Source organism: Salmo salar, chromosome 12 (assembly GCF_965601325.2).
Source record: "Salmo salar chromosome 12, fSalSal1, whole genome shotgun sequence".
Lineage (NCBI taxonomy): Eukaryota > Metazoa > Chordata > Actinopteri > Salmoniformes > Salmonidae > Salmo > Salmo salar.
In genome coordinates this window covers 63162534-63285783 of record NC_138302.1, presented here as the reverse complement: position 1 = coordinate 63285783, position 123250 = coordinate 63162534, and the positions used below count along the sequence as shown (strand labels likewise).

Here is a 123250-nt window from a genome sequence, read left to right as displayed (position 1 = left end):
ATGCCATACAACTCTCCTTCCGTGGCCTCCAACTGCTTTTAAACGCAAGTAAAACTAAATGCATGCTACTCAATAAGCATCTCTAATCCAAAATTAAATCTAGAATCGGCTTCCTATATCGCAACAAAGCATCCCTCACTCATGCTGCCAAACATACCCTCGTAAAACTGACCATCCTACCGATCCTCGACTTCGGTGATGTCATCTATAAAATAGCCTCCAACACTCTACTCAACAAACTGGATGCAGTCTATCACAGTGCCATCCGTTCTGTCACCAAAGCCCCATATACTACCCACCATTGCGACCTGTATGCTCTCGTTGGTTTGCCCTCGCTTCATACTCGTCGCCAAACCCACTGGCTACAGATTATCTACAAGTCTCTGCTAGGTAAAGACCCGCCTTATCTCAGCTCACTGGTCACCATAGCAGCACCCACTCATAGCACACGCTCCAGCAGGTATATCTCACTGGTCGCCCCCAAAGCCAATTCCTCCTTTGGTCGTCTTTCCTTCCAGTTCTCTGCTGCCAATGACTGGAACGAACTGCAAAAATCTCTGAAGCTGGAGACTCATATCTCCCTCACTAGCTTTAAGCACCAGATCACTGCACCTGTACATAGCCCATCTGTAAACAGCCCATCTATCTTCCTACCTCATCCCCATACTGTATTTATTTATTTATCTTGCTCCTTTGCACCCCAGTATCTCTACTTGCACATTCATCTCCTGCACATCTACCATTACAGTGTTTAATTGCTATATTGTAATTACTTCGCCACCATGGCCTATTTATTGCCTTAACTTACCTAATTTGCACTCACTGTATATAGACTTTTTGTTTTATTTTGTTCTACTGTAATATTGACTGTATGTTTTGTTTATTCCATGTGTAACTGTGTTGTTGTATGTGTCGAATTGCTATGCTTTATCTTGGCCAGGTCACAGTTGCAAATGAGAACTTGTTCTCAACTAGCCTACCTGGTTAAATAAAGGTGAAATAAATAAAAAATAAATATGACAGTTGGGTACTTTTTCCACTTTGTTGCCCACAAGTTTCTGGAGCTCGCTCACCCAGGTTTTGTCTCATACAAAGGTCTCCTATCCAGAATAGAAAATAAAGACGAGATATGGCCAGAAGGAACAGGGAAGATGTTCTGCTAGACTGGTATGAATGTCCTTCTCAAACATCTGTCTCAAACCTCTGCACAGTGGTATAGTGTAAATGCGGGATATATGCAACATTTCTGGCGAAAATTATTAACAGACGCTTAGCATTGTTGGAGAATAACTTCACTACAAATGAGTGTAAAAAGTGAGAGGAAAGGTGAAGAAATGGAGAGATTAACAGGGAAAAGATGGGAGTCATTATGCCGGAAGGAGAAGGGCTGGAGAGGAGGATTGTGAGAGAGAGATAAAGGGGGAGACAGAGCATTTGAAAGGGAGAGGGAGATGTTATCATCAAAGATGTTCATACTGTGCTGGTGATGTCGTAGACCACTATGGCTGCCTGGGCTCCTCTGTAGCACGTAGGTGCTAGGCTGTGGTAGAGCTCCTGACCAGCCGTGTCCCAGATCTCAAACTTCCCCATGGCACTGTCCACACTCACCATCTGAGTCAGAAAGGCAGCTGAGGAAAGAAGAGAAAATTGCAGTTAGCCTAGAAAATAGGAATGAGAGGAGGAGATGACAGGTACATAGATTGAGGGAAAAGAATACCGATTCAAAAGAAGGATAAAGAGGGAAAGTGTGCAAAATGTAAACAAGTCTCTGTGAAAAGGGGAATAATGTGGACAGATAGGAGGAAGTCAGATGACCAGATGTACAGTGCCTAGCAAAAGTGTGTTTTTCCTATCTTGTTCCATTACAACCTGTAATTTAAATGGATTTTTATTTGGATTTAATGTAATGGACATACACAAAATAGTCCAAATTGGTGAAGTGAAAAAGCTAACTTGTTTCAAAAAAAATTTAAAATTAAAAAACGGAAAAGTAGTGTGTGCATACAGTTCAAGTCGGAAGTTTACATACACCTTAGCCAAATACATTTAAACTCAGTTTTTCACAATTCCTGACATTTAATCCTAGCAAACATTCCCTGTCTTAGGTCAGTTAGGATCACCACTTTATTTTAAGAATGTGAAATGTCAGAATAATAGTAGAGAGAATGATTTATTTCAGCTTTTATTTCTTTCATCACATTCCCAGTGGGTCAGAAGTTTACAGACACTCAATTAGTATTTGGTAGCATTGCCTTTAAATTGTTTAACTTGGGTCAAATGTTTCGGGTAGCCTTCCACAAGCTTCCCACAATAAGTTGAGTGAATTTTGTCCCATTCCTCCTGACAGAGCTGGTGTAACTGAGTCAGGTTTGTAGGCCTCCTTGCTCGCACACGCTTTTTCAGTTCTGCCCACAAATGTTCTATAGTATTGAGGTCAGGGCTTTGTGATGGCCACTCCAATACCTTGACTTTGTTGTCCTTAAGTCATTTTGCCACAACTTTGGAAGTATGCTTGGGGTCATTGTCCATTTGGAAGACCCATTTGCGAGCAAGCTTTAACTTCCTGACTGATGTCTTGAGGTGTTGCTTCAATATATCCACATAATTTTCCTTCCTCGTGATGCCATCTATTTTGTGAAGTGCACCAGTCCCTCCTGCAGCAAAGCACCCCCCACAACCTAATCCTGCCACCCCTGTGCTTCACGGTTGGGATTGTGTTCTTTGGCTTGCAAGCCTCCCCCTTTTTCCTCCAATGATAACGATGGTCAGTATGGCCAAACAGTTCTATTTTTGTGTCATCAGACCAGAGGACATTTCTCCATAAAGTACGATCTTTGTCCCCATGTGCAGTTGCAAACCGTAGTTTGGCTTTTTTATGGTGGTTTTGGAGCAGTAGCTCCTTCCTTGCTGAGCGACCATTCAGGTTATGGCGATATAGGACTCGTTTAACTTTTGTACCTGTTTCCTCCAGCATCTTCACAAGGTCCTTTGCTGTTGTTCTGGGATTGATTTGCACTTTTCCCACCAAAGTACATTCATCTCTAGGACACAGAACGCGTCTCCTTCCTGAGCGGTATGACGGCTGCGTGGTCCTGTGGTGTTTATACTTGCGTACTATTGTTTGTACAGATGAACGTGGTACCTTCAGGGATTTGGAAATTACTCCCAAGGATGAACCAGACTTGTGGAGTTCTACAATTTTTTTTCTGAGGTCTTGGCTGATTGCTTTTGACTTTCCCATGATGTCAAGCAAAGAGGCACTGAGTTTGAAGGTAAGCCTTGAAATACATCCACAGGTACACCTCCAGTTGACAGGTACACCTCCAGAGCTTCTAAAGCCATGGCGTAATTTTCTGGAATTTTCCAAGCTGTTTAAAGGCACAGTCAACTTAGTGTATGTAAACTTCTTACCCACTGGAATTGTGATACAGTGAATTATAAGTGAAATAATCTGTCTGTAAACAATTGTTGGATAAATAACTTTTGTCATGCACAAAGTAGACGTCCTAACCGACTTGCCAAAACTATAGTTTGTTAACAAGAAATTTGTGGAGTGGTTGAAAAATGAGTTTTAATGACTCCAGCCTAAGTGTATGTAAACTTCTGACTTCAACTGCATGTATTCACCCCCTTTGCTATGAAGCCCCTAAATAAGATCTGGTGCAACCAATTACCTTCAGATCTCACATAATTTGTCCACCTGTGTGCAATCGAAGTGTCACATGATCTGTCACATGATCTCAGTATATATACACCTGTTCTGAAAGGCCCCAGAGTCTGCAACACCACTAAGCAAGGGGCACCACCAAGCAAGCGGCACTATGAAGACCAAGGAGATCTCCAAACAGTTCAGGGACAAAGTTGTGGAGAATTACAGATCAGGGTTGGGTTATAAAAAAATATTTCAAACTTTGAACATCCCACAGAGCACCATTAAATCCATTATTCAAAAATTGAAAGAATATGGCACCACAACAAACCTGCCAAGAGAGGGCCGCCCACCAAAACTCACGGACCAAAGAGACCAAAGATAACCTTGAAGAAGCTGCAAAGCTCCACAGCGGAGATTGGAGTATCTGTGCTAAGGTCCAGTTTAAGCCGTACACTCCACAGAGCTGGGCTTTACGGAAGAGTGGCCAGAAAAAATAAGCAAACATCTTTGGTGTTCGCCAAAAGGCATGTGGGAGACTCCCCAAACATATGGAATAAGGTACTCTGGTAAGATGAGAGTAAAATTGCGCTTTTTAGCCATCAAGGAAAACGCTATGTCTGGCAAAAAACCCCAACAACTCTCATCACCCCGAGAACAACATCCCCACAGTGAAGCATGGTGGTGGCAGCATCATGCTGTGGGGATGTTGTTTATCGTCAGGGACTGGGAAACTGGTCAGAATTGAAGGAATGATGGATGGTGATAAATACAGGGAAATTCTTGAGGGAAACCTGTTTCAGTCTTCCAGAGATTTGAGACTGAGACGGAGGTTCACCTTCCAGCAAGACAATGACTCTAAGCATATTGCTAAAGCAACTCTCGAGTGGTTTAAGGGGAAACATTTAAATGTCTTGGAATGGCAAAGCCCAGACCTCAATCCAATTGAGAGTCTGTGGTATGACTTAACTTCTCTAGGGCCAGTGGGACGATTTCGTCCCACCTACGTAACAGCCAGTGGAATCCTGTGGCGCGTTATTCAAATACCTTAGAAATGCTATTACTTCAATTTCTCAAACATATGACTATTTTACACCATTTTAAAGACAAGACTCTCGTTAATCTAACCACACTGTCCGATTTCAAAAAGGCTTTACAACGAAAGCAAAACATTCGATTATGTCGGCAGGGGTCCCCGGCCAGAAATAATCAGAACCCCATTTTTCAAGCTAGCATATAATGTCACATAAACCCAAATCACAGCTAAATGCAGCACTAACCTTTGATGATCTTCATCAGATGACAATCTTAGGACATTATGTTATACAATACATGCATGTTTTGTTCAATCAAGTTCATATTTATATCAAAAACCAGCATTTACATTAGCATGTGACGTTCAGAACTAGCATACCCCCCGCAAACTTCCGGTGAATTTACTAAATTACTCACGATAAACGTTCACAAAAAACATAACAATTATTTTAAGAATTATAGATACAGAACTCCTCTATGCACTCGCTATGTCCGATTTTAAAATAGCTTTTCGGTGAAAGCACATTTTGCAATATTCTAAGTAGATAGCCCGACATCACAGGGCTAGCTATTTAGACACCCAACAAGTTTAGCCCTGACCAAAGTCAGATTTACTATAAGAAAAATGTTATTACCTTTGCTGTTCTTCGTCAGAATGCACTCCCAGGACTTCTACTTCAATAACAAATGTTGGTTTGGTTCAAAATAATCCATAGTTATATCCAAATAGCGGCGTTTTGTTCGTGCGTTCAAGACACTATCCGAAAGGGTAAAGAAGGGTGACGCGCACGACGCGTTTCGTGACAAAAAAATTCTAAATATTCCATTACCGTACTTCGAAGCATGTCAACCGCTGTTTAAAATCAATTTTTATGCAATTTTTCTCGTAAAAAAGCGATAATATTCCGACCGGGAAAGCTTGTTTACGTTCAAAGAGAGAGAAAATAAAAACATGGGATCCCCTCGTGCACGAGCCTCAGTCTGATGGTCCTCTGATCGGCCACTTACCAAAGGCGCTAATGTGTTTCAGCCAGCGGCTGGAATTACATCATTCAGCTTTTTCCCGGGTTCTGAGAGCCTACGGGAGCCGTAGGAAGTGTCACGTTACAGCAAAGATCCTACATTTTCAATAAACAGAGCCAAGAAGCCCAAGGAATGGTCAGAGAGGGTACTTCCTGTACAGAATCTTCTCAGGTTTTTGCCTGCCATATGAGTTCTGTTATACTCACAGACACCATTCAAACAATTTTAGAAACGTTAGGGTGTTTTCTATCCAAAGCCAATAATTATATGCATATTCTAGTTTCTGGGCAGTAGTAATAACCAGATTAAATCGGGTACGTTTTTTATCCGGCCGTGTAAATACTGCCCCCTAGCCTTAAAGATTGCTGTACACCAGCGGAACCCATCCAACTTGAAGGAGCTGGAGCAGTTTTGCCTTGAAGAAAGGACAAAATCCCAGTGGCTAGATGTGCCAAGCTTATAGAGACAACTCTGAAGGGACTTGCAGTTGTAATTGCTACAAAAAGTGTCTCTACAAAGTATAGTTATGCACTCTCAAGTTTTCCGTTTTTTTTTTATCTTGTTGTTTCACAAGAAAAAATATTTAGCATCTTCAAGGTTGTAGGCATGTTATGTAAATCAAATGACACAAACCCCCCAAAAAATCCATTAATTCCAGGTTGTAAAGCAACAAAATAGGAAAAATGTCAAGGGAGGTGAATGCTTTCGCAAGCCACTGTAAAAGTCTGAGAAAATAACCTGAAGAAGAAGTCCTAACGGCCTACAGAGGAGAGTATTGTAATGTGTGGTTGGTACACTATCCCCAATGGTGCTCTCCCTGAAGTCCTGGTACCGGCCTTTGACAAACTGTAGCAGCAGGCTGGACTTCCCCACTGATGTCTCCCCCAGGAAAACCTATTTAAACTGGCTCACCTTACTGGACTGGGGCTGCCCGCTGGGTCTTGTTCTATGCCCTGCCATTGGGGCTGTGTGTTCGTGAGGGGGTTTGGAGGTTATTGGGGACATTGAGGGTGGGGGGACAGGGGAAAAGGGGGTTCAAGTGACAGCTGGGGAGAGGAGGATGGGGGAGAGAGAGGTACCCCTCTCAAGGACAATAGGACCCGTCTGTCAGATGAAAAATGGAAATCTACAAGACAAAAAAATACAGAAAACAACAGATGTAGGCCTATGCCAGAATCTAGACTTTTATCATAATGGCAACCTGTCACACAATCACCCGTGAAATCAATGTGAATCAAAATATATCTCCACGTTTGCATGCTGCTGTGTACAATACATTTTAATCTACATCCAAAGCGAATAGCCACTAGTTAGAAAGCATAGCCTGGGCTGCTTACTTAAACCTGATTTATATAAACATCTCTTATTTGTTAACCTACAACAAATAAGAGAGGAACAACTGAACAATGAGAGAAAATAAAAATAATCAATAACATCAATAATTATGTGGCAAATGTAGAAGACAATAACTTTCAAAACAGGCTTTCGTTTTCTGATCCTTCTCTGCAACACTGAGTTTATCACTTAGGCCTTGGCTACCCCAGCCTGGCCTCAAAGACTAATTTACGTTTACTATATATGGGTTGGTTGTTTAGCAACAAAAATGACACGTTTTGGCAAAACAAAACGTGGTTGGCATCAGTGGCGGTTCTAGACCATTTCAACTGGGGGGGCCAAGCTGGGGCCAGTTGTACTGTTAGAGGGGCCAGTTACATTAGAAGTTATTCTTGTCATATCGTTTTCTTCACTGCATTGCAGGCATTAGCAGGCAAAAGATCATGTTCATAATCATCATCGTTGCCACTGTCTAATAACGGATGTAAAAAAAAGAACGATAGCAAAAATGTGTTATGTAATTTTTTTTTCATACTCCACATTTAGGGGGGGCACAAGGGGGTCCAAAATTGTTGTCACAGGGACACTGTGGTGCTGCAGCATCACCTGAAATATCTTAAAATATTTATACATTATTTTAGGAAACAAATGTTTTTTCACAAAAGTAGTGCACTAGGCCTTTATTAGTATTAGCAGACCGATATAGACATCTGTAGGGCAGGCAAAAACGTTTGTTCGGTATCTCTACTTTGGCAAAAAAGGTATTTGTATAATTAACAACAGTATCTTGCAGGATTCAATAGTTGGAATTGTAAGAGTTGTTGCCCTGTCCCTTTCGGTGTGATTGTCATTCTAATGGAATCCTGAAAGAACAAAACCCTGTCCTCAAACATTTACATCAAATGGTGCAAAGTTATGGACAAAGACACAAAACATCCTCATCAAATTAAATATTTTTCTTGATCAAATTGCATGGAAAACAACCACTTTTTGTGAATTATTAATTTACCATACTTATAAAACACTTAAAGTAAATGTATATTACTGTATTGTACATTGGCTGGTCATCTAGGTTTGTACCTATACACTTTCCATCACCATGAAGAAAAACAATGGACAATACAGTAATTGAGTACATTGAGACATCAAGTGGTTTGTGATGATGTGATGACATAATGTGACGATGTGGCTTAGTTGGTAGAGCATGGCACTTGCAATGCTAGGATTGTGGGTTCGATTCCTAAGGGGGACCAGTGTGAAAATGTATGCACTAACTGCTGTAAGTACAGGAATGAATAGACCATTTCAGTGTTCACATAGAAATGTTGCATTTGCAAAGTATTTCAAGAAACTGGGAAACATACACTACCGTTAAAAAGTTTGGGGTCACTTAGAAATGTTTTTTGAAAGAAAAGCACATTTTTTTGTCCCTCAAAATAAGATAAAATTGATCAGAAATACAGTGTGTTAATGTTGTAAATGACTATTGTAACTGAAAACGGCAGATTTTTTATGGAATATCTACATAGGGGTACAGAGGCCCATTATCAGCAACCATCACTCCTGTGTTCCAATGGCACGTTGTGTTAGCTAATCCAAGATTATCATTTTAAAAGGCTAATTGATCATTAGAAAACCCTTTTGCAATTATGTTTTAACAGCTGAAAACTGTTGTTCTGATTAAAGAAGCAATAAAACTGGCCTTCTTTAGACTAGTTGAGTATCTGAAGCATCAGCATTTGTGGGTTCGATTACAGGCTCAAAATGGCCAGAAACAAATAACTTTCTTCTGAAACTCGTCAGTCTATTCTTGTTCTGAGAAATGAAGGCTATTCCATGCGAACAATTGCCAAGAAACTGAAGATCTCATACAGCGCTGTGTACTACTCCCTTCACAGAACAGAGCAAACTGGCTCTAACCAGAATAGAAAGAGGAGTTGGAGGCCCCAGTGCACAACTGAGCAAAAGGAAAAGTACATTAGAGTGTCTAGTTTGATAAACAGACACCTCACAAGTCCTCAACTGGCAGCTTCATTAAATAGTACCTGCAAAACACCAGTCTCAACGTCAACAGTGAAGAGGTCGACTCCGGGATGCTGGCCTTCATGTCAGAGTTCATCTGTCCAGTGTCTGTGTTCTTTTGCCCATCTTAATCTTTTATTTTTATTGGCCAGTCTGAGATAGGGCATTTTCTTTGCAACTCTGCGAAGAAGGCCAGCATCAATTTTATGTTATTTTAATGGACAAAAAAATGTGCTTTTCTTTCAAAAACAAGGACATTTCTAAGTGACCCCAAACTTTTGAACGGTAGTGTATATCAATCAAGCAAGTATTTTTATATTCCACAAGCATTATCAGATTAACTGTTTTGTACAGAAAATAATCAGACTCACATGCTGGTAAACACTCAAATACATTTAGTATTTTCACAAAAGTACTGCACTGGGCCTTTACCAGTCCTGTTGTAGCTGACCGGACATAGACGTCTTCAGCGCAGGCTGCTAATAATAATAAAAACGCATTGCTATTGATACACTTGGCTACTCATTCATTGCAGCGCCAGGGGCAGTATGGAGAAGCACATTTTATGTTTTCTAATAGTGTTGAGTAAAACAGTTTTAACTGTGCTGAATAAAAACATAGACATGAACTCACTCATAAAACATCAGCTCTTTGCTGTATTTCGTTCACAGTCTCTCTCTCTGGTCAAGGTTTTAGAAGTTATGAATCTCACATATGCTAGTATTAAACTTTGCTGTGGAGGGGGTTGTGGAAACTGTAGGCAGGGTGATTTGAGCTATCCGATTGGCCAGCACAGTAGGCGCACTGGATTTAGCCACAGATCTCCCCCCAGTCCACTGGGGAGGCGGAGTTTGTCCTTTCAGACAAATTAAATTGTTCAAAATTGGAACATTTTGTATACCCGGCGAGCAGGGCTTCTGAATCAAGTGCACTTACCGCCAACAGCACAAGCCTATAGCGTTGGCTTTTCTACAGAAAGATTTGGTGATCGACTAGGAATGCCTAGACCGGTGACCACTGACAAAATGCCTATATACTATAAATATTTAAAACTGCCGGATGTGATACAGCCTGGAATTGAACCAGGGTCTGTAGTGACTTAGACTACTTTGCCCCTGTGGAGCCCCTATCTGAGTAGAATAGAATAGCTATCAACTCTTACTTGTATTATAAACATTTGTCCTAAAATGCCAACACTTAACATGTAACTAAATTGTTAGAATAGAATATGCCTATATCTGTGCAGAATAGAATAGAATAGAAGAGCTAAGCAGAATAGAACTGAGCTGAGCAGAGAATATAATAGAAAAGGCTAGATCTGAGCAGAATAGAATAGAATATCGTTCCTTTTTTATTTTTTACATCAGTTGAAGCGATGGGGTTAGAGAAGTCAATGAGAGAAGAGAAAAGTATTCCTTAGTTGTTCATTTTCTCAAACTCTAAAGGCACGACCTACATTCTAGCCAATGTCTTAAGTAGTTGAAAATCTTATTACTCCAACCTCCTAAAAGTGACTAACTGACACATTTTCATTTATCAAAAACAACTTTATATCTAAGGAAAGCCTTTGATTTGACATCCTGCATTCAATCAATCTGACATAATTTACACAATGCAAAAATCAAATGATGTATTATTGAAATATTGAAATAAAAAGAAACATGACGTTCTGGGCTGCTCACAGGCAGCTACACAAAAACAAGATCCCACAATCACAGGTGGGAAAAGGCTGCCTAAGTATGATACCCAATCAGAGACAACGATAGACAGCTGCCTCTGATTAGGAACCATCCTCTGCCAAAAACAAAGAAACAGACAACATGGAATGCCCACCCCACATCACACCCTGACCTAACCAAATAGAGAAATAAAACGGCTCTCTAAGGTCAGGACGTGACAGGGGTCTTACTGGATCAATTTCACATGACCATACCTGAATGAAATATAATTGTAGTATGCCAAATAATATATTCAAAGTGATGTAGCATACATTGCCAAATGAGCCAGGTGTGTCAGATATATAAAGATGTTACATTATTCTCAGAATTGTAGTAAGAATGTGCCCAAAAAGCTGTCAGAATCGCAGATTTCTGAAAATGCAACCAGGCATGTCAAATAAGAACAAATTATTATTTACAATTACGGCCAAGCAAGAAGCAAAAGGCCTCCTGTGGGGACGGGGAATGGGACAAAAAAAATATTAGGACAAAAATGCACATCATGACAAAAAAGACCACCACAACACTACATAAAGATAAATCTAAGACAACAACACAACATGGAAGCAACACAACATGACAACAACCCAACATGGTAGCAACACAGCATGACAACAACACAACATGGTAGCAGCACAACATGGCAGCAGGACAACATGATAGCAGCACAAACATGGCACAAACAATGTTAAGCACAGACAACAACTGCACGAAGGACAAAATGGTAGAGACAAAAACATATCACGCTAAGAAGAAACAAGTGTAAGAGTAAGAGTGTCCATGTCTCTGAATGTAGAGATAAAACTGTCCAGTTTGAGTGTTTTTTGTAGCTCGTTCCAGTCATTAGCTGCAGCGAACTGAAAAGAGGAGCGACCCAGGTATGTGTATGTTTGGGGACCTTTAACAGAATTTGACTGGCAGAAGGGGTGCTGTATATGGAGGATGAGGGTTGCAGTAGGTATCTCAGATAGGTTGGAGTGAGGCCTAAGACGGTTTTATAAATAAGCATCAACCAGTGGGTCTTGCACCATGTGTAATGAGATGGCCAGTTTACAGAGGAGTACAGAGTGCAGTGATGTGTCCTATAAGGAACAAATCTGATGGTGAAATGGTAACGAACATCTTGCCGTCCGAGAGCACCCTTAACTGCTGATCAATAAATTATGTCTCCGTAATCTAGCATGGGTAGGATGATCTGAATCAGGGTTAGTTTGTCAGCTGGGGTGAGAGAGGAACGATTACGATAGAGGAAAACAAGTCTAGATTTAACCTTTGCATGCACCTTGGATATGTGCTGAGAGGACAGCGTACTGTCTTGCCATACTACTAGTCATAACTTGTATGAGGTGACTACCTCAAGCTCTAAACCCTCAGAGGAATTAATCACATTGGGCGGGGCGGGGTGGTCAGAACAAAGTTAAGGGCAGAGAAAGCTTGCTGAACACTAAGAAAGTTTTGTTGTAGGGCGTTCAACACAAAATCTGAGGAGGGGCCAGCTGAGTATAAGACTGTATCATCTGTATATAAGTGGATGAGAGAGCTTCCTACTGCCTGAGCAGTTGATGAAGACGTTTCAAGATGTTTCAAGCCTTAATTGCAATATTTAATATGCAAACATTTAAAATGTATTTATACATGTAAATATTCATGGATGTGGGCTGATTAAAAGTATATACAATGTTATGAACTGTTTTCATTATGAGGACTATAAACCTACCCGTACATTACATTACAATGTAGTAAAATCCCATGTTGGGCCTGTTGAGGCCAATTATATTACTTGATGCTTTTAGTATTCTAGTAACAGACCAATCTGCTATGGCCCCATAGTAATAATACATCTTAAATTAGACTAACTATGTGTAATGGTTTGTTGCTCTCATCATCAAGATAATAGGTTTAAACATATTGCAATTCCTATGCAATTTTACACGTTTCTAGTCCTCTGTTTTCTGGAAACAGTTAACAGAATGACATTGTATATCATTTTAATCAGATCACATCCATGACTTTTCACTTTGAAGATGAAATATCTTCAGAAAGCATATTCAATGCTGTGAATAATTGAACATCTTTCCAATCTGGCACACCTGGCTCATTTGGTTGTGTATTCTACATCACTATGAATGTTTTAAGATATTATTGGGCATACAACAATATATTTCATACAGGTATGGTCATGCGAAATGTATCCAAAAAGACCCCATTAAGTTGTTTGGCGGCCATATTGGAAAAAGGCTTTTTAATGCATGAATCCTGTGATTACCCTGTATATACAAATATTTTTAAAACCCTGTTCTAGCTGTGTGTGTGCAATTTCATGGTTCTGTTACAATCCAAAAACATAGCTGCCCCACTACATGGAATTATATGGCTAAGCTTACAACATTCTAATGACAATGGGAAAATATGGGCTAATTTTAACAATAGTTGTAAATGGTGCTTTCAAAGTTGGTTATGCTACAGTATATATAATTTGAAAGTTAATCTCATGACCTTTCAGAACCACTTGTCAAACAAAGTTTAAAATGTATCAGGGTTTCCTTTTTAAACTCATTTATACAGGTAGTTCTGATATGTACCCTATAGGTCAAAGGTCAAAGTTCTATTGACCTGAACATTCCCGGAAAATGTGTCTGATGGATAGCTGGGAATCTAAACTTTCCAATGATATATGATTAAAGGGTATCCGTGTGCAATAACTTGTTGTATACTGACATTGTTAGTCATAGGGTATAATCCCTATAGGAAAAACATATGGGTTGGAGGGATGAAAGAAACCATGATAACACAGAAAGCTGCCATTTCTGGACTGTTATCACACATTTTCCAACTCTAGTGACATAGACCTTCAAGAAAATCACTATGAGACATTGTCACCCAAGTGAACCCGACAGCGAAAATGTGGGGGTCTGGCCCATGGACTATATCTAACTTCAGATGCCCACCTTGCATATTTTTAAACATATACAATGATGTCAGGACAGTGGAATGCAGTGTAGTAGCACAATACCCTAACTTCCTGAGGTCAGGTATTTTTAGGCCTCAGAGAGGAAGCCAGAATTCCTGTTTACGGAACCATGGGTCTCACAGTGCTGTGTTAGAGAGGAGACATCTGTCCTACTTATGGAAATCACCATTATAAATATCAACCACTACTCACATTGGATACTGTGAGATTGCCAGTCTGTCCATCCCAGCCTTACTGTGATGCAAACCTGGATTCAAATATGATTTGAAATAATTTCAACAACTTTAGCTGTGCTTGATTGATCTTGCCTGTTGCAATGGAACCAATAGAAACGTCTCAAAAGTGCAAACCCTGCTCACCTGGCACTCTAGGCAGGCTAAAGCAAACGCTCAAAGCATTTGAAAGATCTCAAATAGTATTTGAACTGAGGTCTGCTGTGATGTTGGTGTGCCGGAGCCTGTTATTATTTCCCTTTTACGTCACATGAGGGCGCCTTCTTCACAAAAACAGCTTAGGACAGTACCCTTTCAATTGAGGACATAATTGCGTCTATGCTGGACCTGATGTTAACGTTTCTTGTGAAAGATAGAAGAGTATGGGATGTTAAAGTACTTTCTTTGTTTTGGTTCCCTTGAGGTTTATTAGACATGTATGGTGGGTAGTGGTTATTAGCGGTTATGCTGGAGATTATTAAAGGATACAGGATGGGAAGGAGTATATGAGTGTATGGGAAAATGCTATTTCTGACTAGCCATAATAAAAAACCTTATCCCACCTCGTATATCTCCTCCATTTCCACCTCTCTCAAAGAAGTCAAGGGATTTGAGGAGATAGCAAACTCTAGGTCTATGATGTACATGAAATACAATTATGCATCTACATTAGAAGTTCTATACATGCACAGGGTCACCATGCTCAATCTACTCACTTATAGTTGTCAAACGTATATAGAGTTAATGTGTCGGAAAGACGGGAATGGGAAATGACTATGTAAAACACAAAATTACATGTTGGGTAAATTAATCTCGGTTCCACCAGAACTAAAGTCTCTCGCGCGTAATTGGTCAGTTGCTCCATTAACGTTTACATAGATCTGTCCACGAGAGATTATGGGGAAATAAATCACTGCATGGCTGGAACACAGGACTTTCTGAGCATTTACACCCATTGGATATAATCAACAACAGCAAAAAAGTTTTTTTTAATAGTATATTATAGTATACTTTATTATGTTATGGTATTGTAGCCTACCTATAGTAGCTTGTATGCTGTATAGTAGGTTATAGTAGAGTGTATATAGAATAGTAGTCATTAATTTACTATAACAACATAATAGTACCATGGGATGTCTTGTACTTAGTAAAATAATGGAGTAAGATTTGTTTGCGTTCGTTTTCAAAATGAGATGTGAGTACCACACAGACATTGGCTGCCCCAATGAGAGCGGGGAGTCGAGAGCAATTTAAAGCCATGACATCACATTTCATGACGACCGCATCCAAATGCGGAAAGACCTCGGTGCGGCTCTTATTTCAATCTTTCTCTGTTCGGGGAAAATAAGGAATGCAGCTTTTTTTGTTGACAATACGGAGTATCTCGGCTTGATGTGTATTTGTAGACGTGCCTTATTTAACGTTGGTGCTGTATGACTGTCCGTTTATCTCCCAATAAGGCACCATTTTTCTAGACTAGGTAAGTGAATGTTATATTCATCACCGTGTATCGATGTGCCGTTTGAAAAAAATGCTTACGAGTAACGTTAGGGTGGTGGGACAAACCTTAGACTGGGTATTTAATGTGATGAAGAACGTTGCAAACAATGTATGAGGATGCCACAGAGATGTGTTTGTAGTAGCCTACTATTACTCCCATGTAGGCCTACTTGGTGCCTGTGGTACGTAAACAATGAATTATTATGTGACGTTCATGTCGCTGTATTAATTTAAACGTGAACAGGAAACCGGTTACTCGGGGAGCATTTATCGCGCCCAGACGGTCATCACGATAATATACCAAATTAAAGTCTTGCCATGCATTGGACATCACCTAATATGTTTTTGTTCTATAGCAAAATACTAATTAAATACTAGCTGACTAAAAACAACTCTATGGTGAAGGAAGTCTTATTGCCATGTAAGTGCGTGTAAGTGGGAGTTTTAATGGGCTACAACACTGTATCATTAGTAAATAGTAGTTTGCTGTTATTGTCTTATTGTGTCATTATGGAACATGATACAAACTTGATACTTTTCTTAGGCTACAGAACAATGAAGGACAACATGGGTCAACATCTGCTCAAACTATTAGCCTTGATCCTCTGTAGTCCTGTACTCTAAGGCATGTCACATTTGTAAGCCTGCAGTCAGTTTACGCCTTTACTTGCACAGCTATGTCAAGAGAATGAATGCATTGTCATCAGCTTCTCAAGTGAATCCGGCATGCACACATCTTGAAATCGTTTTCCATTATTTTTCAGACTGATTGTTTGGTTTGGAAAGTACAGTAAATCTGGAGTAAATGGCTGCAATATATTCTGGACATTGGCTGCACCTGTTTGCGTATTCAAATATTTACTTGAGCCTATCTTGGTCCAAATGGGCCAGTAATGTGTGCCAGCAGCACTGACTCCAAATGATTCTGACATCACCACTCTCACAGTCGTGTCAGTAGGGCCGGCTCCTTGGTAAATTATTCTAGCCAGCTGTAGGTGCCCAGGGGCCCTGACCTCCAGGGGGCCCCCATTGATTGTGTTAGTCACTCTCACTCATATATCATTAACATGGCATAAATCATGGCAAAATATGTCGAATTGCATGGGCCCTCAAAAGGCCCTGAGAGTCAGTCATCATGATGACTGCTACCTAGGTTGTAAATGTTAAACTAATAGCCAGATATCTTTGGTCAGTGCTAATGTGGTGAGTACATGGCTGTTTCTAACAGTGTCTCAATACATGACAGTGTGATTTGCAAAGTCTGCATCTGATACCTAGATGTATAGCATCAGTAAGCATACTGCGAGCTGCTGCTTTCAAGGAGCGGAACACTAATACAGACGCCTATAAGAAATCCGTCTATGCCCTCAGAGGAACCATCAAACAGGCAAAGCTTCAATACAGGACTAAGATTGAATCCTACTACACCGGCTCTGACGCTTGTCGGATGTGGCAGGGCTTGCAAACTACTACGGACTACAAAGGGAAACCCAGCCGCGAGCTGCCCAGTGATGCAAGCGTACCAGATGAGCTAAATGCCTTTTATGCTCGCTTTGGAACAAGCAACACTGAAGCATGCATGAGAGCACTAGCTGTTCCAGACCACTGTGTGATCATCATCTCCGTAGCTGATGTGAGCAAGACCTTTCAACAGGTCAACATTCACAAAGCCGCAGGGCCAGACAGATTACCAAGACATGTACTCCAAGTATGCGCTGACCAACTGGCAAGTGTCTTCACTAACATTTTCAACCTGTCCCTGACCGAGTCTGTAATACCTACACTACCGTTCAAAGGTTTGGGGACACTTAGAAATGTCCATGTTTTTGAAAGAAAAGCAAATGTTTTTTTGCCAGTATAACATCAAATTGATCAGAAATACATTGTTAATGTTGTAAATGACTATTGTAGCTGGAAACAGCAGATTTTTTTATGGAATATCTACATAGGCGTACAGAGTCCCATTATCAGCAACCATCACTCCTGTGTTCCAATGGCACGTTGTGTTAGCTAATCAAAGTTTTTATCATTTTAAAAGGCTAATTGATCATTAGAAAAACCTTTTGCAATTATCTTAGCACAGCTGAAAACTCTTGTCCTGATTAAAGAAGCAATAAAACTGCCCTTCTTTAGACTAGTTGAGTATCTGGAGCATCAGCATTTGTGGGTTCGATTACAGGCTCAAAATGGCCAGAAACAAATAACTTTCTTCTGAAACTCGTCAGTCTATTGTTGTTCTGAGAAAAGAAGACTATTCCATGCGAGAACTTGCCAAGAAACTGAAGATCTGGTACAACGCTGTGTACTACTCCCTTCACAGAACAGAGCAAACTGGCTCTTACCTGAGTAGAAAGAGGAGTGGGAGGCCCTGGTGCACAACTGAGCAAGAGGACAAGTACATTAGAGTATCTAGTTTGAGAAACAGACGGCTCACAAGTCCTCAACTGGCAGCATCATTAAATAGTACCTGCAAAACACCAGTCTCAACAGTGAAGAGGCGACTCCAGGATGCTGGCCTTCTAGGCAGAGTTGCAAAGAAAAAGCCATATCTCAGACTGGCCAATAAAAATAGAAGAACAGACACTGGACAGAGGAAGATTGCAAAAAAGTGTTATGGACAGACAAATCTAAGTTTGAGGTGTTTGGACCACAAAGAAGAACAAATGAAAAGATGCTGGAGGAGTGCTTGACGCCATCTGTCAAGCATGGTGGAGGCAATGTGATGGTCTGCTTTGGTGGTGGTAAAGTGGGAGATTTGTACAGGGTAAAAGGGATCTTGATGTAGGCTGTGGACGGCACTTAATTGGAGCCAATTTCCTCCTACAACAGGACAATGACCCAAAGCACAGCTTCAAACTATGCAAGAACTACTTAGGGAAGAAGCAGTCTGCTGATCTCAACCCTATTGCGCTGTTGTGGGAGCAGCTTGACCGTACGTAAGAAGTGCCAATCCAACTTGTGGGAGGTGCTTCAGGAAGCATGGGGTGAAATCGCTTCAGATTACCTCCACAAATTGACAACTAGAATGCCAAAGGTCTGCAAGGTTGTAATTGCTGCAAATTGAGGATTCTTTGATAAAGGAAAAGTTTGAAGGACACAATTATTATTTCAATAAAAAATCATTATTTATAACCTTTTCAACGTCTTGACTATATTTCCTATTCATTTTGCAACTAATTTCATGTATGTTTTCATGGAAAACAAGGACATTTCTAAGTGACCCCAAACTTTTGAACGGTTGTGTATATACTAGGTGGTGTCAGAGGAAGGCCCTAAAAATTGTCAGAGACTCCAGTCACCCAAGTCATAGGCTGTTCTCTCTGCTACTGCACGGCAATCGGTACCGGAGTGCCAAGTCTAGGTCCAAAAGACTCCTTAGCAGTTTCTACCCCCAAGCCATAAGACTGCTGAATAATTAATCAAATGGCCACCCAGACAATTTATTGATCCCCCCTTGTTTTTACACTGCTGCTACTCACTGTTTATTATCTATGCATAGTCATTTTACCCTTACATACATGTTCAAATTACCTCGACTAACCTGTACCCCCGCACATTGACTCGGTACCGCTTGTATATAGGCTCGTTATTGTTATTTTATTGTGTTACTATTTTATTTAGTAAATATTTTTCTTAACTCTATTTCATAAACTGCATTGTTGGTTAAGGGCTTGTAAGTAAGCATTTCACAGTAAGGTCTACACCTGTCGTATTGGGCGCATGTGACAAATACAATTTTATTTTATTTTGCCTAGAATTAAAAAGTTGTGATGCTTTAATGCATCCTCAAGATAAGTAAGCAACCTGCAAATTTGAGTAGAAATGCTCTATATGATAGGATATGGCATTCATTTGCGGAGACCAAAACCCTTTAGACATCACCCATCTTCACGTTCAGATCATTGGTCAATAACCATAATTCTATTTGGTTTATTCATCTCTCTATTTGATCAAAAGGGGGGGAATAACTCAATTGGTGATCTTGTGCTTGCATGTTTTGTACCAACACATGATTGATTATACAGTGATCTTTTATAGTAATTGAATTACCAAGTTGTTGACTAGAGCTATAATAATTTCATAAATTGATTTACTTTGATCTCTACTCCTGATATTATTAACGGAGTAAGACTTTGTTCTGAGAGTTGGCGTGCAGGAGAAAGCTCGACCGCACCGCTTCCCCTTCAGGAGGTTGAAGGAGTTAGGCATGGGCTCTCAAATCCTCAAAGTTCTACAGCTGCGACACTGAGAGTATCTTGACTGGCTGCATCACTGCTTGGTATGGCAACAGCACCTCGATCGCATGGTCCTACAGAGGGTTGTGCAGCCAGTCCAGTACATCACTGGGTCTGAGCTCCCTGCCATCCAGGACCTAATATATATATATATATATATATATATATGTATGTCCAGGCTGTAGCGCACAATTGGCCCAGCATTGTCCGTATTTGGCTGGCGTAGGCTGACTTGCATATATATATATATATATATATGCAAGTCAGCCTACGCCAGCCAAATACGGACAATGCTGGGCCAATTGTGCGCTACAGCCTGGATTCAAACCAGGGTGTCTGTAGTGACGCCTCTAGCACTGAACTGCAGTGCCTTAGACCACTGTGCCACTCGGGAGCCCAATCAGGTGGCGTGAAAGGAATGCGCAGAAAATTGGTAAAGACTCCAGCCACCCAAGCCATAGACTGTTCTCTTTGCTTCCGCACGGCAAGCAGTACCGGTGCAACAGTTTCCATCCCCAAGCCATAAGACTGCTAATTAGCTAACAAAATGGCTACACGGACTAGCTGAGTTGACCCTTGTGTTTATACAGTTGAAGTCGGAAGTTTACATACACTTAGGTTGGAGTCATTATAACTTGTTTTTCAACCATTCTTGTTAACAAACTATAGTTTTGGCAAGTCGGTTAGTACATCTACTTTGTGCATGACACAAGTAATTTTTCCAACAATTGTTTACAGACAGATTTTTTCACTTACAATTCACTGTATCACAATTCCAGTGGGTCAGAAGTTTACATACATCAAGTTGACTGTGCCTTTAAACAGCTTGGAAAATTCCAGAAAATTATTTCATGGCTTTAGAAGCTTCTGATAGGCTAATTGACATAATTTCAGTCAATTGGAGGTGTACCTGTGGATGTATTTCAAGGCCTACCTTCAAACTCAGTGCCTCTGCTTGAAATCATGGGAAAATCAAAAGAAATCAGCCAAGACCTCAGAAAGAAAATTGTAGACCTCCACAAGTCTGGTTCATCCTTGGGAGCAATTTCCAAACGCCTGAAGGTACCATGTTCATCTGTACAAACAATAGTACGTAAGTATAAACACCATGGGACCACGCAGCCGTCATACCGCTCAGGAAGGAGACGCGTTTTGTCTCCTAGAGATGAACGTACTTTGGTGCGAAAAGTGCAAATCAATCCAAGAACAACAGCAAAGGACCTTGTGAAGATGCTGGAGGAAACAGGTACAAAAGTATCTATATCCACAGTAAAACGAGTCCTATATCGACATAACCTGAAAGGCCGCTCAGCAAGGAAGTAGCCACTGCTCCAAAACCGCCATAAAAAAAAGCCAGACTATGGTGTGCAACTGCACATGGGGACAAAGATCGTACTTTTTGGAGAAGTTTCTTCTGGTCTGATGAAACAAAAATAGAACTGTTTGGCCATAATGACCATCGTTATGCTTGGAGGAAAAAGGGGGATGCTTGCAAGATGAAGAACACCATCCCAACCGTGAAGCATGCATCATGTTGTGGGGGTGCTTTGCTGCAGGAGGGACTGGTGCACTTCACAAAATAGATGGCATCACGAGGAAGGAAAATTATGTGGATATATTGAAGTAACGTTTCAAGACATCAGTCAAGAAGTTAAAGCTTGCTCGCAAATGGGTCTTCCAAATGGACAATGACCCCAAGCATACTTCCAAAGTTGTGGCAAAATGGCTTAAGGACAACAAAGTCAAGGTATTGGAGTGGCCATCACAAAGCCCTGACCTCAATCCTATAGAACATTTGTGGGCAGAACTGAAAAAGCGTGTGCGAGCAAGGAGGCCTACAAACCTGACTCAGTTACACCAGCTCTGTCAGGAGGAATGGGCCAAATTCACCCAACTTATTGTGGGAAGCTTGTGGAAGGCTACCCGTAACGTTTGATCCAAGTTAAACAATTTAAAGGCAATGCTACCAAACACTAATTGAGTGTCTAAACTTCTGACCCACTGGGAATGCGATGAAATAAATAAAAGCAGAAATAAATCATTCTCTCTACTATTATTCTGACATTTCAAATTCTTAAAATAAAGTGGTGATCCTAACTGACCTAAGACAGGGAATGTTTACTAGGATTAAATGTCAGGAATTGTGAAAGCCAAATACATTTAAACTCAGGTTAAGATGTATGTAAACTTCCGACTTCAACTGTAACTTCTTACTTTCTCGTGTTCTTATTTAAATGTTGTTTGTTTTTGTTGGATTTAGAGCTTGCAAGAAAGGCATTTTACTGTACTTGTGCATGTGACATTTAAAACTGATCTTGATTGAGTCACTCACTGTTGTGCAGTACAAGCCGTGTGATTTAGTTACAGTATGGGATTCACATCTAAATGTTTGCCAGCTAGATATCGTTTAAATATTAAGTTAACTGTCTACAATGTGCTTAATGTTATGCATTTTTGGTTTGCAAATTTAGTAGCTAGTTAGCTAAGTGGTTAGCTTCTTCCACAATCAAGCTTTGCTTGGTAACAGCAGAGAATCCCTACCTGTATCAAGAGCCTGGCTGTTTAGTATTTGTTTTGTGTGTGCAGCAAACTGTGTAGCATTTTTTAATTACTTGTATAACATTATGAGCTGGGATGTCTGTCCTGCAAATACTTTAGGTCAGAGACCGTATAAAAGTTTGTGCGCTCGTTGGCGTTCTCTATGGGATCTTATATGTACTTGTTAGCATTGCTATCCTTCGGATTACAAAGGCTCAGTGGGGTTTGAAAACAGCGGCCCTTCTGTTACCGAATATCCCACTATGGCAAAAGGTCGGTGTGAATGTATTATAATCTGGATACCGCCCAAGCCTGATTTATGTCTTGATTTCATTAGGTCAGCGAGACGGCAGAGAGGAATTACAGAAGCCATCATCTCTAAAGCCATAGGTAAACCTTCTAGTCATGAACATGCAGTATCTCTGACCCTTTTTAAGAGATTCAATCAGGTACTGGTCAAGCCATGGGGAAGTCTGTTGGGCTCAAAACTACCATCTGTGCTGGACGGAGTGAGACATTTCAGATGCATGTAACACGGCTCAACTTTGAAACTAGACCTGCTTCCTCTATTCTGAATATGAGCCCAAGCCAAAAGTAGTGCACTAAATAGGAAATAGGGTTTCTTTTTGGGACACACACCTTGTGTCAAATACTAGTCAACACCATTGTTTTCAGATGGAGTGTCACCAGTAGATCCTCAAACACCATTATACCGCCAATGTGACCTTGTTAGAAAGCAATGCGTTTGATATGTAGGGAAAGTGAGTATCTGATCACAGTCTGTTGAGCAGGCCAATGCTCAGATACACTCCCACGCATCATTAGCCCCCCATTACCCTAACAGACACCTACTCAGGTTTCCCCGTTGCTAAGCATCAACCAATCGCCGGTCCCCTCTTAAACGATAAAGTGAAATGGAGAGGAAACAATTTAATATGAGTTCCTTTTTTATTTTGTTTCACTTTGATGATGTAAGTGTGGTTGTCAGGGCTGGTGCGTGCACTGCTTTAAATGGGGAACATCTGGGTCGAGCCCTTGAGAGTGCCTCCACCCCCCATCATAACCTATTGCTGTGTAAGTTGTCTGTGCAGATCCGAACTAATTGGTTTCATTTTATTTTACAAGCCTATTTTCTCACTGCACTAAAACATCTGAAAGTGCATTAAAAGGGAATACTCATTTACGTTCTGCTAATAGTTTCAGCCCAACCGAATCGCCCCCTCGTCAGGTTTCCTACACTGTTTGGAGATTGTTTTAGTGGTCTTGGGGAGATTTATTTAGGAAGACATCAGATTGTTTGTTTTAGTGTGTGATTTATTTGATGTTGAGGATATTCATCTCTCTGATCTGTACTGTCTCCTGTGATGTAGTCTATCACAGTGTCAGTTTGTGCTGCATCAGTATTTGACTTTGTTTTGGGTCTCTTGGACAAGGCACTCCCACAGGGTGTAGTAGTCCCTTTTTAAATCGACTGCAGAATTTCAGCCAAATTTTGCCTCTCGCCCTCTCTTCCTCCATTCTTCCATTTGCTTCCATTTTTCCACATTGTTTTGTTCTAATGTTTCAGTCCTCCAGAGAATCAAAACATCAAAGCTCGTTGAAGGCCTTAATCTTGTCCTTAGTTTGTCTACGTGTGGAGAGTAAAGAATTCATGTCTTAGTGGAATATACTTTATTTGTTATGTAGTATATTTGACCCCTCATTTTAAAGTGAAAACATCTTACTGATGTTTAGGGACATTTAAACCCTTTAGAAAGTTTTCAATGTGACCTAACCACTGTATATCAAAAGAGATTTTTTGCTGTCCAGTATAGATCAGTGTGCTGTCTGCCCATTGTGGGAAGTGTTATCCCATTATTGAATGCAATGATTGCTCTGATGAACACCAGCATGAATACCCTATCTAGGCCTATACTCTGAACTTTCACATGCCCATCCCAGATGGTGCTCCTCTGGTTTCTTTATTCTCGCCTCCTGTCTGCCCCCCTTTTCTAATCATTCTGAAATCACAAATCCTGCTTAAGGGATCTGCCCCAGCCCTCAACTACAGCAGAAATATTAGCCCTCCCTGCCGCCTGCTCAAAGGCCTGGGTGGGCTGGATGGAGTGAGTGGATTTTCTTGTTCAAGAAGTTTAGTCAAACCAATGGTTGGTTTTCTTCTCCAACTGAAGGCACGCAATCACGTTGACCTGTAGTCTGTGTTTTGAAAGGGCTGTCTTCCAGGGTATGAATATGTTTTCCAGAAATTCAAAACTATTATATCCATGTCTCAAATGGATCCCTGTTCCCTACATAGTGCACTACTTTTGAACAGCCCTGGTCTCATAGTAGTGCACTATGTAGGGAACAGGGTGCCGTTTGGGACGCACGAATACGCTCTCCCTTGAAATAATGAGGTCAGCTGAAATGATCAGAGGTTGTTGAGTGAAATGTTCCTCACAGGCTAGCATCCTATGCATGTTGGATACACTACCGGTTCTGGGGGGGGGGCAGTGCCCCTGTGAAAACAATTCTGGACCCCCTTGTGGCCCCCCTAAATGTGGAGCATGAAATAATTTTTACATAACACATTTTTGCTATCGTTCTTTTTTTACATCCGTTATTAGACAGTGGCAACGATGATGATTATGAACATGGTATTTTGCCTGCTAATGCCTGCAATGCAGTGAAGAAAACGATATGACAAGAATAACATCTAATGTAACTGGCCCCTCTAACAGTACAACTGGCCCCAGCTTGGCCCCCCCAGTTGAAATGGTCTAGAACTGCCACTGGTTGGATAAGAGTTTGTGTTAACCACAGTGGGTGTTATCATTCAAAACAACAGTTGCAGAATTTGTAAGTAAATTTAGTAGTAATACTGAATGACTTTTGTCAAAAGTTCAAGTGCACTGTATGTGGGCAATTCCACGGTGACCAAATTGTGCTGAGACTCAGATTTTTTCACTTAAAATGTATGCCAAACAAAATCCCTTGCTTTCAAAGTTTAACAAACCATACATGTCTATGCACAAGGAGTACTTTAGTATAATTTTTTTTTTTTACAATTTACACAGAATTTTACAAAGACACATTTACTGGAAGAACTGTGCAGATGCAACGTTTGGTAACAGAATTTCAGTCAAATCTCCCTCAGTTTGTTTTTAGTTTTCCAAAAACGAAAAAATATCTGCCCGACTTAAGATTCAACGATGTCTGCAGAAAGAATGGGGAGTCGGCTATGACATCACACATTAACTTAGAAAAAATCTATTTTGGTTATTGAACTACAGTAAGTGAAGTGGATTTACACCCGGTAACGGAATGTACTTCACAGAAATGCATAATTATGTATATGAATGTCATTCTCTTCATTGTGATGTGTCACGCCCTGATCTGTTTCACCTGTCCTTGTGCTTGTCTCAACCCCCCCCCCCCCCCTCCAGGTGTCGCCCATTTTCCCCATTATCCCCTGGGTACTTATACCTGTGTTTGTCTGTTGCCTGTTTGTTTTGTTTGTCAAGCCAACCAGCGTTTTTCTCAGCTCCTGCTTTTCCCCAGTCTCTCTTTTTCTCGCCCTCCTGGTTTTGACCTTTGCCTGTCCGGACTCTGAGCCCGCCTGCCTGACCACTCTGCCTGACCCATTGCCCCTACTCTGGATTTCTGACCTCTGCCTGACCTGAGCCTGCCTGCCGTCCTGTACCTTGGCCCCACCACTCTGGATTATCGACCCCTGCTTGCCTTGACCTGTCGTTTGCCTGCCCCTGTTGCTGTAATAAACATTGTTACTTCAACACAGTCTGCACTTGGGTCTTACCTGAAACGTTATAGATGTATCCTAAATAGTTACACATGTATCAATATGAAATATCCTCCTTTGCATATTTGGGTTTTATTCTACACTATTTTAATGAGCTCTGACCCCAAACAAGACCACATTTAGTTGGACCGGAACAAATCCGAACCAGTCAGATGCCTATGTTTCACAAGTTTGGACATCAAGGTAGAGTATAGTTCAATACATTATAGTGTACTCAACTCTAGTGTGCTCTACTGTGTACTGTACTGAACTCTGCTCTACAGTACAGCACTGTACTCTACTTTTCTTTACTGTACAGAACTATACTTTTCTTTACTGTGCTGTCCAAACTTGTGAACCCAACTGTGCTTTGTGACTGCTATGATTTCCCGTTGAAGCCAATTCAATTACAGAAATGTTGTTAGCGGTTTTGTAAAAAAAAAGTTTGAATCACTTTTTATAATTCATTACTGGGTCTTCCTTTCCTCTGGCGGTCTTCATGAGAGCCAGTTTCATCATAGCGTTTGATTGTTTTTGTGACTGCACTTGAAGAAATGTTCAGAGTTCTTGAAATGTTCCACATTGACTGACCTTCATGTCTTAAAGTAATGATGGACTGTCGTTTCTCTTTGCTTATTTGAGCTGTTCTTGCCATAATATGGACTTGGTATTTTACCAAATAGGACTATCTTCTGTATACCACCCCTACCTTGTCACAACACAACTGATTGGCTCAAACGCATTAGGAAGGAAAGAAATTTAACAAGGCACACCTGTTAATGGAAAATGCATTCCAGGTGACTACCTCAAGAAGCTGGTTGAGAGAATGCCAAGAGTGTGATGTCTTCACTATTATTCTGCTATGTAGAAAATGGTAAAAATAAAGAGAACCCCCAATATATTATTTTGTAAATATATTTTCCACTAACCCTACTACCCCTCCCCTAATTGGAGAACACTAATGAACAACAACACTTAGGCTTCTACTTCCAGCCCTATATATATGACAATCTATTTTACAATAGTTATATTTTGTTTGTTTTTAGTTCTGTCCTTCCTCAATCTCTCCCATCTATTTCTGATGTCCATCCCATTTTATTTCTATGCCATACCTTTTTAACTGTGCTGTTTAACAAAGTTCTGAACCTATATACATTTTACATTAGTTATCTTGTTTATTAGTCCCACCCTTAACCTCCATTCAACTGCTCCCATCTATCTAACACCATCCATATAGGATTTCTATTTGCCATATATTTTTCAATTGTGCTGTGATGTTTCACAAAAGTTCTGAACATTACTATTCTCATAGTTTCTACAGATTGTACATTTGTAAGATTTTTTTGTTGTTAATATAAAATTATTATATTATTGATTGATTTTTGTCAGACTTTTCAAATCACCTAGTAGTGCTACCTGCAGAGTTAGCTTGAGGTAAATGTTGCAATGTATATGCCTTAATTAAAAAAAATATACAGACTCTTAGCTTTCATTTGACACCCAATTTGACATGGTCCTGTGAACTTCACATGTTGGTGCTCATGCGTCCTTTTACCTAGAAATGAACATGTCTGTCAGCCAGGGCACTTTGCACACTGAATCATCTCTCTTGTCAGCATTTGTAGTGAATGTGAGAAGCAATTTTGAATTTGGCTTACAGCAGCTTGGTAATGTAACAGACTACACTTAACTTTATAGGAATGCACTTTGTTTATCCGTGACTCAATAAATCATCCTCACAATCCAGCTGCCAAGTTGGACGAGCCATTTCATGAAACATCAAATGCAACACCACCACATTTGACTGCACATTTTACTGAGAATGTGTTTGAATGATGTGTTCTCAATGACTCTCGCCTGTTTTTGCATAGATACTGACTATGCATAGATAATACACTTTGAGTAGCAGCAGTGTAAAAATATAGGGGGGGAGGGGTGTCAATGTAAATAGGGTAGCCATTTGATGAATTGTTCAGCAGTCTTATGGCTTTGGGGTAGAAGCTGTTAAGGAGCCTTTTGAACCACTCCGGTACCACTTGCCGTGTGGTAGCAGAGAGAACAGTCTATCACTTGGGTGACTGGAGTCCTTGACAATTTTTTTGGGCCTTCCTCTGACACCGCCTAGTATATAGGTCCTGGATGGCAGGAAGCTTGGCCCCAGTGATGTACTTGGCCGTACGCACTACCCTCTGTAGTGCCTTATGTTCGGATGCCGAGCAGTTGCCATACCAGGCGGTGACGCAACCGGTCAGGATGCGCTCGATGGTGCAGCTGTAGAACTTTTTGAGGATCTGGGCACCCATGCCAAATCTTTTCAGTCTTCTGGGGGGGAAAAGGCGTTGTCGTGGTTTGTTTGGACCATGATAGTTTGTTGGTGATATGGACACCAAGGAACTTAACTCTTGACCTGCTCCATTACAGCCCTGTCGACATGAATGGGGGCGTCTTCGGCCCGCCTTTTCCTGTAGGCCACGATCGGCTCTTTTTGTCTTGCTCTGCTCACATTGAGAACAAGGACTATGGTGGTCTGCTTGAAACATGTAGGTAGGACAGACTCAGTCAGGGAGATGTTGAAAATGGCAATGGCCTTGTGCTCTGCTCTGTTCCTGGATAGATGTTTCCTGGCGGGGGGTGGTGTAATGTGAAAGACCAACGCCTCGGGTTACATCACTGGTTGCCTCTCAAATGTTACAGTATTTCCTACATAGGGCTCTATCAGCCCCAGTCAAAAGTAGTGCACTGTCTAGAGAATAGGTTGCTATTTGGGACGGAGTTCAAGTCTCTCTGCCCTGCACCATCACATGCCAGTTTGCACATCATAACTCATGTATATTTCAAAGGCTCTCTGCTCTTCTTTTATTATTAGTGTCTTTCTCACAATGGAGCTGCTGTGCTGTTACGTAAGGCTGTGTGAAACGCAAAGGACCTGAGTTATTTATAGACAGCGTTTGTTGTTGATGTGCGGAAGCTGCAGTGTGTGAGTGTGTGTGAGTGTGTATGTGTGTGTGTTCAGGGCTAATGGATGCAGCCTTTGATATTCATCACCTTTGATATCCATCATCACTAGATGTGCATGAATTGTGGTCTTAAAGAGCCTTTGATCAGTTTTGTTTCTCTATGCGAGTAGATTGGATGTCTTCCAAATGACACCCTATTCTAGTTTAGGTGACACAACATATAGGTCTCTTTGCTTCAGATGGATCGACCTTGAGTGACCTTTTTTAAATAAACCCAGTGGTCAATCTCATTACCCGCGCTGTATTGCTTTAGGATTTGTCATCTCAACATTATATATTCCAAATAGCACCCTATTTCTTATGTAGTGCACCACTTTTGACCAGGGCACATATGGTGCCATTTTGGACAACCTTATATATTCTGCTTGTCCAGAATGGCAGTGTTTTGATTAATCCTTGCAACAGATTGGTGTGCAAAGCAGTTTGTAATGCTGTTCAGAATGCACTGACAATGGCAGACTCTGGAGTATTTTAACTAAGCCATCCTGGCACAAGAGACCAACTGGAGATGTTTTATTCTTTTTCTACATTGGAATACCGGAGTGCCAAGTCTAGGACCAAAAGGCTTCTCAAGAGCTTTTACCCCCAAACCATAAGACTCCTGAACAGGTAATCAAATGGCTACCTGGACTATTTGCATTGTGTGTCTCAACCCCTCTTTACACTGCTGCTACTCTCTGTTTACCATATATGCATAGTCACATTAATTGTACATTCATGTACACACTACCTCAATTAGCCCGACTAACCGGTGCCCCCGCACATTGGCTACCCAGGCTATCTGCATTGTGTCCCACCACCCGCCAACCCCTCTTTTACGCTACTGCTACTCTCTGTTTATCATATATGCATAGTCACTCTAACCATACCTACATGTACATACTACCTCAATCAGCCCGACTAACCGGTGCCTGTATATAGCCTCGCTACTGTTATAGCCTCGCTACTGTTATTACTCACTGTCTTTTTACTGTTGTTTTTTATTTCCTTATCTATTGTTCACCTAATACCTATTTATTTACTTAAAAATTGCACTGTTGGTTAGTAAGCATTTCATTGTAAGGTCTACTACACCTGTTGTATTCGGCGCACGTGACAAGTAAACTTTGATTTGATCTACCAGGTAGACCGTTTGGTTAATTGGTGTTGCTGTAGCGCTCATGTGATTGCAGAGTTTGCTAAACAAATGGCCACTGGATTGTTGCAAATAATCATGATATCATTCTGCCAGGTACTTTTGTGGTAACAATTTTAATTGAGAAGGTTTTTGGGGAAAGCCATTCCATCTCTACCAGGAAAAAAGTTATCGTTAGCGTCATCGCTAATGGCTACACCAAGGGGCAACGCACACAGACAAGGGCATTCCTGTGCCGTTTCAGGAAATACGCATCACTGATGCATTTTGTTCATGTCTTATAATTCACTTGGGCAAATTAATTTATTTACTAAGAAATTCTATAGATTTAGTTGATTTCCTATTAACTTCAATTCATTTGTGAATATGTGACCCCGTCTGCAATGCAGATTTTATAGGGTCCTAAGAATATAACACTGGCAGAAATGGCTCAGATGAATAAAGTTGGGGACAGTATGAAAATCACAGCCTCTTTGTGCCTATGTTGACTAGGTCCTCAGTATATTACAGCCAGGGAAAAAAATAGAAAATTGAGAGGGCCTTATCCGAAATTATGCAAAGCTGTGCCCGGGAGGCTAGGAATTGGCTGAGGAGTCTGGCTGATATTTAAACACGTGTGAAATATATGTGCATAGTAATGGAGCTGTAATGGGGAAGGGGGCGGGAGATATGTACTGATCAGTTTAGTTGGTTTGATGGGTGTCCCACATATACAGTAGAGGACAGCTTCTAGCCACCATCCATACTTTTCACTAAGAGGTAGGGAAGCGGGAGGGGGAGTGTTTGCTACAACCTAACACTCCTGATTTGTTCACCACGGGCAGTATGAAGGCAAGGCAGACAATGTCACAGCGAAATGTTATTTTTGTGCGTTTTAAAGAAGCTGCCACGTGTCGAATTTCACATTCACTTTGACTTTGCTACGGCGGGCTGCAAGGAGGCACATTTAAATATTTAGCTGTTTGGCTCTAAAAAGCCTCATGTTGTTGCCTATGCTAAATATTGAGGGTGCAAGATTACAGCTTTGTTGCCACTGCAGGTCTAGGCTGGAGTATACAGATGTAGGATCTTAATCCACATCGACGGGCCGCAGTGGAGAAGGTCAAGCTTCAAGTTCCTCTGCGTGCACATCGCTGAGGACCTGAAATGGTCCCTCTACACCGACAGCGTCGTGAAGAAAGGCGCAACAGCGCCTCTACAACCTCAGGAGGCTGAAGAAATTTGCTTTGCCCCTAAGACCCTCCACAAACTTCTATAGATGCACCATCGAGAGCATTCTGTCGGGCTGTATCACCCCCTGGTATGGCAACTGCACCGCCTGCAACCACAGAGCTTTTCAGAGGGTGGTGCGGTTAGTCGAACTCATCACCAGGGGCACACACCTGCCCTCCAGGACATCTACAGCACCCGGTGTCACAGGAAGGCCAAGAAGATCATCAAGGACCTCAGCCACCCGAGCCACGGTCTGTTCACCCCGGTACCATCTAGAAGGCTGAGACGGTACAGGGGCATCAAAGCTCGGACAACAGCTTTATCTCCAGGTCATCAGACTGTTAAACAGTCATCACTAGCCAGGCTCCGCCCGGTACCCTGCTCTGAACCTTCAGAACTGTCTCTAGCCGGCTACCACCCGGTACACTACCCTCCACCTTAGACTGCTGCCCTATGAACATAGTCATTAAACACTGGTCACTTTTTAATGTTTGCATACTGTTTTACTCACTTTATATACTGTATTCTAGTCATTGCTCATCCTATATAACTACTACTGTACACACCTTTTATATTAATATACTGTCTATACACATTTACTTATAGCTATATTTATATTCCAGGCTTGTTCTTTTTTTTGTGGGGGGTGGGGATTCTGTGTATTGTATTGCTAGCTATTACTACACTGTTGGAGAAACATAAGCATTTCACTGCACCTGCGATAACATCTGCATATCAATCAAATTTGGTTTTAGAATTTGATCCCCCTGTTGTAGGAAATGTCCTGCACGGCAGGAAAAGCAAACTTGTAGTGTATTCAAGGTTTAAAAAGGCTTCTAAAATGTGTCATTTCCACTTTAAAAATGGCAGACTTGATTTGTCTTAAAACATTTATCAACCCCTACAAAAATGTTAATTATAAATGTATAATACACATTTCCTGTTGTTGCAGGATTATTTCCCTGCTGTGAGAAATGGGTCAGATTAAGATCCTATATCTGTATAAAAGGGATTGTATACCCAAATCTCTACCTTAACTGTCACCATCTTAGTGGATTGATATCGCTAACATGGCTAGATAGCAGTCAACTGGCATCGCTTTTACTTTTCTGTGGGGAATTCAAATGAAATATGAGTTCTCAACCGGTAACTCCTGCAATTGTATAAACAGGGATTTTGTAGGCCCACCGATCAAAGTCCAAAGACAAAAAAAATAGGGGACTCAATTTACTGTTGAGAGTTAGAACAGTACAATCCACAAGGTGCAATTTTGAAATTTGGTTGTGCATCAGCAGTTTCTCTTGTCAGTCACTGCAGCACGCGTCACTCAATTAGCCCATGTCAGCTAAATATTGTTGTTATTGGTAAGTTAGTCTAGCGGTCAGCTATCTAAACTTGTAATCATGGTCGAATTATCGACCGGGGGGGCCCCATTGATTTTGTTAGTCACACTCACTTGGATATCATGTTAACTGCACACATTTCTTTCTGCCCCACGATAAAATTAGTTGAATTTAAGGACATTTACTCAAACTTGCAGGATTGGGGGCGGGTCCATAATAGTAATAATAATAAGCTTAGGCCCCCCAAAAGACTAGGGCCGACTGCGTGTGTTGGTATGAATGTGAGTACGTAGACCAGTGATAAATTCCCACGATAATATATATATATATATTTTTTTTTTTGTGGCACCCACCCCCATCTAAGTTGCCTATCCCTGGTATAGTGACATGGGGATGCTTGAACTGTTGTTTCAGTGTACAGTATGTTTTTTTGTTGTTTTTTTCGTCAGTCCTGGCAGTTGTTTACCTACACTACATGACCAAAATGATGTGGACACCTGCTCGTCGAACATCTCATTCCAAAATCATGGGCATTAATATGGAGTTTGTCCCTCCTTTGCTGCTATAGCAGCCTCCACTCTTCTGGGAGGGCTTTCCACTAGATGTTGGAACATTGCTGCAGGGGCTTGCTTCCATTCAGCCAGGAGCATAAGTGAGGTCAGGCACACTTATGTTGGGCGAATAGGCCTGGCTCGCAGTCGGTGTTCCAATTAATCCCAAAGGTGTTCGATGGGTTTGAGGTCAAGGCTCTGTGCAGGCCAGTCAAGTTCTTCCACACCGATCTCGACAAACCATTTCTGTATGGACCTCGCTTTGTGCACGGGGGCATTGTCATGCTGAAACAGGAAAGGGCCTTCCCCAAACTCTTTCCCCAAAGTTGGAAGCACAGAATAGTCTAGAATGTCATTGTATGCTGTATTGTTAAGATTTCCCTTCACTGGAACGAAGAGAATGTGTTTCCACTGCTCCAGAGTCCAATGGCGCCGAGCTTTTCACCACTCCAGCCGACGCTTGGCATTGCTCATGGGGATCTTAGGCTTGTGTGTGTTGCTTCCAGAGGCAGTTTGTAACTCAGTAGTGAGCGTTGCAACCGAGGACAGACTATATTTAAGCGCTTCAGCACTCGACAGTCCCGTTCTGTGAGCTTGTGTGGCCTACCACTTCGCGGCTGAGGTATTGTTGCTCCTAGACGTTTCCACTTCACAATAACAGCACTTACAGTTGACCAGGGACAGCTCTAGCAGGGCATAAATTTGATGAATTGACTTGTTGGAAAGGTGGCATCCTATGACGGTGCAATGTTGAAAGTCATGGAGCTCTTCACTAAGGCCATTCTACTGACAATGTTTGTCAATGGAGATTGCATGGCTATGTGCTAAATTTTACCAACCTGTCAACAACGAGTGTGGCTGAAATAGCCGACTCCTCTATTTTTTTATTTAATTAACTTTTAACTAATTTGAAGGGGTGTCCACATACTTTGTATGTATAATGTATGTCCTGTGTAAAGATGTCATATGGAATGAGTGGAAACTGCAGGTTGGACACATACACACTGCTAGCCTTAGGCGGTATACCATATATATATATATATATATATATACAGTCAGTCAGTCAAAAGTTTGGACACACCTACTCATACAAAGGTTTTTCTTTATTGTTACTATTTTCTACATTGCAGAATAATAGTGAAGACATCAAAACTATGAAATAACACATATGGAATCATGTAGTAACCAAAAAAGTTTTAAACAACTCAAAATATATTTTAGATTCTTCAAAGTAGTCACCCTTTGCCTTGATGACAGCTTTGCATACACATGGCATTCTCTCAACCAGCTTCATCTGTAATGCTTTCCAACAGTCTTGAAGGAGTTCCCATATGCTGAGCACTTGTTGGCTGCTTTTCCTTCACTCTGCAGTCCAACTTATCCCAAACCATCTCAATTGTGTTGAGGTTGGGAGATTGTGGAGGCCAGGTCATCTGATGCAGCACTCCATCACTCTCCTTCTTGGTCAAATAGCCCTTACACAGCCTGGAGGTGTGTTGGGTCATTGTCCTGTTGAAAAACAAAACAAATGATAGTCCCACTAAGCGCAAACCAGATGGGATCGCTGCAGAATGCCGTGGTAACCGTGCCGGTTAAGTGTGCCTTGAATTCTAAATAAATCACTGACAGTGTCACCAGCAAAGCACCCACACCATCACACCTCCTCCTCCATGCTTCATGGTGGGGACCATACATGCGGAGATCATCCGTTCACCTACTCTGCATCTCACAAAGACTAAAAAATCTCAAATTTGGACTCATCAGACCGAAGGACAGATTTCCACCGGTCTAATGTCCATTGCTGGTGTTTCTTGGCCCAAGCAAGTCTCTTCTTATTATTGGTGTCCTTTTAGTAGTGGTTTCCTTGCAGCAATTTGACCAGGAAGGCCTGATTTCATGCAGTGAACAGTTGATGTTGAGATGTGTCTGTTACTTGAACTCTGTGAAGCATTTATTTGGGCTGCAATTTCTGAGGCTGGTAACTCTAATGAACTTATCCTCTGCAGCAGAGGTAACTCTGGGTCTTCCTTTCCTGTGGCGGTCCTCATGAGAGCCAGTTTCATCATAGCGCTTGATGGTTTTTGCGACTACACTTGAAGAAACTTTCTTGAAATGTTCCTTTTTGAGTGACCTTCATGTCTCTCTGCTTATTTGAGCTGTTCTTGCCATAATATGGACTTGGTCTTTTTTTATTATTTTACCCCTTTTTCTCCCCAATTTCGTGGTATCCAGTTGGTAGTTACAGTCCTTTTCCATTGCTGCAACTCCCGTACGGGCTCGGGAGAGGCGAAGGTCGAGAGCCGTCGTCCTCCGAAACACAACCCAGCCCAGCCAAGCCGCACTGCTTCTTGACACAACGCCCGCTTAACCCAGAAGCCAGCCGCACCAATGTGTCGGAGGAAGCACCGTACACCTGGTGACCGTGTCAGCGAGCATTGCGCCCCTGCCCGCCACAGGAGTCGCTAGTGCGTGATCGGACAGGAACATCCCTGCTGGCCAAACCTTCCCCTAACCCGGACGATGCTGGGCCAATTGTGTGCCGCCCCATGCGTCTCCCGGTTGTGGCTGGCTGCGACAGAGCCTGGACTCGAACCAGGTTCTCTAGTGGCACAAGCGCTACCACTGTGATGCAGTGCCTTAGACTGCTGCGCCACTCGGGAGGCCCGGACTTGGTCTTTTACCAAATAGGGCTGTCTTCTGTATACCAATCCTACCTTGTCACAACACAACTGATTGGCTCAAATGCATTAAGAAGAAAATACATTTCACAAATTAACTTTTAACAAGGCACACCTGTTTAATTAATTTGTGTTCCAGGTGACTACCTTATGAAGCTGATTGAGAGAATGCCAAGAGTGTGCAAAGCTGTCATCAAGGCAAATGGTGGCTATTTACAACTATAAAATATACACTGCTCAAAAAATAAAGGGAACACTTAAACAACACAATGTAACTCCAAGTCAATCACACTTCTGTGAAATCAAACTGTCCACTTAGGAAGCAACACTGATTGACAATAAATTTCACATGCTGTTGTGCAAATGGAATAGACAACAGGTGGAAATTATAGGCAATTAGCAAGACACCCCCAATAAAGGAGTGGTTCTGCAGGTGGTGACCACAGACCACTTCTCAGTTCCTATGCTTCCTGGCTGATGTTTTGGTCACTTTTGAATGCTGGCGGTGCTTTCACTCTGGTGGTAGCATGAGACGGAGTCTACAACCCACACAAGTGGCTCAGGTAGTGCAGCTCATCCAGGATGGCACATCAATGCGAGCTGTGGCAAGAAGGTTTGCTGTGTCTGTCAGCGTAGTGTCCAGAGCATGGAGGCGCTACCAGGAGACAGGCCAGTACATCAGGAGACGTGGAGGAGGCCGTAGGAGGACAACAACCCAGCAGCAGGACCGCTACCTCCGCCTTTGTGCAAGGAGGAGCAGGAGAAGCACTGCCAGAGCCCTGCAAAATGACCTCCAGCAGGCCACAAATGTGCATGTGTCTGCTCAAACGGTCAGAAACAGACTCCATGAGGGTGGTATGAGGGCCCGACGTCCACAGATGGGGGTTGTGTTTACAGCCCAACACCGTGCAGGACGTTCGGCATTTGCCAGAGAACACCAAGTTTGGCAAATTCGCCACTGGCACCCTGTGCTCTTCACAGATGAAAGCAGGTTCACACTGAGCACATGTGACAGACGTGACAGAGTCTGGAGACGCCGTGGAGAACGTTCTGCTGCCTGCAACATCCTCCAGCATGACCGGTTTGGTGGTGGGTCAGTCATGGTGTGGGGTGGCATTTCTTTGGGGGGGGGCGCAGAGCCCTCCATGTGCTCGCCAGAGGTAGCCTGACTGCCATTAGGTACAGAGATGAGATCCTCAGACCCCTTGTGAGACCATATGCTGGTGCGGTTGGCCCTGGGTTCCTCCTAATGCAAGACAATGCTAGACCTCATGTGGCTGGAGTGTGTCAGCAGTTCCTGCAAGAGGAAGGCATTGATGCTATGGACTGGCCCGCCCGTTCCCCAGACCTGAATCCAATTGAGCACATCTGGGACATCATGTCTCGCTCCATCCACCAACGCCACGTTGCACCACAGACTGTCCAGGAGTTGGCGGATGCTTTAGTCCAGGTCTGGGAGGAGATCCCTCAGGAGACCATCCGCCACCTCATCAGGAGCATGCCCAGGCGTTGTAGGGAGGTCATACAGGCACGTGGAGGCCACACACACTACTGAGCCTCATTTTGACTTGTTTTAAGGACATTACATCAAAGTTGAATCAGCCTGTAGTGTGGTTTTCCACTTTCATTTTGAGTGTGACTCCAAATCCAGACCTCCATGGGTTGATAAATTGGATTTCCATTGATTATTTTTGTGTGATTTTGTTGTCAGCACATTCAACTATGTAAAGAAAAAAGTATTTAATAAGATTATTTCATTCATTCAGATCTAGGATGTGTTATTTTAGTGTTCCCTTTATTTTTTTGAGCAGTGTATTTAGATTTGTTTAACACTTTTCTTTTGGTTACTACATGATTGCATATGTGTTATTTCATAGTTTTGATGTCTTCACTATTATTCTAAAATGTAGAAAATAGTAAAAAAATAAAGTGTGTGTGTGTGTGTGTGTGTGTGTGTGTGTGTGTGTGTGTGTGTGTGTGTGTGTGTGTGTGTGTGTGTGTGTGTGTGTGTGTGTGTGTGTGTGTGTGTGTGTGTGTGTGTGTGTGTGTGTGTGTGTGTGTGTGTGTACCGTATTTCGAAATAGCCACGGGATGGTTTTTCAATACCGTTAACCATTTCTTGACATTTTAATATTTGTTGCTACTTTTGACGTAAATACCTGCAGTCAACTTGTACAATATGTTAGAAGATAAAGCAGATTGCTTTCTTTATTTCACTTGTCACATTATTTGACATTATGAAGCTTACCGTAGTTCCCCAGAACGGTTGAGCCAATCACGTGTTTGTTTGTAAATGGCACAACTGGAGAAAGCGGGAGCCAGTGAGTCCAGCTGTGTATTGACAGGGGTCGCATTTTATATTGAAAGTCAAGTGTTTTTTTGTTGTTGCTTCAATGGAGTGATCCGGGACATGCAACTATAGTTTTCCTTCAAAGGAGTTAGCACAACTTCATTTTCATCAGATGACAACCGAAGTGCAATTCTATTTGGCTGGCAGCCACACAAGTAGGCTATAAATGCTTACAATGAAAAAGAAAGGTATTTTTTGCAAAAACTATGGATGACCATAATTCTGTTTATCATAGAAAGAATGTATCCAGCTACATTTCCTAATGTTTTTCTTCAAATGAGAAAAGTAGGCTGGCTACACCGAGAAAAGTAGGTACCAGAGGAGAAAAGTAGCTACACGTCAGTCAGAGCGCTGTCTGCTTATAGAATGCTTGTTCGTCTGATGTCGAGCAGAAATTACAATAAGAAGCATTTTAGATCTGTGTTTACAAAACGAAGCAAGATATTTCTTGTGTTGTATCTTTTTTTTCATGCGTGAAAAACAAAGAATTCTGCGTGAACGTTACCCATAAGTTTAGCTTGCTAGTTAATTAAGTGGCTTAATTATTAAGTTGATGGGGCATTCTATTGTGTTGGCTTTCTGCCTTGTTCGAGGAAGCAAAGCCTGTTTAGGAATGAGTTATCTGTACAGCTGCCACTGCTATCTTTTTGATTTCCTTACGTTTTTTTTTCTCCTCTCAGTTCTTGGCCGGTCTGCTCCTCCCCCGTCTTCTCAGAGCAGGCTGGCCTGTTGCCCTAGCGCAGCCAGACTCCACACAGACACAGCGCATCTGCTGCTCCAGAGCCAGTACTGTTCATTTGAACAATGTCTCTCGTTCACATTCGCTTGTAAATGTCCAAACTCACCAACAAATGTAATTCGGTAGCTCCTACATATGTGTGTGTATATGTATATATGTATGTATATGTTGGGCGTCTACCAGAATGTTAAAGAAATTAGCACAAGTATTAGTACATTTCCATGGAGGATGCTAGCTAAATATGCTAACAAAAAAATAAAACAATTGCAAAGACAGGCAGTCCAGCTTCCACCTGTAGCCTAATGAATCCCTGAGCTGACAAGGTAAAAATCTGTTGTTCTCCCCCTGAACAAGGCAGTTAACCCACTGCTGTGGGGGCCGTCATTTTAAATAAGAATTTGTTCTTAACTGACTTGCCTAGTTAAATAAATGTTAGACACCACACTGATGCCCCCTTAGTACACAAGGGGGCGCCAAAAACAGAAAGAAAGCCCATTGGGCGTCTACCAGAATGTTAAAGAAATTAGCACAAGTAATAGTACATTTCCATGGAGGATGCTAGCTAAATATGCTAACAAAAAATAAAACAATTGCAAAGACATAAAGTTATATATAAAAAACTTTATATATATATATATATATATATATATATATATATATATATATATATATATATATATAACTTTATGAGCTGGACTGCCTGTCTTTGCAATTGTTTTATTTTTTTGTTAGCATATTTAGCTAGCATCCTCCATGGAAATGTACTATTACTTGTGCTAATTTCTTTAACATTCTGGTAGACGCCCAATGGGCTTTCTTTCTGTTTTTGGCGCCCCCTTGTGTACTAAGCCAGTAATGCCGTAAATCACGGGATAAGAGAAGGACAATATGAACATCTTGATACCGCCCAACCCAACACTGCCACCATTTTTTTACCCCACCCCCTGTGCCTCTAGGCTTCCACTGTCTTATCTTTTCTCTTCCTATCTCATTCTCTCTCCTTTCCCATTATCTATGTACGGTTGCCTTGGCTCCTCATCAAAGCAGCAGAGATTTAGTTTGGTAATTTTTTGGGGTGGTTTAGTTTTTTTAGAAACATTTGGTCATTACTACCAAGAGCTGGATATAGATGACTGAAATCACTAGGGGGAGAAATAATACACACACACACACACACACACACACACACACACACACACAGACACACACACACACACACACACACACACACACACACACACACACACACACACACACACACACACACACACACACACACACACACACACACAGAGGAATAAGTTGCCATATCTTCTTGAGATATCTCTACTAATTAATATACAATGCTGATGTCTACACCCTTAAGAAATTAAAGCAGTCTGGCACTTAAAAGTTTTTGACCCATCTTGATTGTGCTCTGCCTTTGTTTTTTCCTGCTCACATTGTGACATTTTCATTGCAACAGTCTTGTAGGTCTTGTCATACTAAGCATTTATTATTTAACCTTTTCACCCTTTTAATTCCAACCAAATGTAAACCCCTGCTGATCTAATCAAAGTGAAACATAAATATTCTTATGCCAGATCCATATCTGCCAAGTCGTAACACACCCTTCAGAAATGTTTCCTTCAATCAGATTTCAATGCTTACAGAAATTCTACGTGTTTCTAAACGAATAAAGGAATAACTGTGACCTCTGGTCAGTGTGATGTATATATGGAATGTTCTGTCTTTTGTCTGCATGTGGCTGAATGAAAAGGGGGTCATCTGAAAGGGCACAGTGGTATGGTAATCAAGGCCAAAGCATTCCCATAAGAAGATTACTAGCCTCTGGTTTCTCCCCCGCCTGCCCCACCGTTAATACCCACGTCTCTCTGCAAAAGGGGGTTACTGTGCTTTTTAAAACAACAGGGCCGCTAATCCAGCCCACAAGCATTCACATACTATAGATTATTACTTGCAGATGTGAGAGGAGAGCACTGTTTCTCCCTCCCTCCTCCCCCTCTCCTGCCTCCTACTCCCTGGTCAACAGTGTACAAGCGAAGGGAATGTTTGTATAGGTGTGTGCCCTGCCCTAAGGGGTGGAGGGACCAGTGGAGTGGGACAGCAGTGCAATACGGGGAGTTATATCGGATAAACACTCCTATCGGGGACAAAATCCCCTCTGATTCTGTATTTGGGGTGACGTACAGACAATGATAAATCAGCGGTAGTCGTAGAAAACCACATTCAGAGCTCTTAGAGGTCACCTCTGATATCACAGTACAAGTCTTCAACTGACAAAATGCAACTTGAGTAAGAAAAAAAGTGAAAAAGCAGGTACAGTAAAAGGAAAATGCCTTGGTTTCTCTATCCATGTCCTGTGAATCTTTAATATTCATAGAAGTATTGAGTGTTGTGCTTTGATTGATACTGGGTTGAGACACAATTGTTATAGAAAGAGATGGTGGGAAATGTAAGCATTTGTTAGTGATCTGAAATATTGCGAATCTAGTTGAATTTTAGGCTATGCGGTTAGGAACATTAGCTGTGTCTGGACGGCAAGCAGTTTTTTGGATGTGTGTCTGACCGTTGAGCCACACAGTATTTTACCCCAGATATGGCTGCTTGCTCAGAAACAACCAATTTGATTAAGTTGACTTGGCGCACGTAATCATTGCCGTCTCCAACATACCTTTGAATGCGAGTTACGGGGTTGTGACTAACCTTCACATGGACACCTTCACATGCTTCAGACTATAAACACTGCAGAAGCCACATGGCTAACTGGATGTGACAGAATGTGTATCAGAAATGGGACAAGGTTGCGAAACCTGTGTGGGTCAGTGTATGTGTTGGTAGGTGCTAGTTCAACCAGATTAAAAGGCACTGAAACACAGTCAATGCCGAGTCGCAAAGACTGCCATGCAGTTGTGCCCAGCTGTCTGTCCTTCCAAGGTACTTCTTCCTCCCTTTCTTGTGCCCGACTCATTCTCTCTTTCACTCTTTCCCCTTTTGGTTTTCACAGATTATCTATTTTCAGAATGCATATGTATGTATATGTTAGGCATGTAATAATGTATTACATGTGGTCATAGGGCCTCTGCATTATGACCATAACTTAATGTGGGTGGCAGTCAAAGGTGCCATATGGCATCTCATATTAGCCTTGGGAGAGTGGCAGAAGCTCTTAAAGTATTGATTAATTAAAATGGCAAAGGGTGGGGATCAGTGACAACTTGACACATGTCTCTGGTGTTGCTGCAGGAATATAGGTCAGAAGCGATGCTTGAGCACTTGATCATGCATTCATTGCCTTCGGGGAAGAGTTGTGTTGGTGGCAGTGGGATGGAGAAGAAGAGAGCGACTCACATTGGTTTACCAGATGGAGAGACTGGTACTTGATAGCGAGACATTTCATGTCGTTTGGTTTTTTACAACCGTAGAGAAGCAGTCAAAACAGTAGTTATTATCATTTTGTTTGACCAGTTACACAATCGAAGGAGCGTTTGAAGTGCCACAACTGGTTTGTACACCCATTTCAGACAGTACATTTCAGACAGAAGATGTGGTAAGTTACTAGGGCTGCGGCGGTCATGACATTTTATCAGCCGGTTATTGTCATGCAAAAGCCTGCCAGTCTCACAGTAATTGACTAACTTAATTAACACACACGTTTAGCATCTCCAGGCCTCCCCGCATGTTCTGAAAGAGCTGCAAAATCTGGATCCCTACAGATCAGCTGGGCTAGACAATCTGGACTCTCTCTTTCTAAAATTATCTGCCGAAATTGTTGCAATCCCTATTACTAGCCTGTTCAATCTCTCGTTCGTATCATCTGAGATCCCCAATGATTGGAAAGCTGCCGCGGTCATCCCCCTCTTCAAAGGGGGAGACCCTCTAGACCCAAACTGTTACAGACCTATATCCATCCTGCCCTGCCTTTCTAAAGTCTTCAAAGTTAACAAACAGATCACCAACCATTTCGAATCCCACCTCAGCCACGCTCAAGGTCCTAAACAATATCATAACCGCCATAGATAAAAGACAGTACTGTGCAGCCGTTTCATCAACCTGGCAAAGGCTTTCTACTCTGTCAATCACCGCATTCTTATCGGCAGACTCAATAGCCTTGGTTTCTCAAATGACTGCCTCGCCTGGTTCACCAACTACTTCTCAGATAGAGTTCAGTGTGTCAAATTGGAGGGCCTGTTGTCCGGTCCTCTGGCAGTCTCTATGGGGGTGCCACAGGGTTCACTTCTCAGGGCTACTCTTTTCTCTGTATATATCTATGATATCACTCTTGCTGCTGGTGATTCTCTGATCCACCTCTACGCAGACGACACCATTCTGTATACATCTGGCCCTTCCTTGGACACTGTGTTAACAAACCTCCAAACGAGCATCAATGCCATACAACTCTCCTTCCGTGACCTCCAACTGCTCTTAAATGCTAGCAAAACTAAAAGCATGCTATTTAACCGATTGCTGTCCGCACCTGCCCGCCTGTCCAGTATCATTACTCTGGACAGTTCTGACTTAGAATATGTGGACAACTACAAATACCTAGGTGTCTGGTAAGACCGTAAACTCTCCTTCCAGACTCACATTAAGCATCTCTAATCCAAAATTAAATCTAGAATCGGCTTCCTATTTTGCAACAAAGCATCCTTCACTCATCCTGCCAAACATATCCTTGTAAAACTGACTATCCTACCGATCCTTGACTTCGGCGATGTCATTTACAAAATAGCCTCCAACACTCTACTCAGCAAATTGGATGCAGTCTATCACAGTGCCATCCGTTTTTGTCACCAAAGCCCCATATACTACCCACCACTGCGACCTGTATGCTCTCGTTGGCTGGCCCTCGCTTCATATTCGTTGCCAAACCCACTGGCTCCAGGTCATCTATGAGTCTTTGCTAGGTAAAGCCCCGCCTTATCTCAGCTCACTGGTCACCATAGCAGCACCCACCCGTAGCACGCGCTCCAGCAGGTATATTTCACTGGTCACCCCCAAAGCCAATTCCTCCTTTGGCCGTCTTTCCTTCCAGTTCTCTGCTGCCAATGACTGGAACGAATTGCAAAAATCACTGAAGCTGGAGACTCATATCTCCCTCACTAACTTTAAGCATCAGCTGTCAGAGCAGCTCACAGATCATTGCACCTGTACATAGTCCATCTGTAAATAGCCCATCCAACTACCTCATCCCCATATGTTATTTTTCTTTTCTCTCCTTTGCACCCCAGTATCTCTACTTGCACATTCATCTTCTGCACATCAATCACTCCAGTGTTTAATTGCTAAATTGTAATTACTTCGCCACTACGGCTTATTTATTGCCTTACCTCCCTTATCTTACCTCATTTGCACACACTGTATATAGATTTTTTTTCCTATTGTGTTATTGACTGTACGTTTGTTTATTCCATGTGTAACTCTGTGTTATTGTTTGTGTCGCTTTGCTTTATCTTGGCCAGGTTGCAGTTGGAAATGAGAACTTGTTCTCAACTGGCCCACCTAGTTAAATAAAGGTGAAATAAAAAAATATTTTTTAAAGTGGATTTAACATGTGACACCAATAAGGGATGATAGCTTTCATCTAGATTCACGTTGCCAGTCTGTCATGTAAAGAGCAGGTGTTCCTAATGTTTGTACACTCAGTGTAAGTCTTTAGGTGGCTTTTGTTTTTCCATGTTTTCTACCCCCTACCCCTTTCAGATATACAAAAAGCTGTTAAAAACAAAAAGGTAAATTAGTGGGATTTTTTTCCAGGATGTTTCTCACAGGAAACGTGTGGAGCAAGGCAAAGCAACATTCAGGAGTTTAATGAAATCTTTAGGCCAAATGTAAAACTAGACGTGGAGGGTATACAGGTTGCTAACTGTGGACCACGTATTTTTTGGGGGGTCTTTTCTTCTCAGGGTTCAGCTGGACACTGGCTTGATGGGTCAGCCAGAAGGCCACATGCCAGCTAGCTCCTTGTGTCTTATAAGTTGGGTTCCTGGTCAAAGGTCTTGACTTGTCATGACCAGGGTGATCCTTTTTAGTTTTTAATTACATGCTTCGGATTGGAGACGGATGGTGGTATCACCTTTTAGTTTATTGACGAGGCAGAAGACTGTTGGGCATTAGTTACTGGTAGAGAGATACATGAGCTTTGTGTTCAAAGGGTACCCATAGGTTGTTGTTGTGGTTTCCTCCCCACAATGGTCTAAATCCAGAAGGCTCACACTCTGTAGACATGTTCAGGCTGAGACAAGGTGTGCTGGTCATGTTTCCCAATTAGCTTACAGATGGTATAGGTTATGTAATGTTTTTGTATTGACTTTACTTAAACAGGAAATGTATAGAAGATATTGATCAGCTGAGCAGTGTGGTGTTAAATTAAATGAGCTGAACGATGCTGCAGGCGATGTCACTTCTTTGCCTAAGAAAGCACAAAGAGGAAATTAAATCTTCAAAGATAAATTGCAAACCACTGTTAAAAGATGGCATTTCCATATCCCTGTGCAATGGTTCCTCGACCTGTCTATCTTGGACGTGATGGAAATGTATCAGCTGTGAAATCATTAGACCCTGAGGGATCAGCAACTTCCGTACCAAGAAGTGATTGTGTCAGCATTGAATATGCTACATTTCTATAAATTCTGATGCCAGCAGGATGCCTACTGCCTCACTTATTGGGGCAAAAATCGGAAATGCGCATTCTTCATGAATTTACCATAGTGACTCATCCATCTCTGTCTTTGTTAACAGGATTCTTACCCTCCATCTTCCCTTATCTCTGGTGATTCAACGTGGTATAATGTGATACAGGAACATCAGTGGTGCCAGTGGGAGAGTGTGATAAAGCATGGGATTGCCCCCAGGAGACAGGAACCACACTCCTATTCTTGAGGTTGAGGTCCCTGGCCCTTGAGGGCCACACGATAGACGGCTAGAAGCTAGCTCTGAGGTGAGTGAACTCACCTATGACTATTAGGTTACAGTTTCTATTAAGTTAGATTTAGTATAGTTGTTGAGGTATGACACTCAAGCCCCTGTTGGTGATTGGCTGCTCATTGGATGGTCAGTATTGGGGACGTACAGGTAACAACCAAACATAGTATTAGAGATTCTCTTGTACTTTTGTATGCTTTTTAGCCAGTAGTTCTGAAAGTAGCACTCTCGAGCCAAAAGTGATCCCCAAAAATTGCATACTACGTCACGTGCAGATTTGTGGACCACGTCATTGCGCTCTCTCCCACTCTGCTGTGTGTGTGCATGATGTGCCTCTTGCTAGCTGTCACTCAACTGGCGAGGGGCAGAAGCTCATTGGTTGAACTCTAATTGCTATGGGGCTGGCCGACGTGAGGGAAAATGTAGGGAAAATGGCGCAGCACAGCTTCCAGAAAACAGTCGTTTTCAAACTAGGGATTTTGTGGCTAATTGAGGCAAAACAGTAGTTCTGCTCATAGATTATGCACAATGTATGAACTACACATTGACACATCCAGCCCAAAGCGGGAGGTTTAAAAAATATTTAGTAGTCGCCAAAGTTCCAGAGCATGTCTTTAATAGGGTGTTGGGCCAGAACAGCTTCAATGCACCTTGGCATACAGTAGCTATATATGGGACATGTAATTTTTACTTCATATGTCATAAAGTGATCTGATCAACTCTTTTGCTATTTGTTGAAATTAGGGTTAAGAAGGATTGCGAGGGGAGCATTTTACAACTAATATTGAGAAGGAACTTCCCCTAGCTAGCTTATGTTGACCATTAAAATTAGCCAGTCTAACGTCTGCACCGTGACCTTGAGTACGTTCAGCTAATGACTTTCCATTGGTGTCGGTTACAACAGTGGGCCATGCCCGAGAATTGAGTGTCACAGTGCTACAGGCTTAGCTGGATTAGACCCCCCCCAAGCTCCTGTTGAGCTTGGAGATTTAGTGGTCCCTGACTGAGCCCCTCCATTGCGTCTCCATTGAGGCTGGCTTGTACAGGAAAGAGTGAATGGAGTCGTCTGTCCACTGTGTCCAGGGTTCCAGGGTCAGTCCCGCCACCATTGCATGGGGGAAGAGTGGGGAAAGCAAGGGGCTTCTCTGGAGTGAACCAAATGCCAAAAGGAGAGCAAGATTAAGTGAGTGATAGAGCTGGGAAGTGAAGAGAGGGAACGAAAGAGGGAGTAATAGAGAGGCCATCTGTTGATTTTTAATTATTTTCAATCTGAGATTCTCCTTGATGAATTATTCAAGTCTTCATCAAAAGGCAGTTTTTTTTGCTCCTTTCTTCCTCTTCGTCTTTATTTTCTCCTTTCTCTTCGTCTTTCTTTAAGGAGTGTATTATTTCTCTGGGCGGTTTACTCTCTCCCATGTAAATTAATGGACGCTATTGATGCCAAACGGCACTTCTGCTGCGGTTGTAATCTGCTGTGAGATTATTTAAATGCATGAGAGGAGGCTGTCTGGTTGTGGAAACTCTGTTTTATCAGTGCGGTGGTCTATTTCTGGCACTGTGGTTAAATTACTTTTGAAAATTTCCCTTTGATTTTGTATACATCGCTGTGCAGGATCCTCATCCACTCGACTGTCCATTTGTCTCAGTAGTTCATGAATATGGTTTCTATCCATTCTCGGAATTCATGTCGAGTTCTTGGTTTTCAGTCAACAGGTTATACTGTATCACCAAATGATTTCAACAATGTTTTTTTTTGTTGCTGTTTTGGAAAAGAGATAAAACTACAGTACAGAGTCCACTACCCGTCTTCCTTACCATAGTGACTGGTATAAAGTGATATTTAGAAAAATGTATCTTGTCTTAGGGACTCATTTTGGGACCAGGTGCACAAACAGCACTGACACTTGCAGCCACACATGCCCGCTAACAACTGCTAGCCTCCCAGGATGGCAAACATTCCAATGGAGAGAGGGAATGGGTGGGGCCATACAGGGGATAATGATGACCAATATCCCTCTTCACAAAAAGATGTAGGCTGGGTGACCTAATGGGCTATGAATTCAAAACTCTTTACTTGACTTCCACACTTTGTCAAGTTGGCTTCTGTGGACATTGGTTAGATATAGTTCAGTCTGTTGGTAGTCTAACTAAACCTAGGCAAAAAAATATTACCACGAAAGACTAAGAAAGGAACAGTCTTGCTTGTTATCAGACCTCCAGGACATTATTACTTTCACAACCAGATCTCATTAGAAGTGTCTACTCTATGTGAAAATGTGCTCTGATTCTCCATAATGGCCGTCCCAGTGGGACACACTGAGAGCCCCTGGAGGGTCCCTGTAGCACATGTGCTACTCTTACTGTGTGGGTGTTCATGAAGATTAACGACCTATGACAACTGATCTCACATTCCTCAAATCTCTGGGGACAAGTGTGTGTAATGTGTATGCATGGGTTTCTCAGTTATGCACTATGAGGGGGGAGTTGAGGTGTGTGTGCCTATATGTATGCATGTTCGATTGTGTGCGAATAAGGGGGGGGGGGGGTGACTAGGTCTGTTGCCATACATGTGAAGTTTTCTTTGGATTAAAGCTGCAAAATGTCACTTTTTGGGTGACCCGATCAAATTCACATAGAAATGTGAGTTATATGTCATTCTCATTGGAAGCAAGTCTAAGATGGCACCGTACTGGATGGCTGTCATTTTGTAAGCTCCGACCCAACTTATTGTTGTTTATTTTAATTTTATTTTCACAATGTATGCTATTATTTCTTACAACCACCAATAACTTTTGAACATCAGATCGGCAGTTACTTACCCCAATTCCGGCTTCTACTTCAACTCATCTGCCCTGGGCTCTCAGTAATTCCGACCCAATTTTTGGGCTACCCAAGAGCAAACGCCGGCGTTACAGAGGCGGGGGCGGGGGGGGGGGTCCTGGTGATATGGAGGCGAAGGGAAAACCGGCCACGTCTTCCCTCATTCTACTAACCAGTCACACGAGAATAAGATGGATGAAATCCGATTGCGGATTTGCTACCAATGGGAGTCTCAACTGCAATATTCTTTGCTTTTCTGAAACATGGCTCTTGGATATGGCTCTTGGACTCTTGGCCATGGCTATGCAACTCAATCGATTTTCCAGTCGGGGAAATCGAGTGGGGAGGGGTTTGCCTCTACATCAACACCAACTGGTGTGTGTCGACCCACTGTTCACCCTACTTGGAATACCTGATGGTCAAATGCCGACCTTAATACCTCCCGAGGGAGTTTTCAGCTGTTATCGTGACTGTTGTATACATTCCACCTCAGTACAATAAAAATAACAAGCTGGAACTTAACGAATTGTACAACGCTATAAACAAGCAAGAAAACCGACATCCAGATGCTGCCTGTCTGGTTGCCCGGAGATTTTAATTCCGCATCACTAAAATGCGTGATGGCCAACTTCCATCAACAACGCCACTGTCGTTCTACCCCCAAGCAAGCATACAAGGCCCTCCCTCATCCGCCATTCTGCAAACCAGATCATGACTCCGTACTCCTGCTTCCTGTTAACAAGCAGAAACCCAAACAGGAAGTACCCGTGACTCACTCTGTTGAGAAATGGTCACCAGAATCTGAGATTATGCTACAGGACTGCTTTGCTAGCCTTGATTAGAATATATTTCGAGACTCCGCCGATAACATTGAGGAGCTATAATCTAAATTTGATCACATTCACATTTTCTCCTGACACACAAATGGACTAATAATACATAACGTTACCAATTAGTTTACCCTGACCAGATGGACAGGGCGCATTGGCTGTATGCAGCTGCTCTTATTAGTAGCCTACAGTTAATAGTATAAAAATAGTCTAGTTTTTATCCCATACAGCATGTCAGATTTCTAATGTTTAGGTGTAGCCTAGGCTGCTACAACATTTATGTCATGAGTTTTTGCTTGTGTCTGTCCGGAGTGATTTATGTATTATCATCTTTGCTAAATAAATCCCCAAGGAAAGTTCAAAGCCTACTTGAGTGCACGCGAAAACATGCGTCAACCTCTCTAATCTAACTTTTAATGGATGATGCGATGGAAGCTATCAAATCATTCAGAATTGTTTTCGACATCCCAGAAAAGATGTTCATCATGTAAAGCATCGTAATGTGCAATTACAGGCAGCTTGATGAAAGGCTCCGTTGTTAACCAGCTATACATTTGATACCAGTTGGTATTGAATGCCCTCACCTTTTCATCCTTATTCATGAAACTGATCTCAGGCAGAGCCTTTACTGAGATATATATATATATATATATATACTGCTCAAAAAAATAAAGGGAACACTTAAACAACACAATGTAACTCCAAGTCAATCACACTTCTGTGAAATCAAACTGTCCACTTAGGAAGCAACACTGATTGACAATAAATTTCACATGCTGTTGTGCAAATGGAATAGACAACAGGTGGAAATTATAGGCAATTAGCAAGACACCCCCAATAAAGGAGTGGTTCTGCAGGTGGTGACCACAGACCACTTCTCAGTTCCTATGCTTCCTGGCTGATGTTTTGGTCACTTTTGAATGCTGGCGGTGCTTTCACTCTGGTGGTAGCATGAGACGGAGTCTACAACCCACACAAGTGGCTCAGGTAGTGCAGCTCATCCAGGATGGCACATCAATGCGAGCTGTGGCAAGAAGGTTTGCTGTGTCTGTCAGCGTAGTGTCCAGAGCATGGAGGCGCTACCAGGAGACAGGCCAGTACATCAGGAGACGTGGAGGAGGCCGTAGGAGGGCAACAACCCAGCAGCAGGACCGCTACCTCCGCCTTTGTGCAAGGAGGAGCAGGAGAAGCACTGCCAGAGCCCTGCAAAATGACCTCCAGCAGGCCACAAATGTGCATGTGTCTGCTCAAACGGTCAGAAACAGACTCCATGAGGGTGGTATGAGGGCCCGACGTCCACAGGTGGGGGTTGTGCTTACAGCCCAACACCGTGCAGGACGTTTGGCATTTGCCAGAGAACACCAAGATTGGCAAATTCGCCACTGGTGCCCTGTGCTCTTCACAGATGAAAGCAGCTTCACACTGAGCACGTGACAGAGTCTGGAGACGCCGTGGAGAACGTTCTGCTGCCTGCAACATCCCCCAGCATGACCGGTTTGGCGGTGGGTCAGTCATGGTGTGGAGTGGCATTTCTTTGGGGGGCCGTACAGCCCTCCACGTACTCGCCAGAGGTAGCCTGACTGCCATTAGGTACCGAGATGAGATCCTCAGACCCCTTGTGAGACCATATGCTGGTGCGGTTGGACCTGGGTTCCCCCTAATGCAAGACAATGCTAGACCTCATGTGACTGGAGTGTGTCAGCAGTTCCTGCAAGAGGAAGGCATTGATGCTATGGACTGGCCCGCCCGTTCCCCAGACCTGAATCCAATTGAGCACATCTGGGACATCATGTCTCGCTCCATCCACCAACGCCACGTTGCACCACAGACTGTCCAGGAGTTGGCGGATGCTTTAGTCCAGGTCTGGGAGGAGATCCCTCAGGAGACCATCCGCCACCTCATCAGGAGCATGCCCAGGCGTTGTAGGGAGGTCCAACACGACCACAAATCTAATGACACATCAACAAATAACCTTCAATTCATTGCATTTTCATCTCTATAAATACATGTAAAAAAAAAAATGTTCTCCAAATTATCATTCTCAAACGTTTGTAATTTCCCGTACAATAATCTGTACTATTATTATTTTTCAATTTTTTTATATTACCCAGCTGCTGTTCCCCTGTGGCCCCGACTTTGAATACCACTGGCTTAAGGTGACAGAGCAGGGTCAGGCATGCTTTCACATTGTCTGCTTGAATTCTGTGTGTGTGTGTGTGTGTGTGTGTGTGTGTGTGTGTGTGTGTGTGTGTGTGTGTGTGTGTGTGTGTGTGTGTGTGTGTGTGTGTGTGTGTGTGTGTGTGTGTGTGTGTGTGTGTGTGTGTGTGTGTGTGTGTGTGTGTGTGTGTGTGTGTGGTGTGTGTGTGTGTGTGTGTGTGTGTCCATTATACTTGAAAACTCCCTGGACACTAGCCCTCTGACATTTACACATTCACACATTGTTCCACTGCTTCCTTACAATAACTCACAAGGACATTTGATTAGATTTCACTTCACACAGATGAGGTAGTCTGTTAACCTAAATCAAGCTCACTGTTGTTGTTCAGATGTGCCATCGTTCACCATCCATCCAATCTCGTTTTGTTCTCACTTTTGCTGATAGGGAGTTAAGTCTCTGTTCTAAGGCACATGGTTGCTATTTCAAATTTCAATATGCTAGCTCTATCTGTATGGGTACTTACTTTCTGTGACCTTTGCGGATGAAGTGGAGAAGAGAAGGTTTAATGTAGAGTAATCCTTTTGCTCTGGTGTCAGACACTCTACCCTCAACATGCAGTAGAGTAAAACTTACCGTATGCTTCACAGTCAACAGTTTGTGAATATATTATGACACATTATATTTGTTTTGGTGTTCAGCAGGATTTCTTTCAGCTTTCGAGCACATTTTTTTTTTCTTGAGGCTTGCCGAAGTTGGTGATTGGTCAACAGTAGGAATTCTTCAATGAAGTGTTTGTCATTCAACGACAGCCGACAAGTTTTCTCATGCACATTTTTTTCACTTGAGAAATACTGCACATTTTAAGTTCCAGCGCTTTACTTGACTTTGCTTCAAAATCCCAAGTGTGTTAGCCGGCTATTGCCATCTTAGTTAGATGTAAAATTGCGTGACTTAAGAACTCTTCTGCAAAAACGTCTCAATTAATTACATATTTTTTTTGTTATCTTAGATTAATAAAGACTATTTTGAAGAAGTGTACTGGCTACGGTGCATCAAGAGGGACAAACGCTAATATTGCAGCTTTTTTCTTGTTTTTCAAGTGATAGTCTTTTAAGGGAGGATGCGAGCACAGACATTCATTTTGCCTAGCCGAGTTCTGCTAGGAGCAAACCGAACCTATGTATGCGGACGCCTTAAGCCCCCTCACCCACACCCTAAACAAATCCCACCTTGGTGTGGTCTCGCTGGTTTGGGTGTCAGGCAGTGTGTGTACAGACACATGCATAGACACATGCATACACACAGTGCGTACAGTGTTCCCCTCCTAGCTTCCGCCTTCCGTTTGATGTGTGCTGTGTGGATGCAGCCCCACTTATTTTTATATATTTATTTATTCTTACCCTCTCCCTAGGCATGGATTTGAGTCCCACTTGGCTTGCCTTCTCTTTCTCCCTCCTCACCTCCCTCTCTTTCTCAAAATAAGCAAACTGTAATCCAACCGACTGAATTGGTCACAATTAAACAGTAGGATTCTGTATCAGCAGGGTGCAGGCTGGTTTGGGGACCTAATTGATACAGATATTACCACAAAAGCAAGAGATTTTTTTATAAAGCACATCTTCATAACAGGCAGCGTGAAGGACACCGAAAATGTCCCTCTCTGGGGGTAGTCTACAAAATGTACAGTAGTGCGTTGTGTGTTCACGAGTGTTTGGCGATCTAAGTTAGAAAAGAAAAAAAATTCTGGATGGTTGGTTCTGGGTAAGAACATCTGCTAAATGAATAAATGTATGATGAATAGGTACACAGCAGACAACGGGGTAGTCCTATATACTTGTCATGACCGAGACACAGGCCTCTGTACCAGATAAACACTCAGAAGAACAGCTGATACTACACATGCTTGTCTTCTCTAACCTTATTACAAGATATGAAAATACATTTGGAAAGCTTATATCTATATACACTACCGGTGAAAAGTTTTAGAACACCTACTCATGCAAAGGTTTTTACTTTTCTTTTTACTATTTTCTACAATGTAGAATAATAGTGAAGACATCGAAACCATGAAATAACAAATATGGAATCATGTAGTAACCAAAAAAAGTGTTAAACAAATCAAAATATATTTTATATTTGAGATTCTTCAAAGTAGCCACCCTTTGCATTGATGACAGCTTTGCACACTCTTGGCATTCTCTCAAGCAGCTCCACCTGGAATGCTTTTCCAACAGTCTTGAAGGAGTTCCCCCATATGCTGAGCACTTGTTGGCTGCTTTTCCTTCACTCTGCGGTCCAACTCATCCAAAACCATCTCAATTGGGTTGAGGTCAGGGGATTGTGGAGGCCAGGTCAGTTCTAAATAAATCAAACAGTGTCACCAGCAAAGCACCCCCACACCATAACACCTCCTTCTCCATGCTTTACAGTGGGAAATACACATGCGGAGATCATCCGTTCACCCACACCGTGTCTCACAAAGGACAAATTTCCATCGGTTTAATGTCCATTGCTCGTGTTTCTTGGCCCAATGTAAGGCCTGTCGTCGCATGAAAACCAAGATGCAGCAGAGGTTGTGGATTCATTATGAATATTTAATCAAATGAACCACTATAAACAAAACATAAAACCGCAACGATAGCAAACAGTCCTGTCTGGTCAAAAACGAACGAGACAGAAAACAATCACCCACAAAACCCAAAGGAAAAATAGGCTACTTATGTGTGACTCCCAATCAGCAACAACGAACTTCAGCTGTGCCTGATTGGGAGCCACACACGGCCCAAAACAAAGAAATACAGAAACATAGAAAAATGAACATAGAACGCCCACCCAATGTAACACCCTGGCCTAACCAAAAATAAAGAACAAAAACCCCTCTCTATGGCCAGGGCGTTACACCCGAGCAAGTCTCTTCTTATTATTGGTGTCCTTTAAGGCCTGATTCACACAGTCTCCTCTGAACGGTTGATGTGTCTATTACTTGAACTCTGTGAAGCATTTACAGAGTCGGAAGTTAAGTCGAAAGTTTACATACACCTCAGCCAAATACATTTAAACTCAGTTTTTCACAATTCCTGACATTTAATCCTAGTAAATATTCCCTGTTTTAGGTCAGTTAGGATCACCACTTTATTTTAAGAATGTGAAATGTCAGAATATTAGTAGAGAGAATGATTTATTTCAGCTTTTATTTCTTTCATCACATTCCCAGTGGGTCAGAAGTTTACATACACTCAATTAGTATTTGGTAGAATTGCCTTTAAATTGTTTAACTTGGGTCAAACGTTTCGGGTAGCCTTTCACAAGCTTCCCACAATAATTTGGGTACATTTTGGCCCATTCCTCCTGACAGAGCTGGTGTAACTGAGTCAGGTTTGTCGGCCTCCTTGCTCGCACACACTTTTTCAGTTCTGCCCACAAATGTTCTACAGGATTGAGGTCAGGGCTTTGTGATGGCCACTCCAATACCTTGACTTTGTTGCCATTTTTCCACAACTTTGGAAGTATGCTTGGGGTCATTGTCCATTTATAAGACCCATTTGCGATCAAGCTTTAACTTCCTGACTGATGTCTTGAGATGTTGCTTCAATATATTTTGTGAAGTGCAACACTCATCCAAAACCATGCAGCAAAGCACCCCCACAACATGATGCTGCTTCACGGTTGGATTGGTGTTCTTCAGCTTGCAAGCCTCCCCTTTTTTCCTCCAAACATAATGATGGTCATTATGGACAAACAGTTCTATTTTTGTTTCATCAGACCAGAGGACATTTCTCCAAAAAGTACGATCTTTGTCCCCATGTGCAGTTGCACACCGTAGTTTGGCTTTTTATGACGGTTTTGGAGCAGTGGCTTTTTCCTTGCTGAGGAGCCTTTCAGGTTATGTCGATACAGGACTCGTTTTACTGTGGATATAGATACTTTTGTACCTGTTTCCTCCGGCGTCTTCACAAGGTCCTTTGCTGTTGTTCTGGGATTGATTTGCACTTTTCGCACCAAAGTACGTTCATCTCTAGGAGACAGAACGCGTCTCCTTCCTGAGCGGTATGACGGCTGCGTGGTGTTTATACTTGCGTATTATTGTTTGTACAGATGAACGTGGTACCTTCAGCCTTTTGGAAATTGCTCCCAAGGATGAACCAGACTTGTGGAGGTCTACAATACATTTTCTGAGGTCTTGGCTGATTTCTTTTGATTTTCCCATGATGTCAAGCAAAGAGGCACTGAGTTTGAAGGTAGGCCTTGAAATACATCAACAGTTACACCTCCAATTGACTCAAATTATGTCAATTAGCCTATCAGAAGCTTCTAAAGCCATGACATAATTTTCTGGAATTTTCCAAGCTGTTTAAAGGCACAGTCAACTTGGTGTATGTACACTTCTGACCCACTGGAATTGAGATACAGTGAATTATAAGTGAAATAATCTGTCTGTAAACAATTGTTGGAAAGATTACTTGTGTCATGCACAAAGTAGATGTCCTAACCGACTTGCCAAAACTATAGTTTGTTAACAAGAGATTTGTGGATTGGTTGAAAAACGAGTTTTAATGACTCCAACCTAACTTCTGACTTCAACTATATTTGGGCTGTAATCTGAGGTACAGTTAACTCTTACTTGTCCTCTGCAGCATAGGTAACTCTGGGTCTTCCTTTCCTGTAGCGGTCCTCATAAGAGCCAGTTTCTTCGTAGCGCTTGATGGTTTTTTCATTATTGACTGACCTTTATGTCTTAAAGTAATGACGGTCTGTCATTTCTCTTTGCTTATTTGAGCTGTTCTTGCCACAATATGGACTTGGTCTTTAACCAAATAGGACTATCTTCTGTATACCACCCCTCCCTTGTCACAACACAACTGATTGGCTCAAATGCATTAAAAAGGAAAGAATTTCCACAAATGTACTTTTAAACAAGGCACACCTCTTAATTGAAAATGGATTCCAGGTGACTACCTCTTGAAGCAGGTTGAGAGAATGCCAAGAGTGTGCAAAGCTGTCATTAAGGCAAAGGGTGGCTACTTTGAAGAATCTCAAATATAAAATATATTTTGATTTGTTTAACACGTTTTTGGTTACTACATGATTCCATATGAGTTTTCATAGTTTTGATGTCTTCCTTATTATTCTACAGAAAATAGTCAAAATAAAGATCAACCCTTGAATGAGTAAGTGTCCAAACTTTTGACTGGTACTGTATATATACGCAACATGTAAAGTGTTGGTCCCATGTTTCATGACATGAAATAAAATATCCAAGAAATGTTCCATACGCTCAAAGTTTTTTTCTCTCAAATTTTATGCACAAATTTGTTTACATCCCTTTTAGTGAGCATTTCTCCTTTGCCAAGATAATCCATCCACCTGACAGGTGTGGCATATCAAGAAGCTGATTAAACAGCATGATCATTACACAGGTGCACCTTGTGCTGTGGACAATAAAAGTCCACTCTCTAAAATATGCAGTTTTGTCACACATCACAATGCCAAAGATGTCTCATGTGTTGAGGGTGTGTGCAATTGGCATGCTGACTGCAGGACTGTCCAGAGCTGTTGCCAGAGAATTGGATGTTAATTTCTCTACCATAAGCCGCCTCCAATGTCGTTTTAGAGAATTTGGCAGTACGTCCAACCAGCCTCACAACCGTAGACCGTGTAACCATGCCAGCCCAGGACCTCCACATCGGGCTTCTTCACCTGCGGTATCATCTGAGAGGGTGCTGAGGAGTCTTTCCGTCAGTAATAAAGCCCTTTTGTGGGAAAAGAATGTCATTGATTTGCTGGGTCTGGCTCCTCAGTGGCTCCCAAGTGAGTGAGCATATGCCTTCCCAAGCCCACCAATGCCTGGGCCTTTTCCCAGTCATGTGAAATCCGTAGATTATGGCCTAATGCATTTATTCATGTCATGTCCTGACCAGTAAAGGGGTCATTTGCGATTGTAGTATGGTCAGGGCGTGGCAGGGGGTGTTTGTTTTGTGTGTTTTTTTTGGGGGGGGGGGATTTTGGTTCTAGTTTTCTATTTCTATGTTTATTTTTCTGTGTGCGGCCAAGTATGGCTTCCAATCAGAGGCAGGTGTCTTTCGTTGTCTCTGATTGGAAGCCATGCTTAGGCAGCCTGTTTTTCCTGTGTTTTTGTGGGTGGTTATTTTCTGTATAGCCTGTGTGCCATATGGAACTGTTTCGTCGTCTGTTTATTTTGTTTTGAGTGTTCTTTCTAATAAAGTAAGAAGATGAGCACTATAACCGCTGTGCCTTGGTCTGTCCCTTACGACGCTTGTGACAATTCAATTGACTGATTTCCTTTAAGAACTGTAACTCAGTAAAACCTTTGAAATTGTTGCATGTTGCGTTTATATTTTTGTTCAGTATATATTTGTAACATCATTTATCCAGGAAGTCCCATGAGGTCAGAAGATTACTTTTACAAGGTGAGACTTGGCCAAGAGGGCAGCTAGAAAAAGTTTTCACATGCAAACTTTATGTGTCCGAACTCAGAATCAAATGTGTTTCCCACGAATAATATGGTTGCTGTGGTGGTTTTATTTTGATTTGGTGATTTTCTGCATGTATCAAAGTCCCAAAAGGTAGTTTGATTTCAGATGTCTCCATTTAAACATAATTATTAGGGAAATTCTTCTCCTTGCAAAGCACGTAAATGTTTAAATCAAACTATATTAATCTGACTATTGATGATAATCGTATTATTTTGTGCATTTAACCGTACTCATTAAAACGCCCTGTACGGTTCCTCTGTGAGATGCAGGGAGGGGGCTGACGTATAATTCAGACAGGAGATCTCTTTATTGTAATTGAGAGGGGAACTATAAACCCTCATTGATTTTGTCACCAGTGTTTGTGTCCTTGTTGGTCCCTGGAGTAGCTTCATTACACCAGGATATATATCTAATATTCTTTGATCAGCTCTGACTCACATTCTGTAGGCTACTTCTCCCTCTACCCTACTCTCGTTTTCCTCTTAATCTCACTCTCTCTTAATGAACCACTTTGGGTGGGGACTCGGTGTGTCTCGTCTTGTTTATCAGATGACTTGGCTTGATTACCCCCCAGGGATGATGTGATCCAGGGGAATCCCACCCCTCGACTGGGAGACAGAGAAACCCCCCCCCCCCCACCCCAAGCAAAGACAAACTGTTCTGGGGTCAGAAGTAGTAGTGGGGGGGGGGTTGCAAAAGAGAGCAAGCCATAGTGTAGAATGAGGGAAGTGTGACGATTACATTTTTCACCCAGTTTTATCACACAAGCACGCACATGTTTAGTGTGTGCTAGCACTATACAAACATTATGATGAAACCAAATTTGCTGACGGGTGTGTTTTTGTTGGTATGAAGCCGTTGTGAAAAGGGAAGTGAGCTTGTCGTTTTTGGCTTTGTGTTGTTAGGGCTTTTGTTTGTCTGAGTCGGTCCACATGAGGAACAGTGTTTTGCAAAGGTCTTATTATTGCAGTTCTTCCTACTGTAATGCACAAACCATAGGTGCTGATTGATTGCTGATCATGGAGCGTCAGAACTACCATCCTATTACATTAAAAACATCTCTATCCATAACAGTTGTGTGTTATTGCTACTGATGTTCATTCTCAAACTGATGATTCACCTGTTCTGGGGGATATTTGCTGATCTAAACTAGGTTTCCATCCAACTCTTTGTTTTTATGAGAGTAAGTTGCGTGGGATGAAATGTCATGACCGGCCTGATGGAAACAGCACATTTGTCGGTAAACTTTCCAAATGTCGACAAATAATATACGCTAGACAAGGTGGGATCTTTTTGTATCTGTAATATTCATTATGCGAGAAATGGCAGTGTAAACCCCTTTTTTATACACAAATATTGATATAATAACGTATCGAAGTAAACTTGGAGTCACGCGATGATATTGTGTGTGTGTGTGTGTGTGTGTGTGTGTGTGTGTGTGTGTGTGTGTGTGTGTGTGGTGTGTGTGTGTGTGTGTGTGTGTGTGTGTGTGTGTGTGTGTGTGTGTGTGTGTGTGTGTGTGTGTGTGTGTGTGTGTGTGTGTGTGTGATCCTCCCGCTACGACACGGAAAAGCATGCAGTTTATTAGGCTACAGTTTAAATAAGTTATGATGAACTTCACATGGTTGTGAAAGTGCAAGGTGATGAGCTTGATGCTCCTTTCCAATAGATATCGAGGGTCTTATTCTGGTGACATGATAATCGATGCTTGGCTGCCGTTTGACAAATAAACATTTTCTAGCTCTCATACATAATAATCTCATCATGTCGTAAGTAGCCTAACCACACTGTATCTGCTAGCTGTTGGCTAGAGCACACGTGCTAAGACCAGAATGTGCACATTCGCTATATAAAGCAACATTTGTTGTGACAAAATCATTAGTAGAGTTCAAAATGCAATGAAAACCCATTTAACTTGTACTTATTCAGTACATGGGAATTTAACCACAAGTTATTTTATGTGCACTACATCATCATGCACAGCCTTTTTTATCTGCAACAAGTCAATTAGATGGTAACACATCTCTGGTGGGAAAATGCGCGTATTGCTTTTATGCAGATTTTTGAATATTCGCATGAAAATCTGTCACCAATTGGACGGAAACCTACCTAATTGTCGATGTAGCCTAGATTTACATGATGGATGGCTCATACATGGTGAGCTCTAGGAATCCAGTAGATGGCAGCTGATTTAAAGCGTGTCTTGAGGCATGTGGCTAAATTCTTCAGTAATGACTCAGTGGGGGTGTGTCGGAACAAGTGTATGGGTAATGGAGCTTTTTTTAAATGTTTATTTCACCTTTATTTAACCAGGTAGGCAAGTTGAGAACAAGTTCTCATTTACAATTGCAACCTGGCCAAGATAAAGCAAGCAGTTTGACACATACAACAACACAGAGTTACACATGGAGTAAAACAAACATACAGTCAATAATATAGTAGAAAAATAAGTATATTTACAAAGTGAGCAAATGAGGTGAGATAAGGGAGGTAAAGGCAAAAAAGGCCATGGTGGCGAAGTAAATACAATATAGCAAGTAAAACACTGGAATGGTGGATTTGCAGTGGAAGAAAGTGCAAAGTAGAAATAGAAATAATGGGGTGCAAAGGAGCTAAATAAATAAATAAATACAGTAGGGGAAGAGAGTTGTTTGGGCTAAATTATAGATGGGCTAGGTACAGGTGCAATAATCTGTGAGCTGCTCTGACAGCTGGTGCTTAAAGCTAGTGAGGGAGATAAGTGTTTCCAGTTTTAGAGATTTTTGTAGTTCGTTCCAGTCATTGGCAGCAGAGAACTGGAAGGAGAGGCGGCCGAAGGAGGAATTGGCTTTGGGGGTGACCAGAGAGATATACCTGCTGAAGCGCGTGCTGCTATGGTGACCAGCGAGCTGAGATAAGGGGGAACTTTACCTAGCAGGGTCTTGTAGATGACCTGGAGCCAGTGGGATTGGCGACGAGTATGAAGCGAGGGCCAGCCAACGAGAGCGTACAGGTCGCAGTGGTGGGTAGTATATGGGGCTTTGGTGACAAAACGGATGGCACTGTGATAGACTGCATCCAATTTATTGAGTAGGGTATTGGAGTCTATTTTGTAAATGACATCGCCGAAGTCGAGGATCGGTAGGATGGTCAGTTTTACGAGGGTATGTTTGGCAGCATGAGTGAAGAATGCTTTGTTGCAAAATAGGAAGCCAATTCTAGATTTAACTTTGGATTGGAGATGTTTGATGTGAGTCTGGAAGGACAGTTTACATTCTAACCAGACACCTAGGTATTTGTAGTTGTCCACATATTCTAAGTCAGAACCGTCCAGAGTAGTGATGCTAGATGGGCGGGCAGGTGCAGGCAGCGATCGGTTGAAGAGCATGCATTTAGTTTTACTTGTATTTAAGAGCAGTTGGAGGCCACGGAAGGAGAGTTGTATGGCATTGAAGCTAGTCTGGAGGGTAGTTAACAGTGTCCAAAGAAGGGCCAGAAGTATACAGAATGGTGTCGTCTGTGTAGAGGTGGATCAGAGAATCACCAGCAGCAAGAGCGACATCATTGATGTATACAGAGAAAAGAGTCGGCCCAAGAATTGAACGCTGTGGCACCCCCATAGACTGCCAGAGGCCCGGACAACTGGTCCTCCGATTTGACACACTGAACTCTATCAGAGAAGTAGTTGGTGAACCAGGCGAGGCAATCATTTGAGAAGCCAAGGCTGTTGAGTCTGCCGATGAGGATGTGGTGATTGACAGAGTCGAAAACCTTGGCCAGGTCAGTGAATACGGCTGCACAGTATTGTTTCTTATCAATGGCGGTGAAGATATCGTTTAGGACCTTGAGCGTGGCTGAGGTGCACCCATGACCAGCTCTGAAACCAGATTGCATAGTGGAGAAGGTGCGGTGGGATTCGAAATGGTCGGTAATCTGTTTGTTGACTTGGCTTTCGAAGACTTTAGAGAGGCAGGGTAGGATAGATATAGGTCTGTAGCAGTTTGGGTCAAGAGTGTGTCCCCCTTTGAAGAGGGGGATGACCGCAGCTGCTTTCCAATCTTTGGGAATCTCAGACGACACGAAAGAGAGGTTAAACAGGCTAGTAATAGGGGTTGCAACAATTTCGGCAGATAATTTTAGAAAGAAAGGGTCCAGATTGTCTAGCCCGGCTGATTTGTAGGGGTCCATATTTTGCAGCTCTTTCAGAACATCAGCTGACTGGATTTGGGAGAAGGATAAATGGGGATGGCTTGGGCGAGTTTCTGGGGGGGGGGGGGGGGGGGGTGCAGTGCTGTTGACCGGGGTAGGGGTAGCCAGGTGGAAAGCATGGCCAGCCGTAGAGAAATGCTTATTGAAAATCTCAATTATAGTGGATTTATCGGTGGTGACAGAGTTTCCTATCCTCAGTGCAGTGGGCAGCTGGGAGGAGGTGCTCTTATTCTCCAAGGACTTTACAGTGCCCCAGAACCTTTTTGAGCCAGCTACAGTGACTAGCGTCAGACCCAGAGCCACACCATGAATGTGGCCCAAATGGCACACTATTCCATATAGTGTACTACTTTTGACCAAAGCGCTATGGGCCCATACCAAAAGTCGTGTACTAGAAAGAGAATAGGGTGCTATTTGGGACGCACAATATACGTCTGAGCCACGTAGTTGAATTAGCCGCTCAGGCTAGGAACCCTTTAGCTTGGCTAAATGTGTATTTTCCAATAAGAGGCTATTCACTGTCTCCCTTGGGGCCTTGAAGAAAGCCAGCCATGTTGGGGTACCATGTTGATGACGCACGCCATTTGACTGAGCAGTGTAGGGGGTTTTCAAGTCTTGTTTTTAATGCAAGAGCTTTGTTGATCCTGCCAGACAGTCGGGTATTAAAACAGTCTCTGTGGTGTGTCTACCATTTGCCCCTTGAGCAGTGAGAGACGAACCACAATACACAGTCAACAGTGTGTAATGAAGAGGACCTTTTTGATGACAACACTAGTCACACGCTAACCGTATAGGGGAGACAAAACAAGCATTTTTTAACTCTTCAAGAACAGATCATGTTTGAGTTTATAAACATCTACTGGGCTTCTTCTTTTAACTACAAAGCCTCAAAGTAAAACATTCCCCATCTGACCCCACTATCACCCCCCCCCCCCCCCCCCCCCCCCCCCCCAGACACGAGTTCTCGATCACCCCAATAGATGCTTTGGTCATGGGAGGAGGTTTCATATGGAATTCCATTCTCTTTTCCACCACAGGGAAGGAAATGGATAGAGGGTGATCTAAGAATGGTCAGGCTATAAGGGCTCGAACACACCAATTGCGTCTGTTTTTAAAAAAGAAAAGAAAAAGGAACATCTACATAGGTGTACAGAGGCCCAGTTTCAGCAACCATCACTCCTGTGTTCCAATGGCACGTGTTTGCTAATCCAAGTTTATCATTTTAAAAGGCTAATTGATCATTAGAAAACCCTTTTGTAATTATGTTAGCACAGCTGAAAACTGTTGTTCTGATTAAAGAAGCAATAAAACTGGCCTTCTTTAGACTAGTTGAGTATCAGCATTTGTGGGTTCAATTACAGGCCCAAAATGGCCAGAAACTGTAAGGGGTGCGTACTGGCGGCAGAAAAGTCAGACGCAGGAGAGCAAAACTGTGTTTCCAACGGTGCACTTTAATAATAAAAACCACCAGAAAACAGAACAATCAATAAATGGGTACAAAACCCGACACACACCAGACATAACGTGCACAAGCACTTACAATAAACAATACCGGACAAGGACATAGGGGGAACAGAGGATTAAATACACAACATGGAATTGAAACCAGGTGTGTGGGAAGACAAGACAAAACAAATGGAAAATGAAAGGTGGATCGGCAATGGCTAGAAGACCGGTGACGTCGATCGCTGAACGTCGCCCGAACAAGGGGAGGGACCGACTTCGGAGGAAGTTGTGACAGAAACAAAGACCTTTCTTCTGAAACTTGTCAGTCTATACTTGTTCTGAGAAATGAAGGCTATTCCCGGTGATAAATTGCCAACAAACTGAAGATCTCGTACAACGCTGTGCACTATTCCCTTCACAGAACAGCGCAAACTGGCTCTAACCAGAATAGAAAGAGTGGGAGGCCCCGGTGCACAACTGAGCAAGAGGGACAAGTACAGTAGAGTGTCTAGTTTGAGAAACAGACGCCTCAACATTAACAATGTCTACACTGTATTTCTGATCAATTTGATGTTATTTTAATAGAGACATTTTTTTGCTTTTCTTCAAACAAGGACATTTCTAAGTGACCCCGAACTTTTGAACGGTAGTGTACCTCATGGACTGTAAATCAATGCTGAGATTCCAACCCACTACACTGTCTGACAGCAGGACCAAAAGAGGGTCACAGTAGAATAAATAGACTTTACAGGAAATGTAATCTTTATAGGAGAGCGTATGTAAGTGTGGTATGTCAGTTTAAGTGAGAGGTAGATTCCAAACATTGTGAGTACTATAGTATAGATGTCAATTCCCTATTTTACATGGTATGCCGTTGTTCCTTGGGAGGAGGAAGGGCAGTCTTGTGGTGGGTGGATGGGTGGGTGTGACAGCAGCAGGGTGGGCCCAGGAGTCAGGACTACAGAGTACCAATGAATACCCAGCATTCCAGAGCTGTAATTAGGTTATAGTGTCAGTCGGAGACACACAAACACACACACACACTTATTAGGGTAAAGATGGTGGCAGGTTGTAGCCACCTGTCTTGGTGTGACGACACATGTCTCTACATCAGTCTAATTCCATCTCTGCACCCTCCACATATGGTGCATGGAAAAACACTCTGCGGCCGGCAGCTCTCATAAAACACATTCACCTTTCACCCCTTTAGTTATTCATCTATAAGGTCATTGATAGCGTTAGATTCCGTGACTGTATTTCATATTTGAATAGATCTCAAATAAAAATAATCAGGTGGTTACTGAATAGATGAAAGACGTAGATTAATCTACAATCGTAGTGTAGGAAACCTCCACGCCCCTCCCCTTCAGTTTTATAATTCCTCTTATTCCTGACAGAATAAAATGAAACATTTGACATTATCGATTCTCAGTTAGGAGGGCTCTACTTCCCCATTCATTTCATTGAGTGACTTTTTTGACTGCGGACTCGTTTTCAGGGGCTGGAAATCCTCTTAGCTGACAGCTCCCTGCCCGTACCCCTGTCGTCGTCGTCGTCGTCCCCCCCCCCCCCCCCTGTCCCCCCTCCCGTCCAGCTCAAATGTCTGTGGAGCTGAGCGGATGTACTGTACACTACGCTCCCCTCCCCAGGCTTTGTCTATAGTCTAACTCTGTTCCCTTTTGGAAAAAAATATCCCCTTTTTTTCTTTCTATGACATCCCCTTCCCTCCCTCGCTCATCCCTCGCTCCTCTGCTCCCTCTCAGCAAGCTAGCAACTACAGAGTTAATTCTGGGCACAAGGAGAGGAGGAGGTGGAGCGCACGTGGGCTCGTCCACAGCTGTTGTAGTGTAGTAGCCTGGGTTTGTCTGAGTGGAGGAGGGCTTAACTCTCTTTCACTCGCTCTACCCCTTCCTCTGTCTATTACAGTACATGCTCTTATGTGCTTTAGCTGTGGCTAGTGCGCTCTCTCTCTCTCTCTCTCTCTCTCTCTCTCTCTCTCTCTCTCTCTCTCTCTCTCTCTCTCTCTGCTCGGCCTCTGGAACAATGACAGTCGCTACTGCAGACACACACAATATGCCAGCGTTGCTGCTGCTACCACTGCTACTGCTGCACTAGGATGGCCCTGACGTCTCAGCACTGAGCCTCAGATAGAGAGAGTTCTAGAGACGACACACATCCCTTCTTTACCTCCTCCTCTGCCTCCTCTCTTGGTGGGGAGAGAGGCTGTAACTGCAGCACGAGGCTGGCCCAGCTGACACTGGGACTAGGAGCAGTGACTGGCTGGCAGAGGCGCTCTGTGCTTGGGACATTTTCTCATTACCGTATGTTCATAGGGTTTATTCCATATTGATCCCAGACATTCCCCACACAGGAGCTCTGGAACGTCTAGGATGCTGTGACGGTGCTTTCCCTAGAGGTGATGATCAGGGAAGAGTGGAGATGAACTGGAAGAAAGGAGGGATGCTATTTTTTGCCAGAGATCTGTAAATGCGGAGCTCTGTCGACGTGGGCTGGTGTGCTTTGTTTATCGTGTGTGAGTATTTATTTTGTGTATTTTCAGAAGATGGTGGCCTACTTATTTTGTGCATAATGTGTACTTCTTTGTGCACATTTGTGTATGTGGACTGTATGCATGTGGATGTGTTTATTAGATCATGTGCATGTGTGTGTGTTGTAGCTCATTTTTGCATGCAGCATGTGTGTGTCAGTGTACACGTTTGCATGTGTACGCAATAGAATTTAGATTCATGTTTTTATATGCTTTCTCTCTGTGTCTGTGTGTGTGTGTGTGTGTGTGTGTGTGTGTGTGTATGGTTGTTTTTTCTCTCTGTGTCTAATTTTGTCAGCGGGTTGCTAATCCCCTGGCTGGCAGGCTTTTGCCTGGGTTTTGTTGTGGCGGGCGGTGATCAGAAGCTCTTTACATGATGACGGGGGAGGGGGAGCAGGATGGAACAGCTGGGCTGCTGTGGAAAGGGGTGCGTGACCGGGAGTCACCCGTTGGCATGGATCAGCTACTAGCCCCAAATACTCAACTTGGCGTAGTCATAACCAGATGCCCGCAGGGGGAGTAACCCATATTTGGGGCATTGGGAAGGGGGCATTGCAGGCTTCATTTGATGTTTCCGTTCTACTTAGTCAGCAGCATGATATTATAATGTGTATAAGATGTTTCAACAAAGCTTAAAGCAACTGTTTATAGAGTAGAATGGGCTTTGGCATTCTTATCCTACACTACACACATTACAATTATTGCCAATTGCAGCTCTGGCGTGACTGTACTTAGAGGAATATGGGCAAAACAGGGAAAAGAGGCTCCTATACCAATACCACCCCCGTGCCATGACCCTATACCAATACCACCCCCGTGCCATGACCCTATACCAATATCACCCCCGCGCCATGACCCTATACCAATACCACCCCCGCACCATGACCCTATAACAATATCACCCCCGCGCCATGACCCTATACCAATACCACCCCCGTGCCATGACCCTATACCAATACCACCCCCGTGCCATGACCCTATACCAATATCACCCCCGCGCCATGACCCTATACCAATACCACCCCCGCACCATGACCCTATAACAATATCACCCCCGCGCCATGACCCTATACCAATACCACCCCCGTGCCATGACCCTAAACCAATACCACCCCCGTGCCATGACCCTATACCAATACCACCCCCGTGCCATGACCCTATACCAATACCACCCCCGTGCCATGACACTATACCAATACCACCCCCGTGCCATGACCCTATACCAATACCACCCCCGTGCCATGACCCTATACCAATACCACCCCCGTGCCATGACCCTATACCAATACCACCCCGTGCCATGACCCTATACCAATACCACCCCCGTGCCATGACCCTATACCAATATCACCCCCGCGCCATGACCCTATACCAATACCACCCCCGCACCATGACCCTATACCAATATCACCCCCGCGCCATGACCCCTAACCAATACCACCCCCGCGCCATGACCCTATACCAATATCACCCCCGCGCCATGACCCTAAACCAATATCACCCCCGCGCCATGACCCTATACCAATACCACCCCCGCACCATGACCCTATACCAATATCACCCCCGCGCCATGACCCCTAACCAATACCACCCCCGCGCCATGACCCTATACCAATATCACCCCCGCGCCATGACCCTAAACCAATACCACCCCCGCGCCATGACCCTAAACCAATACCACCCCCGCGCCATGACCCTAAACCAATATCACCCCCGCGCCATGACCCTATACCAATATCACCCCCGCGCCATGACCCTATACCAATATCACCCCCGCGCCATGACCCTATACCAATATCACCCCCGCGCCATGACCCTATACCAATATCACCCCCGCGCCATGACCCTATACCAATATCACCCCCGCGCCATGACCCTATACCAATATCACCCCCGCGCCATGACCCTATACCAATATCACCCCCGCGCCATGACCCTATACCAATACCACCCCCGCGCCATGACCCTAAACCAATATCACCCCCGCGCCATGACCCTAAACCAATACCACCCCCGCGCCATGACCCTAAACCAATACCACCCCCGCGCCATGACCCTAAACCAATACCACCCCCGCGCCATGACCCTATACCAATACCACCCCCGCGCCATGACCCTATACCAATATCACCCCCGCGCCATGACCCTATACCAATATCACCCCCGCGCCATGACCCTATACCAATACCACCCCCGCGCCATGACCCTATACCAATATCACCCCCGCGCCATGACCCTATACCAATATCACCCCCGCGCCATGACCCTAAACCAATACCACCCCCGCGCCATGACCCTATACCAATACCACCCCCGCGCCATGACCCTATACCAATATCACCCCCGCGCCATGACCCTAAACCAATACCACCCCCGCGCCATGACCCTATACCAATATCACCCCCGCGCCATGACCCTAAACCAATACCACCCCCGCGCCATGACCCTATACCAATACCACCCCCGCGCCATGACCCTAAACCAATACCACCCCCGCGCCATGACCCTAAACCAATACCACCCCCGCGCCATGACCCTATACCAATATCACCCCCGTGCCATGACCCTAAACCAATACCACCCCCGCGCCATGACCCTAAACCAATACCACCCCCGCGCCATGACCCTATACCAATATCACCCCCGCGCCATGACCCTATACCAATACCACCCCCGCGCCATGACCCTATACCAATATCATGACTCTATACCAATATCACCCCCGCGCCATGACCGTAAACTAAATACCACCGCGCGCCATGACCCTATACCAATATCACCCCCGCGCCATGACCCTAAACCAATACCACCCCCGCGCCATGACCCTATACCAATATCACCCCCGCGCCATGACCCTATGCCAATACCACCCCCGCGCCATGACCCTATACCAATACCACCCCCGCGCCATGACCCTATACCAATATCACCCCCGCGCCATGACCCTATACCAATATCACCCCCGCGCCATTACCCTAAAGCAATACCACCCCCGCGCCATGACCCTATACCAATATCACCCCCGCGCCATGACCCTAAACCAATACCACCCCCGCGCCATGACCCTATACCAATATCACCCCCGCGCCATGACCCTATACCAATACCACCCCCGCGCCATGACCCTATACCAATATCACCCCCGCGCCATGACCCTATACCAATACCACCCCCGCGCCATGACCCTATACCAATACCACCCCCGCGCCATGACCCTATACCAATACCACCCCCGCGCCATGACCCTAAACCAATACCACCCCCGCGCCATGACCCTATACCAATACCACCCCCGCGCCATGACCCTATACCAATATCACCCCCGCGCCATGACCCTAAACCAATACCACCCCCGCGCCATGACCCTATACCAATATCACCCCCGCGCCATGACCCTAAACCAATATCACCCCCGCGCCATGACCCTATACCAATATCACCCCCGCGCCATGACCCTAAACCAATATCACCCCCGCGCCATGACCCTATACCAATATCACCCCCGCGCCATGACCCTATACCAATATCACCCCCGCGCCATGACCCTATACCAATACCACCCCCGCGCTATGACCCTATACCAATATCACCCCCGCGCCATGACCCTATACCAATATCACCCCCGCGACATGACCCTATACCAATATCACCCCCGCGCCATGACCCTATACCAATACCACCCCCGCGCTATGGTGACCCTATACCCATATGACCCCCGCGCCATGACCCTATACCAATATGACCCCCACGCCATGACCCTATACCAATACCACCCCCGCGCTATGGTGACCCTATACCAATATGACCCCTGCGCCATGACCCTATACCAATATCACCCCCGCGCCATGACCCTATACCAATATGACCCCTGCGCCATGACCCTATACCAATATGACCCCCGCGCCATGACCCTATACCAAGCTCTATCATGATCTTCCCGTATGTGTATTTCTCTTTGTTAAAATCACTGGTTTGTTTGTTTAACCAGTGTTGTGTTGTGCGTGGGCCTTCATACTGCTAAACTGTAATAAGTCCTGGGGAAGTGATACACTGGTGTGTTGACATAAGGCTTAGCAATGAGGGTGGTGTTTGAGTGTGCCTCAACTCCTCCAGACTGAAGGGTTTTGAACACATAGCTTCTCAATTCTCACTAGGTATTGAGTGCTAAAAAAATTTAATAGCTGGACTAGTTAGTGCTTGCTGTTATTTTACAAAGAACAAAGGCCAAGTGTGCGTCCCAAATGGCACTATGGGCTCTGGTCAAAAGTAGTGCACTATAAAGGGAATACTAGGGTGCCATTTGGGACATACACTATATTGATTTGTTGTTCTGGTCTGGTCTCCTCAAATGTGAGACCCAGTCCACAGTATTTTATCCCTTTTCAGGAGTCCTCTAAGCACGCGGTATTCATTCCAGATGGCTGGCCAGTGTTGGGTATGTATGCCATGCAGTTGGGGATGTTCAAAGAGCTAGACATCTCACCGTGACTTTGATGACATGCCCGTGACTTTGAGGACACGTCTGTAACTCATCTTGTCAGCGGAGTTTGATACAGCTAACTTTGTCATGTGCCTCAAAGAACAGCCAACCAACCTTCACAGAGACAGAAGGGCTCAAAAGAGCCTAAAAACCTCGAATCAGTGGTGAATTTACAACACTCTCACGAAGCCTCTAAAATATCCCTTGGTGAAGTCAGGACACAGTGGGTCCTCCACTAAAGTACAGACAGATGCTGTTTCTGTTGATAAGCTAGTCTGAGGTATTTGAGGTTATGTCTCATTAATGACCGACGGGGTCTGGTTTTTATAGCTCCTCAGCTGCCCCAGCCTATGTTTTGTTCTGCTCCGCTGCGCTCGGTTGGGTGAATTTGCTGACTACTGCAATGTCACAGCACTGACTCAGTCACACAGAGGCTGTAACTCTCAGGAGCTCAAACTCAAAGGAGTTTTTGAGGTAAAGTTGATCAAGATGGGCGAGCTTTAGACACTGGCAAGGTAATGTATTTCAATATGGTTGAAAAAGGCCTATGGCCTACTGTTTATATTTGAATGCAGTCATCTCGGTTTTCATACGTCACTTGTTTGCATCAACGGCAAAGACATTGGCAACTTTGTATTTGTAGTCAACTTTTTTATGAAGTTACCGGCGGTCACAGAGAGATGAATAAACCATGTGATTCTATGTTTAGCTGAGTTCTGTGTATAAAGTGACGCGGGAGGGCAAAAAAACAGAGAAACATGGATGTGGGGGTTGTCTGTCCTTGTGCCCATCAGAGTTGGCAAAGATGAAAGGGGGGGGGGGGGGGTTGATGAGTGATGTCTGAGGGGTCTTTGATAAGATTGTAATTCTTTGTTAATGTTGGCCTCTGTTTTTAGTTTAAAGATGGGAAGGATTTAGTGTTTTCCAAACTTTGCAGTTCACCCTGTGACTTACAGCAAACAGACACAGCTCTTTTATTGCAGTAGTAATGGATAGGGTTTCTTAAAACGCTTGGATAACTTTTTTCCTTGTAGCTGTACAGTTCGGACTCAGTTCTTCTATGCCCTTTCCAGGAGTTTCTCCCGCTGTCATGACCAATTCATTTCAACAGATGGAGGCTTGTTTTGGAGAACGTGCAGAATTCTTACCCTGCCATGTTCAAAGGGCCCTTGGCTCAAATGTGTTATTGTTTGACTGTTTTATTGTTTAATCTGCTCTATTTTTAACCCCTATAAGCACCTGATTTTAATCTGTAAACCACAGCTCCGATCACTCCCCCTCCCTTTCCACCCACCCGAAACACGATTAATTAACGTTTGCATATATTTGAGTTGTTTTGATGAGCTAATTATAGTGGAATGGGACTTATCATGCATGGGAGTGTGGATTAATATTCTAGTTTCTGTGATCGTACCCTAACCCAGTCTTTTAGGGAAAGGAGAGCTCCCAAGGCGGGTTGGGGTGGGTGGGGGGGAGGAAGGAGGGGGCAGGGGCTCTTGGCAGGAGCTTAGAAATGCCCCCGAGGGTAGAATTCTTTTTGATTTGCGTTCAGACGGGGTAGTCAAATCCACCTCCCCACCCCCACAATTTACACCTCTGTCTGCATCTCTATATTGGTATATCTCTTTCTTCTTACTCCCCTTTTCTTTTCTCCTGCTATACCACTTTCTCTCCTCCAATTCTGTCATGACACCTTTTTCTCCCCGTCGTCATTTCTGTGTATATTCGGTGCATTCGGAAAGTATTCAGACCCCTTTTTCCACATTTTGTTACGTTACAGCCGTATTCAAAAATGGATTAAATAAATGCAAATCGTCATCAATCTACACACAATACCCCATAATGACAAAGCGAAAACAGGTCTAGACATTCAGACCCCTTGCTATGAGACTCGAAATTGAGCTCAGGTGCATCCTGTTTCCATTGATCATCCTTTAGATGTTTCTACAACTTGATTGGAGTCCACCTGTGGTAAATTCAATTGATTGGACATGATTTGGAAAGGCACACGCCTGTCTATAGCGCCAAGACAAGATTGTGTCGAGGCACAGATCTGGGGAAGGGTACCAAAAAATGTCTGCAGCATTGATGGTCCCCAAGAACACAGTGGCCTCCATCATTCTTAAATGGAAGAAGTTTGGAACCACCAAGAATCTTCCGAGAGCTGGCTGCCCGGCCAAACTGAGCAATTGGAGGAGAAGGGCCTTGGTCAGGGAAGTGACCAAGAACCCGATTGTAGTTTGCCAAAAGGCACCTAAAGACTCTAGGACCATGAGAAACAAGATTCCCTGGTCTGATGAAACCAAGATTGATCTCTTTGTCCTCAGTGCCAAACGTCACATCTTGAGGAAACCTGGCAGCATCATGCTGTAGGGATGTTTTTCATCAGCAGGGACTGGGCGACTAGTCAGGATCAAGGGAAAGATGAACTTAGCAAAGTACAGTGAGATCCTTGATGAAACCTGCTCCATAGTGCTCAGGACGTCAGACTGGTTCACCTTCCAACAGGACAATGACCCTAAGCACACAGCCAAGACAACGCAGGAGTGGCTTCGGGACAAGTCTCTGAATGTCTTTGAGTGGCCCAACCAGAGCCCAGACTTGAACCCAGTCGAACATCTCTGGAGAGACCTGAAAATAGCTGTGCAGCGACACTCCCCGTCTAACCGACAGAGCTTGAGAGGATCTGCAGAGAATAATGGGAGAAACTCCCTAAATACAGGTGAGCCAAGTTTGTAGCAATTTTTTTCACCCTGTTTTAAGGGTATTGTGTGTAGATTGATGAGGGGAAAAACAATTTCATAAATTTAAAAATTAGGCTGTAACTTAACAATGTGGAAAAAGTCAAAGGGTCTGAATAATTTTCAAATGCACTGTATAATGAACAAAATATAAACGCAACATAAAATGTTGATCCCCTGTTTTATGAGCTGAAATAAAAGATCCCAGAAAATGTTAATATGCACATTAAAAAGCGTATTTTGTGCACATCTGTTAGAGAGCATTTTTCCTTTGCCGAGATAATCCATCCACCTGACAGGTGTGGCATATCAAGAAGCTGATTAAACAGCATTATCATTACACAGGTGAACTTTGTGCTGGAGACAATAAAAGGCCACTCTCAAATGTGCAGGTTTGTCACACAACACATTGCCACAGATGTCTCAAGTTTTGCTGACTGCAGGAATGTATACCAGAGCTGTTGCTAGATGATTTAATATGAATTTCTCTACCATAATATGCCTCTGACGTCGTTTTAGAGAACTTGACAGTACGTCCAACCGGCTTCACAACCGTAGACCACATGTAACCACGTCAGCCCAGGACTTCCACATCGGGCTTCTTCACCTGCGGGATCGTCTGAAGGGGTGCTGGGTGCTGAGGAGTATTTCTGTCTCTAATAAAGTACTTTTGTGGGGAAAAACTCATTCTGACTGGCTGGGCCTTACTCACAAGTGAGTGGGCCTCTGCCCTCCCAAGTCCACCCATGGCTGCGCCCCTGCCCAGTCATGTGAAATCCATAGATTAGGGCCGAATTTATTTAAATGTATTGATTTCCTTATGAACTGTAACTCAGTAAAATCATTGACATTGTTGCATGTTGCGTTTTTATATTTTTGTTCAGTATATCTTTCTTTATGCCTCTTTCTTTTTGTGTGTTGACTCCACATACCCACTCTCCGAAAAACCAACCTGTGAACCCACTGAGCCTCCATCTCTGATGCCCACTCCTGGCAGACAATAGTGGAATTACCCTCCCTGATACTCACGCTGAAATAATGTCCTGCCGCCTGCCTACACCCCTTCCCCAGCCTCCAGGTGCACAGTGACACAGAGTGGTTTTAGTCTCTCTAGCCCTAACGCTGCGGAGGCTGCTGGTGAAGTCAGGCCTCATAGGTCTTCCTCATTCCGATGCATTGTCTGCTGACTCCTCAGGGCATTTTATCATTGGAATGATTCACAGGATCCCAGCATTGGGTTCAGCCCATATATTGTCTTGTTCACCATCGAAACCTGGCACGTGAGGCTATAGCCTAACCCTAGCAATTAGTGTCTGTAGTCATAAGACACCCATTCACTGTAGAGTTTACCTTGTAGATCAGAGATTAGATAGGTTAAACGTTCGGCCCACTGTAGAGAGAGCACTGTTATTAGGTTATCTACTGAACGATGTAGCCTAACATTCTGCTGCATAGATAGATCAGTATTATTCAATTATGTTATAAGCATCTTTGCGGCGTCTATTTTTTTCTATGTGTGGTGGATTATCTTTGTTAGGTTTGAAGGGAGACAGCCGGGGCTGATAAAACAACACCATGTCCATCGCAATCTCTTTTTTTACCTTCTCTTTCCCTCTGCCCGAACAGAAGGCATTCCCCTAACGTGGGTGGGGGGGTTTACAGTAATGTCTGGGAGGCAGCAGCTGATGTCAAGACTGAGGTAGGTTTTAAGGGGCTCTTCTGAAGCACCTGTTTGGTGGTGGGAAAACACATCCCACCTGGCAGCGCCAGCCCTGCCTGTCTGTTTTCTAGAGAGGGGAACCCTGGGAGGATAGGGCAGATACTCTCAAATGCTTATCTAATTGTAAACGTTGGCCCCTGAAGGGGTCCAGGGGAGTCCAGGGGAGGATGAGATGGGGAACTGCCTGTCAGAAGTGACATGGGACGGACGGTGAGAGGAACAGGGTGTGGAGAGGGGAAGAGGAAGAAAATGCCTGCCAAGAAGTCTTTCACTGCAGAGTTTATTTTTTATTTTTTAGTCTTCCTTTGTTTCTCACTTTTCACTCTGATCTATCAGTTTTCACTCTGGTGATGAATCAGCTTTTCGCTCTCAATAGGTCATATAAGCTTCCATATTTGGCTATGTTTTATGTCAACAAATTCCTCTCAAAGGCTGTGCATTCCATCAGGCCGACGCCTAAACATCCGATCCGCTCCCAATAAGATCTCAAACCGCAACCATCTCTAAACTTACCACCCCCACATAACCATTAGTAGACTAACCACTTGGAACTCAGCCCTGCAGGTATATCGCAAACCCTGAGCTTTGAGTTAGGTGCAGGGTTTGAGCTAATGAGAAACAATGCATTGTAGTGTCCTGGTTTACCATCTGAGGTACTATCAGTTCATGACCCTATCTGTTAAGACATATGAACTCATTACAATTCCCATAGTGGGGAATGGACATGAGCTTTATTGCTATAATGTTTTTATTTGAAAATGGTTAAAGATGTAGCACTTTATATCTGGTGATTTGGAAATGCCAGACAGGGCTAGCATAACGGGAGGGTTAGTTAAGTGAACCTAATGTCACATAGTGTCTTGTCTTTATAGTTTGGATGCAGTTGTTTATCTGTAGGGTTGGATAGAGAATGTTTTGCAGGTTTATTTGGATAGGGCACTGTAAATGTCAATGAAGTGGACTGGATGGTGTAGGCTGTTTTTGGTTTGTCTTGTGTCACGTCTAAGTGCCACATGCTATGGCAAATGCTTAAAGAGGATGGCTGCGAAAATAGTGAAAGAATGTTTAGCATTACATTTTGGGGGATTACAATGTTGTTTTTTGATGTGTCTTTTTCACGGAAGATGTATGTTAAACTAAATAGTTAACTCTGGGGAGACTGTGAGACTAAAGTTTTGTCCTTTTTTATGTGTTTCTCAGGTAAATTGTGGAGCGGGCCTGAAGGGCATCATAACTAAACTTTGTCCTTTCTGCACATTGTAGAGCCAGCTTGACAGGTGGGTACCCCCTTCTACACACACGCACGCACGCACGTTCATCACCATGAGTCTATTTGTCTACTCTACTCAGTCTATTTCACCTGAGTCTATTTTAGTCATTTTTGAACCATATAGGCCATGTCTATTTGAATTCTTAGCTGAATCAAAAGCCAACCCCTTAGCTGTATCACGTCAACAGACAGACGTCGTCACAAAATAGAAGGGAAAAGAGCACTGATCTGCAGACCGATAGGAAAAGGTGAAGGAACACTCAAAATGTCAATGTTCCCTTTTACCTTTGATGTGACTTTGTGAAAATTAGCCCCTACCTACGCAAGTCTGATTATACAACTGCCCTGTTTATTTTGGATTCTCAGAAAGAGGGATACATGGGAGAGGAGAGGCTGCAGCGGCGGCAGTGTATTGATCCAAGCCGGCATGTGGCACCCATCACATGTCCCTGAGAGTGCTCTCTGTCTGGCCTAGACTCTTTGGACTCTCTGTGTGTGTCCCAAATGGCACCCTACTCCCTATATTAGGGGTTGACCATAGCAAAACCCATATTTGAGGGGGGGATTATTATTTTGGGTTAAAAAAAGACTCCAGGGCACACTTGAAAATCTAAAAGTAGTTACAAAATTTGGAGAAATTAAAATGGACCTCCTATATTTTCAAAGGCCCTTTTTCTGGCCAGCAAATTGTTTTTGACTAAATAAATCTGTGCGGCCCTCCATTGAATTTTGAAATCCCGATGTGGCCCTCGAGACAAAAGGATGGCCCACCCCTGCCCTATATAGTGCAGCATCAGACCCTGGCACACAGCCTCGTGTTCACTTTGATCCCTCCTTAAATTAATCCCCTGGTCAAAGACAGTTACCTCAGCTCTGATCAGCTGCATTGGACCATAAACTGATAATTACTGCAGACTGTCGCAACACTGGCAGTTATGCAAAGGATGAACTTTTGCCCTTAACTGACCAAAATAGTCTCTCTGAAGTGTGCTTCAAAGCGGTACCTCATGTATTTTTCACCTGAGAGAGTTTCTCTTTACTTCTCTGTCACCCCATACTTGTTTTATGTCTGCTGTGTCCTCCATCATTATTCATCTTTTTGTTCCTTTTTATAATGTATTATAGATGTAAATCAGCCATTTAAAACTCTGTGGAATCCCATACAGGCGAGAAGACTGCAGTTTGCCCCACGTAGTCCACGCTTCAGATACCTCTGGCCGTCTTGAAAGGGGTCAATAGGTTGTTTTGGATGGGCAGAGAAAGGGGTTAGAATAGGGGCGACTATGCTTTAATTTACTGGCCCTGACTACCGCCCATCCTATGGATACAATAGACTGGTTGGTTGGTTTATGGCCTGAGGTGGCAGCCCTTCCCAAAAAAGCACAAAACTGGGGAGCTGGGGAGAAGAGTAAAGACACAACTGTTCCATTTTTAAACCTCAAAGTAGGGCCTAAATGTAGTGCTATTATGTATTTCAGACTAAAACTCTAATGTACTTTCTACTGAATAACTATTATTTTCCTAATAAATCACGAGACCTCACCTTCACATGATTGTGATTGATGGTTTGATAAAGGATTCTGAAACCTTAGATGGAAAGTGAGTCTGGCAAGTTTGTATAAACCACAGAGCTTCTGTCTCGCCGCCTCTGGCCCAGCCATGGTGACCTGGTGATCAAATGAAACTATATCTAGAGAATCATCCGCTGCTTCATGAATGTGATTGTCATACACGTGTGATCAGGGGTGTTAAAAATTAATATGTACAGCTTTTTATTCAGGTACAGCATTCATTTAAATCTCAATTAATCCTGTTTTCATTGTCAAAGGGGAAATGTTGGTGAAAATATAAAAGCTTCTTTTAATTATCACCCTGGAAAGAGTGTGAAACCATGACAAATCCCCATGAAATGTTGATGTTGTTATTGTGTGCAGTGACATTATTACCCGGCTTCTGTATTACTATGGTAACCGTGTCCCCAACCTCTCTCTAAGCTTCGGGGTGAATTTTCCCCTAGGTTCAGGTCCCCTCTCCCAATCCTAACCTTAATTCTTAGCCGGATGCAAAACTGACCCAAGATCATCTTCTAGGGGCAACTTAACCCTGCACCGTTATTAACTGTGTCCCTGACCGTCCTTTCTGCACTGCAGGTAGTAATGGAGTCTGAGGAGACAGAGCTGAGAGATTGTGATGAGGCCTTTGAGTCAGAAGAGGGCGATGTGGAGCCATACCTGGAGGAGCCGGCGAGCAGCAGGGAGCTCCTAGAGAGGCTCAGGGAGCTGGAGGTGAGACCCAGGGAGAAGGAGGGCAGGGCTGGGAGAACTCTAGGCTGTATGCCAATTTGTCTTTCTTTGATTCCTCACATCCGATCTCCTCACCTACTCAACTGTATTGGATGAGAAAGTCCAAGGTTCCCTCCCCTTGGATCTTCTTCTTCAATTGGTTTTGTGAAGGAGAGAAAGAGGAATTGAGAAAGTGCTTTAGTCTTGACCCCTGGAGCTGTTGACTATCTGGGTACACCTGGAGACTGAGAGCTGCATCAGTCAAAGCATTCAATGGAAATGAATAACAGTTTGCAACGTTTAATGAAGGCAGTTTCTTGCTTTGACTGAGACCTGCAGCTGTCGAAACGATCACATGCTTCAGTCCAAACAACCAAACTCAAAGAATCAGTCTTTGATTCATCCTAGAGCAGCAGTGATATTTACTTGTAATACCATCAGTAGCACTGTGTCATTATTAATGCTAGTAGAATTTGTATTTCATATTTATTTTCAAGATGATGCCAATTTGATAGATGTGCACCTGGTGGCGTATATATCAAGTGTCTCAGGGTAGGAGTGCTGATTTCAGGAACAGTTATGCATTTTAGATCTCAATGAATAAGATTACATGGACTGGGGGAACCAGGGCTCGTTTACACATAGTGTCTCAGAGTAGAAAATTGCTGCGAATAGAGACATTTTACTCCTACTGTTATGGGTAAAAGTAAAAGTTATGCATGAACCGTCTTTAGTCATAAGAGTCACACGTAGTTGACAGATATTTAGGAGACCTCATGAGCTGTCCTAACCATTTAAGAGGTAACAGCAGGTGTCTTGATAATAGAAAGATGCAGCGAGTCAGTGATTCCTGCGCCACATGCAATTTGAATTGGAGTTAAAATAATGTTTTTGACATTTCTATGTGATCAATCCATAAATAATCTAGACCTACATGCAACAGTATCTCTATCGCAGCCAGGCACATCGTCACCATAGATGGGAAGAAACATACAGTATCTACAGTAGTGCAGAAGATGTGGTCAAGGACTTGAATGTACAGCTCCCTAACATTTTTTTTTTATATAACTCGGGCAAGTTAATGAGGCGATGAAGGACTGCACTAGTCTCTAATGTTTTTGATGAGATTGTTACTTTTCTCCCCTTGTATTGACCGAGGGTTGGGGAAATATATACAGAAAAAGGGCTATTAATGCGTTTAATGGCAATCTAAAATATGGCTATAGCCAGTTTACCAGCTATAGCCATATAAGCTTACATTATGCAATAACGGAGACAAATTTGTGCAAATAGTATTTTGGTGTAGACTTGAAACTGGTGGGTTCGTTTTGACTCTCGTTTGCGCACGGTCGCCGTGCAGTCTCGAACAATGCACTGGTCTGGGGGTTACCCCGCCCACCTAGAGCACAGTGAGGGTGAAACAAATCCACCTAATAAGAGGTCTGGCTATGGTGGATAGCAGCGCATACACCTGTTCTTTCACAAATAAGAGCTGGATAGGGCATCTATCTAACTTTTGTTTCGTGTTATCTATTTGCCTCGTGACATCTTTTATGTTTGTTTGTCATGCGTGTTCCCTCCACATTCCCTTCCTACTGGTACAGAATACAAGCGATTGTACATTGATACCGAGTCCTTTCTCTCCTTACTATGATGGTTACGCTAAGGCTGATATTATACACATTGTCACAAATGGAATCTAATACTATATAAATCTGATTTCATTGAACGTGAATGGGATTTTGAATAAAGTCCAATACTTTGGCATTTGAAATCCCTAGCCTGTGATGTGGCCATGTTACAAGAAACACACCTTTTTAATGAGAATTAATCTTTAAAGTATTTTTAGCACCAGTTAATGGAGCAGCCAGGCGTGTCAGTATCTTAGTAGCTAAAATAATCTCTAATCTTGTATTGTCAGGCTTTTTACAAAATGAAACATGTACTCTTGTAAACATTTATACTCCTAATTCTGCACAATGTTCATAACACCCCTTGCTGGGGACCCCATTCTATTGGGAGGAGACTTTAACCTGGTCAATGATAGTAGAGTAGACCTCTCTAGTCGTCCCCTTCCAGCAGATGGACCTTATCAGCTGCTTTCGAAGAACGCCAGAGTTCATTGGCATTGACTGATGTATGACGGTTAGTCAACCCCCACTCTCGTGACTATACTTTTTGCTCCAAGGTCCATAATTTGTATTCACGAATAGACAACCTCATTATCAAAATCTCTAATGGAGAATGTGATTGACTCTCAGATTCATAGCATTATCATTTCAGACCACTCCCCCCTGTCAGTCATTTTCTCCCCACCTGTCAACACAAGCAGAACTAAACAGTGGAGATTCAACAACTCTCTATTGACAGATGAGGAATTTGTGTCGACCATGAGGGAGAAAATATCTGAATTCATCACCACTAATCTGAACTCTGTCCCCTCTTTCCATATGGTGTGGGAAGCCTTTAAAGTAACCTGTAGAGGTTGAATCATAAGTTAATCCACAGGTAAAAGGAAATAAATGTTACAAAGTAAAACATGTTTTAATAGTGGAATTTAAGACTTAAGAAGAGTTGCAAAATATGTTGGACCCAAAGAACCCCAGACTTACAAATGCATTATTGACTGTAAGATCTGCATGCAATTCTGCATGATGAGACTACATTTGCCTTTTTTCTGATTACGTAGGAGATATTTCGAGTAAGTCGACAAAGCGGGCAAAATGTTAGTATTTAAACAATTCCAGCCATTCAGGATTGTAATGGGTCCGTAGTATGTGATCAAAAAACGAATTAGGCCTAACTCTGCTTTTAGAGAGTACTACTCTGGACTGTCTAAATCTGAATGTCTGAATGCCAATAACAAAGAGATGGATGATTAAAAAAAAGGTATATCACTGCCCACTCTTAAGGAGAAAGATAGAATGGCAATGGATGCAACTGTTCTGTATACGGAAATCCTATCTGCCAATAGAGTCCTCTAGAATTGTACACGTTTCCAGAACACATTGTCTCCATTGCTTGTTTTGCTGTACACTGACATAATTGATTGTTGGTCAATGAGCATGCGTTCTGCCACCATCTCTCTGCTACCAAAGCCTAGCAAGGTTCCTATGCAAATGATCGCTTTCATCCTTTGAGTTTGTTAAATAACGACTATAAATTGTTTGCCTAGATCCTTGCTATGCCCATAGAGAAGGCTATCCCCTCTTTAATACACCTGGATCAGGTGGGGTTTGTACCAAGTCGTTTATCCTCCCAACAACATGAGACCTTTTCATGTAATGCCAAGGGCTAGCTCTCGCCAGAATCCAACACTAGAAGTATCGCTGGATGCAGAGAAAGCTTTTGATAGAATAGTGGTCTTACCCGTTATATGCACTCTCTCTATTTGGTTTTGGGTCTGTTATCGTGCAATAGATTAGGGAACTCTATCATTAACATATTACTTCAGTTAAAACTAATGGTATGATATCTGACCCCTTTCAGCTCTTCTGTTCTACAAGTTGCCCCGCATCACCAGGTCTATTAATTTTGGCACTAGAGCCTCTCACCTGCACCATAGAGCTAAGAAGGATATACAGTGCATTCGGAAAGTATTCAGACCCCTTGACTTTTTCCAAATGTTGTTATGTTGCAGCCTTATTTTTAGATATATGAAATAAAACAGGTTTTTAGAAATAATTTGCACATTTATTAAAAATAAAAAATAAGTATTCAGACCCTTTGCTATGAGACTCAAAATTGCACTCAGGTGCATCCTGTTTCCATTGATCATCCTTGATGTTTCTCCAACTTGATTGGAGTCCACCTGTGGTAAAGTCAATTGATTGGACATGATTTGGAAAGGCACACACCTGTCTATATAAGGTCCCACAGTTGACAGTGCATGTCAAAGCAAAAACCAAGCCATGAGGTCAAAGGAATTGTCCGTCGAGCTCCAAAACAGGATTGTGTTGAGGCACAGATCTGGGGAAGGGCACCAGCACATTTCTGCAGCATTGAAGGTCCCCACAGTGGCCTCATCATTCTGAAATGGAAGAAGTTTGGAACCACCAAGACTCTTCCTAGAGCTGGCCGCCCGTCCAAACTGAGCAATCGGGGGAGAAGCGGTCAGCAAGGTTCTCTGGTCTGATGAAACCAAGATTGAACTTTTTGGCCTGAATGCCAAGTGTCACATCTGGATGAAACCTGGCACTATCCTTACTGAAGCATGGTGGTTGCAGCATCAAGCTGTGGGGATGTTTTTCAGCAGCAGGGACTGGGAGTAGGGCTATTGCGGTGACTGTATTACCACGGTCATGAGCCATCAAGGCAGTCAAATTCCAGGTGACCTCTTAGTCACGGTAATTAGGCTTCTCCAAGCTCTGATGCTGCTGATGGTCATTAGTAGCCTACCAAACTTGCTAACTGCCTGGTACTCAGCACTCTATTGTTCCTCTAATCACTCTGACACCAATGCAAATGTATTCGAAAATCTAATCAAACACTTCATGAGAGCCCATGAGCTGATGTTGTGCAACATTTCAATAGGCTATGGAATTGTGCGAGAAAACAGTGATGGCCTCTACTGAAAAGAGGAGGGTGAGCTTTCTATAGGCTAGGCCTACTATATTTATTTTTCAACTTTCCTAATATTAAGCACATTGCTTATATTTACAACAGGAGAATAGCATACCTGTCTGGCATGAAAATAAACCACAAGGAAAAGCGTCCTCCATTCGCTATTTAAGTGCATAGATGACATGTTAATAAACAGATCACTGACCATTTCGAATCCCACCGTACCTTCTCCGCTGTGCAATCCGGTTTCCGAGCCGGTCACGGGTGCACCTCAGCCACGCTCAAGGTACTAAACGATATCATAACCGCCGTCGATAAAAGACAGTACTGTGCAGCCGTCTTCATCGACCTGGCCAAGGCTATCGACTCTGTCAATCACCGTATTCTTATCGGCAGACACAATAGCCTTGGTTTCTCTGCCTCGCCTGGTTCACCAACTACTTTGCAGACAGAGTTCAGTGTGTCAAATCGGAGGGCATTTTGTCCGGACCTCTGGCAGTCTCTGCGGGGGTACCACAGGGTTCAATTCTTGGGCCGACTATTTTCTCTGTATATATCAATGATGTCGCTCTTGCTGCGGGCGATTCCCTGATCCACCTCTACGCAGACGACACCATTCTGTATACTTCTGGCCCTTCCTTGGACACTGTGCTAACTAACCTCCAAATGAGCTTCAATGCCATACAACACTCCTTCCGCGGCCTCCAACGGCTCTTAAACGCTAGTAAAACCAAATGCATGCTTTTCAACCGTTCGCTGCCCGCACCCGCCCAGCCCGACTAGCATCACCACCCTGGACGGTTCTGACGTAGAATATGTGGACAACTACAAATACCTAGGTGTCTGGCTAGACTGTAAACTCTCCTTCCAGACTCATATTAAACATCTCCAATCCAAAATCAAATCTAGAATCGGCTTTCTATTTCACAACAAAGCCTCCTTCACTCACGCCGCCAAACTTACCCTAGTAAAACTGACTATCCTGCCGATCCTTGACTTCGGCGATGTCATCTGCAAAATAGCTTCCAATACTCTACTCAGCAACTGGATGCAGTCTATCACAGTGCCATCCGTTTTGTTACCAAATCACCTTATACCACCCAGCACTGCGACCTGTATGCTCTAGTCGGCTGGCCCTCGCTACATATTTGTTGCCAGACCCACTGGCTCCAGGTCATCTATAAGTCTATGCTAGGTAAAGCTCCGCCTTATCTCAGTTCACTGGTCACGATAACAACACCCACCCGTAGCACACGTTCCAGCAGGTATATCTCACTGGTCACCCCCAAAGCCAACACCTCATTTGGCCGCCTTTCCTTCCAGTTCTCTGCTGCCAGTGACTGGAACGAATTGCAAAAATCACTGAAGCTGGAGACTTTTATTTCCCTCACCAACTTTAAACATCAGCTATCTGAGCAGCTAACCAATCGCTGCAGCTGTACATAGTCCATCTGTAAATAGCCCACCCAATCTACCTACCTCATCCCCATACTGTTTTTATTTACTTTTCTGCTCCTTTGCACACCAGTATCTCTACTTGCACATCATCAACTGCTCATTTATCGCTCCAGTGTTAATCTTCTAAATTGTAATTCTTCGCTACTATGGCCTATTTATTGCCTACCTCCTCGTGCCTTTTGCACACACTGTATATAGACTTTCTTTTTTTTCTATTGTGTCATTGGCTTGTTTATTGTTTATTCCATGTGTAACTCTGTGTTGTTGTCTGTGTCATACTGCTTTGCTTTATCTTGGCCAGGTCGCAGTTGTAAATGAGAACTTGTTCTCAACTAGCCTACCTGGTTAAATAAAGGTGAAAAAAAAAAAAAAAATCTTTTTTTTCGATGCAGGTGCATGCTAATGGTCCATTCTAAATCAAAACAAATGTCACACATAAATTATTTAGTATATGTAACGACAATATTAAATCAAGAATAGTCTGATGGGTGACAATATTAGCCTATCACTTGTGAGTTATATATTATCACTTGTGAATGATGCCCAGCATTAGAAACAATGCCTTTTTTTTTGCTACTTTTTCGAATCATAGTCGCACACCTCATGTAGCCTAGCCCATAGGCCTATAAGTTTTAATAAGGTTTATGTCAAAAGTGGCTAAATAACTTCTTAAAATTTAAGCACATTAATCAGCTTTACACGGGGTGTAGAGCCTAACTGGTATATATAAGCAGCGCGTGAGTTTCAAGTTTGGGGAAGATGATTTTCACCTTTTTAATAAAAGCATTACATGCATAATCGCATTTGTGGTCGCTTTTGAGAATGGTGTTTTCCTGCTAATGGAACATTTGCACTTAATGACTACTGCCGTGTGTGCATTGCTTCACTTATAATGTGAAGAAATAGCCTAATAGTTTATCAACATTTTAAGCTAAATGTTCTGATCTGTTGCATCAGCCTCATTGCGTAAAAAAGGTTTTAGATACTTGTGGTTGATTTAATTTGGGATCTATCGCATCCCACAACTGTCCCAGACTGTTTGGAATATTTATTTATCGCACAGAATAGAATAGGTCGACTTTTGTACTATGGGGGATAGTAGATTGACATAGGTTAGTGCTTCTGCTGTTCATTAGGCCTACTCATCTGGTTGGCTGACGAAAAGTAGATGTGGACAGTTCTTCCAATATCTTCAATATGCACCTCGGAATTGGATAAGGACGCGGGCAGTTCCGTCCCGGATGTGTCGGTCTTCACTTGTAGTCTGTGAGAAAGACCGATCACGTGACGGAGAGCTGTGTGAGGTTAGAGGTGCCTCTGAGCAGGCAGCATTTAGTGAGAAAGGCTGCAAAAGGCTTGGATTTTTTTTGAGTGCATTATGGCCACACAAAGGGGATGCTGCAGGGAAATTCAAGGTATTATTAAGCGACTGACGAAGTGTGTACAGCCTGAACAAAAAGCAGAGCTCATGCCAGAGCTCACTCAGAGCTCACTTTTTTCAAATCATCATTAGAGTTGCATCATGCATCCTTACAATGTATTAAAAATCAAAACATGTTTGTAGAACAACAAAAGTTACATTAATAACGCTAAATTAAGCATATAGGAGTATCTATTTATTTGTTAACCGCTCAACACTGAATAGCCGCATGTGGTCACTTGCTCAAATCGTTTGGAGAAAATATCCTTTCTATTTTATTTAGCTTTGTTCAATTGTATTCTTCATACTATAAAATAATGCCACGGAATTCTAAGCAAATCTTGTCTGTTAAATGAACTAGTGTAGCCCACATCCATTTGGCATAGCCAGATCAGGACCTAACATAACTCAGAGTATGCTATTCTGTTCTTTTGAAATAGACTACCCTTTCATAATATCATACTTCTTTAGACCTGTCTAAAATAAATCATGGATTTATTGTGAAGGTGTAGGCTATATTACATGGATTTATTAGACTAAAATGTAGATGTTTCAAATGTCTACATCAGTGGCTTGTAGGCTGTGTGGAAGCCAGGAGATGCTAAATGTGTTTATGTTAATTAACGGTCAATTACCGTGAGACCGACAGTTATTTGCTTGACAATCACCGGCTGACGTAATTTCGTGACTGCCACAGACCTAACTGGGAGACTAGTCAGGATCGAGGGAAAGATGAATGGAGCAAAGTACATAAATATCCTTGATAAAAACCCGCTCCATAGTGCTCAGGACCTCAGACTGGGGCAAAGGTTAACCTTCCAACAGGTCAATGACCCTAAGCACACAGCTAAGACAACGCAGGAGTGGCTTTGGGACAAGTCTCTGAATGTCCTTTTGTGGCCCAGCCAGAGCCCGGTGCTCCACATCCAACCTGACAGAATTTGAGAGGATCTGCAGAGAAGAATGGGAGAAACTCCCCAAATACAGGTGTCCCAAGGTTGTAGCATCGTTCCCAAGAAGACTCGAGGTTGTAATTGCTGCCAAAGGTGCTTCAACAAAGTACTGAGTAAAGGGTCTGAATGCTTATGTAAATGTGATATGTCTGTTTTTTAATTTTTTATAAATTTGCAAAAACCGTCAAACCTGTTTGTCATTATGTATGTAGATTGGTGAGGATTTAAAAAAAAATCCATATTAGAATAAGGCTGTAATAAAACGTGGAAAAAGCCAAGGGGTCTGATCGATCTGTATCAATCTGAGTGATCATAACTTCAAAGTCAACCTATATGCTGATGATATCTTATTAACACTGTCAAATCCCAGCAGTTCGATCCTGGGTGTGCAACAGCTCATACGAGCATTTGGCCAATTTTCTGGATATAAGGTATAATTGGAGTACAAGTGAGGCTATTCTTCTGAACCACCACACATTTCCAGCTCACAAGGGTACTGCTCCATTTGTATGAAATACCTTGGGGGAAATATCAAGTCACCAGTTAATAAGATATTTCATCTAAATGGACCAGGTCTCCTTAAAACCATTCGGGACGACATTACAACATTATATTCTACCTTTTATCACTGTGGGGTAGCGCAGAGGTGATAAAGAGGAGCATACTCCCTAGACTATCTTTCCTTATGTCAGCTATACCACTTCAGTGCCCTCAGCACTGGTTTAAAGAGATAAACAGTTTCTTTTCAAGCTTCTTGTGGGAAGAAAAGAAACTTAGAATGAACCACAAAAAAACTGTCCATGCCAACAAGTAAGGGTGGTTTAGGTGTTCCTAATGTGTATTTGTACTACTTGTCATATAATGCAAGATACCCACTGGCATGTGGCTATACAAATGGGGGAATAGCAGGCACCTGGGATTGGTTAGAGGAAGAAATTGTGACGGAACATAAGTCGACCTCCTTATCACCATGGTATTACCCCAAGTTCCACTGCAAGATAGATTACCCACTACAGGAGTTATCTTGTGAAGTGGCAAAGATACTTAATTTAAGGTTATCTATCAATGGAGAATCCTTCCCTTCATGTCCAATATGGAACAATATGTTTACTGCAGGGGAAAGACATTGGCTAATATTACCTGGCAACGCCAAAACATAAGTCAGGTGTGGTAGGTTGTAAGGGACGGAGATAAGATACCATTCCAAGAGCTGATGTCAGCGTTGGCCTGAATAATATAGCATTTCTACCCTATTTACAGCTCAAATTAATTCTAAAGTGTATTTCCTCAAAGTTGTATTGATGTGGGATCTAAAAGTACTTTAGACAACAAACTGTGGGATGTTGTGGTCCGCTAACAAGGACTGTGCCCCCCCTCTCCTTCTCCGTGGCTGACGTGAGTAAAACATTTTAACTGTGTTGACCCTCGCAAGGCTGCTGGCCCAGACGACATCCCCGGCCGCGTTCTCAGAGCATGCACAGACCAGCTGACTGGTGTGTTTACGGACATATTCAATCTCTCCCTATCCCAGTCTGCTGTCCCCACATGCTTCAAGATGGCCACCATTTTTCTTGTACCCAAGAACGCAAAGATAACTGAACTAAATGACTACCGCCCTGTAGCACTCACTTCCGTCATCATGAAGTGCTTTGAGAGACTAGTCAAGGATCATATCACCTTCACCTTACTGGCCACCTTAGACCCACTTCAGTTTGCATACCGCCCCAACAGGTCCACAGACAATGCAATCGCCATCACACTGCACACTGCCCTCTCCCATCTGGACAAAATGAATACCTTTGTAAGAATGCTGTTCATTGACTACAGCTCAGCGTTCAACACCATAGTACCCTCCAAGCTCATCATCAAGCTGGAGGCCCTGGGTCTCAACCCTGCCCTGTGCAATTGGGTCCTGAACTTTCTGACGGGCTGCACCATTTCATGTACAGTCACATTCACTATGGTTGTCTGAAGCGTGCTATGGAGTTCGCAGTTGGCATGCCTCATTGCTATTGGTTATTCCCCATAATTTGCAGCAATGTCAATGAGAGTCATCCCTATCTTTGCTGTACCTCAAGTTGTTGTGATTACAGAGCTGAGAAACTTTTAGAAGTTGATTTTACTCCTGGCTCACAGTTTGTCTGGGCAGTCTTAACACCATCCTTAAACCTACTCTGAGCTAAGAGTTGTTTTGTTTTTGTCTTAAAACAGGTTTTAGCAGGATTCCTAGAACCTTTTTTGAGATGCTTTGTGGATACGGGCCCTGATCCTAGATCGGCACTCCTACTCTTAGACTCTTGATAGCCCTGATTATGCATCTAATTGTATCATATTCCACCAGGTGTCTCCCTCCTCCCGTGAAATAAGCTGTTTTAACGTACAGTCTGATCTCTGAATGAATAGGGTGCTTATGTATGTAGTGATGGGTGAGAGGCCATAGAAGTCAGCTGAGAGCCTGGCATGGCAAGTGTATATACCATTTATATGCTCAATAATAGTATTGGATTTGAATTGTCAGTCAAAGATCCCTCACCGCATTTGACTAATTCACTATTTTTATCTCTTTTGGCGATGAGGGTATTTTGGAAGGGATGTTCGGGGAGCCAGGGGACACTTTGCATGACATACCCCCACTCTCCTCTCAGCTTAGTACAAGATGATGGATATCACACGACTGAGTAACCTGCAGCTACTTTCAGGGCTTTGCTTTATCGACAAATCTAAAAGACTCTGCCATTAGAGCCTTAAGTGCCTGTGTTAAATCTCTTAACGCGGCACTATAGACCGCTGCAGCACTTTAAAAGTTGTTACAACACCTTGAAGTCTCCCAGCTCTTCTGACCCTATCTCCCGAGCCCTAGTGGCAGAATGAGAGGTGGGAAAGAAAGTGCTTTAAAACACTTCTCCTCAGAGCCTCTTTTTAGAAAAAAAATACATTTTTGTGTTTTATAATCATGCCACTGTGATGGAGAGGGCTCTTACTGTTACTGTGGTTATATACTCTCGACTGAGGCCCTGCAGTACTTATGAAATGTTGCAGAATCAGGTGATGGTCCTCTGCCTTCTATATGTCAGACAACCCACACTATGTATTGAAGCTTATTACACATATTGCTCTCAGGTTGGGTAGTTAGTTGAGCGACCCATTGAGTTTCAGACGTGACAGGATCACACACACACACACACACACGCACGCACGCACGCACGCACACGCACGCGCACGCGCACGCACACGCACACGCACACGCACACGCACACGACACACACACACACACACACACACACACACACACACACACACACACACACACACACACTACAAAGATGAAACTTTCACAAACTGTCTCTCCCTGTCCCTATTTGTATACACGTGCACACACCTTCACCCTTAGCACAGCGGTGTATTGATGTGTGAATCAGGCTGTAATTGCTGCTGTGTCTCTTCCTCGTTCTGCGGTGTCTCTGGGTAGAATTTCTGTAATTATATTGATTGTGATCATCTTGTACTGCTCACTGAGGGATCCACCAAGCCCTACTTTAAAGGTGATTAATGCTCAAATCAGAGGCCGAACCAAATCTCCATAAGATTATACATTGACCAATGTGTATATGTTTATCTATTTAAGAATTTATCTCGCCATTTATCTGGCTTGAACTGAACTGGCTTGCCCACACATTCTCCCTCTCTGTCACTCTCACACACACACTCCCTTACTTGAGAATGCAATGATTTTTGACTAAGCTAGTCTCTGATTCGTGTTCCACTTCGAAACCTCATAAACAAGCAGATAGAAAACTCTGTTTTCTCTGCTCGGTTGAGATGTGAATTTATATTGCGGGGAAATGATTTGGTCTCTCGTCCTCCTTTTCCCCTCACCGTTCACCTGATCATTGAGCACTTGGGCCCGTCACAGCTCCTGTGACCCACTGTAGAGGGAGCATTAAATGTGTGAGGGCTGTTTTGATGTGCAGACACTGGTGGGTTTAGTGTCTCTTTCTATGGATGCATTTTGTTCTTCTTTGTCACTCTTGCTCTCACTCCCTTTTTTATTCCAATCAGCCTGTTCGTTCTTTTTTCTTTCTCCTTATTTCCTCCACTACTTAACGACACTTAGAAGATTAGTCCAAATGAGTACTAAAAGAGATCCTAATAATTTCAAATAAATCAAACTACTAACCCTCTTCATCTAGTCTCTGTTTCCCTCTTTCATTCAGTCTTTCAGAATGCTTCCCTTTCTTTCCACTTCCCTCTCTTTCTACTTTGTTCCTTCTTTCCCCATCACTCAGCCTGTCCCCTATCAGCCTTTCGATTTCGTCTTCGCCGCGGTGACATATTCGCGCTTTTGATCATGGCGAATGAGACGGTGGCCGGATTCTCTTTGACTCCATCTGCACCTATCAGAGCAAGGAGAAGAAGAAGAGAAAAAGACCTACCTCATAATTTCCTCTTTCTTCCATTCTTTAACACTGTTAAATTCTCCATGAAATGAAACAGAACATATTGTTGGGAAAGATTGTGAAATCAAGGGATTTTTTTCATTCTAGGTGTAGACATTTGAAACTGATCATATGAAACAGAGGTGGGGATGAATCTCCTGAGGTTGATCTTTGTTGTCAAATGAATGCTTTCGATAGAGACACCGATTACATACATCTCTCTCTTCTCTCTCCTTTCTCTCTCCTTTGTAGGCTGATAATTCAGTCCTGGCCCTTGCGAATGAGAGCCAGAGAGAGGCCTATGAAAGGTGTCTGGATGAGGTGAGTTTTCATATACAGTATACATTAGAATGTCATCCTGACACTGTCACACTGTATTCTGTCTCTGTACCCATTACATAAAATGTCTCAGCTTGTATACTCTGCTATGATTACTGTCCACTCTTAAGACTCCAAAATCATTCTCAATTTCTGACCACAGACCGAAGCAAAGATTTAACTTGTATTATATTTCATTCAGGTTGCCAACCACGTGGTACAGGCCCTTCTGAGTCAAAAGGTAAGATATGGTGCATCAAGACAAATCAATGATGTTCAGACTGAAGTCTAACAGGTCAAGGAACAGTTCTTTACACAACAAGGTGTGTGTGTGTGTGTGTGTGTGTTGTTGTTTTTTATTTGTGTTGTGTGTTTTGTCCTAGGACCTGCGGGAGGAGTGTATTAAGTTGAAGATGCGTGTGTTTGACCTGGAGAGACAGAACAGAACTCTGACTGAGCTCTTTGCGCAGAAACTACACCCCCAGGATAGCTCTCTGCAACAGGTACAGAACGTGTGTGTGCGACATTTTTTCTCTCTCAGCAGTAAGTTGCTTTTCATTTTATTTTCAGTCATTTTTTTTCTAAACTAGATTGAATGTGACAGGAGAATTTAATTAGATTTAGTCATGAGTACTGACAGACAGTTGTTGAAAGTGTGACCAAAGTGTCACAGTTGTTGTCGGTGAATGAGGACCAAAACGCAGCAGGTACGTGAATGCTCATCTTGATTTTTAATTATCTTCAAAATGAACGTACAAAATAACAAAACACGAACGATCAACAAAAACAGTCTGGTAAGGCACAAGGCAAAACACAGAACAATCACCCACAAATCACACATACAAACACACCCTAATATATGGGACTCTCAATCAAAGGCAGATAGACAACACCTGCCTTCAACTGAGAGTCCCAACCCCAATCAACCAAACATAGAAACACACAACCTAGACTAACCATAGAATTAACTAAACATAAACCAAAACCCGGAATTACTAAATCAAACACCCTTTACACAAACACACCACCCCGAACCACATAAAACAAATACCCCCTGCCACGCCCTGACCAAACTACAAAACAATTAACCTTATATACTGGCCAGGACGTGACACAAAGAAGGGATTTGTGTGTGCGTGTGTGTGTGTGTGTGTGTGTGTGTGTGTGTGTGTGTGTGTGTGTGTGTGTGTGTGTGTGTGTGTGTGTGTGTGTGTGTGTGTGTGTGTGTGTGTGTGTGTGTGTGTGTGTGTGTGTGGCTTGTACGCAATGCATACAGATGTACTATCTTAATTTGACCATTTTCTTAGAGCAGGAAAATTATCCCGAAGCAACAAGAAATGTGGAGTATAATTCATGGACATTTTTGCATGGGTTGATACATTTTTTGGTTAAGTGGAATCAAGTTTAAAAAGCTTGTGGAAATTACAGTGCCTTCAGAAAGGATTCATACCCCTTGACTTATTCCACATTTTGTTGTTACAGCCTGAATTCAAAATGGTTTAAATATGGTCATGTTTTACCCGTCTACGTGTAATACCCCATAATGACAAAGTGAAAACATGTTTTTAGAAATGTTTGCTAATTTATTTAAAATGAAATACAGAAATATCTCATTTACACAAGTGTTCACACCCCTGAGTCAGTACATGTTAGAATCACCTTTGGCAGTGATTACAGCTGTGAGTCTTTCTGGGTAAGTCTCTAAGAGCTTTGTACACCTGGATTGTACAATATTTGCACATTATTCTTAAAAAAAATATTCAAGCTCTGTGAAGCTGTCTGTTGATCATTGCTAGACGATTTAAGTCAAAACTGTAACTAGGACACTCAGGAACATTCAATGTCATCTAGTTAAGTAACTCCAGTGTTTAGTTGGCTGAGTGTTTTAGGTTATTGTCATGCTAAAAGGTGAATTATTCTCCCAGTGTATGTAGGAAGGCAGAATGACCAGGTTTTCCTCCAGGATTTGCCTGTGCTTAGCTCTATTCCGTTTATTTTATCAACAAAAAAAACTCCCTAGTGTTTGCCGTAGACGAGCAAAACCAAAACATGATGCGGCCACCACCATGCTTGAAAATGTGATGAGTTGTGTTGGATTTGCCGCAAACATAACGCTTTGTTTTCAGGACATAAAGTTAATTTCTTTGCCACATTTTTTCAGTTTTACTTTAGTGCCTTTTTGCAAACAGGATGCATGTTTTTGGAATAATTTTATTCTGCACAGGCTTCCTTCTTTTCACTCTGTCATTTAGGTTAGTATTGTGGAGTAACTACAATTTTGTTAAACCATCCTCAGTTTTCTCCTATCACAACCATTAAACTCTGTTTTAAAGTCACCATTGGTCTCATGGTGAAATCCCTGAGCATTTTTATCCCTCTCCAAGTGTAATTAATAACTTCATCATGCTCAAAAGGATATTCTGTTTTTTTACCCATCTACTAATAGGTGCCTTTCTTTGCGAGGCATTGGAAAACCTCCCTGGTCTTTGTGGGTCAATCTGTGTTTGAAATGCACTGCTCGACTGAGACTCAGATAATTGTATGTGTGGGGTACAGAGATGAGGTAGTCATTCAAAAATCATGTTAAACATTATTATTGCACACCGAGCGAGTCCATGCAACTTATTATAGAACGTGTTAATAAAGCAGATTTTTACTACTGAACCTATTTAGGCTTGCCATAACAAAGGGGTTGAATTCTTATTGACTCAAGACATTTCAGCTTTTCATTTTTAATTAATTTGTAAACATTTCGAAAAACATAAATCCACTTTGACATTATGAGGTATTGTGCGTAGGCCAGTGACACAACATCTCAATTGAATCCATTTTAAATGTAACACAACAAAATGTCGAAAACGTAAAGGGGTGTGAATACTTTATGAAGGCACTGTAAAAGCCTTTTTAAACCTCAAATACACTACAAGTTTGAATTTCAAGTGTGCAGGAAAATTCTCTGTGAGAGAGTGATCAAATGAAGATCGTACATCTGTATCTAAACCACTGCCTTGCTTGTGTCCTGTTCATTATGATTATATCGCTGATTTATCACATTTTTATTGAAAAGATAATATTGTCCTATGTGTCATGCTGTTTCTGTTTCCTACCTAATAAGCACAGTGTTTCTGATTTGAATCTGTTTTCATTTGGGAGGGAGATGAGAAGTTCTCCCTCATCTCTGTCACACTGATCTCATCACTGTTGTTGCTTAGGTGACTGTTGTCAAGGTGAAATGTGGAACGGTTATTTGTAGTTCTATTGAAGTGTAGCTAGTGATGTATTATGCATTGATATGAGGTCCGATAGATGTTTAGATATCCCTTCTTTTGGATTTATTTTATCCTAACTGATATCTAATATTAATTGTAACATGGACTGTAGCTTGGAGCCCGAATGCTCTTTGGAGCTCTTACCATTTTGGCCTTGTTGAAAGAAACCAAGGACAAAAGTGCTGTTGTGATAGTATAGTTTTAGAATCCCCTGCTGAGGTGTTTATACAGAAACTCTTACGTTTCTGAGAATTTGGCTTCAAAAGAACAGAGGCAGAGATTGTCTTTGATAAAGATGTTCAGTGACCTTGGTCATATTTTTCATTTCTTTGTGTGTGACACAGGGCACCTCTTTCTCCACTTGTCTCCCTCTCTATCCCCCTCCCTCCCTTGCTCTTTCTTCAGCTCTGTTTATTAACCCCAACTCCTTCGCTCTCTCTTTCTTATCAACTCTATTAGTATTCCAACCGCTCCACGGTAGCGAGCGGATAGGAGAAAGAAGCAATCTGCTGCAGAAATCTCAATACAGTATTTAATCTAAACAAATGTGCCCTGTAATTGCCAGGGGAGCAAAATGGCACATTCTCTATTACTGTAAATGAAAATTTCAACTGTCCCCAACTCCCCCCAAATCTAAAGCCCCTTCTCCCTACCTCTCTTCTCCCCCCACGCCTCAATTTTTCTGTATTCTTCAGTCGTTCTCTTTGCGTCTCTTACCTGTGAGGAAAGAATAAACATCTTTCCTCGCATACGGAGTGAGAGCCTCTTCCCCCGCCATCGCCTTTCTTTGTGATGAATATAATAATCATAAGGAAAACTGATGCCATCTCACTGTCGAAGCAATTTAATTACTCAGGGCTGAGATGGGAATGAAAAGAGCCTGGCTCGCTCCATTAATGCCATTTTTATCTGTGTATTAGGAGGCAGGTTAAAGGAAATCAGGAGAGGGTGCAGAGAATGACAATTGTCAATACGGTGCCCTTACTGTCATTCCTCTTTCTCTGTTCTCTCCCGTTCCAGTTGCAGTTGGTGTCTGTCCCAGAGCACAGCACAGAGCCCCTGACCATGGACAGTGACAAGCTGCTGGTGTCCCAGAGCCAAAGGGAGCTCAAGGTGAGCAACTGACCCACACATAAACCCTGACCCCTGACTAAAACTTCACTTTGACCATAGAATTACAAACACATATACTGAACAAAAATATAAACGTAACATGCTACAATTTCAAAGATTTTACTAAGTTACAGTTCATATAAGGAAATCAGTCAATAGGCCCATCCACTGGGGAGCCAGGCCCATCCACTGGGGAGCCAGGTCCATCCACTGGGGAGCCAGGCCCATCCACTGGGGAGCCAGGCCCATCCACTGGGGAGCCAGGCCCAGCCACTGGGGGGCCAGGCCCATCCACTGGGGAGCCAGGTCCATCCACTGGGGAGCCAGGCCCATCCACTGGGGAGCCAGGTCCATCCACTGGGGAGCCAGGCCCATCCACTGGGGGGCCAGGCCCATCCACTGGGGAGCCAGGCCCAGCCACTGGGGGGCCAGGCCCATCCACTGGGGAGCCAGGCCCATCCACTGGGGAGCCAGGCCCAGCCAATCAATGACATTTTTTCTCACAAAAGGGCTTTATTACAGACAGAAATACTCCTCAGTTTCATCAGCTGTCCGGGTGGCTGGTCTCAGACGATCCCGTAGGTGAAGAGGCCAGATTTGGAGGTCCAGGGCTGGCGTGGTTACACGTAGTCTGCGGTTGTGAGGCAGGTTGGAAGCACTGCCAAATTCTCTAAAACGACATTGGAGATGGCATATGGTAGCGAAATGAACATTCAATTCTCTGGCAATAGCTCTGGTGGACATTTCAGCAGTCAGCATGCTAATTACATGCTCCCTCAACTTGAGACATCTGTTGCATTGTGTTGTGTGACAAAACTGCACATTTTAGTGTCTATTATTGTCCCCAGCATAAGGTGCACCTGTGTAATGATCATGCGGTTTAATCAGCTTCTTAAATTACCACACGTCAGGTGGATGGATTATCTTGGCAAAGGAAAAATGCTCACTAAAAGGGATGTAAACAAATTTGTGCAAAATGAAGGCAGTCAAATTCCACATGAATGTTTAGTCATGGTAGTTAGGCTTCTCCAAGCTCTGATGCTGCTGATGGTTATTAGTAGCCTACCAAACTTTCTAACTGCCTGGTAATCAGCACTCTATTGTCCCTCTAATTCCTCTGACATCAATGCAAAAGTATTCGAAAAATCTAATCAAACATCATGAAAGACCATGAACTCATGTTGTGCAACATTTCAATAGGCTATGCAATTGCGGGAGAAAATGGAGTGATGGCCTCTACTGAAAAGAGGAGGATCCCATCAGCTTTCTAGGCCTACTATATTTATTTCTGAACTTTCCTAATATTATTGCTTCTCTTTACAACAGGAGTACAGCATACCTGGTTGGGATGAAAATAAACCACGGGGAAAAGCGTCCTCCAGTCGCTATTTAAGTGCATAGTTGACATGTATTTTTACCAGCTGCCCCTGTTTCGATACAGGTGCATAATAATGGTCCATTCTAAATCAAAACAAATGTCACACATATATTATTTAGTATATGTAAAGACAATATTAAATCAAGAATAGTCTGATGGGTGACAATATTAGCCTATCACTTGTGAATGTTCGAATTATAGTCTCACACCTCATGTAGCCTAGCCCATAGGCCTATATGTTTTAATAACATTTTTACATTTACATTTTAGTAGACGCTCTTATCCAGAGCGACTTACAGTAGTGAATGCATACATTTCATACCATGCATTTATTTTTTTATATATATTTTTTTGTACTGGCCCCCCATGGGAATCGAACCCACAACCCTGGCGTTGCACACACCATGCCGGCATTGCAAACACCATGCTCTACCAACTGAGCCACAGGGAATAATTTTTTTTTTTTTTAATAAGGTTTGTATCACAACTAAAGGGGCTAAATAACTTCTTAAAATGAAGCACATGAATCTGCTTTACAACGGTTGTAGAGCCTAACTGGCATATAAAAGCAGCTCTTGAGTTTCAAGTTTGAGGAAGATCATTTTTACCATAACAATGCACCTTTATAATAAAAACATTACATGCATAATTGCATTTGCGGTCACTTTTGATAATGGTGTTTTCCCGCTAATGGAACATTTGCGCTTATAGCCTACTGCCATGTGCGCATTGCTGCGTTTATAATGTGAAGAAATAGCCTAATAGTTTTCAACATTTTAAGCTAAATGTTCTGATCTGTTGCATCAGCCTCATTGCATAAAAAAGGTTTTTGATACTAGTGGTTGATTTAATTTGGGATCTATCGCATCCCAAAACTGTCCCAGACTGTTTGGAATATTATTTATTGCACAGAATAGAATAGGTCGACTTTTGTAATATGGGGGATAGTAGATTGACATAGGTTAGTGCTTCTGCTGTTCATTAGGCCTACTCATCTTGTTGGCTGACGAAAAAGTAAATGTGGACAGTTCTTCCAATATCTTCAATATGCACCTCGGAATTGGATAAGGACGTGTGCAGTTGTGTCCCAGATGTGTCTGTCTTAACTTATAGCCTGTGAGAAAGACCCGTTCACGTGATGGAGAGCCATGTGAGTGAGAGACGCTTTGGATTGTTCAGCACACTCAGGGAGAAGGGCACAACGCAGCACTCCGGGCCGCAAAAGGCATGGATTTTTTTTAGGGTGTATTACGGCCACAAAGGGGAAGCCGCCGTGAAATTCGAGGCATTATCAAGTGCTTGTCAAATTGTGAATGAGAGACAATTGGAGTGTGTACAGCCTGCGCAAAAAAACTGAGCAGAGCTCATACCTTTCAAGCGACTTTTTTCAAATCATCATTGGTCTCATCATGCAGCCTTACAATGTATTAAAAATCTAAACATACAGCCCAACGTTTGTAGAACTAAAGTTACATTAATTATTCTAAATTAAGGGTATAGGAGTACCCATTTCTTTGTTAACCGCTCAACACGTGTGCACTCCCTCAAATCGTTTGGAGAAAATATTTATATTTTATTCAGCTTTGTTCAATTCTATTCTTCAAACTATAAAATAATATAAAGTAATGCCACGGAATTCTAAGCAAATTGTGTCAGCTAAATGAACTAGTGTAGCCCACAGCCATTTGGCATAGCCAGATCAGGACCTAACATAAGGAAACTCAGAGTATGCTATTCTGTTCTTCTGAAATAGACTACATTTTTCTTCATATCGTGCTTCTTTAGACCTGTCTAAAATAAATCATGGATTTATTGTGAAGGTGTAATAAGCTATATTACATGGATTTATTATTATTTTTTAAATGGCTTGTGTGGAAGCCAGGAGATACTAAATGTGTTTATGTTAATTAACGGTCAGTTACCGTGAGACCGACAGTTATTTGCTTGACAATCACCGGCTGATGAAATTTCGTGAACACCACAGCCCTAGCCAGATTGTGTTAAGGATTGTGTTAAGAACTGCAACGCAGCTGGGTTTTTCACGCTCAACCGTTTCTTGTGTGTATCAAGAATGGTCCACCATCCAAAGGACATCCAGACAACTTGACACAGCTGTGGGAAGCGTTGGAGTGGAACGCTTTCGACACCTTGTAGAGTCCATGCCCTGACGAATTGAGGCTGATCTGAGGGCAAAGGGAGGGACCCTTAACCTCTCTGGGACATGTGGGACGCTAGCTATTCAACAGCCAGTGAAATAGCAGGGGGGCAAATTCAAAACAACAAAAATCTCATTTTGTTCGATAAAGTTATTATTTATATCCATAAACCCCATTTTACATTGGCGCGTGATGTTCAGAAAATATATTGCCTCCAAAACTTCCGGTGAATGAGCACATCAATTTACAAAAATACTCATCATAAACGTTGAGAAAATTTACAACAGTTATTGAAAGAATTATAGATACACTTCTCCTTAATGCAACCGCTGTGTCAGATTTCAAAATAGCTTTACGGCGAAAGCACATTGTTCAATATTCTGAGTACAGAGCTCAGCCATCAAAGCAAGCTATACAGTTACCCGCCAAGTTCTGGAGTCAACTAAACTAAGAAATAATATTATAAATCTTCACTTACCTTTGCTGATCTTTGTTGGAATGCACTCCCAGGACTCCCACTTCCACAAGAAATGTTTGTTTTGTTCGATAAACTCCATATTTATGTCCAAATACCTCCGTTTTGTTTGCGTGTTCAGATCACTAATCTAAAGGCATAATGCATGAGCGCAAAAACCGAGATGAAAAGTCAAATAGTTCCATTACCATTCGTAGAAACATGTCAAACGATGTTTACAATCAATCCTTGGGGTCTTTTTAACATAAATCTTCGATAATATTCCAACAGGACAATAGCGTATTCATTACAGAGGAAAAAGAAGGAGCGGCGCGCCTGCGTGGGCGCGCAGTAAACAACTCACTGGTCCCAGGCTTGAGACAGCTCTTATTCTCTGCCCAGTAACAGTAGAAGCATGAAACAAGGTTCTAAAGACTTTTGACATCTAGTGGAAGCCTTAGGAAGTGCAAAATGACCCCACAGACACTGTAGTTTGGAAAGACAATCAGTTGAAAAACTACAACCCACTTCCTGGTTGGATTTTTTCTCAGGTTTCTGCCTGCCATATGAGTTCTGTTATACTCACAGACATCATTCAAACAGTTTTAGAAACTTCCGAGTGTTTCTATCCAAATCTACTAATAATATGCATATCCTACCTTCTGGGCACGTTATTCATCTGAATTTCCGAATACTGCCCCCTGTCACCAAGAAGTTAATCAGCTCAGCAAACTCATATTTTGTTTACCTCTGCTTCACCAGCATTGGACACATTCTGTTAGTAATCATGATGTTTATTTTCATACTCACACACTACAGTACATGATCAGAAGTATGTGGACACCTGCTCATCGAACATCTCATTCTAAAATCATGGGCATTAATATGGAGTTGGTCCCCCCTCCCTTGCCTGCTATAACAGCCTCCACTCTTCTGGGAAGGCTTTCCGCTAGATGTTGGAACATTGCTGCGGGGACTTCCATTCAGCCACAAGCATTATTGAGGTCGGTCAATGATGTTGGGCAATTACACCTGGCTCACAGTCTGCGTTCCAATTCATCCCAAAGGTGTTCAAGGGGGTTGAGGTCAGGGCTCTGTGCAGGCCAGTCAAGTTCTTTCCCACCGATCTCGACAAACGATTTCTGTATGGTCCTCGCTTTGTGCATGGGGGCAATGTCATTCTGAAATAGGAAAGGTCCTTCCTCAAACTGTTGCCATTAAATTGGAAGCACAGAATCATCTAGAATGTCATTGTATGCTGTAGCGTTAACATTTCCCTTCACTGGAACTAAGGGGACTAGCCCGAACCATGAAATACAGCCCCAGGCCATTATTCCTCCTCCACCAAACTTTACAGTGGGCAGTATGCATTCAGGCAGGTAGCGTTCTCCTGGCATCCGCCAAACCAGATGGTGAAGTGTGATTAATCACTCCAGAGAACGCGCTTCCACTGTTCCAGAGTCCAATGGCGGTGCGCTTTACACCACTCCAGCTGACGGTTCACATTGAGCATGGTGATCTTAGGCCAAGGAACAGTTCTTGTGCTGATGTTGCTTACAGAGGCAGTTTGGAACTCAGTAGTGAGTGCTGCAACCGAGGACAGACTGTTTTTCAACGCTTCAGCACTCGGCGGTCCCGCTCTGTGAGAACGTGTGGCCTACCACTTCGCGGCTGAGCTGTTGTTGCTCCTAGACGTTTCCACTTCACAATCACAGCACTTACAGATGACGGGGGCAGCTCGAGCAGGGCAGACATTTGATGAACTGACTTGTTGGAAAGGTGGCATCCTATGACGGTGCCACGTTGAAAGTCACTGAGCTCTTCAGTAAGGCCATTCTACTGCCAGTGTTTGTCTATGGATATTGCATGGCTGTGTGCTCGATTTTATACATCTGTCAGCAACGGGTGTGGCTGAAATAGCCAAATCCAGTAATTTGATGTCTGCAAGGATTTAATACGTTCCAAAGAGGTTCCCCAGTGAACAAAGTCCATTCTCATTCCCAGGATTAATTCAACCACAAATTACTATAGTTTAAAGGGGCTCGGCTCGCTCAATGTTCTAGCGCCACCATAACATTTTCTGCTTTGAAGGTTCCTCCTGTTTTGCCCCACCACTCACCGAAGTACCCCCAACGGCGCTGACCGTGCCCCTCTGTAATGTTCTCTCTTAAAATAGGCCGGTGTTATTGCTGCCCCCAGGAGCAGCACTAGACTCCTGCTGACAAATGACTGAGAAGCAAGTGGAAGACAGGAACGAGAGAGACCCAGTCATTTCAACCCTGAGGGCAACTGATTGGTTTCTTGTTATCAGGCAGGGAGAGAGGTGTCAAATTGAATATAGATTTTTGTTTCCCTCTGAACAAACACTCGCCTTATGCATTCCTCTCTTTCTCTCCCTCCGTCTCCACTCCTCCGTAATTCTGTGAGGTTGAGGCTTTATTTCCATCAGATCTCCTTGGCCAATGGTTTCTCTCTGGCCCCAAGTCTCAAAGCATTTAGTATACCATCCATATGGCTCTGGGATTTTAAACAAGAATATAGTGGGATGGAGGTTTTGGATCAATGCGGCACCCCTTAAGAGAGCCCATACCACTAACCCATCACACACATTGATGGAGTCCACTGTTGAAGGGCTACTTTACAACATAGATCCTCTCTCATGGATGGTGAGGCGGCAACTCAGTATTAGGAAGGTGTTCCTAATGTTTGGTAAAATCAATGTATATTCATGTTTTTGACTGCACTGGGCCTTTAATGGACCATGAGTAGAGAAATGCATTGACTGACTGACCGAATCCCATACAGTTCATTTCTCCATCCCCACATCCTCAGCTAAGCTCTGCATCACTCCCAGCTCCCCTGATCCAAGTGCAGCATCCGTCCAGATTGTGTATATATACATACTGCATATATATGGGTTTATCAGAGCTCCCAGGTGTAGACTGAGAATTTATTAGGTAGACGTAAATCATTGCATCAGAATAGGCACTTCTGCAGGATGGCAGAGTGGTTTTCAAAGTCACCTCATTCGACTGGGTTTGTCAAATTTGCACGTGATGGCTCTTTGGGTTCACTTGGGAGAGATGGAGGGAGACTGAAAAGGGAAAACAATGCACAGTGTATGCTGAGGTAATCAAGTGGGCCCTAACCTGTAGAAACCAGGCCTGTTGCTTGGATTCATCAAATTGACATGCCATGGCTTTGGAGAATGCCAGTGGAGTAGTAGTGGAAATAATGACAAGGGAAGAGAATGAATGGTCTGTGTAAGCTAAGCAAGTGGCTCTGTCTCACGCCCCTCTGTCTTAATTGGATAATCCCAGAGGTCCCCACTGGCAGTGACTATTTTAGTTAACAGATTGGCTCCTCTCCAAGAAGACGGGATGAGGAGGAGGAGGGTGGAGGATAAGTTTTCTCACTGATTACAGAATTAATTGCTTCTTTAATTAAAGATAAAGACTGCTTCCTAAGGTTGGCTGGCCATGTGTAACCAAAGTGACTTCAGTTGCCTCTCCACTCTTCTCTCCTTCGTTAATTTATTCCTCCCCCTGTCAGGACTGGGGTGCTCAGCATTCTCAGGATGTCCTCTTTTGCTGTGACAGAGTCATTGTGGACTTGGGCGGTTAGTTCACTGCAGTACATTCACTTGAAACATGAGTTACAGGTCCCCTCAAAAAGTCCTGAAGTATCTAAGCAAATGTTGTTTTGTTCTCCTCAAAGTAAAAAGGAACCTCCGCAATCGATTGTCAACAAGAAATCAATACATATGACTCCTGCTGCACTATGCACGCAATGTGTTAGATGTTGGAGGCTGTGTGAACTTTTCTTTAGATTTTAGCCATACTGTACTTAACTTTTTTAGTTTGTATTGTCTGATGAAGATGTAGTGGAGTTACAACCTGATGTCCTTGTTTATGCAGAGCAATGGGGACCACACACAGAACGGAACAGCCGGCTTGGCCCCGGCCCCTGCCACCTCCATAGAGGCCCTGTCTCCGTTCTTCAAAAAGAAAGCACACATCCTGGAAGTATTGCGCAAGCTGGAGGAGTCGGACCCCCTCAAGTTCCACCCCTCCTCCTGCCTGTCCCCACATCACGACCTGGGTCAGGCGCTGGTTTCCATGGAAAGAGACCAGATGTCCCTGATGTCCTCTGTGGGGTTACCCTCTTCTCAGCGCCTGGTAGCACATCCCTCGTCACACTGCCACTTCTCCAGCTCAGACTCGGACATCCATGATTATACCAACAGAGAAGGGGCTCTCCAGGAGGACCATGCCCTGCACAGACAGCACCAGCACAGGGACTGCCAGTCCTGCCAAATGCTCTCCCAGAAGAGTAGCCTGGACAGCCTGCTGAAGTGTGCCCAGGGCCACGGCACCGCACACCCGGGCAGAGTGGAGAGCCTCAACGGGCAGGCCTGGGCAGAGGACCAGGGGGCGTTGGCACAGAGCACAGGCCTTCCCCAGGCAGCAGCTCTCCCCCACCTCCTCTCTACTGGCAGCACAAGCCAGTGCTACATGCACAAAACAGCAGTGCACTCTCTAGAGCAGCCTCCAGAACTTCTGTTTTTTTCTGATCCAATCTCCTCGCTAATCCAAGCAAACCTCAACGGGATGCTACGGAAGGAGACCAGGAACATTCAAAGACACAAAGACAGGCATCCGTTTGGCAAACCGCTGCTTCGGGCTGAGGTGCAACCCTCTCACAGTGAGGATGTGAAGCACATAAAGGCAGTCATGGTAACGTCGCTGACCCAAAACGGGGACAGTCCGGAGGAGTGCTGCTACCTGGAAGAAGAGGCCGCATCAGTGGCACCCAATGTGAACAACAGCCTGCACACCCCTACCTCACATACAGACCCTGTTGCCACGGAGACGGACCCAGGGTATCAAGAGGAGCAGGAAGTGAGCGAGCAGGTCTGCAACGGGCTCTACTTCTCCTCCAATGAGACGGCTGTCTGCAAGAAGGTGGCGGTGGAGTTGTACTCTCCAGCCCCGGTTCCCGAGAGGACCAGCTCAGCTCAGGCCCTGCCTCCCTCTGGCAAGAGCAAGCTTGCATTCAGCCCCACCTTTTCCTCTGGCCTGGGTGAAGTCAAGCCCTCCCCCATTTCCTCCCCGTCCCGGCTGCTCAAGTTCCTGAAGATCCCGACGGGGATCAACCAGGCACAACCAGGCAACCCCCTCCGTCTAAGTCCCCAGCTCACCCGCAGCTCCAAGATCCCCTGCAGGAATAACAACAACTATGAGGTGTACCACTCACCTGTCCTGACCCGCAAAGCCACCACCACGGAGAGGGAGAAGCAGCTGTCCTCATCCCCCTACCCTGCCACGCACTCTGCCCCCACCTCGCCACCCAAGCCAGAGGACAGCACGGGCCCCTCTCCCACAGTCAAGGAGATAGCTTTCAGCAGCCACTTTGCGCCCAAACCCAGCCACAATACAAAGGCAGCCCCCTCCTCCTCTTCTCACACACAAAGGGGCTCTCAGAAGGTGGCCCACTACGAGAAAGTCTGCACGTCAGATGGGACACCCCAGTACCTCCCTTACACCCAACCTGAGGGGCCTGTAGACAAGCAGCAGCAGGAGGAGAACCTCCTCAGCCAACCATCTTCACAGCACCCTGACTCATCCCCAGAACCAGATGACCAGGACACTGACCAGGACACTGACCAGGACACTGACCAGGGCACTGACCAGGGCACTGACTCAGAAAGCCCCGTCTGGCACAAGCCCCACCAACACTTCAGCCTACCCTCCTCGTCCTCCGCCGCTGCTAGTAAAGCACACAGTAGTCGCCCCAGCTACTCCAGCATGAGGGACAGGCACCAGGAGCACCGTGCAACTCTGGAGCCCAGTCAGCCAATCTGTGAACCCCCCCAGCCAACCCAGTCTGCAGCCAGGCAAGGTGACCGGTCGCCTGGGTCTTCCACCCCCAAGAGGCTGGTGCAGGGAAAACCCCAGAGTGAGTCCAGTCACCACCCATTCAAAGAGCGCCTGGCTGCTCTGGGGAAACTGAAGAGCACAGAGAACCTGCCAATAGGCGCACAGTCCGTGGACAAGAAGAATGCACAAAGTAACGTGGGTAAACCCCCCACCAACAATATTGAGAAAAGCAAGACTGCTGAAAGGCAAGGCGAGAGAACTGGGACAGAGCAGCACAGACATCAGAAATACACTGATTCCCTGGAAGGGAAGCAATACCCCAAAACCAGCCCCTGCAGTCACCCCAGGGTGCCAGGTCCAATACATGAATCAGGCGCCAAATCATCAGCTACCCCATCATCCATACCCAAGGGAGAGCAGGAGTCATCATTCTCTCCCCGGATATATGTAGCGAAAGCAGATGGTCCAAAGATAAAGATGGGCACATTATCCTCCAGTACAGAGACCCCTTCAGTGGTGAGGAGCTATGGGAAGTGCCCCATCACCCGGAGCCACCACAGTAAAACTGCCCCTAGCCCCCAAAACAGCCCCACTAAAGTTCCCTCAAAGTCCCCTTCAAAGGTCGGCCAGGCTTCCTCTTACCCCCGAGGGGTCAGGCCTGCTCATGAGGACCGCGCCCTGGCTCAGAGACACCCGCCCAGGCTGGAGGACAAAAGCAAACTCCTGGCCAGCAAGAAGAAGACCTTTGTCCATGCAGAGAGCTTCCCGCCTCCTCCTCCTCTGCCACCGCGGTCGTCTACTGAAACTATCGTGAAAAACGACAAGAAGCAGTACTCGTCCGGCCCACCAGTGCCCCAGTCGGCCATCGAGCAGAAAGTAATGCGTGGCATCGAGGAGAACATGCTTAAGCTGCAGGAGCAGGACCGGGGCCAGTTGGTTGAGCCCAAGCAAAAGGCTTCCAACGGCATCGCCAGCTGGTTCGGCCTGAGGAAGAGCAAGCTCCCCGCCCTCAGCCGTAAACCAGAAGTGTCCAAGCTCAAGAACAACATGTCATCCTCTCCTTCGTCGTCCTCTGCCTCCGGCGGAGGGGCTAAGGACTCTAAGTCAGGTGGGCCCCGGAAGGTGGTGGAGAGCCTGAACATCTCCATGCTGATGGAGAAAGCAGAGGACCTGCGGAAGGCATTGGAGGAGGAGCGGGCGTATGTGAACGGGGTCGGGATGGACCGCTCCGGCAGGGGCCACTCCTGTGAGGTGGTGATGGACCAGGCCCAGGGCCAACTGTCACTCATGTACAGAGGAGTGACCGCAGACAACTTCATGCAGCAGCTCCTCAATAGGTCAGAATGATAAATAATCTTAAATTATGTTACTAAGATTTAATTAAATACATCAGAAGTCTTGCACAAACGTATAATATTGCAGCCATAAGTGTACTGAATGATGATTACAAAATACAGTGCATTCGGTAAGTATTCAGACCCATAGACTTTTTCCAGATTTTGTAAAAAAAAATATTATCCTCATCAATCTACACACAATAACCCAAAATTATGAAGCAAAACAGGTTTTTAGAAATGTATGCAAATGTGATAAAAATAAAAAACAGATACCTTATTTACATACAGTACCAGTCCAAAGTTTGGACACCTACACATTCCAGGGTTTTTCTTTATTTTTAATAGTTTCTACATTGTAGAATAATAGTGAAGACATCAAAACTATGAAATAACACATATGCAATCATGTAGTAACCAAAAAAAAGTTTTAAAAAAATCTAAATATATTTTATATTTGAGATTCTTCAAAGTAGCCACCCTTTGCCTTGATGACAGCTTTGCACACTCTTGGCATTCTCTCAATCAGCTTCAGGAGGTAGTCACCTGGAATGCATTTCAATTAACAGGTGTGCCTTGTTAAAAGTTAATTTGTGGAATTTCTTTCCTTCTTAATGCCTTTGAGCCAATCAGTTTTGTTGTGACAAGGTAGGGGTGGTATACAGAAGATAGCCCTATTTGGTAAAAGACAAGTCCATATTATGGCAAGAACAGCTTAAATAAGCGAAGAGAAATGACAGTCCATCATTACTTTAAGACATGAAGGTCAGTCAAACCCGTAAAATTTCAAGAACTTTAAAAGTTCTTCAAGTGCAGTCGCAAAAACCATCAAGCGTTGAACCATCAAATGATGAAACTGGCTCTCATGAGGACTGCCACAGGAAATGAAGACCCAGAGTTACCTCTGCTGCAGAAGATAAGTTCATTAGAGTTACCAGCCTCCAAAATTGCAGCCCAAATAAATGCTTCAGAGTTCAAGTAACAGACACATCTCAACATCAACTGTTCAGAGGAGACTGCGTGAATTAGGTGTTCATGGTCAAATTGCTGAAAATAAACCACTACTAAAGGACACCAATAAGAAGAAGAGACTTCGTTGGACCAAGAAACACGAGCAATAGACATTAGACCAGTTGAAATCTGTTCTTTGGTCTGACCAGTCCAAATTTGAGATTTTTGGTTCCAACCACCGTGTCTTTGTGAGACGCAGAGTAAGCGAACGGATGATCTTCGTGGTTCCCACCTTGAAGCATGGAGGAGTTGTGATGGTGTGGGGTGCTTTGTTGGTGACACTGTCAGTGATTTATTTAGAATTCAAGGCACACTTAACTAGCATGGCTGCAACAGCATTCTGCAGCGATACGCCATCCCATCAGGATTGCGCTTAGTCAGACTATCATTTGTTTTTCAACAGGACAATGACCTAACACACCTCCAGGCTGTGTAAGGGCTATTTGACCAAGAAGGAGAGTGCCGCATCAGATGACCTGGTCTCCACAATCACCTGACCTCAACCCAATTGAGATGGTTTAGGATGAGTTGGGCAGCAGAGTGAAGGAAAAGCAGCCAACAAGTGCTCAGCATGTGTGGGAACTCCTTCAAGACTGCTGGAAAAGCATTCCAGGTGAAGCTGGTTGAGAGAATGCCAAGAGTGTGCAAAGCTGTCATCAAGGCAACTGGTGGCTACTTTGAAGAATCTAAAATAAAAAATATATTTTGGTTTGTTTAACACTTTTTTGATTACTACATGATTCCATATGTGTTATTTCATAGTGTTGATGTCTTCACTATTATTCTACAATGTAGAAAAACCCTTGAATGTGTAGGTGTGTCCAAACCTTTGATTGGTACTGTAAGTATTCAGACCCTCGAAATTGAGCTCCTGTGCATTCTGTTTCCATTGATCGTCCTTGAGATGTTTCTACAACTTGATTGGAGTCCACCTGTGGTAAATTCAATTGATTGGACATGATTTGGAAAGGCACATACCTGTCTATATAAGGTCCGACAGTTGACCGTGCATGTCAGAGCAAGCCATAAGGCTTGAAGGAATTGTCCGTAGAGCTCCGAGACATGATTGTGTTGAGGCACAGATCTGGGGAAGGGTACCTTCATTGAAGGTCCTCAAGAACACAGTGACCTCCATCATTCTTAAATAGAAGAAGTTTGGAACCACCAAAACTGTTCCTAGAGCTGGCCGCCAGGCCAAATTGAGCAATCAGGGGAGAATTGCCTTGGTCAGGGACATGACCAAGAACCCGATGGTCACTCTCACAGAGCTCCGCAGTTCCTCTGTGGAGATGGGAGAACCTTTCAGAAGGACAACCATCTCTGCATCACTCCACCAATCAGGCCTTAATGGTAGAGTGGCCAGATGGAAGCCGGCCTTCAGTAAAAGGCACACGTCAGCCTGCTTGAAGTTTGCTAAAAGGCACCTAAAGGACTCTCAGACCATGGGAAACAAGATTCTCTGGTCTGATGAAACCAAGATTGAACTCTTTGGCCTGAATGCCAAGCGTAACGTCTCGAGGAAACCTGTCACCATCCCTACGGTGAAGCATGGTGGTGGCAGCAGGATCATGCTTTGGGGGATGTTTTTCAGCGGCTGGGACTGGGAGACTAGTCCGGATCAAGGGAAATATCAATGGAGCAAAGTACAGAGAGATCCTTGATGAAAACTTGCTCGAGAGTGCTCAGGACCTCAGACTGGGTCGAAGGTTCACCTTTCAACAGGACAACTACCCTAAGCACACAGCCAAGACAATGCTGGAGTGGCTTCGGGACAAGTCTCTGAATGGTCTTGTGTGGCACCAGCCAGAGCCCGGACTTGAACCCGATCCAACATTTCTGGAGAGACCTGAACATAGCTGTGCGGCGACGCTCCCCATCCAACTTCACCGGCTAGAGATTATCTGCATAGAAGAATTTGAGAAACTCCCCAAATACAGGTGTGACAAGCTTGTAGCGTCACCCAAGAAGACTCAAGGCTGTAATCGCTGCCAAAGGTGCTTCAAAGTACTGAGTAAAGGGTCTGAATACTTATGTAAATGTGATATTTCAGTTTTTTATAAATTCGCAAAAATTCCGTTATGGGGTATTGTGCGTAGATTGATGAGGGGGGAAAAACGATGTAATCAATTTTAGAATAAGGCTGTAACGAAACAAAATGTGGGAAAAGTCTGAATACTTTCCGAATGCACTGTAATTACAAAACTTGCCAGAGGGTTAAACTCTTTCTCGTATGATCAAATCTGATCTAATTTGATTAGTATATGTCGAAAGCTAGTTCCCCTATGAGTTTGTAACTTCTTCTTTCTTAAGTCCCTCGACGTCTTGTTCTGGAAACAGGGTGGATGAGAGGGGAGCTATACCTACCACCTTTGGAATGGCACACAGACGCCTCTCCTTTGACTCGAAGAGGTCGCGGCCCATCTTCGGTCACCAGAGGGATGGGATCAGCCACACAAAGAGCAGGGATGAGATGGACCAGGTAAACTCTCTTCTCTCTCTCTTTTTCCTCTTATACACTATAGACAAATTAATAAATGACATATCAGTAATATGATTCAATCTTACGTGGAGTGTAACCCTTGTTGTTTCAGGCTTCTGATATGATTGGCAAGGATGAGGTCACATCAGACGAGAGCTTGGCAGAGTCCATTAGTTCCCAGCACATTACAGGTGAGAGCAGCATAATGCTGAGTCATAATAACGTCTGTCATCCATTTCCCTTGACTAACACTCCCCGTGTCCCCCTGACTCTAGTCTCACTTCATTGTTCCTTCCCCACTGTTTAGGTTCTGGTGCATCCATGCGTACCCTCGACAGTGGCATCGGCACGTTCCCCATGCCAGACTATGCCAGTAACGCAGCAGGGAAGAGCATCACTAAGGGGAAGCCACAGGGAGAGCAAGGGTTTTCAGGCTCCCAGGGGAAACATGGGGCCAAGATGAAAGTTCTGCGGAAGGCCCATACGCTGGAGAGAGAGCTGTCATCTCTGGATGAGGTCAACCCATCTATCCTGTATGGCTCAGGACTGGAGGGAAAAGGTCCCAACATGCACCTGTCCAGCACCATCCATGAGGGTCAGCTTGGAATCTTGGACTTTGTATTCCCATAGGACTTGTTGTGTTCCCATATAGACCATTTCAATGCTGACATTTTACATTAGTGGTTTAGATATGGTTGCGTAAGTTTGATCAGTTCTGCAAAACCAACATTTTGTGTCTCATTAAAACTGTGGACTAACTATTCACACAAGCTTAAATCTTGAAACAAAACACCTGAGCTAAGCTCTGTTTTTACATCTTGAATTACATTTGTTCTTATGCAGACATTGATGCCTACGGGGATCATATGCAAAATCCCCCAACCAAGAACTGGACCTTTCCCAACCTGAAAGTCTCTGCAGGAGTCAGTGATGTTTACCTGGATGTGCAGGGAGACCCGGGCAGCCAGAGGACCCCCTCCAGAAGGGTGAGTGAGTCAGCGAGCTGAGTTCATCTCCATCGTAACAAGAAATGTAGTACTCTGTGCTGACGTGCCAACTTTCTCATCTACAGTGAAAAATGAAATGACGAAAGCTCCGCTCTTCATTAATATTTTAAGAGATGAGGCTGATAGAAAGACAGCTGGGGCCTTGATCACTCTCGCCCCCTGTCATCCCTTGTCAGCACTTTATACCGTAGTCCCATTAGCTGACATTATTATCCTCAGATTCTGCCCTCCAACAAGAGAGAGAGAGAGGGAAGGAGGGAGGGATGAAGAGGAGTGCAATGTTAGTTATCTGCATTTAGATTGAAAGACGCCTAACTCCTCATGCCACTTCTCAGGGATGGGGGAGGTGGGGGTTGCTGTGGAAATGAGATGGAGAAGGGGTTTTGACTAGTGATGGGAAGTTCAGCTTACTGACTCTGATCTTTTCAACTCGTTCAGTCACTCCCCGTCTCCCCCTGACTCGTTTCGTTCATTCGATTCAGTAATGCCCAGAGCACTCAGGACCCCCTACAGGCGAATGATGAACTGAAAACTCAAAAGGGTCATGATTCTGCAAGCCCCTCTTTCACCATAAGGGGCTTATTGGAGCAGTTATTTGTGACAGAGACTTGTAAAAGTGTGTTTTAAACAATGTACATATGTGATAGCTAGGCATAAAATAAGATTATTTCTTGATTCCTTTGAAACGAGGTCTAGTCGTGGCCGCAACCGGACTAGATTGTGAAAGATTTTTGGCGGAATGCTTGACTGCCGAGAGGGTGTTAAGCACAGTATTGTAATCAATTAATTGTATTAATTCTTGCACCATGTGGTCGATTATCAGTTCTAAACATGCATTTTTCTTCTCTATGCTGCCTGTGCGCACAAACGAAAGACAGTATTTGGTCGGAGCATTCTGGAGCCAGTGAGCTGGAGGAGCATGTATCAGTCCTGCTGTAGGCAGATTGAGCAAAAAATATTGTGTGTGTGTGTATACACAGTACCAGTCAATAGTTTTGACACACCTACTTTCTTTATTTTTACTATTTTCTACATTAGCCACCCTTTGCCTTGATGACAGCTTTGCACACTCTTGGCATTCTCTCAACCAGCTTCATGAGGTAGTCAACTGGAATGCATTTCAATTAACAGGTGTGCCTTGTTAAAAGTTAATTTGTGGAATTTCTTTCCTTAATGGCTTTGAGCCAATCAGTTATGTTGTGACAAGGTAGGGGTGGTATACAGAAGATGGCCCTATTTGGTGAAAGACCAAGTCCATCATTACTTTAAGACATGAAGGTCCGTCAATCCTCTCGGCAGTCAAGCATTCCGCCAAAAATGTTTCACAATATAGTCCGGTTGCGGCCGCTACTAGACCTTGTTTCAAGGGAATCGAGAAATAATCTTATTTTATGCCTAGCTATCACAAATGTACATTGTTTAAAACACACTTTTACAAGTCTCAGTCATAATGAACGAGGCACAATCATGTCTCTCGAGTCAAAAAGAGTTTTGACTAACTTGTTTTTGACTCTCTCCTTTTGAATGGGCTGTGTTAATGGCAGCCTGGGCTGAAATGCACAGCAAGTTCCCTCTGGAGACTCCTTTGCTTTTCTTAAGAAATTACAGCAAGAAAGTTCATGGGGGGGAAAGAGTGCAATGGCCCATTCAAACTCCAACCCACCATTCAGAGTATATTTTGCTAGGTTTCCATCCCATTTTTGGAAAGATTTTCCAGCAATAAATTATTCTAACATTTGCACAAAGAAATATGTGCATTTTCTCAGCAACAGTGTGTTTCAAACAAACGGTCTTTTTGCAAATAAAGAGCTGTGCATAATGACGTAGCTAGTGCATATAACAATCACTTCGTCGTATAACTTTTCATGTACCGATTTTAATGGTTTTGTCTCAAAGACCTGCGAAAAATGGCAAATGTGCCCACTCATCTTGGCACGTGCTCACAGATACAGTGTAGAGGGTACATGTTGAGGGAATGAATAAAAGCTAGATCATTTTTATTTGTCAATTGGCAGTTAAGCAGCGATCATCATGTCACCACCATACAAGTTAAGACCCTCGATATTTATTGTAAAGGAGCATCAATCTTATGACAGTGCACATTCACCACCATGTGAAGTTCATAACTTATTTGATCGGTAGCCTAATAAACTGCATGCTTTTCCAAGTCATAGTGGCAGGACCACACAACATAGCATTACGTGACTGCAAATTTATCAACAATTGCAATATCAATAATATTCTATGAAAAAAAAAAAAAAATGTTCACTGCCATTTGTCGCATGATCTATTTCACCAAGAAAAATATTATCCACTCCTGTGAAATATATATTTTTTGATGTCATTTAGGAAATTTACTGACATTAGGCCTGTTGTGAGTTCTTTTTTTATCCAACAGGTAGTTTACTACCATAAAAATGGTTGGCTGGAAACATGGTTACTGACAAAAGCATTTATTGAAGTGGCAGATATAAATGCATGTTTCCCTTGAACCTGGTAAATTTCACGTCAAAAATAAAATGATTAACTATAGCATCCTTCTGATCCCTGTCTATCCCTACCATCCAAATCCTCCCCCTTTTTCCCATCCACCCTCCCCCTTCTTCATGTGCCCACCTTTCCTCTCCTCCAAGAGTTTGAAACAGTGTGTCCCCCAGGGCCCCCTGGCTGCTGACCCAGGCAGCCTCCCCCTGCCACCCCAGACGGGGCTCAGCCCACGGGGTAAGGGGAGGACGCCCAGCGCCCCAGAGGTGGGGAAGGACGGAGGGCTGGAGCTGGTGAAGGAGAGACCAGAAGATATCATGTCCCCGAGAGAGACACCCGAATCCCTCAGTGACTCCCTCTACGACAGCCTGTCCTCCTGTGGCAGCCAGGGCTGACAGGCCCAAGGACCCATGGACAGAGAGGGGAGCAGAGAGAGAAACGGACCGACTGACACCCTTTAAACCCCTGCTATGAGGCACACCCATCCCTTCTTGTAGTGGTGGGGCCAGCCCCTGAGGCAGACCGAGTTGAAGTACCTCCTCCCTCTTCTACATACACCTCTTTCTGCTGACCCTCTCTGTGTTACTGAGATCTGGTTAATACTGCTGGAAAACTCACCCTCAGGTTGACTGATGTTCACATACATCATTTGAGGAACTAGGCTGAGAATTGGACACCGTTGTCCTCCAAGCAACAAGCATCATACGACAGACCAGCGCAACTCAAATGTACACACAGACACATATAAAGTTGAAGTCGGAAGTTTACATACACCTTAGCCAAATACATTTAAACTCAGTTTTTCACAATTCCTGACATTTAATCCTAGTAAAAATTCCCTATCTTAGGTCAGTTAGGATCACCATTTTATTTTAAGAATGTGAAATGTCAGAATAATAGTAGAGATAATGATTTATTTCAGATTTTGTTTCTTTCATCACATTCCCAGTGGGTCAGAAGTTTACATACACTCAATTAGTATTTAGTAGCATTGCCTTTAAATCGTTTAACTTGGGTCAAATGTTTCAGGTAGCCTTCCACACGCTTCCCACAATAAATTGGGTGAATTTTGTCCCTTTCCTCCTGACAGAGCTGGTGTAACTGAGTCAGGTTTGCAGGCCTCCTTGATCGCACACGCTTTTTCAGTTCTGCCCACAAATTTTCTATAGGATTGAGGTCAGGGCTTTGTGATGGCCACTCCAATACCTTGACTTTGTTCTCCTTAAGCCATTTTATCACAGCTTTGGAAGTATGCTTGGGGTCATTGTCCATTTGGAAGACCCATTTGCGACCAAGCTTTAACTTCCTGACTGACGTCTTGAGATGTTGCTTCAATATATCCACATAATTTTTCTTCCTCATGATCCGATCTATTTTGTGAAGTGCAGCAGTCCCTCCTGCAACAAAGCACCCCCACAACATGATGCTGCCACTGCCACCCCTGTGCTTCACGGTTGGGATGGTGTTCTTCGGCTTGCAAGCCTCCCCCTTTTTCATCCAAACATAACGATGGTCATTATGGCCAAACAGTTACATTTTTGTTTAATCAGACCAGAGAACATTTTTCCAAAGAGTACAATCTTTGTCCCCATGTGCAGTTGCAAACCGTAATCTGCCTTTTTTATGGCGGTTTTGGAGCAGTGGCTTCTTCCTTGCTGAGCGGCCTTTCAGGTTATGTTGATATAGGACTCGTTTTACTGTGGATATAGATACTTTTGTACCTGTTTCCTCCAGCATCTTCACAAGGTCCTTTGCTGTTGTTCTAGGATTGATTTGCACTTTCGCACCAAAGTACGTTCATCTCAAGGAGACCGAACGCGTCTCCTTCCGATGCGGTATTACAGCTGCGTGGTCCCATGGTGTTTATACTTGCGTACTATTGTTTGTACAGATGAACTTGTGGTACCTTCAGGCATTTGGAAATTGCTCCCAAGGATGAACCAGACTTGAGGTCTACAATTTTTTTCTGAGGTCTTGGCTGATTTCTTTTGATTTTCCCATGATGTCAAGCAGAGGCACTGCGTTTGAAGGTAGGCCTTGAAATACATCCACAAGTACACCTCCATTTGACTCAAATGATGTCAATTAGCCTATCAGAAGCTTCTAAAGTCATGACATCATTTTCTGGAATTTTCCAAGCTGTTTAAAGGCACAGTCAAATTAGTGTATGTGAACTTCTGACCCACTGGAATTGTGATACAGTGAATTATAAGTGAAATAATCTGTCTGTAAACAATTTTTGGAAAAATGACTTGTGTCATGCACAAAGTAGATGTCCTAATCCACTTGCCAAAATTTGTGGAGTAGTTGAAAAACGAGTTTTAATGACTCCAACTTAAGTGTATGTAAACTTCCAACTTCAACTGTACACACACACAGTAGGGTTGGGCGGTATCCAGATTGTCATACCTTCATACCGACCTTGTGCCATACCGGGATATTTGGTAATATTGGCACTGGACACAAGGGGCACTATTTTCAAACCCCACTGAGCCTAATCCGAAGGTTAGCAATGCTAACAAGTACATGTCAAGTCCCATAGAGAATGCTAACTAAATGCTAATGAGCACTTTGCGAACATTTTATACAGTCTCTGACCTAAACTGTTTTCAGGACAGATATCCCAGCTCATAAAGTTATACAAGTAAATGCTACTCACAGTTTGCTGCATGCACAAACCAAATATTAGACAGCAAGGCTCTTGATCCAGGACGGGATTCTCTGCTGTTACTGGCAAGCAAAGCTTGATTTTGGAAGAACCAACCACTTAGCTAGATTGCTAACTAGCTACTGCAGAAAATTTAGCACATTTTAGACAGGTAACTTAATAGTTATAAGATATCTAGCTGGCAAACATTTAGCTGTGAATTTCATACTTTAACTAGATGGTGCGTGCTGCACAACAGTGAGTGACTCACAAGGCTCCGGTCATTGTGTGCTTGTAAACAAACACCACGTGTCTGGGTACTACCAGTAAGCTTCATAATGAATAATTATTTAACAGGTGAAATGAAGAACGCTACTGTATTGAAAAACCATCCCGTGACTATTTCCAAATACCCCGGTATACGGTATACCGCCCAAGCCTAACACACACCAACGAGATGCATGGAAAAAACATCATCTAGTTCGAGACAGCCACACGCTCACTCTGGCCTGGATCTGAAGAATTGTTGTTAAATCATGTAACTGGGATCATCGGTTCCCAAGAAGTGGCTGGTATCAGGGGTTTATCTTGTCTGCCCTGGACGTAGAGATGTTTTGGTCACGTAGAACTGGGCTGCCTTTAACGCCAGAAAAAATAACATGTTACCGTCCATTAAATGTGATGCAATGTGGTGATCGATCATACATTTGTCATAGACTTCCATGGTTTCAGTCGTAATGTTATTATTTATTTTTTTAACTGTTGTGCTTTGTCATATGTTATATATCATGTTACTTTAACCCTTTACACTCATACACGTATACGGGTTGAAAATAGCAGATTTGGGCACTGATAAACGCCTAAATTGGAATGCAGTGGCTGTAAAGTAACATGCTATAAATGACCTCAGATCTCTGGCTCTGTGCTTGACAGCGCTGTATGGGTTTTGACTGATAGCCATTCTGAACTTGTGCACCACGCGCGACAAGAAGCTGCCCCCATCCCTCCAGCTAATTGGGCAACCTTTGCACATTTATGTTGTCTGAGTGAGGGACATTCTGTAAATTAAGAGGACTCGATGTATTTTGAAAGATGGATTATAATAAATACCGCTTTGATGTCATACAAGCAAGCCAAACACCCATGAATCCAAATGTGCACTTCACATTTCCATAGGATAAAACTCATGTCATATACAGTGTTAACGTTTATGATCAATATGTTTGATGTACAGTTACAAGATGTTCTGAACAGAATAAGCCTATGTTTTGTCTATTGTGAAGAAAATGTGTCGCGGCACAAGCACTCATGACTCCTTTCTATGCGCACCAAAATGACGATCTGTTTCCCTGAATTCCATTGTAAAACCTAACACTGTAATATTGTATTTTATTACTTAGCTAGTCATGTTGGTAATAGAATAAGCTTTCAAATGATGCCCACCTGACCCAGATTGCAATTTATAATGAACTGTTTTTGGATTGCATTAAAAACAACAGTAATTGTGTGAGGGAGGGGATGCAGGGTTGCGTTCCAACCTAAACAACTACAAATGTGCTTGCTTTAGTTCCTGAACGGCACAGCTAGGAGAGCTCAAATAGCACCTTATAGTTGAAGACTCTTATTTGAGTGATAAAAGTACATTGACATTACTTAGGAACTGTGCACACTTTGGAGAGGTGTGTAGCCACTCAAACCGTTGTCATTGTTTTGTCTTATGTTGCACCTACCCCACAATTTCCAGGAATATTCTTATCATGTTACTGAATGTATCCAGAGTATTTTCAGATTTCGTTATCAACGAATGCGGCTAAAAGTACAGTAAATGTAAAATGCTCATATAATCAAGTGTTATGTTTGGATTCAGTCTTGTGTCAGATGAACTGTTGTCCTCACCTTTGGTCAACTCATTTCCCCATAATCTTCAAACTGTTCCCTTTCACTTGCTACCATGGTTATGCATTTCATATTTCTTCTGTAAGAAACATTTAAATTTAGCCATATCCATCTAGGCCAATTCCCATGAGTGTAAAGGGTTAAGTTAAAGAAAAAAGTGTGGGTGGATATGTTTGGATCGATGGATGAGTGTATGTGAGTGAGACTTAATGCAGTGTCTCCACAATAGCTTTGAGCTCTTGAAGTTCACTCTTTCCCTGAAGCTGCCATATACTGTACTGTATCACAACTTACTGTAACACTGACAAAGAAATCGACCTAACATCTGAAGTAACAGATAGTGGCGGATCAAGACAACAGCCATTATATTAGCCTTATGACCAGATATTACCTAGTAGTGCATGTGTTATGGACAATGAAATTCTAAGAATCTCAACCAAGAGTCAAATGTTTTACACGTGTTTGATCCATTGTCAGACTGTTTTACGTAGTGAAACAGTTATGTCAGGAATAATACCATTATAACAGCATTATAAAGGCAGCCTGTGACTGCCACCATTAAAAATGTAGTTCTCAACTAAGCTGCCATTTAATACTCAAAATGAGAGCTTGACATGCTGAAACAGTAAACAAGTAACAGGACTCATCCACCTTTATACTGACTATAAACTGAGTTTGCATACATGGGCCAGGATTCAATCCAAGGCATGTTCAAGAGCAGCGTAATGTAACAGACTTTTGAAGATAATGCATGCTTTATCTGACATGTACAGTGTTTACCATGAATGCAATCTCTGTGAACGTCGGGGAAATGCCTTTAAAAGGTGTATTGTCGACTGTTTAGTCCACAGCTCTATAACTCACCTTGGATTGAATCCCTGCTATAGTCTTCTGACATTTCGTTTGGCACAGGGTCCATCTTTATTCTGCCAGAAACAATAACCCTACTTTGGGTCCACAAAATGCTCCACTAAAGCAAAAAGATATATATAGTCCTTCCTTGTGAAGTATTAACGATCCAGCCCCACTGGACATAGAGTAGTTACTTACTTCTGCAATATGGGCCAATGTTTGCCTAGACAGACACACATTCAATCAATTTACTGTTGTACAATTAAGACAACATATGTGCTATTCAATCACTAGTGCTGTACTGCAGATGCTACACCATGATACACTCAATTGTTTAGGTAGGCTTACAGATGTTTGTTGCAGAAGGAAGAGTATTGTGTTTCTACACACATTTAGCATTTGTTAGAATCTGAGGTTATGCTAATGGGGAAGTGCTGTATGTAAATGTCTTTTAAATTCCCTCTGGCTGCCAAAAACATGTTTTTTATGTTCAACTGTGTGTAGATTCTGGTTGTGGCAACCCTGTCTGTGGCTAAACACCTATCGCTTTTTTTTGGTACAGTTGTTTCATTCTTCTTTTGCGAACAGAATATAAACTGATAGGAGATCCTAGCCGATTAGAGAACTTTACTGCATCTCAAATGGCACCCTATTCCCTAAATATAGTGCACTACTTTAGTCAAAAGAAGTGCACTATAGGGAATGGGGATCCATTTTGGGACACACCCCTTGTTTAAACGCCCACTTCAGAACAGCACCAAGAGACACTAAGAAGGACATGGACTCCTCCCTCCCTTCCTGCCCATGTACTTGATTATGTCCTCATAAGTACACTGAACAAAAATATAAATGCAACATGTAAAGTGTTGTTTTCATGAGCTGATATAAAAGATCCCCGAAATTTACCATACGCACAAATGCATACGCATATTTCTCTCAAATATGTTTACATCCCTGTTAGTGAGTATTTCTCCTTTGCCAAGATAATCCATCCACCTGACAATTGTGGCATATCAAGAAGATGATTAAACAGCATGATCATTACACAGGTGCACCTTGTACTGGGGACAATAAAAATACACTCTAAAATGTGCAGTTTTGTCACACAACACAATGCCACAGATGTCTCAAGTTTTGAGGGAGCATACAATTGGCATGCTTACTGCAGGAATGTCCACCAGAGCTGTTGCCAGATAATTCAATGTTAATTCAATGTTAATTTCTCTACCATAGGCATCCTCCAATGTCATTTTAGAGAATTTGTCACACACATTTTATCAATGGCAATTTGAATGTACAGAGATCCTGAGGCCCATTGTCACTGCCATCACCTCATGTTTCAGGATGATAATGCACAGCCCCATGTCACAAGGATCTGTATATAGTTCCTGAAAGCTGAAAATGTCCCAGTTCTTCCATTGCCTGCATACTCACCAGACATGTCACCCATTGAGCATGTTTGGGATGCTCTGGATCAACATCATGTTCTAGTTCCTGCCTATATCCAGCAACTTTGCACAGCCATTTTTTTTTAACCATTATTTAACTAGGCAAGTCAGTTAAGAACAAATTCTTATTTTCAATGATGGCCTAGGAACAGTGGGTTAACTTCCTTGTTCAGGGGCAGAACAGCATATTTTTACCTTGTCAGCTCTGGGATTCGATCTTGCAACCTTTTGGTTACTAGTCCAACCACTAGGCTACCTGCCATCCCATTGAAGAGGAGTGGGACAACATTCCACAGGCTACAATCAACAGCCTGATAAACTCTCTGTGAAGGAGAGGTGTCATGCTACATGAGGCAAATGGTGGTCACACCAGATACAGACTGATTTTCTGATCCACGTCCCTACCTTTTTTCTAAGGTGACCAACAGATGCATATCTGTTTACGCAGTAATGTGAAATCCATAGATTAGGGCCTAATTAATTATTTTCAATTGACTGATTTCCATATATGAACTGTAACTCAGTAAAATCTTTTAAATTGTTGCTTGTTGCATTTTATATTTTTGTTCAGTATAGGTCCATCCACTTCAACTTCATAACTCCCCAGAAACTCCTTCGGGGATAAGACATCCTTGTGCTTCCAAACTCTGAGCTTTCAGAAGCAAGTGATCTTTCAAAACTGACATGAATTTGACCTTTTTCTAGTTGAAAATTGTTCATAATCCCACTTTGAACCTTGCCTGTCCTTTAGCTCCCTCCTCTCCCCCCCTCTGAGTTAAAAAAAAAACTACTCTGTTATACCATGAAAATGGAGATCTGACTGTTACTGTATACACAGTCCTCTGTGAGAACAAATAGATTTGAGTTGAAGAGGTAGTCTTCAGGAAAATCTGCTACCATTCCACCCTTTCAAGCCCGTCTGGTTTATGTCAAAATGAAAACAAGGGTTTGACATGAAGGCCGTTCGCTTTACAATCATCTCATAAAACATAGTATCCTTTGTTCTACGTTGCGGCCAAACCCCAAAAAACATGGGTCATGCCCCGGTCAGGAGTCTTAGCAACACCATGGTGGCTAAGACTCCTGGCGTGGCGATGTAGTGGAATCTTTACTTAGTACGTTTGCTTTATGGACTCGGGATTTATCTCTATCTGTTGTATTTATGTACTTTATTTATTTTTTAGGTCAAATCATACTGAAATGAAATGTTTCTTTCTGTTGAGTCATTGAAGTTATTGCTGTTTTTATTCTGATACCCGTTATTTTTGTACTATACTCTTATTTTATTCTATTGAGTGAAAGGTTGTTATTTTCATCAGAGGTCTGTCTTTTGTTCTGTTGACTGGGGTATTCTCATTTTATTACTCATTTATTTGTAAATAGTATTTCAAGGTGTTATGTACATAGAATTTCCACCAGATCTCAAATGAAGCCATAAACCGTAATGTATTTTATCAAGGCAGTAAAAACACAATGATGATGATTATGTTCATTTTATGTCTCTAAACAAATGCAAGAACCCAACAAATAAAAATCTCTCTGAGCTCGCTTGACATTCTTCATTTATTCATTCAAGACTATTGATTGAAAAGCTCACCTGCTATGTATATAAAATCCACAAAGCATCAGAGCCTGCTATTTTGACACAAACAAAACATTCTTGCTGTTTCAATACTCTGCATATACAATACTCTGGATTAGGGTTGAGTCAGGATTAAACATAAGGCTAGGGTTAGGGTTATGCCAAGTTGTG

At 43.1% G+C, this 123250-nt stretch overlaps 1 protein-coding gene across 3 annotated transcripts; it reads left to right on the top strand.

The window, feature by feature from the left end:
* The first annotated feature begins 15236 nt into the window (after positions 1 to 15236).
* LOC106565432 (nck-associated protein 5-like) lies at positions 15237 to 123050 on the top strand. 3 transcript variants are annotated; one of them, XM_082959201.1, is made up of 14 exons: positions 15237 to 15445; positions 45783 to 45981; positions 76591 to 76667; positions 78811 to 78945; positions 92025 to 92093; positions 92293 to 92331; positions 92474 to 92593; positions 96380 to 96472; positions 104378 to 107676; positions 111022 to 111163; positions 111276 to 111354; positions 111471 to 111758; positions 112007 to 112149; positions 114804 to 123050. In XM_082959201.1, the coding sequence occupies exons 4-14, from the start codon at positions 78817 to 78819 to the stop codon at positions 115047 to 115049; spliced, it is 4647 nt and encodes a 1548-aa protein (XP_082815327.1). In that variant the 5' UTR covers positions 15237 to 15445; positions 45783 to 45981; positions 76591 to 76667; positions 78811 to 78816; the 3' UTR covers positions 115050 to 123050. The 3 variants fall into 3 exon arrangements, with proteins under 3 accessions (XP_082815327.1, XP_013988038.3, XP_013988032.3); XM_014132563.3 differs by having other exon boundaries at positions 110995 to 111163; XM_014132557.3 differs by lacking the exons at positions 15237 to 15445; positions 45783 to 45981 and adding an exon at positions 65688 to 66434 and having other exon boundaries at positions 110995 to 111163.
* The last annotated feature ends 200 nt before the right edge of the window (positions 123051 to 123250 follow it).

Coding starts and splice junctions, on each gene's coding strand:
- LOC106565432 (XM_014132563.3), top strand. CDS start 78,817: ATGGAGTCTGAGGAGACAGAGCTGAGAGATTGTGATGAGGCCTTTGAG. Junction 92,594..96,379: donor AGGATAGCTCTCTGCAACAG/GTACAGAACGTG, acceptor CTCCCGTTCCAG/TTGCAGTTGGTGTCTGTCCC. Junction 112,150..114,803: donor AGAGGACCCCCTCCAGAAGG/GTGAGTGAGTCA, acceptor CTCTCCTCCAAG/AGTTTGAAACAGTGTGTCCC.